The sequence below is a fragment of the Elephas maximus genome, chromosome 2 (assembly GCF_024166365.1).
Source record: "Elephas maximus indicus isolate mEleMax1 chromosome 2, mEleMax1 primary haplotype, whole genome shotgun sequence".
In the NCBI taxonomy this organism is placed as follows: Eukaryota; Metazoa; Chordata; class Mammalia; order Proboscidea; family Elephantidae; genus Elephas; species Elephas maximus.
In genome coordinates this window covers 81,673,052-81,817,230 of record NC_064820.1, presented here as the reverse complement: position 1 = coordinate 81,817,230, position 144,179 = coordinate 81,673,052, and the positions used below count along the sequence as shown (strand labels likewise).

At 40.4% G+C, this 144,179-nt stretch overlaps 2 protein-coding genes, 1 non-coding gene and 1 pseudogene across 4 annotated transcripts; 3 read left to right on the top strand and 1 right to left on the bottom strand.

Moving 5' to 3' along the window:
- The first annotated feature begins 27,486 nt into the window (after positions 1-27,486).
- LOC126066565 (testis-specific Y-encoded-like protein 1) lies at positions 27,487-28,353 on the top strand (annotated as a pseudogene).
- Positions 28,354-46,966: 18,613 nt separating this feature from the next.
- ZBED3 (zinc finger BED-type containing 3) lies at positions 46,967-68,852 on the top strand. Its single transcript, XM_049866252.1, has 3 exons — positions 46,967-47,083; positions 59,564-59,698; positions 60,681-68,852. The coding sequence occupies exon 3, from the start codon at positions 60,695-60,697 to the stop codon at positions 61,373-61,375; it is 681 nt and encodes a 226-aa protein (XP_049722209.1). The 5' UTR covers positions 46,967-47,083; positions 59,564-59,698; positions 60,681-60,694; the 3' UTR covers positions 61,376-68,852.
- On the top strand, positions 53,294-53,430 carry LOC126070758 (small nucleolar RNA SNORA47). The gene has a single exon (XR_007516281.1). It is a non-coding gene; the product is annotated as a small nucleolar RNA SNORA47 (small nucleolar RNA).
- A 5,149-nt stretch (positions 68,853-74,001) lies between the features above and the next one.
- On the bottom strand, positions 74,002-120,478 carry AGGF1 (angiogenic factor with G-patch and FHA domains 1). 2 transcript variants are annotated; one of them, XM_049866230.1, is made up of 14 exons: positions 119,903-120,478; positions 116,933-117,035; positions 115,568-115,770; positions 114,028-114,192; positions 102,989-103,174; positions 95,650-95,977; positions 94,405-94,516; positions 91,668-91,719; positions 84,895-84,996; positions 83,918-84,083; positions 82,105-82,187; positions 80,477-80,604; positions 78,740-78,839; positions 74,002-76,976 (listed from the first exon to the last, which is right to left on the bottom strand). In XM_049866230.1, exons 1-14 carry the CDS (start codon positions 120,116-120,118, stop codon positions 76,776-76,778), a joined length of 2,145 nt encoding a protein of 714 aa, XP_049722187.1. In that variant the 5' UTR covers positions 120,119-120,478; the 3' UTR covers positions 74,002-76,775. The 2 variants fall into 2 exon arrangements, with proteins under 2 accessions (XP_049722187.1, XP_049722196.1); XM_049866239.1 differs by lacking the exon at positions 102,989-103,174.
- Between the last annotated feature and the right edge of the window lie 23,701 nt (positions 120,479-144,179).

Genomic DNA, 144,179 nt, shown 5'->3' with positions numbered 1-144,179 from the left:
TGTTTAACAACCCCCAAATTTTGGTGGTTTAATGCAGTGTATGTTCATTTACTCCTCAGATCCCAGCCCAGTGCGGTCAACAGGCGTTCTATCCCACCCTATACCCCATGCATCCATGTACTCTCCAGCTGGTGGCTCTGCCATCTCCCTTAGAATCCTCATCTGAGTCCTCTGCTTTCAGCCAGCTAAGAGAGATAAAGAGAGAGATCATGTGCATCACACCTGCACATTATCATCTGCCATGATTTGTCTGTCACATGGCCCCAACCTAATGGTAAACCAGTCTGAGACATGACATGCTCCTGTGTGACCAGCAAGAGCAAATAGCACTGTGAATATCTATAGAATCGCCACCATCATCTGCACTCAAATAAGCACGGTTCTGCAGAATTAGAATGTCTACCTGGTGATCCTAGTCTTGCCTTTTAGTGCGATACACATGACATAGCAGGAAGACACAGACTTAGAGGCAGACAGGTTCATCACAAGTAGTCTGAGCGTAAAGGAAGTAAAACTGCCTATATTTGCAGATGCCATCATTGTATATGTAGAAAATTCCAAAGAAGTCCCCTCCCCTCGAAAAAACTACTGGAACTAACAAATGAGTGTAATAAGTTCATGCGATTAAAGAGCAACTAAAAACAAATTTTAAAACAGGACCCATGCCTCACACCATATACAAAAACTAACTCAGAATGAATCAAAGACCTAAATATATATAAAGCCAAAAACTATGAAGTTCATAGAAGAAAAAATAGAATCAATGCTAGAGGCCCTAATACACGGCATTAACAGGATACATACCACAACCGACCACACACAAGCTCCAGAGGATAAGCTAGATAACTGGGATCTTCTAAAAATTAAACTTATGCTCATGCAAAGACCTCACCAAAAGAGTAAAAAAGAGAACCTACAGATTGGGAAGAAAATTTTGGCTATTATAAATCAGGCAAATTTCTAAACTCTAAAACTACGAGAAAATCCAATACCTCTACAACAAAAGGACAAATAATCCAATTAAAAAATGGGCAAAGGAAATGAACAGACACTTCACCAAAGAAGACATTCAAGGGGCCAACAGACACATGAGGAAATGCTTGCGATCATGAGACATTAGAGAAATGCAAATAAAAACCACAATGAGATACCATCTTACCCCTGGCATTACTGGCACAGATCAATAAAACAGGAAATAACAAATGTTGCAGAGGCTGCGGGAAGATCGAAACTCTTATGCACTGCTGGTGGGAATGAAAAATGATACAATCATTTTGGAAAATGATATGGTGCTTCCTTAGAAAGCTAGAAATAGAAACAGCATATGATCCAGCAATCCCACTCCTAGGAATACATCCTAGAGAAATAAGAGTCATCACACAAATGGACATGTGCACACCCATGTTCATTGCAGCATTGTTCACAATACCAAAAACATGGAAACAACCTAGATGCCCATCAACAGATGAATGGATAAACAAGCTGTGGTACCTGTACACAATGGAGTATTATGCAACAGTAAAGAACAACAATGAATCTGTGAAGCATCTCGTAACATGGATGAATCTGGAGGGCATTATGTTAAGTGAAATAAGTCAATCACAAAAGGACAAATATCACATGAGACCATTACTGTAAAAACTCATGAAAATGTTTACATACAAAAAGAAACAATCTTTGATGGTTACGAGGGAGGGGAAGGTAGGGATGAAAAAACACTTAATAGGCAATAGATAAGTGGAAACTTTGCTGAAGGGTAAGACAGTACACAATACTGGGGAAGCCAGCACAACTTGTACAAGGCAATGTCATGGTAGCTCCATAGACACATCCAAGCTCCCTGAGGGACCCAGTTGCTGGGCTGGGGGCTGCGGGGACCATGGTCTCAGGGAACATTTAGCTCAACTGGCATAACATTGTTTATAAAGAATACATTCTACATTCTACTTTGGTGAGTAGTATCTGGGGTCTTAAAAGCCTGTGAGCAGCCATCTAGGATACTCCACTGGTCTCACCCCTTTGGGACCAAGGAAGAATGAAGAAAACTAAAGATATAAGGGAAAGATTAGTCCAAAGGACTAACAGGCCACAACTACCATGGCCTCTACCAGACTGAGTCCAGTGCAACTAGAAGTTGCCTGGCTACCACCACTGACTGCTCTGACAGGGATCACAATAGAGGGTCCCTGAGAGCTGGAGAAAAATGTAGAACAAAATTCTAGGGTTCCTAGATAAATTTATTAGTGCTGCCCAATTTTTAAAAAATGTATTCAGGTCATTCAAATTTAGATTTGAAGGGTAAAAAAGAAAAAAATCATTTCTTGAGTCTCTTAGTAATGAAAATAGCTGTTATGTTGTACTCTGCAAGTATGCCTTTTGTGTGTGTGTGTGTGGAAGAAATAAAACACTGTTTAATAATATTCATAGCACAACGTCTAGTAAGTAGTTTAGCCAGAACCCTTTATTGTCCAGCGTCTGTGCCTATTGTGGGGTGAAGTACATGGCTCAAGAAAGATCTTCCTGGTATCTGTTAAGGAAAAGCCTAGGAAAGTTTTGGAGCCCAGGTTCTGCTTCCAAGGTACAGAATCTACTCGAGAATACCCTACCCCACTAGTTTCCAGAATTTAGTAAGCAAACAGAGTAAGGAAAGGTCAGCCAGTCTTTTCAATGCCACAGCTTCTCCACTTTTGAATTGTTGAAGTTCATCTCTCAGCTAATCGATGTATTTAAATTTTCTTACAAGAATGCTAAGTAGGAGGTTTGTTTTCTGAGCCTTTAACGCACCGAAACAGGCATGCTGTTGTCTTTGCACATGAAAGACAATTTAGAATATATTTTCCAAATGAAAGAAGGCTGGTTTTTGTTTTGCTTTGTTCTGGGCAACATGTTTTGGTAGGTGGTTTTGGTGATGTTCTCCCTTTAAGAAACTTATATTTGTTGTTTTTTCTTTTTAATTGTGAAGAGAAAAACAAATTACAATTTAAAAAATCTAGATGATTTTATTTTAAAGCTTAAAAGTTAAACAGACACTTTGTTAGTGAATAAACTTCCCTGGGCTTTGGCAAACAGGGTGATTGTTGGTAAATGAACTGAAAATTTTCATTTTTTAATTGAGCATGTTTGTATAACTAAGGCATTTTTTTTGAAATCTGAAAAGACATGATAATTTTTGTTAGTATATCATCACCTGTCATCATCCTTTCCCTTTGTAAAGGCACTGAATGCATTCAGGCTTGCACAGACACTGGAAAGTTGTTGAAACTGTTGTGGCCATTTATAGGTACTGACTATGAAGCTGTGTGATTGCCTGAAATTAAAATACTGCACAGTGATTCCCAAAAGGAAGGTGTCAAAAAGCCTAGAGTTGATACGGGAAATGTTAAATCTGAGCAGTAATAATAATTAGCACAGCTACAATATTAGTTTTTTTTCTTTTTCTAACAAGCCTATTAGCATGTAAAAAGATATACAATCCTTAGGGGCAAGAAGAGGGAGCCATCAACTTTAGACATAAATGAGATGGCTGGTATTCTATCATCCTAATTACATTAATGAGCCCTACTGCATCACTTAGGCATTTTCTGAAATGGCCACAGCAGCAGCAGCATCTTTGCTGGAAATGGAAGGAAAATAAATTCACATGGGCTTCAGTAATCAGACAATGAAGGGTCCCATGATCCCAGGAAACTCCTCCAATGAAGACCATCAGAGATGGCAAAGTATCTTGAGGAACATCTAGCTCAATTGGCATAACGTTGTTTATAAAGAAAATGTTCTACATTTTACTTTGGTGAGTAGCATATGGAATCTTAAAAGCCTGTGAGCAGACATCTAGAATACTCCACTGGTCTCACCCCTTTGGGAACAAGGAAGAATGAAGAAAACTAAAGATACCAGGGAAAGATTAGTCCAGGACGAGTGGTGGAGCACAGGGCGTTTTTAAGGCAGTGAAACTATTTTGTATGATATTGTAATGATGGACACATGACATTATGCTTGTGTCAAAACCCATAGGACTGTACAACACAAAGAGTGAACCCTGATGTAAACAACAGACTTTGCTTTATAATAACATATCAATATTGGTTCATCGATTGTAGCAAATGTACCACATGAAAGCAAGATGTTAATAATAAGACACAGAGTGCAAGGGAAGAGGAATAAATTTAACAAAAGAAGTACAAGATTTGTACACTAAAAATTAGAAAACGTTACTGAAAGAAATCAATGAAGATTAGAATAAATGGAGTGATGGTACATGTAACAATGGCACGGCAAGGGCATCTGACCTCTAACTTCACAAGTGGGAAGAAGAATCAAGATCAACAGCCCAAGGCTGATTCCTTTGAGGTGGAAGTCAGACATATCTCCTCTCTCTAACCTTTTTACCAATTCTGACATCAGCTGTCCCTTCCACAGCATTCTCTACTTCTCTGTTGGGTTTGATTATCTGTTGCAATGGCCACACAGAACTCGCAAACCATACTCACAATTATGGGGTTTATTAGGAAAGTGACAGGTTACAATTCAGGAGTAGGAACAACGCAGGATACAATTCTTCAGTCAGGACAACTTCTTGGCTGCGCCCATAGGCAAGCCTCTCCCTGGCCCTCAGCCTCTCAGCACTTGGCCCCTTGGGCCTCTTGGGCCTCTTGGGCTGGTCCAGCCTCTGCCCTGCTCATACAACTGTTGCAAAGTTCTTTAACTCTGCCAATAAGTGCCCAGGAGCACCTCACTCTGCTAGTAAGCCTTGGCCTGAAGGAACCCGGCTCTCTCCCTCCAAGGGTCGGAGAGCCTAGCTCCACCAGTAAGTGCTTGGAGTCACCCCACTCGCAGAAAGCCTCCTGCACGAAGGTGCTCAGCTCTCTTGCTCCTTGGGTTGGCACACCGATTGTAACCACCTTGCTCCATGGACCAGGAAGCCCACTGAGCCATCTTGTGCCACTCTCCTGTTTCTGCTGCTGCCATTTCCCTGCTGTCACTTTTCTCTGTCTTGCTCCGTCTCTGGTGTTACATCTCTCTCTCCCTGTCTCCTGGGCCTAGGAGGTTCTCAGGGCAGGGACCCCAGGTACCATCTCTTCTTCTTGGTGGTATGAGATCTCCCCCTGTCTGCCTCTGAGATGGATCATTTTAAGTCTAGCAGGATGGCAAAAGTGACCAATCCCCTCGTTAGGGTTCCAAACTTTTGTCCATTTTTCCTGCCCTAGAAAAGAGGTGAGGAGGAGGCCGTGGGCCACCCTTTCCCACAGACTATCCTATAAACCCACCCTACAGGTTTGTGGCTGTGGCTCCCTGAGATTCCTGTGCACCTCTGCCCTGTTCTAGACCTTTCTCTTCAAGCCCTTTAAGCCCCCAGGACTGAGGGGAGGTGGTGGCTGGACACCACCCCCACCCACCCAGGAAGGTGTGAATCCCAATGACACCCTGTGTGTCCCAGTCCAGGGGCTCCCTCTGTAGCCCACTGGGGATGTCCCTTCCTTGGGAGAGTCCTCACAGCGGTTACCCATGGTCGCATCCCCCGAGCTCCTTCCCTGCTGTGGCCCAGGTGATTAAATGCAGACCAGGTGCCCCTGGGCCCTTTATTACCCCCTTGGGTACCTGGAATGCATAGGGACACTGATACCTAAGAAGGCACACTCAGGGACCAGAAGCCAACAAGTGAAGTTTCAGTGGCAGGTTGCGGGCACAGGAGAGCACCTCTTGGTGCTCCCACCCCATGGGCTCACAGGGACAGAGGTACTGCTCTTCCCAGAGCCTGTCCTAAAAGAAAAAAGTCCACAGTAGCAGTTTCATGGTCCCACCCCCACAAGAGTGCCATGCACCTTATTTGCAACTTTAGCAAGCTATCCAATTCCCTTGGTGGGCCACAAGCACCTGATTTGCATAGTCCCACCAGTCATTTAGTGGTGTTTACAAGACCGTGGTGAGAAATGCCGTATAAAAACGATCCATCATACCACAGTCCTTCATCTCACACCACACACAAAAATAAACTTAAAATGGATCATACACCTAAACTTAAGAGCTAAAACTATAAATCTTCTAAAAGAAAACATAGGAGAGGATCTTGGTGACCTTGGGTTAGTCAAGAGTTCTTAGATATGACACCAAAAGTATGATTCATAAAAGAAAAATGGGTAGATTGGACTTCATCAAAATTAAAAACTTTTGTGCTTCAAAAGATCATTAAGGAAAATGGAAAAACAAACTACAGACTGGGAGAATATATGCAAAATCTTGTATCTGATAAAGGACTTGTATTTGGAGCATATAAATAACACAAGTCCATAATAAGGAGACAATCAACACAATTCTAAACTGGACAAAAGATTTTAAAAGACATTTCACTAAAGAAGATATAAGAATTGATAATAAGCACGTGGAAAGATGTGCAATATCATTAGTCATTAGGAAAATGCAAATCAAAACCACAATGAGATACCGCTACATACCCTTGGGAATATCTATCATGAAAAAGACAATACCCAGTGTTACGAAGATGTGAAAACACTGGAACTCTCAAATATTGCTGATGGAAATGAAAACAGTTCGACAATTTCTTTAAAAGTTAAACCATATTTATCATACAACCTAGTGGCTCCACTCCTAGAAATCACACAAAGGCTTGTGAATGTTCATAGCAGCATTATTCATAATAGTCAAAAACTGATTGTCGGGCTCAACTCATTGTCCATCAACTGATGAGCTAATGAACAAAATGTGGTATAACCATAACAAGAGAGAACTATTCAGCAATAAAAAGGAGTTACATTAACATGAAATGCTGGCAAGGATGCAAAGAAACTGAGTCACTCACACATTGCTGGTGGTTGTGTAAAATGGTACAATCTCGCTGGAAAAGCATAGCTCTTTTTTTTAAAACTAAAAATGGACTTACTGCTCCATCCAGCAATTGTACTTTTGGGCATTTATCCCAGAGAAATGAAGACTTTTCTTCATACAGGAAATTGTACACAAATGTTCCTATCGAGTTCATCCCTAATAGCCCCAAACTAGAAACCACCCAATTGTCTTCTGACGGGTACATGGTTAAACAAGCTGCAGAACATTCATGCAATCTATAACTACTCAGCAATAAGAAGGAACAAACTGTTGATATATGCAACAATTCAGATAAAACACAAGGAAATTATACTAAGTGAAAAAAGCCAATCTCAGAAGGATTCTGCTGAATGTATTTATGTAACATTTGTGAAATGACAAAATTATAGAGATGGAAATTAGATTAATGGTTGCCAGGGGTTAGGAATAGAGGGAGGAGAGAACGGTTATGGCTATAAAGGAATAACATGAGGGAGTCTTGTAGTAATGGTACAGCTGAGTATCTTAATTGTGGTGGTCATTACATAAGGCTACCCATCTAATAAAATTGCAGAGAGCTATACACACACACACACACAAACAAAAAAGTGCATGTATAACTAGTGGAATTTGAGTAAGCTATATGGATTGTACTTTTTTTATATATATATATGGATTGTACTAGTGTCCGTTTCTTGGTTTTGGTATTTGCTATAGTTGTATAATGTGTAAACACTGGAAAGGCTGGGACAAGGGTGAACTGGACTTCCCTGTACATTTCTTTGCAACCTCCTGTGAATTTATAATTATTTCCAAATAAAAATTAAAAATAAAAAAAGGAACGAAGCACTGATACATGCTACAACATGAATAAAACTTTAAAATATTATGTTAAGTGAAAAAAAGTCATATGCGAAAGACCACATATTATATAAAATGGCCCCAAAAGGCAATGCATAGAGACAGACAGCAGATCAGTGATTGCCTAGGGCTGGAGGGGGGAGCCCAGATTAAAGCATATAGCCATCAGAGAACTTTCTGGGGTGATGGAAATGATCTAAAACTGAAGAATGGTGATGCTTACACAACTATAAATTTACTAAAAATCATAAATTGTACATTTACAATGGATGAATTTTATGGTATATAAATGAACTATCATTGAAGTTGTTTTACATAATTTTTTAAGGCAAATTAAGGGCAGCTTTGTGGCTTGGGGACAACTTCCTCTCAATGTTTCATGAGCTCTACTGCAGTTGCCCACCAGCCTAAAAGGGGGTCAATGGCTTTATCAAGAGGCAGCAGGGCCAAGGTCTTCCAAAAACTGGAAAGAAAAAAATATAAAGAACAACAAAATGTTAAGCTGACTTAAATTCAGGACTTTTGCTTGCAGCTGGGCATTACTGACAAAAGGTGATGGCATTAAAAGCTTGTCACCTTTGGACAAGGTGGTAGGAATAATGTGTCAATGCCTCACTACATATGATCCTGACATAGATGTTGCTTTACTCTTTCAGGAGAACCCTAAAACAAGTTTAAAAAAAAAGTGCTTTCTCAGAAACAATTGCCCCATTCCTGCCTCAGACAAAGGGTTCACATCAACTGGAGCCTCATTACACTTAGGGGAGAGATTTTACTCCTACATTTCCTGTTTTTCAGTGGCTCGTGAAGCAAGCCATAAAAATCAAAGAAGAAATGGGGAACTACATCCACTCCTACTCAATATCCCAGTTTCAGGAATCTACAGTCTCCCGGAGGGTGGTGACTTCTTGAAGAGGAAAGGAAAGGCCCGCAAAACATCTCAGATGTTTACAAGCATTTTTGGAAATACAAAAGCTAACAGAGCAGAAGGACTACTTGGTAAATCATCTCAAGCCCGCGCTACAGTTTTGGAATAAGGCAGGTGATATGGGTTTGGTCATCAGAGAAAAACAGAGAAGTCTAAGGTCATGAAACTGGCACTTCCTACAGGAATCTCAAGGACAGAGAAATCTGATGCCCATGAGGAAGTTAAACTTCACTCTGCTGAAGAGCAAATATCCTGTCACTGATGAGTAAGATAGCAGCAATGTCAAGCCAAGAGAACCACATCTCCTGAAGCTCCCTGGGCCAGATCATGGGGCTGTGTTCTCCTGAGATCAAGCAGATTGTGTCTTGAGTACACTGAGAAGGTCTTCTCCCTGAAGACCCAACTAAAGTATCTACCATAAGCCTTCACGTATCCCAAGTAAAGTTTGTGTGTATGCGTAGACAAGAATATTCCTTCGTTATGTGGCAGGCCTCCCTAGGAGTAGTTCTTCTCAATCTTTAAAACTAAAGAAACAAGCTATCTGGGTCCCAACGCACCCAACATACAATGGAGGAACAAGCATAGTAAAATCGCTACACACGTTCCCATTAGAAAGGTATGGGGAAAATGGAGGGTAAAAAGGAGTCACTAGTCCAAAGTAGTTTTGAAATCCAACCTAATGGAGTTCCTTGATTAGATTTCAAGGACTGAATTAATCCACCATAGCTCTTGGTTCCACCCTCTCAGTCATCCTTCCTTTTTCATGAAAGGTAGCCCATGTTTACAACTAAGTAGTTCTATCATTTTGCTTCCTGACAGTAGAATTTTGGATATTTAATGACCTCTTTTCACTTTGTACTCTTTCTATCGCTTTCAGTCTAAGGTGGCAATATTTTTGTTAAAACGATTTTCTCAGATACTGCATGGGTCACCTATAGATGTCCCTGGAGTTCACTCCATTACACAAAAGCCACATCCACAGATCTTTTTAGATAAGCTCTTCTCTGCCTTGAGTTCCTGTGAGATGGTTGAAGGGCAATTCAATCAAGCTTCCTACAGACGCTGTTGTTTGAGAACTTCTGTGAAACATACCATCAATATCTGGAAAGGACTCTTTGTGTGACTGAAAACTACTCTGATATTTCTGAGGTTTTAACAAAAACTTGTACAGTCACCCCTTGTCTTTTTTCTCTAGGCCAGGGCTTATCTCTAAGCCACATGCTCAAAGGTTGCTTCTTAGTGTTTTTAACGTATTTTGCCATCCAGAGAAGCTGAGAGTTTTTAGAATCATCAAGACCTGGTTTCTTTTTGTTTAACAGTTCTTCCTTCAATGTATCTCTCTCCTCTCACACTTACTTTTAAGCAGCAAAGAGGAAACCAGATGGCACCTTCAATACTTTGCATAGAAACCTTTCATCACTTAGTTGTTCTGCTTTCCACATAATTGCAGGAGACAATTCCACTCAGTTTTCTGCTTCTACATAACAAGGAACTTGCTCTAGTTCCCAATAACATGTTTCTCATTTCCTTTTGAGGCCTCACCAGCAGTATCCTCCAAGTGTGATTTCTACTAACAGTCTGTTTGAGGCAATTTAGACTTTCTGTATCATGCTCCTCAAAATTCTTCTACCCTCTAACTGATTCCAAAATCACCCCCACATTTTTTAAGCATTTGTTATAGCAGCCCCTCACCTCCAGCTACCAAAATATAACATACCTTATGTTTTTTTATGTTTACAAGTTTAATTGATTAAGTACTTGGGAAGATTTTACATGTTTGTAAGAAATTTCAAAACCCAACACCCCTCTAAACTGGGCTACTCAGAGATATGTTTTGCTTCTGAGTTTGAGAATATCACCGTATTACCAGGAAGATAAAGAAAAACATATTTTTTAAAGAATCTCTGTCTCCAGGAAAGTACACAAGTACTCATAAGAGTAAGTATAGTAATAAAGGAGAAACAAATTTAAATATATAAATACTTAAAGACCAGTTTAAATTTAAATGTTATAAGTTCTGTAATCCTTGTGATGATTCATTTGTGCACGTTTTTCTGCTTTTTACGGCATTTGTAGCATTTAAAAGATAGAGTATATTTGTGATTTTATGAGAATTCAATTAAATAGGTTTGTAAATCATTATTTAAATGTCTGGGAAATATGTTTGCTAAATTCATACATTTTTATTTTTTAGTTTAAAGAGTGCTTGAATTTTTAAAGGGATACTGTTTAATCTATAAATTTATAATCAATTGAGCATTAAATGAAGTACAAATAGCAGCAAGTGTGTCTCTCGAGCACAGAGACCCCTCCGACTCTAGAAATTTTAATCAGATGTGCGCGTTCTCAAAAGATTCTTGAGGGAGACGTTGAAAAGAACAGGACTAAGGAGACAAGAGCGAGGGCCCTGTATCAGTTGCCATTTGGCTGAACAAAGTGGGTGAAGGCGCTGCAACGCCGCTGTCCTGACTCCCCCTAGCGGTGAAGACTTCGAAGCCCGCCTTTCCGGAGCAGCCGAGGAAAAGGGCTTATTACTCTGTCATCTCTCCAAAAAGTTTCCTTTGATTAGCGAGACAAAGGAAAAAAAAAAAAAAAGTCCAGAAATTAATTATTCCTCCAACATTCTTGTGAGATATTTATCCAAATAAACACTCCCTATGTCGCCAGGCACTGCAGTCCACCCTGAATATATCTGGTAATTATTAAATGCTTCCTTCTTTTAAAGAGCCCTGGTTAGGCAGTGGGTTAAGTGCTTGCTCGGCTGCTAACTGCAGGGCAGGAATTTGAACCTACCAGGTTCTCTGCGGGAGAAAGATGTGGCAGCCTGCTTCAGTAAAGATTGTTGTTAGTTGTTGTTAGGTGCTGGGGAGTTGGTTCCAACTCATAGCGATCCTATGTACAAAAGAACGAAACACTGCCTGGTCCTGCGCCATCCTCACAACTGTTGTTATGCTTAAGCCCATTGTTGCAGTCACTTCATCCATCTCATTGAGGGTCTTCCTCCTTTTCACTTACTCTCTGCTTTACCAAGCAGGATGTCCTTCTCCAGGGACTGATTCCTCCTGGTAACATGTCCAAAATATGTGAGACGCAGTCTCGCCATTCTTGCTTCTACGGAGCGTTCTGGTTGTACTACTTCCGAGACAGATTTGTTCCTTCCTTTGGCAGTCCATGGTATATCCAATATTCTTCTCTAACACCGCAATTCAAAGGCGTCAGTTCTTTGGTCTTCCTTATCCATCGTCTAGCTTTTGCATGCGCAGGAGGTGACTGAAAACACCACGGCTTGGTAATGATTACAACCTTGGAAACACTATGGGGCGGTTCTACTCTGTCCTATAGGGCTGCTATGAGTCAGAATCAACTCGACAGCAGTGGGTCTTGGTTCCTTCTTTTAAGCTGACACACTACCCTGGAATCTATACTCTTTGGTCCCAGGTTTACTCTCTGGAGCTGCCCAAGACAATTCTAACCTCTCTTCAACCTGAAAGCACTTCAAATATTTGAAGACAACATCTTGTACTCCCCTTTCTCACCCCCCAGGCTTCTCCAGGCCAAAACCCATGGTTCCTTCAACTGTTTCTCATTTGACCTGGTTTCCAGATTCTTCTCTCTGTCCCAGTTGCTCTCCTCTGTTAACAGGCCCTGAAAACACACTGACTGCTTAGACCAGCACCTAGCACTTGAGATGTGGCCCAATTCTTCCACACTGCAGTGGGGTTGACACTCACACCCACATGACACTCTGCTCCTGCAGATCCTTGCTTTTTTTGAGAAGCTTTGTCAAATGACTGGCTGAAGGCTTAGATTTCTCTTGTCTGGATTTTTCCCCTATGAAGCAACTTCACACTTTCATTATTCTACCATCTTTGTAGTCTTGAAACATTTTCTACATTTGGGCAGAACTCATCAGTTTCCCAAATAATGTACGCAAACAACAGGCATACATTGTGTGCAGGCAGGTGACCAGACCCATGTGAATTTAGCCTACCACTGGATCAGAGAACTCGAAAAAAAAAAAAAAAAACTCAAGAATGATCTACTCTCCTGTGAGTCTGGGTGTTTCATCTTCAGGTTTGGGATACCTAACTAGCCTAAATCCCTTCTTCCATAATTCAAACTCATTTCCTCTAATGTAGCCCTTAGTGATGTCAATAATGTAACATCCTTTACAGTTTTGAAGACTAATATTCAGTCTACTCACACCTCTCTTCTCTAGATTGATGTAGACCTTTCCCTGAAGGACTATTTTTCAAAGCCTTTCATCTTGTACTTTGTCTCCTCTGGCTCCTTTCCAATTTCTCCATAACCTCCTCCACTTATGGGCCCCAAGCCTGAACAGAATGTTTTAATGACTGATATTGGATATAGATTAAGAATTATATCTATGAAAATATTTCCATTATAACATAGCTCATTGTTACAAAGATTTATATATGTAAGGAGTCCCTGGTGTACAACAGTTTATGTTTCAAAACTTTCTTTGTAGATCAGTTATTTGATATTCGAGCACATGTTTCCACAGAAACAATGTTATATCTGGTACTTGGGCTCCCAGCCCAGTCAAAAATGCTAATTTAACCTACAGAGCACTAATGATTTTAGGTTGAATTTAGAGCCTTGAGAATAAGAGACACAGAATGAGGGAGGGGGAATTTCTTTCTCCTGTTCCTCGGCATGGGACTGGCAATAGGGAACATTTTGGAATAGAAGACTCTTGACTTTGGGTATTCCCACATTCTTTTCTACCCCTCTCCCATCTCTTTGGGTCCTTATCCCAATATCCTAGTTCCCAATCCCCTAGTGTTGCCTGAAGTCTTCCAGAGTACTGCCTTCTTTGGGTCTCCTTACACACTCTCTAAAGCTCCAGGCTTTAACACACCTTAGCTCCCCTCCCCCACATCCAAGCCCTCAGTCCCTTATGAAAACAAGTTCAGGTGGGTGTATCTCATTGAATGAATTTCCATTAGTGAATTCTCAGTTATACTTCTGTTTTTAGTTCTAAGTAATGTTCTTAGTTATCAAAAAAACTCTCTCATTTGTGCAATTGCAGGTAGTGTTACAAAATGGGAAAAATGCAGGTTACACAGGGGAAGGTTTGGGAAAACATGGGAGCCATCATAGTAGGTATACTTATTCTTTCTATCCCAAATGCTTTCCACAATTCCTTCCTTCCATTTCTGTATCAGATTATATGCGTCAGGTTGCTTTTCAGCAGCTCCAAGTTGTTTCCAATTGTTTTTATTCTGAGAAACTGCTGAGTGAAAAAAGAGTACATACTGTAGGATTCCAATTGTATAAAATTCTCCAAAAGTCAAACCAATCTATAGTGATAAAAAGATCAGCGGTTGCCCAAGGATGGGCATGGAAGGAGAAATGAATTACAAAAAGACCCCAACGAAACTTTTGGAGATGATGGAAATAAATGATCTTGATTATGGTAAAAGTTTTGCCTTGTATACTTGAAATATATGTAGTTTATTGTACATCAATTATACTTCAATAAAATTGTAAAAAAAAAAAAAGAGAGAGAAAGAAAAATGCAAAAGACTAATATAACACACACATATTTATTCCTCCCAGAAATGACACTTGTTAACAATTTATCATATTTTTCTCAAGTATTTTTTATATAAAAGAAATTAAACAGGTAAAATCGAAGCCCCCAAACACAGTTCCATTTCCTTATCCCATTATCGTGAGTTTAGTGTCTATCCCAAATAGCCTATTTGTAATAATTTTACATATATAAATATATATTCTTAAACAATATATTCTATCACTGTGTGTTTTAAAATGCATATGACAATATATACATTTTATCGCACAAATTTCTTTTGTCTTACTTTAGGTTATGTATTGATATGATATTATGTACCGATATTTCATAAACCAAACCAAACCCACTGCTGTCGAGTCAGCTCCGACTCATAGCGACCCTATAGGACAGAGTAGAACTGCCCCGTAGGGTTTCCAAGGAGTGCCTGGCGGATTCAAGCTGCTGACCTTTTGGTTAGCAGCCGTAGCTCTTAACCACTACACCACCAGGGTTTCCAGATATTTCATACATGAATATATTATGTTACTTACAAATACAGATATAATCCATTCCTTCTAATGGCTGTTTTAATATAATGTATCATACCATAACATAATGTGACTATGATAATTCATATCATAATATAACATTATTATAATCATATAATAATACAGTAATACCCTATGATATGAATATGCCACATTTTATTTTTCCATTCCTCTTTTGGTAGGTATTTCAGTTGGTTCCAATTTTTCATAATCACAGACAATATTGCAACGAGCTGCAAGGTTTTCAAAGCAAATCTCATGATATTGGCAGCAGAAGCTACTGAATAGTGGCAGCCACGTAAGTGCATAGACAGGTCTTCTATGAGTCAGATGTTGGTAAGGCAGAACGTCATTTCAGGGACCTATGGACTGCTCAAAAATGGGGCAATTCTACTCTGTCCTAGAGGGTCGCTATGAGTCAGAATCGACTTGATGGCAACAGGTTTGGTTTTTTTTTTTCTTCACAAACTGCACAAAAAAGCCAAAGTAGAATATGACCCTGTCTCTAAATCCCAGCATAACAAAGTGGCTCTGTTACATAGCCTGCAGAGTTGGAGATAATTCAGAGGACAAGTCCAGTGACCCACAGAGTTTAAATCTGACTTGGGTACACTGGGGATGCAAAGCATGTGATCTTCCATGAAGCAGGCAAAGCAAATGCCAAATTATGTACTTATATGCATAATTGACAGAACGAAAGGGAATGCCTCCAGTCCAGAAACAAACACAAACAATTCAACTCTATCCTTTGCTATTTAAAGGCTGCTTGAGTTTTTTGTTTTTTGTTTTTTGTTTTTTTTTTTTTCCTATAAAGGAGAATTTCTCCATAGGGCTTTCTTGGCTGTAATCATAATAAAGCAGGTCATCAGGATTTTTCTTCAGTGGTACCTCTCGGTGGGTTTGAACTGCCAACCTTTAGGTTAGCAGTTGAGCCAAACCGTTTGTGCCAACCTAGAGGTCCCTAAGAACCAGAAGAACAGGCAAATATTTCTATTCCTCCTTTTCTTCCTTCCGTCCTTTATTTATTCATTAAATCCATTTATAAAATTAAGTGATCACATTCTAGTGAGTTGGACATATAATTTCTACTCATTCAATAATGTCAATTGTGTGCCACTTCATTTCTTGGCTGAGGATTCAGCAAACCAGAATTTGTTTTTTTTTTTGTTTTTCATGACTAACATAAAAAAGCAGTTCAAAAGGTGTGTTTGCCTAATGAGGACTTTGATATGGAAATTTCCTCCCTCCCTCCCTCCCTCCCTCCCTCCCTCTTTCCCTTCCTTCCTTCCTCCCTTTCTTCTTTTTTTTTTTTTTTTGTCACCTACTTGAATTATTGAGGGCTGTTCATGCTAAATAAGCCTTGAAAAATGTATATTCACTGATTTTAGGTTACTAAGTTTGCTAAATATGTAATAAATCACCCTTATTTATAGTATTATTTAGATTCCTCTAGTGAGCCCTGGGGAAACCCTGGTGGTGTAGTGGTTAAGAGCTAGGGCTGCTAACTAACAGGTCGGCAGTTGGAATCCACCAGGTGCACCTGGGAAACTGTATGGGGCATTTCTACTCTGTCCTATAGGGTTGCTATGAGTTACAATCAACTCCATGGCAAAGGGTTTTTTTTTTTTTTTTTTCCTTCAGTGAGCCCTGGTGATGTAGTGGTTAAGACCTACAGCATGCTACAGCTGCTAACCAAAAAAAAAAAAAAAAAAAAGGTTAGCAGTTCAAATCCACCAGCCGCTCCTTGGAAACCCTATGGGACAGTTCTACTCTGTACAGCAGTTCGAATTGACTTGATGGCAACAGGTTTGGTTTTGGTTTAGTGGGCTTAATTTTTACTTTCTTCACTTGGTAAGGACTAAATGTAGCGTATGAGGCGTTGGTAGCTCAGTGATAGAATTCTTGCCTTCCATGTGGGAGACTCAGGTTTCCTGGCCAATATACCTCATTTTTTTTTTTATACCTCATACGCAGCCACCGCCTGTCTGTCAGTGGAGGCTTGTATGTCGTTATGGGGCCCCCACGAATGGGGGGCTGACGCAACAGCAGCTAACAACAACAAATGTAGCACGTCAAAGCTTCCTATTGTATTTCTAACAGTTTTTGCTTTATATATTTTGATGCATTGTTAATTCAGCATAGACAGATTTACAAATGTTAAATCTTTGCTGTGGATTTTACCTTTCGTTATTATAAAATTATCTCTCAAAAGAATGGAGGAAAGAACCTGCGAGGCGATACAGCAGACTGAGATGTGCATGAGAGTTCCCTTCCAGCTACTATCACAGAGAAACCCTGACAAAATACTTATGTACATAACTGACAGAACGAAAGGGAAATGCCTCCAGTCCTGAAACAAAGAGGCAACCAAGAGGCCAAACAGTAAGTAGAGGCTGATGCTTTTGTAGCCTATCAGGGTTTGGACCAGCTACAGGCCCAAGGGGCTCCTGGGCTTTTAACATCCTTGCAGGCCAATAGGAGTCCCTGGATGATGCAAACCAGTTAACAATCTTGGCTGCTAACTGAAAGGCTGGAAGTTTGAATTCACCCAGAGGCACCTCAGGAGGAAGGTCTGGAAATCTACTTCTGAAAAACCAGTCATTGAAAAGCTCCATGCAGCAGTTCTACTCTGACACACATGGGGTCGCCATGAGTCAGAATCAACTCAATGGCAAATGCTCTTTTTTTTTTTTTTTTTGGAGGAGGTGGGCAGGCTGATATGATATTGTCTCTGGTGTAAGCAAAGAAGGCAACTGGAATTGAGCACCCTGCAAAAGCTGAGCAATTCTGAGGGCTGTTAGCAAAACAGGACCAGGCAAGTTTCTGCCTCCTCAGGCTATAGGTGAAAAAAAAAGAAACACCACAAAAACTTGAAACCAAACCTGGCACTGGCATGGCATGAGTTTTAAAATTCAGTGTGCGGTAGAAATAGCAAGCTGAGAAAAAACAAAACCTGGCTGAGAACTAGCGATTTCCCTAGGACTCTAGCAAAAGCAAACTTGTAGCCACGCTGAAGAGACAATTCCACAACCCAAAGCACGGAGTTCTTCCCCAGGAAAAAATCCTCGCTGACAATAAAAATTGCAAATCATAGGAGAAAGCCACCAAGAGGGTCAGATCATGAGATTAAGGGAATTAATGCCTCCAAGAAATTTTAAAAAAGAACCATCTATAGATGACTACAAAATAAATAGGGCCCTGGTGGTGCAGTGGTTAAGAGCTCAGGCTGCTAACCAGAAGGCTGGCAGTTCGAATCCACCAGCCGCTCCTTGGAAACCCTATGGGGCAATTCTACTCTGTCTTATAGGGTCACTATGAGTTGGAATTGACCCGTGACGACAGGTTTGGTTTTTGTCTTATAAAATAAGTATGCTTAAAATTATTTACAAGATGAAAGAAGGAATATAAAAAATAATGAAAAACAGGAAAGCACATAAAAAGAAATGGTAGATTTGGAAAAGAACCAAATGGTTAGTTTATAGATGAAACTTATAGCCATTGAAACTCAGAACCAAATTAAAAAAAAAAAATTTATAGATGAAACTTATAGCCATTGAAACTCAGAACCAAATAGATTTAATAGCTGAATAGAAAATAAATAAACTAAGAAAACTACTCAGAATGTAGCACAGAGATAAAAAAAAAAAATGGGTGGTGGGAGGGATGAATGAAGGTTTAAGAATCACAAAAGACAGAATCACAAAGGACAGAAAGGATATTCAATAGGAGTTATAGAAGTGGGGAACAGAAAGTAGGAAGGAGGTAATATTTGAAGTGATAATGATAGAGAATTTTTCAGAGTTGAGAAAACACAGGAGTTCTTAGATTTACAAGTACACTGTATCAGCATTTATTGCTGTGCAACAGATCACTCCAAAATCTAATGGGTTAAAACAACTACCATTCACTTCATCCATGGTTCTGTGGGTGAGCAACTTGGGTTGGGCTCAGCAGAGATGTTCTTCTGGTTTGGGGCTTACTCATACATCTTCGGTCAGCTGACAGCTGTAGTCAGCTGGCGATGGCCTCACTCAAATTAGTAGACTCAGAATGAGGCTCACTCCATTAGGACTCACTACAGAGAATGCTCTGCTTCACTTGGCAGCTGTCATGCCACACAGACAATTTAGCCTTGCAGTGAACAAGCCCTCTGCGCTCTGATGTAATGTTTTAGAGCAGGGTTTTCAAATGTGCTATCATGTAGCATATTTTGCCCTTTTGCATGGATTGTGACAGATGTTGACTTACTGGGAACCACTTGGTTACAAAAGGAGTCATTTTAGTTAATGACTTGACATATCTTTGCCTCAGTTGCAAGCTTGGGATAACTAATTGTTAGTTTTACCTATGATCACTTCACCCTCCACATTTAGCTCGAAGTATCTAAATAAAAAACAAATCATTTGGTTAGTGTTAAAATTTACACTGTTTAAGACTTCAGTACTAAGATTTTGTTTATTTTGGATTATGGTTCATGTTCCAAAGAATCAACACAATGATCTTTACACAGTTTTGTAGCTTGAGTCAGAATCGACTCAACGACAACAGGTTTGGTTTTTTTGGTTGCAGTAGCTTGATAGATAGGCAAAGTAGGGAAAAAGGGTAGAGAAGTAGAAAATATGGATCAATTAAAAAAAGAAACAAGTTTTTCATATTCTGGGATTCCTAAACCAAGGACCTCTATGCCTTTCAGCCAAGCAGTAGAACCTGGAAAGTCATTTGTTTTCCCAAATAAACTCCACACTAAAACCTTTGATAAACTGGTAGGAAATACAGTTAATAATCACAATGGACTCTAGAGTGAGAACAGCCCATTTACCTCTGTTCTGGAAACATTTTGTTCTGGGGAGGACTCTCAGGCAGATAATTCTCACACAATTGTTCTGTTCAAAATATACAAGCTATTAGGCAAAAAACTGAGGGACAGAATGGGAAAGTGTCACTTCTTCTAGGAAACTCCTAACTTAATCATTCAGGGCCTGAAAGTAGGGCCAGAGAGTGAGAAGGCCAAGGAGGAGACCAAATCTACAAACCAACCAGAACAAAGGAACAGACATGGCACCCACCTAGAAGTCATTAAAAATAAGAATGATTACCCAGTCAAAAATCCTTTGAAGGTGGCTTCAGGTAAGAAGGGGCTGAGGACATGGTACCTCCAAGTCCCAAATTTCCAAGGATGGAAATTTGCAAATATTCAGACTCATTGTCCTCATTAGTAACCTTGCACTTGTCAGGCCAGATGTTCAGATATATGGTTTTGAAACTTTTGTCACTTTCAACATGGGAAAATCCCTATGAAGCAGTTTTACTCTGATACACATGGGGTCACCATGAGTTGTAATCATAGGGAAATGGAAGGAGCCTTTCTTGATACCTGGGTAATCATTCTTATTTTTAGTGACTTATAGGTGGGTGCCATGTCTGCTCCTTTGTTCTGGTTGGTCTGTACATTTGATCTCTTCCTTGGTCTTCTCAGACATTGATGTCTCCCCTTTGCTTTATTGTTGTTGTTATTAAGGTGCCATTGAGTTGATTTTTGACTCATAGAGGCCCTATGTGACAGAGTAAAACTGCCCCATAGAGTTTTCTAGACTGTAATCTTTACGGGAACAGATAGGCAGGTCTTTCTCCGATGGTACTGCTGGGTGGGCTCAAGCTGCCAACTTTTTGCTTAGCAGCTGAGTGCTTAACAGGTCTGCTACCAGGGCTCTTTGGCTTTAATGGTGACCAATCTCTAGCCATATCACCACACCACACTCTATTTCACTCCTTCAGGGGAAAAAAATCTCCAAACTAGACAGGGTCCACAAAATATGAGGGCAAAGTAGATTCATACCTAGAGCAAGAGCATGACTTTTTGAAATTTCAGGAAGAGCACTTCTGCGGGGTACTCAGAGAACCACTTGCTGACACTGGAATTTGACACTGGGGCTTCCCTGCTTTGTGCTAAGACACTGAGAACCAGAAAGCCATCTTCCCTAGATGGCAGCAGCAAGGCAGGCCTGACATGGCCACTAGAAAAGTTTGTAGAGGAATTAAAATCGGCTGCTTCCACCTTGACTCTTCCTTGGCTAGCTGAACACATATCAGAACATCCCATATCTGCTCCTTCTTCTATATCTGACTAAGTCCACCTCAACCCAATTACAGTTCCCACCCCATTTTTTAACAGGCCATTTGGAAAAGTGCTCTTCTCCAGCTTGATTAAGCTTTCTGCTCTTGGCATTCAACCCAGCTGCATTCATGAAGCCCTGCACTGTTGATTTGTCCAGTTTGGGTAGGCCAGGCTCTCCTGGGGTAATCTGCACAAGCTAGTTATAAAGCAGCCATTTACTCTTTCAACATGAAAAATGTGGGGAGACTTTCATTTTTAAGATGATGCAGAAAAGACATAGCTCCTCTCTTCCTCTCTCAGCAACAAGAAAGATGAGAAACAGAAACAGGTGCAGCTTTGATGAAACCAGCAGGCCCTTGTGTTTTCATGTCACAATGTGTGAAGACAGAGGGTAATTGGAGGATTCTGGGCTTAGGGTAGAGAAAGGTGAGACTTAAGAACCTACAGAGAATGAAACCACCAAGAAGCAAGCTGATTTTGCTCTGCACAACTCCGGAAGAGCTCAGGCTTTGAGGCACCAGCTGGGGTGAGGCATCATGTGGTTCTCAGGTAGAGTTTGCTGCACATGCCCATTCGCAGTTACAACTGGGCAAGAGTGTAGAGAGAGGTGCCCAAGTGGAACACCCGGATTCCACATACATTCCTCCCTGCCCCCATTGTGTAAATACAGCCACATCTCTTTGTGTTGATCATAGGCCCACCCCCACCCCAAACCTTCTTTGCTATGAAGTGGATCCCCCAGCTGATACCATGTTGTGTGGGATTCCGTGACTAGATCAGGCATTCCACGGCCTCCCAAATTTGTTTTGTAATCTATAAAACGCTATGCAGTATTATTTTGATGCCTGGAAACAAGTTAAATATTTATTCAATAAATGACAGAATGGATGACATTTGCTCCCTTCAAAGTTTTACAATCCACTTGGAGTGAGGATCAATAGGAAGAAAAAGTCCCCTTTTTCCTGATGCTCCTCATTTCAACCTGGTCCCAAGGAACAGATCTTGCTATGGTCCAGCCTGAGGCTGGTCGAAGTCAGAAGTCAGGAAATCAAAGACTCATGAAGCTGAAACAGACACTTCAGATTATTTAGCCCAACTCCTCAGTAGCACAGTGCAAGGTTGTGTGGTTAGCTGCTGGAGAGTTGGCCCCAACTCATGGCAACTTTGATCGACTGATTTGGGAAAGTAGATTGATTGCAAGGGCTTTCTTCCTAGTCCGTCTTAGTCTGGAAGCTCTACTGAAACCCATTCAGCATCTTAGCAATATATAAGTCTCCACTCACAGATAGGTGGTGGCTGCTCATGAAGCACACTGGCCAGGAGACAAACCTGGGTCTCCTGTATGGAAGGCGAGAATTCTACCACTGAACCACCAATGCCTGGTTTAAATTTGGCTTTCATCTATGTGGAAGCCTTACATCTTTGAGCAAGTTGTTTAATCTCTGTGCCTTGGTTTCTTCATTTGTAAACCAGGGATAGTAATATGAGTCCTTATTTTCTTACCTACAATTCAGAATCTAAAAACCAAAAAGCATTTCAAAATTTCTTTGGTGGGAAGAGCTGATCTAAACTCAACTGGCCCCAAAATCTAACCCAACTCATGCAAAGCTATGCGTTCCATTTAATGTAAAAAGTTCACATTCCTCACCACAGAATTATTAATGTGTTTGATGATGGGATATAGCCCCATAGGGATGTTTTCTAAACTAAGGCATATGCCCCAAATGGATGTTCCTGGGTAGCGCAAACAGTTAAGCATTCGATTAGTCATTGAGAGGTTGGTGGTTGGAATCCACCCAGAAGCACCTCAGAAGACAGGCCTCGCGATGTGCTTTCAAAAGATCACAGCCTTGTCAGCCTGAGACCGGAAGAACTAGATGGTGCCTGGCTACCACCAATGACTGACCTGACAGGGAACACAACAGAGAATCCGTGATGGAGTGTGAAAACAGTAGGATGCAGACCTCAAATTCTCGTAAAAAGACCAGACTTAATGGTCTGACTGAGACTGGCAGGACCCCAGAGGTCATGGCCCCCAGACCTTCTGTTAGCCTAAGACTGGAACCATTTCTGAAGCCAACTCTTCAAACAGGGATTGGACTGGACTATAAGACAGAAAATGATACTGGTGAGGAGTGAGCTTCTTGGCTTAAGTAGACACATGAGACTATGTGGGCAGCTCCTGTCTGAAGAGCAGATGAGAAGGCAGAGGGGGACAAGAGCCGGTTGAATGGACACGGTGAATACAGGGTGGAGAGGAGGAGTGTGCTGTCACATTAGGAGGAGAGCAGCTAGGAGTACATAGCAAGGTGTGTATAAGTTTTTGTACGACAGATTGACTGGATTTGCAAACTTTCACTTAAAGCACACACACACACAAAAAGATCACAGCCTTGAAAACCCTGTGGAACAGTTCTGCCCTGCACACATGAAGACACCATGAGTCAGAATCGACTCAATGGCAACTAACAACAACAAGTTCCATACATCTCTCTAAAATCCAAAAATTTAAGAATTTTGAAACACATCTGGTCCTAAGGTTTTCAAATAAAAGATTGTGTATCTAAAGTGCTTAACTCATAAAGTTATTGTGAAGATTAAATTAGTGACATAAGAGAGGTGCTTAGAATACTACTTGGCATAGGATAAGTGTTCTAGAAGTATTTGCTGTTATTATTAGGAACCCCCTTTAGAAGTATGTTCCTGAGAGATGTTATCTGGCCTTTATTTGACTCCTAGTCAGATGGCTTCTTTGTGAGTCAATCTAGTTTAAATATTGAACATTCTAATCTAATCTTATAATAAGCTGAAATTTGCCTTCCTCTAACTTCCCCACGCCAGTCACTGTTATATTTCAATACAGCTGTTGCAGATAGCTACTGTGTCTCCCCTCAGTCTTCCTTTCTCTGTGGTTAATTGTTCATTATATATTGTTTCCAGGCCGTCCACCAGCCTGTTACCTCTCCCCCTGATGCACTCCAGCTTGCCAATATATCCTTTCAAATGCAGTGCCCAAAATAAAACCCAGAGGTCCAGACTGGTTCTGACTGGCATAGAGCACAGCCCACATTTTTTCTGTGCTCCAGACTGTGGGACAACAGTGTCTTAGTGTGAAAACAGAAGCGAGATGGAAGGAGATTTGCAAAAACACAATAAAGGCCATCAATGGTGTTTCATTAGAGAAAAATGCTTAAAAAAAAAAAATTCAATTTACAAACAATTTTTTTCCGGTTTGCCTGAACCACACTGGAAAACAGTGAGCAGCCTAGGCTGATCGAAATGCAAAAGTCAAACAGTATAGAAGCAAGGACGCTGATATTATACCAATTCATTTACTGTGAAATACTACACACAGTAATGCTGGAACCAGTGTGAAGGTCACAGACTGTATCCCAGAGTTCAAGAAAAACGAATGATATTCCACTAGGAGGAGAAGAACAGAGCTAAATGAAACTACGACATGTATCAGCAGCAAATTACTGAGAAACAGGAGGAATACTGTTTCCTCGGATCGGCCCAGCTAGGCCCTTTCTCATCTCTGGCCCTAACTCCCACTGGTTAAAGGGAACCTGAGCAAATAAAAACCACCAGAGGGGAAGAAATCCATTTCCAATGTGGGTAATGTGATCACTTATTCAAGCTGTGATGGAAATGGTGAGAAAAGCATTCTTCTCTTACGCTGGCCGTCTTGGCTACCTGCAAAGTATGCCTAGAATTCTAGATTCCTTTGGACTTTTGGTAAAGATCCCCCAAGAGCTAGCTAACGGATACATGGAGATTCATTATGCTCTTCTGTCTACTTTGTGTATGTTTACAAATCTTCAGAAGAAAATGTCTTTAAAAATCCTAAAGCAATAATAACTTTTTTTTATAACTAGTCGATGTCCATGATAACGGTCTAACAATGACATCTGTCCTTCTTTTCCCCATGCTGAAGACATTTTTTAAATTACAAAGTATCTTCATTAGTAAAATTGTTGGAAACATTCAGTAATTTTTTAATGTGAGCACATAAGATCATATAAAAGACTATAGACCTAATAGCTGAACAGGAAATAAGCTATTCAGATAGAGTTTTGACACTGCAAACTGTGGAAATTTTCATGCTGGAAAATGAAATAGCCAACAGATCAATGATGGCTGAAGGCAAGGATGTCAGTAAGATTGGAAATCTTTAACCAGGTTTCTCCTTTAGTCCACTGAGAACGGATTTGTGATCACGGTCCTTAGACTCAGATCAAACTCAGTACCAAAACTACACTATGAGATTGATTACGCTAATAGCCATTGACCTAGACATTAGACTTGGTCAAATACATCTAGGAATTGACCTCCAATGTAGAAGTCCCTGGGTGGTGCCAGTGGTTAATGTGCTGAGCTGCTAATCAAAGGATTGGAGGTTCAAATCCACCCAGACGCCTTAGGATAAAAGCCCAGCAATCTACTCACAAAAAAATCAGTCATTTAAAACCCTATGGAGGCACCTCCTAGTTGGTGAAAGACATGTATGAGCATTTGAGGGTAGCTTCCTCTTTTTAGGATGTTCAACCTTTGCGGTGGGGACCCTCCCAGACCCCACCCCATGCTTGACTTCTCTGTGCTGGTCCTGATTTTGATCCTCTTGCTAGAATCTCTAAACATAAAATACTCGGAAACTTTCATAAAACATCTTCAGAGCACTCTCTCTATAAGCTTAATTGCATCAGACAGATGGCGACTGGCTCAGGTGCCACAACAAGGCCTGCGCACCCTCTTTGCGGTGAGGCCGAGAGGATCATTGCTCTGCCTGCCACTGACAGACATCGGCTTGCCCTGGCCATGTTATAATCTCCAGAAATGAGGTGTAAACAAACTATTAGGACCCTGTGCAAGGCTGTCTTAACTGCTGTTTTCCTGACCTTCAAAAATCCTGTCATCAAGGTCAAACCTGTCATTACTGGACAAGCAGTTACCTGGCTACTGCAGTTATACGGAATTCTGAAGTTCCCAGTGATTCGCAACATAGACTTGGGTTATACCATGCAACACTAAGCATTCTCAGCACATTGTTCAAGGACAGTAGCCATATGAGGTCTGCAGAAAACAGGTTCAAAGTGTTCAAGGCAGCAGCTAATACAGACGTTGTCCACCTACCATATTCTGCTATGAGTGTATCTGCTTATGTCATCTACATGGCTGCTCTGCCCTGGTGTCATAGAGTCTTGGGTAGAATTTTAAGTACCAAATTTACAGGACCAGCCCAACAGATGATGGTGTAAGTCCATATGGTGGTTTGATGGTCACAGAGGACTACTCTCAATGCTCTTAACAGGTTTCTTAACGAGTGTGATTCGAGCTTGATCCTAATACCTGAAATAAAAGATGAGATACCCCAGTTCAATGAAGCATATGAGAGATTTCGTGAAAAAACTGGAGAATGGTTTCCTTATGCCAATGTAATAAGACACCCTGAAGCCCAGGACGTAATTACGGCAGCATTTCCAAACCTGGCTTCCGCAGCCCTGTATCATGCAGCAGAGAGCAAAACTATAGAGCAGGGAAACACATTAAGGGAGCGCTCCCTGAAAGCAACTCGAAAGTGCTTTTGAGCACAAAATTCCACGTATCTATACTGCAGAAGAGTGGGCAATGCCACACTCCCTAGGCATTCCCAGTGAAGTGAGTAACCAAGTGTCACAGATACCAACAGAGGCACAGTCACCCATGGAAGATGATTAATGTTTTTGTTAAGAAAAGAAAAAGAAAAAAAGTGAAAAGAAGGAATAATGAAATAAAACAACTGAACAGAAGATTTCAAAGGATGGCTCGAGAAGACAAAGTAAAGCATTATAATGAGATGCGCAAAGACCTAGAGTTAGAAAACCAAAAGGGAGGAATCCCCTCAGCATTTCTCAAGCTGAAAGAAGTGAAGAAAAAATTCAAGTCTCAAGTTGCAGGATTCTACAGGGAAGATATTAAACGATGCAGGAAGTATCAAAAGAAGATGGAAGGAATATACATAGTCACTGTAACAAAAAGAACTGGTCAGCGTTCAACCATTTCAGAGGTAGCATATGATCAGGAACCAATGGTACTGAAGGAAGCAGTCCAAGCTGCACTGAAGGCATTGGTGAAAAACAAGGCTCCAGGAATTGATGGAATACCAACTGAGATGTTTCAACAAATGGATGCAGCGCTGCAAGTGCTCACTGGTCTATGCCAAGAAGTTTGGAAGACAGGTACCTGGCCAACTGGCTGGAAGAGATCTGTGTTTGTGCCCATTCCAAAGAAAGGTGAGCGAACCTCTTCCCCAAACCCATAGCCTCCAGGAGACCCACGCCAGAGTGCCCGAGGCTCCAAGAGGGAGGTGACGCAGGTGGCACATTCACGGGTTGGGCAGCTTAGAGACTGTCATGCTTCTATTGCCCAAACCTCCGGGGGGGGAGGGGGTACACCCTGGGACCCTGCAGACTGTGGCCACACTCTCCAGGTCTGAGTTCATGCAGTTGTGATCATATCACCAACAAAGTGGGGCAGGAAGAAGCTTCCCACAGAGATCCCAGGAACAGCCTCTTCCTCAGTGGCAACTGACAGCAGCCAAAAATAACTTTTAGAGTGGAGAGCTGCAAAGCCCTACTGGGGAGAAGGCTCTAGACACCTGTGGTGCAGAGAAGTTGGAGTCTCAGGCTGCTGGATGAAGGTGCTGGAAGTGACGACTGAAAAGTGCGTCATCTTCTCAGTAGTAGGAGAAGAGGACAGGGCTGAAGTGATGCAAGAGAACAAGGTAGAGAAGGAAGAAGTGAAGAAGAAGGAGGTGGTGGAGGAAGAGATGGAAATGGAGGAGAAGCCAGTAGTTGAAGAAATAGAAGTGGTAGAAGAAAATAAAGTGATAAGGAGGATGCAGGGCCCAAGCCCCTGAATGTGGATCTCCGCATGAATCCCCTGGAGGCCATCCTGCAGGAACTGGACACTCTTATAGCTTACGCCCACAGGGCCTTCCTCCAGCTGGAGCACAGCTTTGGACAGATGCTTCGACTCTACCTGGAGCAGAGGAACTCCATCATTCAGAATATCCCAGGCTTCTGGGCCACAGCCTTTCAGAACCACCCCTAACTCTGCTGTGATTAGGGACCAAGATGCGGAGATGTTAAGGTACATGACTCATTTGGAAGTGAAGGAGCTCAGATTCCCTAGGGCAGGCTGGAAGTTCAAGTTCTTCTTTCGAAGAAACCCCTACTTCAGAAACAGGCTGATTGTCAAAGAATATGAGGTCAGTCCCTTTGGCCAAGTGGTGTCTCTTTCCACTCCAATTGTATGGCGCCGGGACTATGAACCCCAGTCCTTCATTCGCAGGAACCTAGACATCATCAGCAGCTTCTTCACCAGGTTTTCAGACCACAGCCTTCTACAGTCTGACAGAATTGCTAAGGTTATCAAAGAAGACCTGTGGCTGAATCCATGGCAATACTACCTGTTGCATGAAAAGGCCGGTAGAGGCAGACATTGCCCAGTCAGGGAGCCAGTGGAGATCCCCAGGCCCTTTGGATTCCAGTCTGGCTAATCCCTGGCATTGGGAATACCCTGCACAAAGTCTCCTACCACTTCCTGCCGATTTGTGCTTGTGCAACAGCAGTGGGTATGCCTTCTCCTTTTTTGTGCTGATCTTTCTAATCGTCCTTCTCTGGACATTCAGTTCTCTCAGCCTCAAGATTGAGACCTTCATGGCCATGCTCCTCCACCCTTCCGGTAGGATCACCCAAGAATCCTGCTGACTGTCACGCAAGTGGTTGAAGCAACAAGTAAAATACCCTGTCTAATGGCAAGGATAAGGATACGGGCTTTCTCAGCCTCAAGCAGTGAATTCACACAAAACCTAGTTACCTTTGTTTGCCTTCGTTCCTCATCTTGAACGTGATTAAGTGTCAAAATGGCAGCACTTTCTCTTTCTCTCTCTTCTCTCCTTTTTTTCTCTTAAAAACGGAGTGATAGCACAAAAGCATCTGCAAAAGCAGGTCTTTTAGTTTAATTTTGCTCTCTTTATCAGTTCCAGAGACAAAGAGGTTGTCCTGGAAAGCAGCCTACCGGAGCTCTTATTGCCCTGGCTTCTCTCATCCCACACCACTCCCAACCCCTCTTAGCAAGGCCTCGAAGGCTTAAAAGGAGACAGATCTAGATGGAATAAACGGTGATTTCTACTTCAGATTGGATGGAAGAATGAAAGAGTTTGTGATGGGTGCCCTAACCGGGGAAAACAGAACAAAAGGCTAGAGGCAGAAATGAGCCAGGTGAAAACTGGGTCTAGAATTAAGACTGGACTGGCTGAGAGCAGGCAGGGAAGGGGTGCTGGTCTGTCAGTGGTGGTGAGATGAGAAATACTTTTCTCAGGACTGGGATGGAAGAATTGAAGAAGGTCCGAGTTACATATGTTGTCTAGAGACGAGCTCTTTAAAGAAACACAAACAACTTCAGAGGTTTTCACTCTTGTGTTCATATGACCTTGTTTGTGTGGAAGATTAATACTGTGCCCTTTATTTCACTAACATTTAGTAAAATCCTATACTTTCTCTTTCTGATTCCTGGAAAAATTGAGCCATATAGGCTTGCTTTTGCTTTCAATTGAGAACATTTGGAAAAATATAAATCTTACTTTCTTGTACAATGCAGAGACTTAATGTGAATATTCTAAACAGTTTTCAACTTGTTCTTGTCTCTATTAAAATTGTATCCTTAGAAATATAATTCGAATAACTCGATTTTGCCAATAATTTGTTGTTCTCTTGGAAAAACAGCCTACAAAAATGTGTGGCTCTGATTGATTGCCTTACTTGATAATTTGCCCTGATAACAACTTAGTAACCGATGTGTCTTTTTTCCTAAATAGCATAAACATTTGTGAGCTCTGTCAGGTTGGAAGGGTATCAGGGACATATTTGTCTTCCTTGTATGCATGGTGGTAAAATAAAAGGGTGTCACTCTGCTAGATTTCTTATTTTTCACCGTGCACATAAACATGCTGTTCAAGTTAATGAGAGATTATGGAATCAGTAATGTTCTCAAAAGGACACAATAGGCATTATATCAAAGGTAAGAAAATAGGGGACAATACCGTACCTTCCAAGGTAGGGAGGGTTGTTATTTTGCTTTAAAATGTTAACAATTGCAACTGCTTACTCACAGACATGACCTTTTTTTCCATACAACTCATACAATGCCATCACCCCTTCACTTCCTCAAATCCTCCATGTCTATCTCAGGTCATTCAGGCTCTTCCTTTTATTCATTTGTTCACTTAAGAAGCAAACATTCAGAGAGTACCTATCATAAGTGATGCTATGCCATCTGCAAACCTGTTCATTCTGTTCCTCAAACCTCCTCACCACCCTCTTCTCTCTGTGTCAGATCCTTCAAGGCCTGGCCCAGATAACTCCTCTCTTTATAGCCTTTTCTGTAAAGGTAAGAGGAAATGTTTCTTCCTGTCTCTAGTGTACAGTCAGTCCCTGGATTACTAAGGAGTTCCATTCCTAAGTCTGTCTTTAAGTTGAATTTGTACACATAAGTTGGATCAGTTAGGTATGGTTCATATTTAATATCAGCTAGATGTTTGTCTTACTATATAGTGTACATTTCTGTGCATAAAAAACATTAAAGAAACACTTCCAGATACACTAGAACATCTTTAACATAATAATACAGTAATAATAATATTTTGATGTAGCACTCACTTGTATTACAAACCATTGTTATGTACCTTGAATTTTTAATAATAGGCTTTACCAGGGTTGGTTCATAACTGCCGGTTCTATGTAAGTGAGATCTTCATAACCCGGGGTCTGCCTGTACTTTGTAAGGACTTCTGTTCTACAAAATAACTCATACTTATTCATTACAGTGAATTCCACAAATATTTATTAAGGCATTCTGTTAGGCTCTGGGAAGATTAAAGAAGATAAAAGTCCATTCCTTTCCCTGTTAAAGAATTGGGGAAAGATTGATATGTAAACAAATAATTAAGTCAGAATCATAAGTGTAAAATAAAATACAAATACATATTTTCACCGAAAGCTTTGTGAAAGCAGAGATGGGGTGTCTTTTATATCCCTCATTACATCCAGCATAATGTTTTGCACATATTTGCCAGCACATAAGTATTTATTTAAAGACAGAATGAATAACTGATAAATGGGGAAAAAGAACAAAATAGTTAGATGCTCAGAAAGACTTTTGGTGAGGTAATGGAAAGAAGAAACCAGTCTTCAAGACACCTGTAAAAACAATGTCAGAAAGTTTTGCAAAGCCGTTCCTCAATAACAGCATAATTTCTTAAGAATTAAAAAAGGTCCAAACACTATAACATTTAATCTTTCACTTGCCATTTTAACAGAGTATTATTTAATTTTGGATCTACTTTTATGTACTTTTGGAGCCCCGGTGACGCAGTGGTTAAGCATTTGGCTGCTAACTGAAAAGTCGGCAGTTAGAATCCACCAGCCGCTCCTTGGAAACCCTATGGGGCAGTTCTACTCTGTCCTTTAGGGTCGGTATGAGTCTGAATCAACTCGATGGCAACAGGTTTTTTTTTTTTTTTTAAATATACTTTGTGCATTTGTACCCTGGAGGTAGAAGGGGGTTATACTCCAGACCTGTGTTGTCCGATACAGTAGCCAGTAGCCATCTGTGGCTCTGGAGCACTTGAAATGCAGCTAGCCCAAATTGAAATGTGCTTTAGGGTTGCTACGGGTCAGAATCGACTGGATGGCAACTTTTTTTTTCGGTTCAAGTGTCATACACACCGTGGATTTCAAAGACTTAACAACAACAACAATGACAAAAAACCTATTGCCATCAAGTAAATTCTGACTCATAGGACCCTACAGGATAGAGTAGAACTGCTCCATAGGGTTTCCAAAACTGTAAATCTTCACAGAAGCAGACCGCCACATCTTTCTCCCATGGAGCAGCTGTTGGGTTCAAAGTGCTGATCTTTTGGTTAGCAGCTGAATGGCTTTAACCACTGTGCTACCAGGGTTCCCTTATTTCAAAGACCTAGTACAGAAAATATGAGTCGGAATCGACTCAACGGCAATGGGTTTAATGGGTTTTTAGTACAGAAAAATGAATGCAAAATATCTCAATTTTTTTTAACATTGATTACAAATTGGAATAATATTTCTGATATAGTAGGTTAAGTAAAATATATATTTAAAATTTAAAAAGAAGAATGGAAGTAATCAGTAGGCAAGAATGGGCAGGAAAGCTTCATGGGAGATGAACAGTCTGAACGGAGCCTTGAAGGTTGAGTAGGATTTGACCGGAAGGAGAGAAGGGAAATAGTTTATAAGCAGGGACCCAGCCTGCACAGACCTGAATTCTTTGTGATGACTATCTTCCTAGCTGAAATTAACTTTCATTGTAGCACTGAAAAGATCAGGAACACTGGCATCAGAAGAGTTAAATTTAAAAATGCTTTTGACCATTAGAATCGACTCGATGGCACTGGGTTCGTTTGTTTTAGTTTTTCACCTTTAAATGATCCTGGACAAATCACTCAATAAATCTGGAACTCTATAATTTCTCATCTGAAGACAGGTATCAGAAAAATGTTACCTCACATGGCTGTGGTGACACCCAAATTAGATAATATGTTAACGGTCTTTTTTATAAAACCAAACCCCTTGCCTTCGAGCCGATTCCAACTCATAGCAACCCTATAGGACAGGATAGAACTGCCCCAAGGAGTAGCTGGTGGATTCAAGCTGCCAGTCTTTTGATTAGCAGCTGAGCTCTTAACCACTGTGCACAAGGGCTCCTTTGTTATAGAGCACCTGGAAATATGTCATCCTTACCTGTGTACTACTTCAATATTGGTATATATTCCCAACAATTTATTTCAACTTGTTAAATTCAACTGAAGAGAATTAACTGACTGGGAAATGGATTTGGAAGGACAGAGGAAGACAGTATCATCTGGAATAATTGGATACCTCATGGCCTGGTGGCAAGGGATCAGCTAGAGACCATCTGGCAGTCCCTGCTGGCTCCACGATTCAAAGGTAACCAGGTACATAGCATGTCCTTTGAAACTACTAATTCCATCTCAGACTGTGGTTAACAACTGGGACCCATTCTCCAATTCTCAGAGCAGCATCTTGGGATGTCTATAGAAAGCTGCAGTGTGTATCCATTCCCTTTGCCTTGACATCCTGTGACAAACAGCAATTATGACATCTCCAACATGAAATTGGGGTTGCAGATTACCCACAATTCACTGGCAGTCCTTGTAATGAGCTATTAAGCTTCAGGTGCCAAACCCCAGTGCAGATCTATTCATCAGAGAACAATTAATTAAACTTGACTTTCTCATTAGACATCCACGGCTTCCCTAACCTTTCATTTAGGCCATGGATTCCATGTGATGAATGTCACCTTACAAGTTGTTGTATCACTTCATTTTATCATAAAGCACTTAATACTACTTAAAAGGACATCTCCTGATTTTGCAGAATGACAAGTTTAGAAGACAAAACACTGGTCATTTAATAATTAAAAGATATTGTGAAATCACAAAGGCAATAAAATACATTTTAATAATTCATTATTGTATCAGCTTTGAACCATTTTCAAATCCTCACTCTCTTGGCCATCCATTGGTATGAATGTTTCTCAAACTTCAGAATGCATTAGATTAACTGGCAAACATGTTTATGGGCAAATTCCTGGGCCCCACCGTTAGATTCTGATTCCGTAGGTTGGGAAGCACCCCAGGTGATCCTGATGTAGGTGATCCATGACCACCTTTTCTGACCTATGCCACTGGGCCTGCCTCTGCCGGCAAGGAGCTGCCATGGGACTCGAGTTTCTGTCTCTGTTGTCCAAGCCAGCCACAGAATTGTACACATTAAAATGGTTAAAATGGTAAATTCTAATCTGTATTTGAACATAATAAAAAATGCCAAAAAAAAGTCTGCTGGAATTTTTATTAGGATCGTGTTGAGCCTATGACCTAGTTTGGGAAGAATTGTAAAATACTGAAATTTTACATCCAGGAACATGATATATATGTCTCCAATTATTTAGGCCTTATTTAAATTTTAAGCAATATCCTATAGTTTTCAGTATACAGGTCTTGCACACATTTTGTTAATTCATCCCCAAATGGAGTTGTACTTTTTATTTAATTTTCCAAATGTTCTTTGTTGGTATGTAGAAATATAGTTTTTATATATTGACCTTGTATCCTTTGACCTTGTATCCTATGACCTTGCTAAATTCAACTTATTCCTTTTAGTAGCTGTTTTTTGTTTGTTTGTTTGGTAGCTATTTTAGGATTTTCTACTAACACAATAATGTTATCTGGGAAAAAAGTTGTTTTTTTTTTTTTTCTGTCCAACATCTATGCCTTTTCTATCTTTTTCATGACTTTGCAAAGGTTCAAACTTCCAGTTTAATATTGACTAGAACTAATGAGCATGGGCATCCTTTCTTTGTTCACTCTCACTCTTCCCCAAGCTCACACAGTTAGGGACAGGCTCAGAAGATGGTGTGCAGAATACAGGACCTCGGCTCCCAGGACATAGAGTTCTGTTCTCCTCTCCACTCCACTACATCAAGAGTGCCCAAAGTTCAGAGTCCTATTAAGTCATTTTCCCTAAAATTCAAATACAGAAGTGCTTTTAAGAGACACACAGCATTCCAGCTACTCCCATGTGCTATAAATATGTAATTTACCAGGAAAATGGGGACTCTGTGTGACATTCAAATTGAGGACTATTTGAAGAAAGGGGAAAAATATCCCATCATATTGAGTCATGGGGGAAAATAACTACAGTATATCATACCAGAAAATAGGAATGTAAAAATAGCTTCTGTATGGAAGTGCAAATCAAATGTTAATGTGGTCTTGAGTTTATTTTCAGTCTTTTTCATTAAACATTTTCACTTTTCATTTTCACAACCTGGTAAGTTCCCTTCATATTAAACCAAGATCAAATTATTTTAGATGCCAACTTGATAAAGCTTATGATCATTGTATTCAACTCCCTTTGAAAAGAAGAGACATAAGGCAAGCATTCTTTGAAAACAGGCTATCATGGTGCATGGGTCATTAAGCACTAAACAGCAAGATCGTTTTCTTAGTTTTCTAGTGCTGCTGTACCAGAAATACCATAAATGGGTAGCTTTAACAAACAGAAGTTTACTTTTTCACAGTTTAGGAGGCTAGAAGTCTGAATTCAGAGTGCCGGCTCCAGGGGAATGCTTTCTCTCCTTGTCATTCCAGCTTCTGATTCCTGGTTCCTTGGAGATCTTCATGTGTCTTGGCATCTGTCTTCTCCCATCTCTGCGTTTCTCCTTTGTTTGTTTAGTCTCTTTTATGTCTCAAGAGATTGACTCAAGACATACTACACTAAGCCTGCTTCATTAACTTAATAAACACAACCCATTCCCAAATAGAATTGTAACCACAGGCATAGACATTAGGAATTATAATACATATTTTTGGGTACATAGTTAAATGCATAACATTCCACCCATTGCCCTTGCCCCCCAAAAAATCCATATCCTTGTCTCATGTAAAATACATTTACTTCGTCATATCATCCCAAAAGTCTTACCTTCAAGTCCAACTCTCATCTCCTGAATCATCAAAACCAAATATGCGTGAGACTTTAAGCATATTCCTTCCTGGGGCAAAATTCCTTTTCATCTGTGAACCTGTGAAAAATAGATTACAAGTTATCTGTGTCCAAAGTACAATGGTGGAACATGCACAAGGTAGACGTTTTCATTACAAATGGGAGAAATTGGAGGCAAAGAAGGGATAACAGGCACCAAGCAAGTCCAAAACCCAGCAAAACAATTTACATTAGCTCTCAAGGCTTGAAAATAACTCTCTGTTCTCTGAGACCATCTAGGCAATGGCCCTGGCCTCTAGACTCTGGGTGTTGGCCATGCTGACTGGATTCTGGGTGGAGGCCGCTTGGCCCTGGGCTTCAGCTCTGCCTTCCAGGTCCATTGAATTGGCAACTTTGCTCCCTCAGCTTTGGGCGGCCCCATTCTCCTAGTGGCAACCCCACCCCTTTTGCTCCAGTGGGAGCTGTTCTTCTGCCTCTTGGGCATAGTACTCCACCCCCTCAGCTTTGGGTGACTGCCCCATCCTCCTGGCACACCTTAATGGCAGCACTATACTCTGGAACCAAGTTGGCGAAAATCCAACTCTTTGAAACCTAGGAGGCTGTGGCCTCAGCCTTTGAGATTCAGGAGACTGTGGCCCCACCCTTTGAAACCAAGAAGGCCCTGCTTTCCATGCTCCTTTCAACAGTTCTGCTGATCTCCGACCTGCTCCAGAGACAGTCCTTTTCTTGGAGGATAACAGATGTAGCTCCTTTGGCCTGTTTCCAGCCTGTAGAATTCCAAGAGGCAGATAGTGTTCTTTCCTTTCATTCTTTCTCTGTCCCCTTTAGTCTAATCTGATGGATCTTCTGCTGTGGTAGTTGAGTAGATCCATAAGTCACAGGTTTAATCTCTTTAACAAAAGATTATGTACTGACATCCTTGGTGAATGTCATGGATTGAATTGTGTCCCCCCAAAATTCATGTGTCAACTTGTTTAGGCCATGATTCCCAGTATTGTGTGGTTGTCCTCCATTTTGATTGTAACTTTACGTTAACAGGCTTAGGGTGGGATTGTAACACCACCTTACTCAGATCACCTCCCTGAGCCAGTTTAAAGGGAGTTACCCTGGGATGTGGCCTGCACCACCTTTTATCTCTCAAGAGATAAAAAGGCAAGGGAAGCAAGCAGAGAGTTGGGGACCTCATACCACCAAGAAAGAAGCACCAGGAGCAAAGTGTGTCTTTTAGACCCAGGGTTCCTGTGCAGAGAAGCTCCTAGTCCAGGGGAAGATTGACAAGAAAGACCTTCCTCCAGAGCTGACAGAAAGAGAAAGCCTTCCCTGGAACTGATGTGCTGAATTTGGGCTTCTAGCCTACTTGACTGTGAGAGAATAAATTTCTACTTGTTAAAACCATTCACTTATGGTATTTCTGTCATAGCAGCACTAGATAACTAAGACAGTGAACATTCTAGGACACATGTCCTCAGTTTGTACAACAGAATTTTCCAAATCTTTAAGCTCTGTTTTCATTTTGCACAGTTCATTTTTAAGTCCATTTCTTTCCTCTCTCATTTTACTGTAAGAGGCAAAGAGAAATCATGCAGCTCCTTTAAGATCTTACTTAGAAATTTCATCATCAGCCAGATATCCAAGTTCATTACTTACAAGCTCTACCTTCCACCAAACATTTGAACATAATTCAGACAAGTTCTTTGTCACTGCATAAAAAGGATTGCCCTTCTTCCACTGTCCAATTACATATTCATCATTTTCTTTTAAAGTCTCATGAGAAGCACATTTAACGTCCACATTTCTAGCAACATTCTGTTGCTGGCATCGTATGTATTCTGTAAGACGATAGAGACTTTCTCTATAGCTCTCCTCATTTCCTTCTGAGCCCTCACCAGCATTGCCATTGATGTCCATAATTCTACCAACAATCTCTTCAAGGCAATGTAGACTTTTACTATTAAACCAAACCAAACCCACTGCAGTCAAATCAATTCAGACTCATAGTGACCCTAAAGAACAGAGCAGAACTGCCCCATAGGGTTTCCAAGACTGTAATCTTTACGGAAGCAGACTGCCACATCTTTCTCCCGCAGAGTGACTGACCTTTCACTTAGTAACTGAGCGCTTAACCATTGCACCACCAGGGCTCCTTCCTTTTACTGTTAGACACATTAAAACTCTTACAGCCTCTACCTATTACCCAATTCCAAAATCACTTTGACATTTTAGGTATCTGCTAAAGCAGCTCCCTACTCTTCCAGTACCAAATTCTGTCTTAGTTTTTTAGTTTGCTATAATAAAAATACCATAAATAGGTGGCTTTAACAAATAAAAATTTATCTTTTCACAATTTAGGAGGCTAGAAGTCCAAATTCAGAGTGCTGGCTCTAGGGGAATGCTTTCTCTTCTTTTCTTTCCAGCTTCTGATTTTTGTTTCTTTGGAGATCTCCGTGTGTCTTGGCATCTATCTTCCCCATCTCTGCTTCTTTCCCTTGCTTGTTTAGTCTCTTTTACATCTCAAAAGAAATTGGCTCAAGACATACCCTACACTAATCCTGCCTCATTAACATAATAAACATAACCCATTCCCAAATAGAATTGTAACCACAGGCTTAGAGGTTAGGGATTACAATACATATTTTTGGTACACAATTCAATCCATAGCAATCCTTGAGGGTGGGGCCTAGAGTACACAGTTCAGTGGGGGAGGAGGAGTGGGCATCTCTTTTTCCTTTGCCCAATACTCCTTCCTTTTTCAGGAGGCAGCAGCCCTCTTCACTTGGAAAACTGCTGTCCCCAGACTGACCACATGGTTCAAGCCTGATCACATAGATGAGACAGTGACCCAGACTGGGTCTCTTCGAGTCCTTTCCCAAGATTTGTTTAATTTGAACTGAAGAAAGAGAGCACAACTGGGGACATGTAGCCCAGGAACTGCTGGCAGCTGTGTTTCTAGCTGAGGGTAGAAAGTTGTTTTGAGAGAAACAGCCCTGAAGCTTTTGAGCCTCTGGGTCTGGTCAGTCCTCTGGCCACCACCCTGGTGCATTACAGGGGTTTGTTTATATGTGAGATCACATGTCACTTGTGGTCTACTTTGGTTCAAGCCCAAATTGAAGTCACCAAATCAAAGAATTTACAACTGCCATTTATAAACAGTTAACCATGCTGTCCAGCTCCTGCTCTGTCTTGGGTATTCTGCTAGGTATTTTATGTAATTTGTCTCATTTAATCTTCACAACAGCCTGATGGTGGTAGGTACTATTATTATCCCCATTTTACAGATGAAAACCAACACTGAACAAAATTTGAGGCTGCTCTGAGATGTTAGCTACTTCTCCACAATCACACCATCACTAAGTCTTTTTCTAGTATTCCGAAGGAAACTCTAATGTTGTTCCAGATCTGGCCTGTTTCCTAACCATTCTCATGTAGGCTAAACTATAAAAACAAAACAAAACTAAAAACCTGATGCAAATTTCCTCATTTTTGTTTGGTGAGTGGAAAGCTGAGCCCAATATCTGGAGCCTGCCAAGCAGGTCCATCAAACTGGAAATTCATGTACACAGATGTTGATTCAGCACATGGGAACCAAGTGGAGTGTGGGGGTAGAGTCAGCAAAGAGCTTCAGCTATCTATAGTATATGCTTTTACTATTGAATTTACTGCAAGTGTTTATTGAGACCTACTATTTGCCCAGTACTGGAGCCCTGGAGGTGTAGTGGTTAAGAGCTATAGCTGCTAACCAAAAGGTCAGCAGTTTGAATTCATCAGCAGCTCCTTTGAAACCCTATGGGGCAGCTCTACTCTGTCCCATAGGGTTGCTATGGGCTGGAATCAACTCGACGGCAACAGGTTTCTTTTTGGCTTGGTGCTAGACTTTATTGAACAAATATGTGAAATATGAGATCTGATTCCTGCCACTGAGATCACTGTAGGTGAGCTATGAAGACAAGGCTAGCATCTAAGAAATATTGTGCTAAGTGCATGATGATAAATTGAAGGGTAGGAAAAATTTAGGGGAAGGAGAGATTCTGGTGCAGCCTAAAAAGTCCTCATAAGAGGATGACTTGAAGAATGGGTAGGAGGTTGGGCTGACCAGAGACTGGATTAACTAAGTCATTCATAAATCCTGGTAGGCTGGATCACCCCAAGTAGATCCAGCTAAAGTCAACTGTAATCAGGATTCCGATACCAATTTCTCTGAGGACAGGGTGATAAACCCTAGACCTGTGAGCTGGACTTATGCCTGGCTCCCTAAACGACACATGTAATGCTTTTCTTTTCTCCTATTTCAAATAGACACAAAATCAAAGGGTTTTTGTTGTTCCTTATAATTATCTCACAGAATAGGTAAGCCAGCTCATTTGTACAAGTTTGTCTTTTTTCTTCTGCAAAAGGAGTTTGTAAGAACTTCTGAAGTGTGTGGGAGGCTTGACCACCAGCATCAGTTCACATCAGCCCTGACTATAGCTGGGGCGATCAGTTCCCCAGGGCGGGGTGAGATAAGACCCTAGATGTCCACTGTATCAAGTCATACTAGTCCTTTAAACAAGCAGTATGGAAACCCCACCAACTTTCTGAGCAAGTGGGCCAGCAGAACAGCACCCTGACAAGGCTCTCTGCTTTGTGTGGCCTCCCATGTCTGGTCCCTACTTATAGACATAAGCATTCCTCAGTGCATCCCGCAGCAGATAGCTTTGATTCTGACTGTTCATTCGGCTGTATGTATGTTAACAGAAATTGCAAATGTGGAGCTAAGTAAGGCAGCTAGAAAATGTACCATGGGCCTTTATGAGGCACCTTAACCAGATCAAAACCAAAATCAAAACCATTGCCATTGAGTTGACTCTGACTCATAGTGACCCTATAGGACAGAGTAGTACTACCTCATAGGGTTTCCAAGGCTGTAAGTTTTACAGGAGGAACTGGTCTACTCATCTCTATCTCTTTACTTCAAATACATCCCCCATTCACCAAAGAGGTATACCTAAAATATAAACCTCACCATTTACCTTACTTAAAACTACCTCCAGGATAAATTCTAAGCTTAGCTCACTACTTTTGAAGTAAAAGGGGATATAATTACAGTGAAGTTTCCAAGTTTCAAAGACAAGGTTAAAAACTCTCATAACTCTCCAAAACAAAAGCCAATCAACCAACCAAACAAAAAGTCTATATCAATGTTTCTTCAACATTAAATTACAGAAGATGGCAAAGCTAAAAAATGAAGTTGGGGCTGAAAAAGCCTGAGGGTGAGCACTGAACTGTTCACTACGTCAGCATATGTGTTGTTGCAAATATAACTACAAATATAAAATAAAGACAGTCTTCGAAACACAAAATGGGGGTACATTATAGATAACTATATTATCTTTATGTTGACGTGCATTTCTTTCACTACATTTCCTGCTCACTCAGTCCTGCTTCCTGGGATCACCTCTCAAACTACCTGTTAACCAGTTGCTGTCGAGCTGATTCTGACGCTGTCCTGTAGGACAGAGTCCAACTTCCCCATACAGTTTCCAAGGGTTTATGGAAGCAGGCTGCCACATCTTTCTCCTGAGGAGCTACTGGTGGATTTGAACCACCAGCCTTTCAGTTAGCAACTGAGCATTTAACCACTGCACCATCAGGTCTCCTCCTCTCAAACTACTTACATCTAAGTCTTCATCTTGGTCTCTGCTTTCAGGGGAACCCAAGCTAAGAAAGTTAGTAAGTAGCCCAAGAAAGTAGAGCCTCCAAACCTCCAAACAGAATTCTAGAAGTGGATCATTCATCTGTCAAACAGTAACAAAAATCCCATTTCTAGTAGTAAATGGATTGATGAGAACCCTTGGCGTGCTATGACGTTAGCATTAAAACTCTCTTCTGTGATGGATTAAGATGAGGAACAGGTAGCCAGCGGAATGTTGGTTTACGCAGTAGCTCTAGCTGGTCCTATAAAAAATATATATCCAGATGTAGGAAACCTGATAGATCAAGCTTCAGCTACAGTGCCATTTTGGGAATGATATCCTTCAGAGATAGGGTAAGGTCCTCCAGCATAAATTGTGTGCCTTAAATCACTGATTTATGGACCTGTGCTCCCAATAGCTAGAATACATGGATCCTCAAAACTGTATAAGCTTTCAAGTACCACAAAATTTGGATCTACTCTGTGTCTATTAATGTTGGTAATGTTGGTATAGCTGGACTATGCTTCTCCTCTCTTAATCCCCAGTCCTTCGAACTACTTTCCAATGTTTCTCTAGGCTGATTGACCTGTTGGTCGCTGCTAACACCTGCCCCTCTCCCCTCAAAAAAGAATAATTCTAAGGCTCTGATAGAACCCATACAGCGAAAACATTTTCCAGCCAGTCTTCCCTGCCCCACTCCCCATTCCTACTACTTTGTTCTCCAAGTTCCATGTTGTAGCAATTAATGCCTATTTTCTTTGGCCAACTTTTCTTCTTCCCTCCCTCTTTCTCTCTCCTTCCCTACCTCCTTCCCTTCCTTTCTGTTATCTCTCCTTCAGACCATGCCAAAAATGCATATAATCAAGAAGGAAAGACTAGATGATCTAGGGAATTATAACAAAAGAAAAATGAAAGATGAGGAAAGATTGTATGATTATATATATATATATATATAAATAAACAAAAAAAGGTAAATGTATAGAGACCCTAGTTTATCAGTGGTTACCAAGGGCAGAAGGGAGGGGAAGAGGGGGGTTAATGGTGATGGAAAAATCACATTGATGAAGCATAGGGTTGCACAGCCAATTAATGTAATTGCTCTCAATAAGTTGTACACTTGTAAAAAGTCAAATTGGCAAAAGTTGTGTGATAGATACATTTACAGTAATGACCGAAAAAAAAGTAGCTGAGGCTGCTTAAGTATAACCAAACACCTCGTGGGGTTTGGTTCCTTGGTTTGGAGGTATAAGGTCATGGTTTCATGGGACATTCCAGTTAATTAGGCTAATAATGCATTTAGTGCTTCTGTTCTACCTTCTTGTTCGTTGCGTAGTGCCTGGAGTCTTACAAGCTTGCAAGCAGACATCCAAGGCACAATGATTGGTCTCTATTCCTCTGGAGCATCAGAGGAGAAGGAGAGTAAGGAATAGGAGGAGGATATGGAATGCATGGTTAATTGCCTCCATGAACAATTGCCTCTTTTGTCATAAGACCAGAAGAACTGGATGGTGCCCAGCTACCACTACTGAACATTTTGATTAAAGATTCTACAGAAGAATCCTGATCAAAAGGGGGAAAATGCAGAACAGTATTTCAAATTCTCATGGAATCCAGAATTTCTGGAGCCATGGAGGTTAGATGAACCACTGAAACTACTACCCTGAAATAATCTTTAAACCTTAAACCAAAAATATCCCCTGAAGCCTTCTTAAAACCAAACACTAGTTTAGCTTAACTAACAAAAAATGCCTGCCTTGAGCATTATGCTGTTTTATGGACTATCTATATGTGATCAAATTGACCACAGCAACTAGAAAGATTAGATAGGAACCTTAGAGGGCAGTGAGCTTTTGTTAACGAGGGAGGAACAACTCAGAAAAGGAGGGTGAGAATGGTTGCACTACATGAAGAATATAATTAATGTCACTGAATTGTACATGCAGAAACTGTTGAATTGATGTATGTTTTGTTGTGTATGTTCTCAACAACAACAAAATTAATATATATATTATTATTTTTTTAAGCGAAAGAGGTGTAAGACTAGCACACAGAAAAGTTGACAGTATGGAACTGGTAGGTATCCCACATTTTACTCAGCCTTTCAGCAGCTAAAGCAAGGAAGCAGCCTGTTACATGATCCATAGTGTCTACAGGATTAAAAGGTCCCACTTGTTCAAAGGATGCAGAGCTTTGCATGACACCGGGATCTTAGAGAATGGTGTCCTCTGGGTCCTACAAAGAAAACACCATGCGATAGGGTGGATAACATCCTGACATTAGACCTGATAATGAAAGGTGCCTTGGAAGAAAGCCCTGTTGATCAATTTCCAAAAGGTCACAGCTGTTAAAAGCCCTGTGGAGTGAAGTTCTACTCTGAAACACATGACTCCAAGGACATTTCAGGAAAAGCATATCTAGGAGGCACCAAAACAGTATGGCCCAAGTACAGCTCTAAGTTTTTGACATAATCCCCATAAATATTTTTCTCACTCCAAATTTTGATATGGATTAGACAGAATTCAAGGCTGTGATCTTTAGTGAGAATCTGTTGTTGTTAGGTGCTGTCGAGTCGGTTCTGACCCATAGCGACACTATGAACAACAGAACAAAACACTGCCTGGTCCTGCACCATCCTCACAATTGTTGCTATGTTTGAGCCCATTGTTGCAGCCACTGTGTCAATCCATCTCCTTGAGGGTCTCCTTCTTTTTTCCTGACCCTCCACTTTACCAAGCACGATGTCTTTCTCCAGACACTGGTCCCTCCTGACGACACGTCCAAAGTACGTGAAATGATGTCTCGCCATCCTCACGTCTAAGGAACATTCTGGCTGTACTTCTTCCAAGACAGATTTGTTCGTTCTTCTGGCAGTCCATGGTATAGTCAATGTTCTTTGTCAACACCATAATTCAAAGGCATCAATTCTTCTTTGGTCTTCTTTATTCATTGTCCAGCTTTCTCAGGCATAGAAAATACAATGGCTTGGGCCAGGTGGACCTTGGTTCTCAAAGTGTCATCTTTGATTTTTAACACTTTAAAGAGGTGTTTTGTGGCAGATTTGCCCGATGCAAATGCATGGTCATATTTTGAGTGCCTTCCAACCTGAGGGGCTCATCTTCCAGCACAATATCAGACAATGTTCTGCTGCTATTCATAGGGTTTTCACTGGCCAGTTTTTTCAGAAGTAGACCACCAGGTGCTTCTTCCTAGTTTATCTTAGTCTGGAAGCTCCACCGAAACCTGTCCACCCTGGATGACCCTGCTGGTATTTGAGATACTGGTGGCATAGCTTCCAACATCGCAGCAACATGCAAGCCACCACAGTACGACAAATTGACAGATGAGTGATGGAGTGAGAATTTGGAAAGCAAATATTTTACATTGCCAACGAAATGCAGATCCTCACTCTTTGCCAACTTCCAGAACAGAGGATAGGAATGTGGTCCTCTTATGAACATCAAAGTGTTATTTATTTATTGTTAAATGCATGCTGAAAGCTAGGAGAACTGCCACTACCAAGACATCAAGAACTGAAGAATATTTCTTGTGCTGAAACTTGAACATTTGAGGTTTTTATAGGCACAAGAGTGTGGGGAAATAAAAAGGGTTATTGGATATTTGAGACATATTTTATAATTTGATTCAAAATTTACAACTATAAGAAAGAGGTTTCTGGTTATAAGAAAGTCCCTGCACTGAAACAAACAGAAAAAAAAAAGGGCCCCTTTTCTATGGACTTTAAAGATAAATCCAACACGTCTCGCTAAGACAATGATGCCAAGGAGCTCAATCCCACCCTTCTGGTCTCAGTTAAATGCTTCCACGTTCAAGAAGATGCTTTCAATTCAGCGTGGCACTCAAATGTTTCCTTTTATGTCATTTTTCACTTTCTTCCTGAGTTGCACTTGTCGCACTGTCTTGTTGTATGCTGTCTAGTTGATCCTGAGTCATAGTGACCCTATATGACACAGTAGAACTGCCCTGGAGTGTTTCCTAGTGCGTAATCTTTACTGGAACAGATCGCCAGTTTTTCCACCAAGGAGCAGCTGGTGGGTTCGAAACACCGACCTTTGGTTAGCAGCTAAGTGCTTAACCATTGAAAGACCAGGGGTCCTCTCACTGCCTTAACTGGGTGTAATCTTCTTGAGGGCAGAAATGGTCTCTTGAGTCTCTAGACTCCTACTAGGGCTTATAATAGTGTTGTGCCCATAACCAGCACTTACTAAACACAGTTACACAAACCAGTAAAATATCATGTACCTCATTACATGGGGGCCCTGGTGATGCAGTGGTTAAGTATTTGGCTGCTAACCAAAAGGTCAGGAGTTCAAATCTACCAGTGGCTCCTTGGAAGCCCTAGGGAACAGTTCTACTCTAGCCTATAGAGTCGCTATGAGTCGGAATCAACTCCGTGGGAATGAGTTGGTTGGTTAAAAACAAATATATTTTTAAGGCACTCAAAGTAATAAAACCAAACACCAAACCAAACCCATTGACATCAAGTCCATTCTGACTCATAGCTACCTTACAGGACAGGATAGAACTGCCCCATAGAGTTTCCAAGGAGCATCTGGCAGATTTGAACTGCCGATCCTTTGTTTAGCAGCTATAGCACTTAATGACTATGCCACCAGGGTTTGTGCCAAATAAATAAATAAAGCCACTGTTAAAAGTGGTTCCAGTTAAGACAAACTTTACATTTTTATTTACAATTAAAACATGAATTAGAGTTGATTTTAGTTATTTAATTAGATGTCCACAGCTGTAAGTGCCATTTTGAGAGAGAAGAAAAGTAGTAACCTAAAAATTAACCTTCACATTGCAAAATTATCCTTTTTACAACACCCAATCTTTTCCTTCTTAAACCACTCTTGGGACAGTAAGGAGAAATTCTATTAAATGGATTTTGAAACTCTAATTTATAGAAAACAATGAGGTTAAAAAATTACTTGAACTAAAGCACGTGGGGTGGATTGCATTATTGTAACTAATTATTCCTTGTGCTCCTTTTAAGAGGATTATATTTCTCTGCCTGTTATGCGACTTGCAAAGCTTCTTGAGGGAGGAGTATACTTTCTGGTCCCATTGACTACAGGCTTGGGCATATGATTTGCTTTGGCCAAAGCAATGTGAATACAACTGAGGTGTGCCAACTCAGAGCCGAAGTTTTAAGAGCGGCCTGTGCCAGTGGTGTAAAGAGCTGATGGCTAAATTTCCAGCAATCAGCAAGCCACTTGTTGAGCCGTTTGTAGGATAAAACGCCCTTGGTGGAAATCAGCCAACACTACACACCAGGCCTTTCCCTTTCTGTTCCCCCAGTTTACCAGCATACCAGTGAGCATGTCCCAAATAGATTAAAGAAAACTGATGGAGCAGAGCGAAAGCTGCCAGCAGCTGACAAGTAATTTGCTTGAGAAATGAACCTTTGTTGTAAATACCTGAGTTATAGGGGGTATTTGTTACCTCAGCATCATCTAGCAAAAGCTGACTGATACACCATGCTTGTGTTATTAAATTTGGGTGAACACCAATGGGAGCTACTTTTATCTGTCCAAACCTTGATTTCGGGAGTATTTTTTTCTAACAATTTGTGACATCACACACCTTGAACCTGAAAGGCTGCCAACTGCACTCAGAGACTTCAGGCTGGGGAATCCAGGTCTTGGAAGGTTAATGTAAAAGATGTAAAAGATAAACTGCATTATTTTCTAACTCATTAAACTACTGCATCACTTTTAGACTCTGGCAAACCCAGTCGTGCCCCCTTGAACCTGGATGGTTTAGGAGTGTCCCCCCCCCCCTTTTTAACGTACTGGTCACATGTCACCGCTCCGCTTTCCGCCCCATCCTCGCAAATTGAGCGCTGTGTCTTTAAGGGGGAAGCACGGAGGTGTCCGTGCAGGACAAAATGTCTGCGGGGATCCTGGAGGGGGATCTTCGCTCCCAGACTGCCAGCCAGCGTCCGGCGCCCGCCGCCCTGCGGGCTGATGGGGTGAGTGTGGGCCGCGGGAATGGCGGACGCGCGGCGGGCCGGGGCGCGAGGCTGGCGCGCGGAGGCCGTGGGATGCGGCGAAGTGAGCCCGGGGCTGGTTCCGGAGATCCCGCCCGGGACTCCTGGGACTGGGTCAGGGTCGGGACCGCAGTGAAGTCAGCGAGCCGCAGCCCCGCAGCCTCGCAGCCCGGTGTTGTTACAGCCTCCCTTTGCGCCGGGTGCGGGACTTGCTTTGGCCATTGTCAGTTATCGCTGTTGCAAAAGATGCATTTAGACCCGGGTTGCTGCGTAAAGGCCCTGTTTGACTTCTGTCGGCACCTCGTTTTTGTCCCTCCCCTAAAGTGGCCCCTCAAAAAAGTTATTCGGGAATCTAGAAAATCATCGCCGCCTTCCTGCTCCCTCTTTATTTAAGTTGCCTTATTGCAGTCTGACTTTTAACAATACAAGTGGTTGGGTCCTTCGTCGTGGGCTCTTTCTTTCATCGGAACTTTCTTAATGTTTCTTTCCCACCTTGGGGGGCGGGGAGGAACCAAATGCCAGCCAGATGCTCAAACCGGAGCCCCTCCCCGCCCCTACGGTGCTCAAACAAAAGAATTTTCCGATCCCTTCGGAGCATACAGGAGCCGTTTGCTATAGTTTACACTAACCGAATGCCCCAAGCTTATCAAGCAGTTATTTTTCCCTCCTTGAAAGAAAAAAATAAGTACCTGCCACAATTTGAACTTCTGATTAGCAAAGACTACAAAGACACGGTGTTTAAGAGAAACCGTTGTAGAAATAGTTTAATAAATGGACGAAATTATGGTAATTATTTTGTACACTTTTTAATAATGTATTATTTGTACATCTTCTGTAGTCAAAAATAGCTTGAGGCAACTGACAATAAAAAGTATAAAAAAATTATTAAAACAATGTATACCAAGGGCAAGAGCCAAACTAGATAATTTTCAATTAAAAAACTATCTTTGAGTTACAAGGGGTTTCCAAGTAGGGTAGCTTTAAATCCCTCTAATTCATATTAGATTATGTATTTTTACAAGGTAAAATAGATCACCACCCTCTTTTTAGGAACCAATGTGTTAAATAAAGTAACGTGGGCCTGAAACAGAGGTCCACTTCATGGCATAGTGCTTTACCATTTTCACTCAAAAATGCGTTACTAGAGAAAAGTGCATCTCAGCCTTTTAGCTAATGACAGAAGTATCTAAGAGTTTGGCTTATGATATTTATGGAACACGTCGGACCCACCAGGTAATTTGGCTGTGGGTCCAGTAAATTTCTTATAGTCCACATGTAACTTTTTTCTAAAAATGTTCACACTTAAGCCTTTATTCCCTGAGAGTGTTGGGCACCTGTAACCTGAGGATGTGCCCAGGTATCCACATTTGCCAGTTTGGAAGCATTTTGCCTTTAACTTCATCTCCACCTTCAGTGGTAATTCTAGACTAGTAATTTGTCTAATTATCTGGATCTGCTTATCAGTAGGTTACTGTATAGCCAAAACCAAACCAAACCTATTGCCATGGATTCGATTCTGATTCATAGCAACCCTATAGGACAGAGTAGAACTTCCCCATATGGTTTCCAAGGCTGTAGATTTTTTTTATCTTTATTGTGCTTTAAATGAAAGTTTACAAATCAGGTCAGTCTCTCATACAAAAATTTATATACACCTTGCTATATACTCCTAATTGCTCTCCCCCTAATAAGCTAGCACACTCCTTCCCTCCACTGTCTATTTTCATGTCCATTCCACCACCTTCTGACCCCCTCTGCCCTCTCATCTCCCCTGCAGATAGAAGATACCAACATAGTCTCATGTGTCTACTTGATCCAAGAAGCTCATTCTTCACCAGTATCATTTTCTATCCTGTTGTCCAGTCCAATCCCTGACTGAAGAGTTGGCTTTGGGAATAGTTCCTGTCTTGGGGTAACAGAAGGTCTGGAGACCATGACCACTGGGGTCCTTCTAGTCTCAGTCAGACAATTAAGTCTGGTCTTTTTACAAAAATTTGGGGTCTGCATCCCACTGTTCTCCTGCTCCCTCAGGGGTTCTGTGTTGTGTTCCCTGTCAGGGCCGTCGTCGGCTGTAGCAGGGCACCATCTAGTTCTTCTGGTCTCAGGTCGGTGTAGTCTCTGGTTAAGGCCGTAGATCTTTATGAATGCAGACTGCCACATCTTTCTCCTGTGGAAAGCCGGTGTGTTATTTTTGGTTAGCAGCCAAGTACATTAACCACTGGGCCACCAGGGCTCCTCTACTACATGGCAGAAAACTAATATTTCAACAGAGATGGGCCAATAATAAATGAATGAATTGTGGTTTCCTTGATACTTCAGTTGTCAAAGCTAATTATTTGTTTTAATTAATATATTCTGCTTTAAGTAAAGTCACTAGGGTTGATATAAATGAAAATGTTTTTACTGTTTCCACATAAGGCTGTGTGAATTTCTCACCTAAGATCCAGGCTCAACCAATTCATAAAACTCTGCTGAGCTATTCCAAATAAAGTGATATGGGAGGATAAATAAAACTGTAATTCATTTATTTTTTCCTTTTGAGACCATGACCCGGTTCTTTGGTCTTTAGCCCCGCCTGTTGTTTTTCATGTGTAAGTGGTTGTTACATGCCCTGGTGTTGATTCTAACTCAGCATCCCTATGTGACGGAGTAGAACTCCCCCATAGGGTTTCCTAGAGTATAATTTTTACCGGATCAAATTGCCAGGTCTTTCTCCCATGCAGCTGCTAGGTAGGTTCAAACCACCAACCTTTCAGTTAGGAGCTGAGTGCTTAACTATTGCACCACCAGGGTTACTTTTAATGTGTATAAGCATAAGTATAAAATAATAAAATTAACTTTTGTAGGTTGTTTATGGGGGAATCTCACTGTTAAAGCCCTTCCTGGTGTGTACGCACATATTCACACGAATTATTCAGTCAGGTTTTGATCTCTTCTTTATTCTCTGTATTGGTGTTCGAGGAGATCACATTGAGGAATCTGGGTTTATTCTGATAGGTTATTAGAAGGACAGAACTTCTTCAGGTAGGGACTCAAATACAGAGGTAATTAATGTGAATTTATTATTATCTTCCATAGGATTAGACTGCTTATTACTCCTTCCAGATAATGGATAAACCCAAAAACCAAACCTACTGCCGTGGAGTCGAGTCTGACTCGTAGCAACCCCTTAGGGTTTCTAAGGCTGTGAATCTTTACAGAAGCAGACTGCCACATCTTTCTGCCGTGGAGCGGCTGGTGGGTTTGAACTGCCAACCTCTTGGTTAGCAACCAAGCGCTTTAACCCCTGCACTAGCAGGGCTCCTTCCAGATAATGGATACTGGGATAAAACTGAGCCTTAGGAGTGTTCAGAGGCACAGCACCAACAATAGTGCCCCTCCCCGCCCATGAAATATTTAACTGCTACATTTGTTTTTTCCCCTCTGAAATTTGACTGAAAATTGTCTACCATTAAAGGAATTTCATGATAGCAGTCCTTTCATTTAGCTTCAAGAAATTTTACTGTAAAATATGACTCGGAAGCCAAGTTATACAACTGAATGATTGGAACCTGATTTATTTGGCTGAGGCACTAGCGGTAATGTGTTGTGATGGACAACACGATGAACGTTATACTCTGCAGAGCAGGGCAGGAAAGGGCTGCCGAAGGAATGTCCCAGGGACATGAACGGCATGAACGTTTGCATGAGGGCCCCTGAGGCCTCCGTGTCAAAGAGCTTTGCCTTTGCTGAAAACTTCCGCAGTGTAGATACCTGTAGTGGAATTCACTCGAAAGCATGAACACTGATCTGACAGTTACCCTGGTGAGTGGCGCAAATGGTTAAGTGCTCGGCTGCTAGGTTCGAATCTACCTAGAAGTGCCTCAGAAGAAAGGCCTGGCAATCTGCTTCCAAAAAATCAGCCATTGAAAACCCTGTGGAGCACAGTTCTGCTCTGACACACGTGGGGTCACCATGAGTTGGAATTGACTCATGGTCATCTCACAGCAACTGGTTTTGTTTTGATTCTTTAAAATCAGAATTATTCTTGGAAGCATCTTTTTCCCCACCAGAGCTGGCAGGCTGTGAGCTTCCTGAGGGCAGGGACTGTGTGGTGTTCCTCTTTGAAGCCTCAGAAGCAAGCACACGCCTGACCCCGAGCAGGTGCACAAGGGGCATGTGAACGCAAGAGTGGATGAAGTAAATGGATGTAAGCCAATGTATCGTGTTTATTGGCACCTTTCTGGTGCTTTAAAAAAATGTTTAACACGAAATTAAGGGAGCTCTAATTTTTCATTTTCTTCTGCCAACCAGGCAGTTGATGGATGTGTTTTCATTGTGCATTTGCTAAGAGAAAAATGCATGTCACAGGGTCCCAGCTAACTAGACCTCCCCATCATCCTCTTTTACCTGAATGATGAGCAATCCATTTTGCATCAGGGTCAATTTAGGAAGTGAAAATAAATTTGGGAAGGAAGAGGTGGACCTGTAATTGTTTGCTTTTTTGCATTCAAAAATCCCCAAGGGGATTCTTCCAACTTAGATTACCTGTGGTATTGAATAATAGAATGTCAAGGAGAAAAATAGCACTGCCTTTTAGCCACTAAAATCTTAATCTCGGCCTGTTTGAGCAATAAATACCAGTAGCTTCTTCTTTGTTCGTGCTTTGAATTTATATAGCACTGGAGAGTCCAACGGTGAGATCATTTGCATTTTCTGATTTCAGCCACCTGCTTAAGGAAAATAATAATTTCCCTTTACAGATGGGGAGATTGAGACTTGGGTGAGCTGGGTATAAGAAAGGTAGAGTCAGGCTCATTTAATGCAGCATCCCCTGAATGCCTGCCCTCTGCAGGCAGATAAATGAGATGCATTCCTCTCCCATCATGCCCTCCACCTCCTGTGGATACAGAAACGCCTTCTGCTTGGCCAGGGCATGGTGAACCACCTGACAGTGAACAACCCCACCCACTGGTTTCCCTAAAGGCCCATGGCAGCGTACTATGAATGCAGATCTCCTAGTGGCCCAGTGATGGGCTTCTCCACAGGACTGTCCCCTCCACCCTCCCCAGCCTCCATAGTTAAGGCTGGCCTAGCTCTGCCTAAGCTCACGTCCTGAGGATCCAAGGATTGTTTTTTTTTTTTTTTTAATTATTTTTTATTTATATATAGACCCTGAGGTATACATACTCTACTTAAATACATACACATGATCACATGCAGACTTGCTGAGCAACCTTTTTTCTTTTTTTCTCTTCTTTCTCTTCTCCCTCTTTTCACATCATCTATGACCTCCTTCAACCCACTGTGTCTCCTTCCTTATTTTTCTTTATACATAGGTAGATAGCTAGAGCTTCTATACAGATCTGTATATCGATTAATGCTAATGAGATCATATTATACACACTTCTCCACATCTTTTCTTCCTCTACAGTTCCTCTAGATCTTCTGGCAGAGCTCCAATCCATCCTTTTTAATGGCTGCATAATATTCCCTAGTGTGGATGTACATAATTTATTCAGCTATTCTCCTGAGAGGCATCCCCTTATTTCCAGTTTTTAGATAATGCTCAAATAAACATCCTAATACATATGACCTCACATATCGGTATTTTCAGTGCTATAGAATAGATTCCCAGGCGTGGAATCTCTGATTATATGTGTTTTTAATGAATAGAAATTGCTAGGTTGCTTTCCTAAAAGGCTGAAACCCTTCACATCTTCACTAGTAATGCACGTGTGTACTCTTTTCTCTGCATCCCCTCAAGCATTGGCTACTAGAGCTCTTCATTTTTGTTAGTGCGATGGATGTAAAGTGATACCTTATCGTTACTTTGACAGCATTCCCCTGAATATAAGCTATGCTCTACAGCTTTTCATATGTTTCCTGGCCATTTGGCTTTGCTCTTACCTCGTTTGTATACTCATATTTCTTGCCTGTTTTCCTATTTTTTTTTTTTTTCTTGTCAGTTTGTAAGAGCTCTTTGTGTATTACAGTCGTGGCTAAGGATTCTAAAGAGGCTTCTCTTCCATGTCAAGGTGGTTGAATCGAAGGCTTCTCTTCCAGTCCTCTGTTCTGTAGGGAAGGTTAAATGAGCTCAGCACAGCTAGGCAGACTGGTGTGACCTGTGGCCAAGACTGCTGGCCACTCTTTAGATATTGAGTCTTCCCAGAATCACAGAAGATTGTGTTGAGCCCGATTGCACTGTGTGTGTGGAGGACTGAGAAGGTGAGGCAGTTCTGTACCATGCTGCCATCCACTGGTTAAGACCTCCCAGAGCATAGAGCTGCCAGGGCAGAGGATGTCCCTCTGTGCCCTCAGAGGGGCAGCGCTGTGCTGGCCAACATTTGTGGCTGCTTCTCCGTGGCTCAGATGAGAATTTCCACTAAGTTTCAAGGATCGTTGTTGTTAGTTGCTATCGAGTTGGCTCCAACTCATTGCAACCTTATATATGACAGAAAGATACATTGCCCTGTCCTACACACCGTCACCATCGCTCATATGTTTGAGCCTGTTGTTGCAGCCACAGTGTCAATCCATCTCATGGAAGGTTTCCCTCATTTTCGCGGACTGTCTCCTTTGCCAACTGTGATGTCCTTCTCCAGCGATTGGACCCTCCTGATGATGTACGTGTCCAGAGTAAGCAAGACAGAGTTTCATTATCCTTGTTTCTAAGGAGCATTCTGGCTATACTTCCTCCAAATCCGATTTGTTCCTTCTTCTGGCAGTCCCTGGTATGTTCACTATTCTTCATCAGTGCTGCAATTCAAATGTGTCAATTCTCCTTCCACCTTCCTCTTTCATTGTCCAACTTTTGCATGCATGTGAGGCAATCGAAAAGACCATGGCTGAAACCTGTCCACCATGGGTGACCCTGCTGGTATTTGAAATACCAGTGGGTTGGCTTCCAGCATCACAGCAACACACAAGCTGAGACAGATAGGATTAACTGTGCTGGTGGAACAAAAGAGCTGCTTAAAGATTGCCATCTAGAAGTTGGGTAAACAGGAACCACACCCTGTCAACATGAGATAAGGTTAAAAAAAACCTGTGAATTACTATCTCCTTCTTAGTGTTTTTCTAGTCCCTTCCCCTTTTACAGGCTCCCACATGTGCAGAAGAACAAAGCGTGACCACTGTTTAACCTTCCTTAGCCCTCCGAAGATGGTGACGTAGTGTCAAAGATCAATGCGCTTGCGCTATATCCCATAGTAAGTGATGCCAAGGGCTGCGGAGAGGACTCCAACTTGAATATCAGTGGGTTCCATCTTGGATTGCAGATGCAAGCGCAACCTAATTAGCATGCACCACGTTTCTGAGAAGTACCCACCCCTTGAAGGAAGCCCACTAAATATTCATTACTCTGTTGTCTCCTCCGAACCCATATAAGCCCTAGCCTTGCTTCCCTTTCTGAGTCAGCCTTTTGGAGAGGCTTAGTCCCCCACTGACTCCTTTTGCTTGACTCAAGCAAAATAAAGCTTGCTAAAGATAAAGTTTGTCTTTCACATGTATTCTTACTCAGGAAAAGACAAGGACCCTTTGTGTCAGACTGGCGATTGGTAACAAAGCCACCATAGTATGACAAACTAATAGATGGTGTAAGTCTCAAGGATTAAGACATCAAAATCAGTGCTTCTCACCCTCATTTCTACCTTATCTCTTATCACTGATGGCATTCAGGTGGGTGACACTCCCCTGGGTATACCCAGATTTTTAAAAAAAAAATCCAGTGACATCTTGCAGGGAGGTAAAGCCTGACAGTAGCTGGTCACCTCTGGCACTGTTAGGGGCCCATTGTTATGGATTGAATTGTGTCCCCCAAGAAATATGTGTCAGCTTGGTTAGGCCATGATTCCCAGTATTGTGTGGTTGTCCTCCATTTTGTGATTGTAATTTTATGTTAAGAGGATTAGGGTGGGTTTGTAACACCACCCTTACTCAGGTCATCTCCCTGATCCAATGTGAAGGGAGTTTCCATAGGGTGTGGCCTATACCACCTTTTCTGTCTCAAGAGATAAAAGGAAAGGGAAGCTAGCAGAGAGTTGGGGACCTCATACCACCAACAAAGCAGCAGCAGGAACAGAGCATGTCCTTTGGACACGGGGCCCCTGTGCCTGAGAAGCTCCTTGACAAGGGGAGGATCGAGGACAAGGACTTTCCTCCAGAGCTGACACAGAGAGAAAGCCTTCCCCTGGAGCTGATGCCCTGAATTTGGACTTGTAACCTACTAGACTGTGAGAGAATAAACTTCTCTTTGTTAAAGCCATCCACTTGTGGTTTTTCTGTTATGGCCGCACTAGATGACTAAGACACTGATTAATAGTGATTAATTACTCTCAGACTTTGGCATAGGTAAGAGAATCTGCAGGTTAAATGCAAATTTTAACCCCTAACTCAAGAAGGCGTATCAGAATGCAGAGCAATAGCTTGATATTGTAGGAAAACTTTAAATCTCTTTTAATTTATAAAATAATTTGCAGGGATTCATTATGCTATTCTCCCCACTTATGTGTATGTCCAGTAGTAATAATGGTAATAATAAAGTTATGTAGAAGAAGTTTTAGGTAAAGCTAAATAATGAAAATATTTCTCAGGCCAAAATCTTGTTCTATATTTGTTGCCGTTGTTAGGTGCTGTCGAGCCAGTTCTGATTCATAGCAACCCTGTGTACAACAGAATGAAACCCTGCCCGGTCCTGTGCCATGCTCACACCCTGCTATGCTTGAGCCCATTGTTGCAGCCACTGTGTCAGTCTATCTTGTTGAGGGTCTTCCTCTTTTTTGCTGACTCTCCCCTTTACCAAGCATGATGTCCTTCTCCAGGGACTGATCCCTCCTGATAACATGTCCAGAGTATCTGAGACAAGGTCTCACCATCCTTGCTTCTAGGGAGCATTCTCACTGTACTTCTTCCAAGACAGATTTGTTAGCTTTTCAGGAAGTTCATGGTATATTCAATATTCTTCAAAGGTGCCAATTCTTCTTCAGTCTTTCCTTATTCATTGTGCAGCTTTCACATGCATATGAGGCAATAGAAAATATCGTGGTTTGGGTCAGATGCACCTTAGCCCTCAAAGAGACATCCTTGCTTTTCAACACTTTAAAGAGATCTTTTGCAGCAGATTTGCCCAGTGCAATACATCATTTGATTTCTTGACTGCTGCTTCCACGGGCATTGAGTGTGGATCCAAGTAAAATAAAATCCTTGACAACGTCAGTCTTTTCTCTGATTATCATAATATCCCTTATTGGTCCAATTGTGAGGATTTTTGTTTTCTTTATGTTGAAGCGTAAGCCATACTGAACTCCAGGTCTTTGCATATTCCGTTATAATACTCTTTTTGAGCTGCCCTTTGAAATACTCTGTTCAGATCTTTTACTTAATCATTTCTTCCGTTCGCTTTAGCAACTCAATGTTCAAGAGCAAGCTTCAGAGTCTCTTCTGACATCCATTTTGGTCTTTTCTTTCTTTCCTGTCTTTTTAATGACTTCTTGCTTTCTTCATGTGTGATGTCCTTGATGTCATTTCACAACTTGTCTGGTCTTTGGTCATTAGTGTTCCATGCTCAAATCTATTCTCGAGATGGTCTCTACATTCATCTAGGATATACTCAAGGTCAGTCAGATTGTCGTACTGTGGCAATTTTTGTGTTACTGTGATTCTGGAAGCTATGCCACCAGCATTTCAAATACCAGCAGGGTTACCCATGGTAGACAGGTTTCAGCGGAGCTTCCATACTAAGACAGACTAGGAAGAAAAACTTGGTGTTCTAATTCTGAAAACAATTGGCCAGTGAAAACCTTATGAATAGCAGCAGAACATATAGTGCCGGAAGATGAGCCCTCAGATAGAAGGCACTCAAAATATGACTGGGGAAGAGCTGCCTCCTCAAAGTAGAGTCACCCTTAATGATGTGGATGGAGTAAAGCTTTCTGGACCTTCTTTTGCTGAGGTGACACAACTCAAATGGGAAGAAATAGCTGCAAACATCCATTAATCACGGGCACATGGAATGTATGAACTATGAATCTAGGAGAATTGGAAGTCGTCAAAAATGAAATAGATCACATAAAGATCAATATCCCAGGCATTACTGAGCTGAAATGGACTGGTATTGGCCATTTTCAATCAGACGGTCATATGGTCTACTATGCCAGGAATGACACATTTAAGGGGAATGGCGTCACATTCATTGTTAAAAAGAACATTTCAAGATCTATCCTGAAGTACAATGCTGCCAGTGATAGGATAATATCCATATGCCTACAAGGAAGACTTGTAATTTGAATATTATTCAAATTTACACACCAACCACTAAGGCCAAAGACGAGGACATTGAAGATTTTCACTACTGTCTGCAGTCTGAAGTTGATCAAACATCCAATCAAGATGCATTAATAATTGTAATTGAATGGGAGCCCAGGTGGTTAAGAGCTTGGCTGCTAACCAAAAGGTCAGCAGTTTAAATCCACCAGCCGCTCCTTGGAAACACTGTGGGGCAGTTCTACTCTGTCCTGTAGGGTCACTATGAGTCGGAACTGACTTGAGGGCACCTAACAACAACAGAATGAGAAAGTTGGAAACAAAGAACAATCTATAGTTGGAAAATACGGACGTGATGATAGAAATGATGCTGGAGATCACATGATAGAATTTTACAAGACCAACAATTTCTTCACTGCAAATACCTTTTTTCAACAACATAAACAGCTGTTATACACGTGGACCTCTCCAGATGGAATACAGAGGAATCAAATCAACTGTATCTGTGAAAACAGACAATGGAGCAGCTCAATATCATCAGCCAGACAAGGCCAGGGGCTGACTGTGGAACAGACCATCAGTTGCTCATATACAAGTTCAAGGTGAAGCTGAAGAAAATGAAAACAAGTCCATGGGAACCAAAGTATGACCTTGAGTTTTGTATTTATTAACCATTAAAAAAACAAATTATCCTTGAAAGTAGTCTGTAACCTCTTCTACCTTTCACTTTTGGGACGTTAGTGATTTTATAAATATCTTGGAGCAATGTAGCTTTTAATTTCTAAAGCTCCTTTGTACTAATTGGTCATCATGAATAACCATATTCAAAATAATGCCTATAATATTAGCTGATATATAAATAGCCATTTCTTTTGTTAGACGAGACCTGGAACTTGTCTCTTTTGATATTCTGATAGATTCATTATCTTTTTTTTTTTTTTTAATTCTAAATGTGAGAGATGTATTACATGTCATACCTGATCCTGAATGGACTTGCTTGGTAGGAAAAGAGAATAATTAGGCTTAGAAAATTGTAGTGCACCTGTAATAAGACTATTAGCAGTCAAATTAAAAGCTTATACTAAATGTGACTATTATTATAGCAAACTATTTTCCCAGTTCTCATCTTTGTTTTCAGTCATTTCAGGTACATTTAACAAGAGAGATTCTGGAACTCTCATTTCTGCTACTCCTGGTTCAAAGCCTGACGGTATGAGTGGATATTGGCTATCTCACTGTGCATCGCTCTCCAAACTTGAACTTGATTTGCCCCTCAAGATAAGTTCTCAGCAGAACCCCAGGGGTCTGTCGTGTGTTCTCTTCTTATTTTTAAAGTTTCAAAGTAAATTTGTCTAGAATCACACCTTTGATGCTTTGTGAACTTATTTCCTCAACAATAAACTTCATCTTTTTCTACCCCCACTTCCTTAATAGGTTATTGCTGTGGAGAAAGGTTTTCCTGATAGGAAAGGCAGGAAGGAGGGTCATTGCATTGCATTTGGATCCCTTTACATGGATGGACATTTTGTTGGACGATGCAAGAAGCTATTGCTTTTCTTTAATTTTCTTCCTTCTTTAAAAGTATGACCAAGCTTTGAATCTTGCAGATATATGTTGTTGTTGTTATGTGCCATAGAGTTGATTCCAACTCACGGCAACCCTATATGACAGGTAGGACTGCTCTACAGGGTTTCCTAGGCTGCAGTGTTTATGGGAGCAAATTGCCAGGTCTTTTCTCCCACGGAGCTGCTGGTTGGTTTGAACTGCCAACCTTTTGATTAGCACCTGAGCACTTAACGTTTGTGCCACCAGGGCACCTTTGCAAATATGTACCTACTGCTGCCTAGTCGATTCTCAAAGTGACCCCCGTAGAGTTTCCAAGGCTGTAAATAGCTATGAAAGCAGACTGCCACTTCTTTCTCCTGATGAGCGGCTGGTGGTTTTCGAACCACCGACCTTTCGGTTTCCAGTTGAGCACCTTAACCACTGAACCACCAGGACTTCTTTGCAAATATATAGAGGGGACCATTTAGTTGGGATGAGCAATTAAAAAAAACCAAAAACTAATTTTATTTATTTTATGGCTTGGGAGCCTATGAAAGGCTCGGAAAAAATGCAGATCAGGAGGACATGGCGGTAGTCAGTATTTCTGGTATTTCTCTTTAAGGTTGTTTAACGGAAGGAGTTGTATCAATGTCTGTCCTGTGAATTTGCTCCTAGCACTGCTGATGGTTCTTCAGAGCTCAGAGGTCATACTGCAGTGTTTCTATCCTGGGAATACGGTTGGTTGCAAGCTGGGAGGCAATGACACGGACCCCAAGGCCCTCGGGATGTGGCCCACCATTTAGTTTAAAGGTAAAAGTTGAGAAAGCTGCTTTGTATGTTGCTGTTTCCAAAGTCTGCATACTTTTAGCATCTGAGTGGCTGTTAGTACTGCTGATTTTCTCATAGGCTCGTTGCTTTATAATCATCAAAACCAAAGATATTTTCATCTTGAAAAAAGTAGTCATTGTTTTTAAAAGGCTGTTCACCATAGATCCTTCACCCCCTAAACTTAAAGAAACAATTTTTCACCCTCAAAACTTTATTTCCTAATCATTTCCAAAGTTTGCTTTGAAATTCCCAAAGAAGAATACAAAAGGGAACCTTACTCTCTGTGAAGAAAAGACAATACCAAAAAAACCCCAAACCAAACCTGTTGCTGTGGAGTGGATTCCAACTCCTAGCCCCGATAGACTTTAAAACGAGTGAAGGAGGCCAGGGAAAAGCACTACGTATGTATCTGTAGCACTTATTGAAGTAAGTGCTTACTTAGCTGGTTATTTCTATTCAAGGAGCTTAGCTTTCCATTTTTAGTGTAAGTACTTGTTAGCTGAAGACCTTATTTAGGCTAGACATGAAAAATTTTTTTTCTCAGAAATCAACAATAATAGTGAATATTAAGGAGAAAGCAACTCAGGCCTCTACCCAAGCTAACCACAGGATTTGTGTCTGTAATCAAAGGCGGGCATGGTTTCTTCATAGGCTAACTACAGTCAAAAAGTTACACAGATACAGTGAACTCTGTGAGAACTAGGACTCCATGGGACCGCCTTATTTTTCCGGGTTTTGCAAGTTTTCTGCCTTTGACAGGGCAGTCTTAGCACTTTTGTATCGCTCATTTTCGTGGCAAGTATTTGAGTTTTCCTTCTCTGATGGGTTTCCACCTTACACAGGTTCTGGCTTTCCAGGGTTTTACTCTCTCTCTCTCTCTCTCTCGGTGTGTGTGTGTGTGTGTGTACACACATATGCGTATATACATATAATAGTTTTTTTTTTTTTCTCCCTCCGGATGAAGACGCCGCAGAAAGAATGAGGAGTGAGGAGCTGGTGGTCAGCATGGAAGAGACCTGCGGGCCGGACGGTGCTGCAGCACAGGGCCTGGCGCCTCCCGGCCGCCTGGGGGCGCCATACTCCGAGGCATGGGGGTACTTTCATCTGGCCCCCGCGCGCCCTGGGCACGCGTCGGGCCACTGGGCCACCTGCCGGCTCTGCGGAGAACAGGTGAGGTGCAGCCCCGGCTTCCACGCGGGGACCCCGGCGCTGTGGAAGCACCTGAAGAGCGCCCACTGGCGGGAGCTGGAGAAGAGCAGCACCCGCCGCGAGCCGCCCGCCGTACCACCCTGCCCGCAGCCGCCCGCCGCCCCCGCCGCGGCCGCCGAGGGCGACTGGGCGCGTCTGTTGGAGCAGATGGGCACGCTGGCCTTCCGCGCCAGCCGGCGGGAGCGGGAGCTGGAGCGGCGCGAGGCGGCCGTGGAGCAGGGCGAGCGAGCCCTGGAGCGGCGGCGGAGGGCGCTGCAGGAGGAGGAGCGCGCGGTGGCCCAGGCGCGGCGGGAGCTGCAGGCCGAGCAGGAGGCGCTGCAGGCGCGGCTGCGGGAAGTGAGTCGCCGGGAATGCGCTTTGGGCCTGGCCCCAGCTCCGCTGCAGACTCCACTCAAAGAGGAACTGGACGGGGAGAAGGACGACTACATCATTACCAAGGTTCTCCTGTAGAGGTAGGTCACAACCAGCACTCCGTGCCAGCGCTGTTCCAAGGATGGTCCTTACCTGCGTCTCCGGCATCACCCAGGAGCAGAACTTGAGGCTCCGCTGCACTTCTCCTGAATCAGAATCTCCAAATGTGGGGCCGTCTCGGTGTGATGCCCTTGGGAAGCCAGAGCAGAAGGAAAACTCTCTTCCTCTCTCTAGTCACCTGTGGGTGCCTGCGCGCCTAACCTCCAGCAGCCTCCTTTGGTGTTGCCATTTAGTAAGTGTACTTGTAGAGGGTGGAGTGGCTCGCAAGGGAGACCCATCCTCTGACTGCCTTTGGGAATGAGAGCTCCTGTAGTCCCGAAGAATCTGGATAATTTAGGGCCTTGCACTTGGTGACTTTTGAAGGGCAGAAGCGTCTTTATGCACCAAAGACTGTTACACACCGTGTGCCTACTATACACAAGCCAGGTCAGCCCAGGGTGGAGGGTGCTTAGCAATGAGGACAAAACTTGGACCTGGAACCTTAAGGGGGGGTGGGGGGAGAGGAAGCTCTACTCATTTCCTAGTGCATAATTTTTGTGCATCACCAAGCCTGGAAAAAGAGACCATTAGTTTCCATGACTGTTCTTTACCCTTTATTTCTAATCTCATTTTTCCTCACTCTCCCAGTGCAGACTCTTTTGAAGAATCCCCCCAGCAAATAGCAGGCCAGTGTCACCTGGCCATCTTCTTTCCTGTTTTAGACCCTATGACAGCTATTGTACATTTCCCCACTTCTTAACACGTCCTGCAAAATACGACCTCATGCCTGTGTTGCTAGGAAGATCGGTTCCTTCCCCATGTGTCTTTACAGCCCTCACTTTTGGGGCAAAGGAGAAAGCACTCCTCCTATCCAAGTCCACCTTTTCCTCTCATGTTTTCATCCCATTCCTCTTCTACCTTTACTGGGCCTTTGCTCCATTAGATATTTCTCCTTTCCTCTCATTCCCTCACTTTGCCCAGAATTTTTTTCTTAGCAATACTCAGTCTTCCTTGCTCTGAAACGACGACTCTTGAAGCCTGGATACTTCAGCTGAACATCACCTATAAGGTCTAGTGGTCTTTGCTGCCCACACTTCCCATTTTACTTACTCCCTCACTCTGCAGTCAGGTTATCACCCTATACTCGGTTCTTAAGAAACCACCACAATCTCCCAGTCACCAAATATGATTTATTTTTAGGCTTCATTTTGCTTAATCTTTTTAATTGCTCAGTGTTTTTTTCCCCTATTTATTTTGTTTTTGTTGAAAACAAAAGATACACCAATTCAGCAGTTTCTACATGTACCATTTAGTGGCATTGATTACATCCTTTGAGTTGTGCGACCATTCTCACCGTCCTTTTCTGAGTTGTTCCTCCCTCATTAATATAAACTCACTGCCCCCTAAGGTTCTTATCTAATCTTTCAAGTTGCTGTTGTCAGTTTGATTCCATATAGATCTTAAAAGGACATAATGCCCAAGGCAGACATTTTTTATTAGTTAAGCTAAACTATTGTTTGCTTTTAAGAAGACTCTGGGAGATATTTTTGGCTTAACGTTTAAATATTATCTCAGGGTAGTAGTTTCAGGGGTTCATCCAGCCTCCATGGCTCCAGAAATTCTGGATTCCATGAGAATTTGAAATTCTGTCCTCTATTTTTCCCCTTTTGTTCAGGATTCATCTATGGAATCTTGGATCAGAATTTCAGTAATGGCAGTTGGGCAACATCCAGTTCTTCTGGTCTCATGGCAAAGGTGGCAGCTGTTCATGGAGGCCACTAGCCACACATTCCATATCCTCCTCCTGTTCCTGACTTTCTTTCTTCCACTATTGCTCCAAGTGAATAGAGACCTTGTATGGCCACTTCCAAGCTTTTAAGACCCCAGGCACTATACAATGAACTAGGAGATAGAACAGAAGCACTAAACACATTATTAGGCCAGTTAACTGGGGTATCTCATGAAACCATGATCTATACCTCCAAACCAAGGAACCAAATCCCATGAATTATTTGGTTGTACATAAGCAGACTCAGCAGCTACTCTTTTCTTTTTTTTGTCATTGTTGTAAATATATCTAACACAACTTTTGCCAGCTGAACTTTTTACAGGTGTATGACTTCCTGACAGCAATTACAATAATTGGCTGTGCAACCCTACCCTTAGTGTGATTTTTCTACCACTGTTAGCCCCCTTTTCCCCCTCCCCGCTGCCCCTGGTAACCACTGATCTCTTTGGTCTCTATATATTTGCCTAAGTGAGGTCATACAATCAATATTTGTCCTTTTGTGATTGGTTTACTTTGCTCACCATAATGTCTTTACGCTTCATTCATACTGTAGCATGTATCAAGACTTCAGTTCTCCTACTAGCTAAGTAGTATTCCATTGTATGTGGGTACCACATTTTGTTTATCCATTCATCTGTTGATGGGCATTTAGGTTGCTTCCACCTTTTGTTAATTTCTCCCTTCTTGAAATTTCCTCCCTTGGTTGGTGGAACTTGGTTTTGATCCAGAAATTTTCTTTTCCTGATGTAGGCTGGTTCCCAATTTCTCCTCAGGCCTCTTTTTTCCAATTTTTTCTATATTCAAAAATTTCAAACATCCAGAAAAAGGTGAAAGGCTAGTACAATGAATACCCACATATACCCTTCACCTAAATTGACCAACTGTTAACATTTTGCCATATTTACTTTTTCTTCCTTCCACCCCATATGTGCATATATTTTTTTCATAACACATGACCCTCTAATATTCTACAAAATCACGGTATAATTTTCATACCTAAAAATATATATAAATAATTCCCTAATAGTCTGTAACATAGAGTCTTTGATACAGAAGTCAAAATTCCCCAGTTGTCCCAAGAATGTCTTTTTTATTTTTAAACAAAGGCCAAGCAAGGTTCATACATTACTTCTGGCTATAACTTTTTAGCCTCTTTTACTCTAGCATATTGGGCTCAAACATAGCAGATGGTGAGGATGGTGCAGGACCGGACAGTGTTTTGTTCTGCCATACATAGGGTCCCCAGGGAGTTGAAACTGACTCAGTGGCACCTAACAACAGTCTAGAACACCCCACTATTTTTTTTTATCCCCATGACATTTTTTAAAGAGCCATGAGCAGCTGTCATACAGAATGTTCTATATCCTGGATTTGTCTGGTTGTTTCCTCAGGCCACTTTCTACACTCTTGGCTCGTCTAGTCTGCCAGTGACTCCTAAATATCACCAGCCTTGAGTGTTCTCGCAGGTCACCTCCTGCATGCCAGTCCCCTGCTGCATGTCTCCACCTCTATCTGCACATGTGCCATGACAAATGGAAGGGCCAAATCTGTTCAGTGCCCCAGCCCCCCTAGCCCGATAACTAATACTTACTGGCACAAAATGTACTAGGCACCTGCTACATACAGACATATTATCTCACTTTGTTCTCACAGCAGCTCCATGGGGAGGTATTAATACCATGCCCACTTTACAGCTAAGAAAACTGAGATAGAAAAGGGTAAGTAGCTTGTACAAGATCACAGATGGTAAGTAGGGCCAGGATCCAAATCCAGTCTACCTCCAGTTGCCACACTCCGAGCTACAGCCTCCTGAGATCTCTGCTTCCCTTGTTAACTCAGTCACCACAGCTGACACGTGCTTCCTCCTAACTCCAATTCCAGTTAGTACCATTGGTGACATGAACATTTACTGAGCACCATGTGCCCAGTGCTGTACTAAATGCTTTACAAGAATAATTACATGCCACGAAGCCACCCAATCACATAGGTGCTATTATGCCCATTTTGTAGATGAAGAGACAAGCTCTGGGGAGTTGAGTAACATCTCCACAGCCACATGACTGCTAAGAGTGGGGTTTTTGAATCCCAGTTTGACTGAATCTGAAGCCCCTGTTCTTCTGAATCTATTTCTACAAAACACTGTATCTGTCTTCCTTCTGATGCCACCTGTCAAGCTCAGGCCCCTTTTATCATTCATCTGGGTCTGATCTCCCCATTCTTGTCTTTCCTTACCACTTAGCCAAAGGACGTGTCCTAAGCCAACATTGATTTTATCAATTACCTGCTCAAAAGCCCTTCAAGATCACCCAAGCTTTGGCTTTGCAGCCTGACATTCAAGGGTTCTCCACCACCATCACCCTGGTGCCATACAGGCTCTGTGTGCCAGCCAAATTGGACTCCTGGTTCTTCCTGACATGCTCTTGTCTTGGCACCTTTGTGCCTCTCTTCATCTTCCCTCCACTTAGAAAGCCACCCTCAAGCTCAGAGTAGCAAAAATCCTACCCATTTTTTGAACACAACAGAGAACCCCTGAGGGAGCAGGAGAGAAGTGGGATGCAGACCCCAAATTCTCCTAAGAACCAGACTTAATGGTCTGACTGAGACTAGAAGGACCCCAGTGGTCATGACCCCCAGACCTTCTGTTGGCCCAGGACAGGAACCATTCCCGAAGCCAACTCTTCAAACATGGATTGGACTGGGCAATGGGCTGGAGAGGGATGCTGGTAAGGAGTGAGCTTCTTGGATCAGGTGGACACTTGAGAGTATGTTGGCATCTCCTGCCTGGAGGGGAGATGAGAGGGTGGAGGGGGTTAGAAGCTGGCGAAATGGACAGGAAAAGAGAGAGTGGAGGGAGAGAGTGGGCTATCTCATTAGGGGGAGAGTAATTGGGAGTGTGTAGCAAGGTGTATATGGGTTTTTGTGTGAGAGGCTGACTTGATTTGTAAATTTTCACTTAAAGCACAATAAAAATTATACCAAAAAAAAAAAAAAAATCCTACCCATTTTTTAAGACCAAGCCCAAATTTGACTGCTGCATAAAGCTCTTTGATTCCTCCTCATGCAGAGGTAATTTCTTACTTCTGTGAACTCTCATAACACTTGGTATCTCACGATCCTTAAAATAAGCTTACAGCAGCTGTTTGGGTTCTTGTCTCACCTCATGAGACCCTGTGCACCCTGGAGTAGAATGGGAACTTACTCATCCTTCTGTCTCCCACAGTGCTTTGCATATAATAGATGCTCAATATCTGAGCCCTTGAAATGACTCATTAAGATTTTTTGCAAGCTAGTTTTTCTATAATTATTAATATAATTCTTCATTTAACAGAAAAAAATAGCTTAAAACATTTTTAAAGCTGTTTCATCAATAAAGATTTAACAAATGTCAGTTACGACTTGAATCCAACCAACTTCTTGAGCATGTCATTATCAAGAACGTTATTATTATTTTTTTTAAATTTTACAAGTAACCCAAATGTATTGCCCCAGTCTAGAAAAAACAGGAGGGGAGAATAAAATCCCAAAGTCCTGTGTCCTCTGTGTTAACATTTTAATTAATGTTCTTCTTTAGTCTTTTGAAATTTTTATTGTCGTTAGGTGCCGTCAAGTTGGTTCCGACTCATAGCAAACCTACATACAACAGAACGAAACAATACCTGGTCCTGTGCCGTCCTCACAATCGTTGTTATGCTTGAGCCCATTATTGCAATTACTGTGTCAATCCATCTCCTCGAGGGTCCTCCTCTTTTTCACTTACCCTCTACTATACCAAGCATGATGTCCTTCTCCAGGGACTGGTCCCTCCTGACAACGTGTCCAAAGTATGTGAGACAAAGTCTCACTATCCTTGCTTCTAAGGAACATTTCTTGTTATACTTCTTCCAAGACAAATTCGTTCATTCTTTTGGCAGCCTGTGGTATATTCAGTTATTCTTCACCAACACCACAATTCAAAGGCATCAATTCTTCTTCGGTTTTCCTTATTCATCGTCCACCTTTCCCATGCGTATGAGGCGGCTGAAAATACCATGGCTTGGGTCAGGCGCACTTTAGTCTTCAAGGTGACATCTTTGCTTTGTAACACTTTAAAGAGACCTTTTGCAGCAGATTTGCCCAGTGCAATGCGTCGTCTGATTTCTTGACTGCTGCTTCCATGGGTGTTGATTGTGGAGCCAAGTAAAATGAAATCTTTGACAACTTCAAATCTTTTCTCTGTTTATCATGATACAATTTTTACATTATTGTAAACATAGTATAAGGTTTTTTTCTATGTATTAAAATTTAGCTTTTCCATGTGGGTTTATATATTGGTATATAAGATCTAAATTTGGATTTCTGGAGGAAAAAACCCTGCAAATGTTCTTTTTCTGTTTCACCAATTGTTGTTAGAAACATTAAAGCACGGATTTATTTTCAGCGTCTCAGTCACTCCCCCAGGGAAGATGGCTGATGGGACACGAGTATCCTATGGACGGTGGGGGAGAACAGTCATCCTGAGTGTAAACTGAGTGCTGATCATGGGGGTTAAGGGAAGAGATTTTACTTTCTGTTTTATGCACTTTTACATTATTATAATTCTTTATGCCAAGCACAAATTACTTGTATAAAAAAATTAAGTCGGTTACATTTTGCAAGTGGGAAATCTTCAGCATTGGCATTCAGCTTTCTTAGTTAAATAAACAAAACATCCAACACAAGGACAAATATAATCCCCACTTCCAGAAAAGCCTAGAAAGTAGTGTAGCCCTTGTCCGGTTCTACGCCATCATTTCACAGATGGGGAAACTGGAAACCAGAGAGTGACTCATCCAAGGTCAGTCAGGAGATGACTATGGCAGGTCACCTGACTCCAGCCTTTCTCACAGATATTCTGGCTCTTTGGCCTTGTGGACTTCTGCTTGTACACCTGGCAAAGCACAAGGTCTACCGGGACCAGTCCGCTAGGCTGGAATCTGAAGTCAACTAAGCAGTGGGATTCAGCAGTGTAGAGGTCCATTCAGGGGTCTGAATCTGGCTACTCTGGCTGTGGCACAGTTTGCTCACAGCGGGTTGTCAGTGCCAACTGGTGACACGGATGACGAGCCTAGCTTACGTCAGCAGGGCTTCCCTTAGTTATGTGACTGGGCTTTCTGATAGAACCACCCTGGTGTTGCCTTGATAGCAATGGCCACAGTGGCAAGGTGGATGGCTGGAATTGGGATACAGACTATGCCTTGGAACTTAACTGCTTTGCTCCTGCCGTCACGTAATGGGATTGTTCGCTTCTTTAGGCTGAAATTTGGCAGGGAGGAGGGAGTGTGGGGAAAAAAGGGCAAAAACAACCAAACTTGAAATGGCTAGGGTCCTTTAAGCACCTAAGTTGTCATCCTTGGAGGCTAAAGAGAGAGGTTTGGTTTGAGTGGGAGCTCAGAAGCAGCCCCAAGGACCTGAGAGAGCAGGTTCCTTGGGAGGATTCCTGAGAGCTGCTGCAAACAAGCCACGAAGGTTTGCCAAATGATTATTGTTCACAATAAAAGTATTTTTTTTAATGAAACATGAATTTCATACCTAATTTGCCAAATGAGCAAATTTGCCAAATGAGCTGTTTTAGTCAAAATTCAGTATGACTTGTGACTATAAAGTATTCTGACAAATCTTACGAGCAAATATATCAGAATGTATCCATCAGGGAGTACTTTTCCCTTCAAGGTTAGTCACCTTGGAAGACTAGTTATTCCAGAAAGGCTTCCATGCTTCAAACATTTCTGGAACTCCTTTCAGAGTTGCCTCGGGGCCTCTGGCATGTTCTTTAAAATGTCCTTAAGCTGGGGCAAATATTCATCTTTCCAGGATAAATATGATTTTTGAAAAGAACTACCAATTATTCAGAGCCCCTTCCTGGTAAATATGGTAGATGATTAACCAGGTTAACATTTCTGGTTAATAAGGTGAGGTTATAATAAAGCCGTGATAATTATTTTTCTGTGGCTCGTAAACTGGTCATGATAGTGTTATACGTTAAGGTTAAGTAAAAGCAGCATGGTCAAGTTAGCAATTAAAACCCATTTTAGTGGGTTTATGATGTGAATGAACTCAGGCAGCACTGGGAGTCGTTACATATTTAAACAGTATTAAGTGTTTCTTTTTATGAAAATCTTAATTATGATATTCTCTGAGATCTGATTTCATAATATTAAAATGAGGCTTTAAGGAAAAACATTTAAATGCTAATGAAAGCTTTATTATTTCAGTATATACTCTCCTGGGCCTCTGGTCAAGGTGAGTAATGATCAGATGAATGAGCTGGCAACCTTCCTGCCCTCTGAAGTCTACTAGTAATTGGAAGCTAAATAACACTGTCTGTTTAATATATTTCATAATACCCCACCAACTTCTCCCAAACTGTCCCTGTTTTCTGGGCAATGAAATACCAGGGCACTTTAACATACATGAAGGTGGCTAGCTTTTTGCTAGAAGAATTTCAGAGAAGTCATTCTTAGTAGGCAGAAGACAGTGTTTGCCTCCACGCACGTTAACTTTCCCCCGTGTCTGCTCCTTACCCTCCAGGAACTTAGGATTTTCATGTTCTTCATCAACTCCAATTTCCTGTTTGACCTGATTCATGCTGCATTCTTTTCTTACTTCAATAATACATTGCTCAGATTTAGAACTGCAAAACCAGAATGTATGAGCAGGCAGTCACTGTTAGTCTCAGGTAATGAGAGGGACGTATGTAAATCCGAGGGGCTGCAGCACCAAGGTTTTACTGTTGTATATCCAAGATGGTCAAAAACATGACTACAAATAAGTTTGAAGGCAGATGTCTGTAAGATTCCCCTAGAAAGGACTGGTCTATCAGACCCAGATCTGAAGACATTTTACGAAAACAAAAATTGCCACCACCCCCTCACCCTCAACTCCACCTGAGGAATTTTGGCTTTTGAAGAAACTTTGGAAAGAAAATTGGACTAGTTTGGGACTAATATTCTTTTTGGGAATCTTCAAGGCCTTCATATGACTAAACCCAAACCAAATCTACTGCTGTCGAGTCGATTCCGACTCATAGTGACTTCATAGGGTTTCCAAGGCTCTCAATTTTTTTTTTTTTTAAGTATTTACAGAAGCCGATTGCTACATCTTTCTCCTGCAGAGCCGCTGTGGTTTTGAACCGCTGACCTTTTGGTTAGTAGTAGAGAGCTTTAAACACTGGACCACTACTGGGCCTTTATATTCCTCAAGTGTTTCTAAAACTAAATGTAAGCTCCATGAAGGCAGGGAAGCTTATCTATTTTTGTTCACTACTATATCCCTAGTGGAAACCCTGGTGGCATAGTTGTTAAAAGCTATGGCTGCTAACCAAAAGGTCAGCAGTTCGGATCCCCCAGGCACTCCTTGGAAACCCTATGGGGCAGTTCTACTCCATCCTATAGGGTCGCTATGAGTCGGAATAGACTTGAGGGCAGTGGGTTTGGTTTTGGTTTTTATATTCCTAGCAGGTTCCTGGTGGTGCAAACGGTTTGCCCTTGAGTATTAACCTAGAGGTTGGTGGTTCAAACCCACCCAGTGGTACCACAGAAGAAAGGCCTGGCAATCTGTAACACATGGGGTTGCCATGAGTCAGGATCAACTTGACAGCAATGGGTTTGGCTTTTTTTTTTTTTAATATTCCTAGTGCCTAGAAGGAGCCCTGGTGGCGCAGTGGTTAAGCACTCATCTGCTAACCAAAAGGCCAGTTCAAACCAACCAGCTGCTCTGTGGAAGAAAGATGTGGCAGTCTACTTCTGTAAAGGTTTACGGCTTTGGAAACCTTACGAGGGCAGTTCTACTCTGTCTACAGGGGTGCTGCTAGTTGGGATTGAGTTTGGTTTTCTGGTTCTAGTGCCTTGAACACTGTCTGGCCTGTGTCAAGTGCTTCGTGGCTATTTGCTGAATTAATGTATGCCATCAAAAGAGTCTTTATATAAAACCATGCAAAATCTAGTTTTTCTTGGGAGTTCTGTGTGTAGCTCCCCTACCTCAATGAGGTATTGAAAGCCAGGATTGGCCTAGTAGATCTCTCATTTCCAGATGGTACCATTTCCAGAGTCATGCAAAATCCACCCCTCCTTTGAGGATGATGAAGGTCAGCTATGATACGTTCTACCCTTTCTTACTAGCAACCATCTACCAATCACCTGCTAATTCTCTAATATTCATTAAGAAAGTCAGCTCCCAATTCATTCTTCTTGTCCATACCTACCTCCTGTCACCACCTTTGTTCTGCAGATGACCCATCCAGTTTCTGGCCTCATTCCTTCCCCTACTTCACTTCGGTAATCACCACATCCACTCCAGGATTCTACTCCTACAACCACACCTTTGGTAGTTGTAGTTCAGTGTAATAACCATACTAATAATTGCTAAGATTTGAGGGCTTATTATGTGCCAGACACTGTGCTAAGTGCCACTCAGGCCTTATATCTTATTTAATCTTCCCAATGGCTCTACGAAGACACTGAGGTACATACAGAAGGATTTAAACACACTCAGCTCAGAAGGTATGTGAACCCAGGTGGGTCAGACTCTTCAGCCTGTGCTCTTAACCATCCTTTTGGGATGAAAAGAATCAAGATTTAAACCCCAGCTTTGACACATCTATCACACAGGCTTTCTGACCTTGAGCAAAATAAAAACCTGAGCCTCAGTTTTTTTAGTCATAATATACTGTCAGTACGTTAAGTGTCTTAGCAAAGTACCTAAGATACCACAAACATTTGTTTCATTCATTCCAACAACAAATGCTTGAGAATCTCCCAAACTTCCAACCCTGTGCTAAGTACCTCTAGAGATAGCAGTGAACGAGACATACAAAGTCCCTGCCTTCACAGATCCGATGCTACCTTTGAATCCCACACCCTACTCCCCCACTCTTACATACTGTTACGTCTACAATGCTTTTGCTCCACTCCTCCACTCCTTTGCCTAGTTAGTTATGACACATCCTTTAGATCTGTTACGGGGGTTTTCTTTGGGGATGCCTACTTTGTTCCCCTACACTAGACTGACTGCCTTTGATATATGTTCTTGAAAATCTGTATTTCTTTCATGTTGACTACTTGTATCAGTTCACAATTATACATTAATTAGTGTGATTAGTATAATTTTGTCGGTCTCTCCAGGTTCTTAAGTACTATGTTGGCAGGGACCTTGTCTTGTTTTGCTCACTACTGTATCCCTAGTATCTAGCACTGTGCCTGGCTTATACACCTATGGGCATGAAAGTGAAAGAGCAAGATGGGTTTAGGGATCTGCAAGTAGCTTGATGTGTATGGAGTTTTATGTGACTGAAGAAAGGAGAAGGAACTGAGGCTACACAGAGGATCTAAAGCAATGGCTTTCAAACTCTTTTGACCAAAATCCACAGTAAGAAATACACTTTATATCACTTTGACACACAAGCATGTACATATGCATATATAACATAGTTTATATCCCAATACTTAACCAATAGTTCATATAATGCATTCTATTTTGCTTTCTAAATAAGTGACTCCAGTTCACTAAACTGCTATTATAACCCACTAATGGGTTGTGTACTACAGTTAGAACAGGAGGAGGAGGAGGAGGAGAACCACTTACATACAGTCATTCTTGTGTGTCACGCTCAGAAATTTGGATTTTACCTCTGAGACAATAAGGGATCCACTGAAGGATTTTACGCAAGGAAATGCCCTCATTAGATTGCTTTATAGCAAGATAACTGTGGCTGATTGAAAAGAGGCAGAGTAGAGGCTGGGAAATCTTGAGAATAGGTTGACATCTTTGAAGGTTTATTTCTCCTCCTCCTCCAGTGCGTGAGACTATTCTTATCAGGATACAGTTAGTTCTACCTTATTCATTTTAATGGCTATACAGCCTTACACGGTAGGGGATGCATCACAATTTAATCAAACCCCAGCCCCCAGTGATGGATAGTTAGGTTATCTGGTAGTTAACCTGCCCATTCAATATCCACTGACCCCCTTTTGCCTTGCTCACTGAACCCTGATTTTGTTCCAGCCCCACGTCATGGTTCATGATTGGCTTAGGCCAACTGTGACCATCCTATCGTCCACTTTTTCAGCTTCCCTTGCAGCTATGAGTATAGCCCATTATCCAGTTTTGGCTCTGAGGAAAAGTCTGCTGTGAGAGCTTCTGAGTAAGTTTTTGCTTTCTTGATAGGAGAGAACACTGTTTTTGTTGCTCTCTTTCTCCTTTCTTCCTAATTTGGACATGAATGAAGTCAGAGAAATCATTTTCCAACTACAAGGCCATACGCCAACACTTAGAATAATAAAGCAGAAAGGCAGAAGGAAAAGTCTGGGTCCTGATACACACTGACAGATAGACTCATTTTAAACAATCCAAATATATTTCCACATTAAATTCTGAAAAAGTAAAATGCAATGATTTAGATCAAAGATTCAGATCAGAGATATAAGTGGTACCTTACAAAAAGAAGCAGCACACTTAGAATAAGATGTTGGGAAAAATACTTTCAACTGTTCCTGAGAACACCTTTAGGTGTTGGGTCCAGAAATACCTTCTTGCTCCCTGCCAAGAACATTCCTCTGTTCTGCAAGCTGATATGGTGATCTTTGTACACGGTCTCTGACACCTCTTGCTTTCTTCTCAGATTTTTATCTTCTTTTGCCTATTCTTTGAGGATATGCCAAATTAAGAAACAATCTTTTACATGAAAAGTTGGAAGGTTTTTTGAGTGAGCCATTACTTTTCTTAAGTTTACAGCTAGGATAAAGTAAAAACTGTTTCAAAACAGCTCAGGAAAAAAAAAGACTAAGTTCTCTTCTTTTTGAAGATAAGTGTTTCCTCCAGCTATTTAGTAGTAAGAAAACAATTTGTTATTTTACTGTAATGTTAATGGTTCCTTCTGTTCTCAATTTTGTCAACTTCTCAATATTCTGGCAAAAATGTGTTAGATTTCTCAAAATTCAGCAACTTCTTGTGTCACTTAAATCAAATATTCAAAAGCCATTAAATTAGTAAATTTATAACTGTGTGAATAAACTATCATTGAAAATAAGACACAGAACAATTTTATGCATAATCCAAATTGTACATAATTCAAATCTATGCTTCTCAACAATTAGAAGCAGCTCACATTTGTATTGCTTTTACAGTTTACACTGTGTTTCTATATACATTTTCTCATTTGCTATTTGAGACAGATATATGAGATATTATTCCTATTTTACAGGTGTAAACAGAAATTATTCACTGCTTTTCTTTTTATACACTATATAGAGTAGCCCTGAGACATCAGATCTGCAAAGGATTTAGTAATGCAAATACCACATATATTTCAATTTTTATCACCATTCCCAGTTTCCCTTTTCTTAAGAAAACAATGAAAAAAAGCTTTCCCCAATCTCCCTGGTGATATAATGGTTAAGCTTTTGGCTGCTGACAAAAAGGTTGGTGGGGTTCAGAGCCACTGGGGCTCCATGGAAGACCTGGCGATCTACTCCCGTAAAGATTACAGCCTAGAAAACCCTATGAAAAAGAAAACCTGATGGGGCAGTTCTATTCTGTCACATGGGGTAGCTATGAGTCAAAATGGGCTGGAGGGTACCTAACAACAGCAATAATAAAAATGGTAAATATTAGAGACAGTTGTATGCCAACCCAATGAGTGAGCTCCACCAGACGCAAAATCTGTTTTGGGGGTCATATATTATTATTTTGGGGGAGCCCTGGTGGTGCAGTAGTTAAGAACTCTGCTGCTAACCAAAAGGTTGGCAGTTTGAATCCACCAGCCACTCCCCGGAAACCCTATGGGGCAGTTCTACTCTGTCCTGTAGGGTCACTATGAGTCGGAATTGACTCAATGGCAATGGGTTTAGTTTTTTTTAGGGTTAGATTATCATGGGAGTTCCCAGGTGGTACAAATGATTAACACCCTCGGCCACTAATCTAAAGGTTGGAAGGTCAAGTCTACCTGGAGGTACCTCAAAAGAAAGGCCTGGCAATCTACTTCTAAAAAAAATCAACCATGGAAAACCCTACAGAGCAGAGCTCTACTCTGACACATATGGGGTCACCGTGACTTGGAGTTGACTCAACAGCAACTGGTTTTTGTTTTTTTTTTTAAATACATTATTAGCTATATAAGGGACCAGCACCAGACCAGAATCACATTCAGACTAGTGACAATGCAATAACTTTTTTCTATTTTAGAGAAAACAAGGTAGGACATTTTTGTTGTCTCCAGTCCTGAGTGAGTGAGTGTGTGTGTTCAGATATGTAGGTATCCAGGAAGAATACAGAAAAAGACCTTTTCCTTTTCCTCACTCCTCTTTATTCCTAAGGACTCTAAACTTTAGCTGGAAATCCCAAAAGGTAGTACCTTTCTTTCGGAATTATCTACCCTACTGTACAATTTTTTTCACCAGGATTTTCCATTTCTTTTTTTTAAATTTTGTAGCTATTTCTTTATAATAGATGGGGGAGCTATAACTTCTGTTCACTCTCAGAAAAGGGACAGTTCCAGCGTTAGTTACCAGCAAAAAGCTGAGAGAAGGCTGAGCAGAAGCAAAGAGAATAGTGATAACTGGCAGAGCAGTGACACCTGTACCCAGAAGGCTGCACTGCAGTTCTCCAGTATCTGAGGTTATCCTTCTGCCAGTTTAAAGAGGGAAATTCTGGCTGGTTATAAGTTCAAAACAGACCAATGTATTTAAATCCTTGCTTCAATGAATCACTCTTTTTGATGTGATAATACTGTTTTTATTGCGTTTGAGTATATCTGCAAATATCTTGAGTTTGAGGCCCTGGTTGGCTAATCGGTTTGCACTAGCAATCAGATTTCTCTGGTACAACTCCATTGCCAGCAATGGGATTTATCAAAACTACGAATGCCAGCACACTGAGTATTTTAATACTGTACTACTCAGTTTTTCATCTCTAAAGTTCTCATTAGCTACGAAACACACCAAAAGTAAATGCTTGATATATAGTACAAGTTAATCGATTCTTCACAGAAGAAAACAATAAAAAGCTAATTTCCTACAACATGTCACCTGTTCATTAAGTCTTCAATGGTATTACTTAGGCTATATTTCAAGGATAATGAAGTCTGTGTACCACTACCCATATTTTCTCAATGTTTTTATCTAGTTTCTAAAGGAATAAACAAGGATGCACATGGTTAAAACTTTTTTATAAACTTCTCATGTTTCTTTTGCTGTGCATCTTAGAATAATGAATATATGGACATTGGACAAATGTACAAAGACAAATGTACATTCAGGTCATCAGTGGTTATATAGATCCTGCTTTTATGGTATTTGCTTATATGGGGAATGTAAATGACTAGATAACACAGTTTGATAAGCTCATCTGCGCCCTGTGAACTTTAGTCCACTATAGCATAACTTGATTCAGTCACTATTTATTTGTTTAAAAAATGGTTTTTAAAAGCTGCAAAGTTTACCAACATAACTAAACCATACTTTATTACACACTTTTGAGTCCTGAGGGAGTAAATTATGACATAGTTCCCTGGTGCCACTGATGCTTTTGTAGGGGAAAGTTCTGCAATAAAGAGTTTCCAAACTCTTTTTAAATGCCTGAATTTTGTTCTCTGATTGACCTTCACTCTGTACTCCCTTTTACCCAAGGCATGGATCCTGAAGCATCTTTTTGAGGCTTAGTTTCTGGGAAGTTTTCAGCAAACCTCTCTCGTGCTTTGTCCCAGTTCTTTTTGCTCTTGTTTTGGAGAAGGTGAACATCTTCAACTGAGGATGCTTTCCCTGTCCCCAAGCCTGCATGTGTCCGCCGAAGCTGAAGCTGAATCTGTTACCAAAAGTTGAGCAGAAAATGTATTTTAGAGTCTAAACACACTTACATCTACTGCATTCTACTTTTAATGATAATTCTTTGATTTATTAGAGATTGATGAAGGAAAAAAAAAAAAAACTCTAAACCTGTCAAATGCACCAAATACATACAGGAGGGTGCATCGTACATGTTGTTTAAACTCATTTTTCTACATTATCCTGCCTGTCAATAAGTACAGCTGACTCTACAAAAAACAGGGCTCCTTAAATAGCAATCACCAAATTTCATTGAAGTACTACAGAACGTATCACCACACTCTAATCAGAAGTAAAGGCAATGGAAATACTTAAACCTACTGTCCTATCCTCACTTAAGTAAGTGAACAGGTAGGTTAAACATTAAGAATCATAAAGAGAACATGACTGTTTGTTTTCATAATCAAGAGGATGACTTCTCATTATTTTGGAACATTGAAAGTTACCACTTGTTGAGTGCCTCATGCATGTTAGGCACCATGCTAGGGGCTTCATAATCATGTCATCCCTGAAAAAGTAGTTCTTATTATCCCCATTTTGCATAAGAAAACCGAAGTTTGAAACTGCCCAAAGTCACACTGAGATTAAGTGATAAAATATATATTCTAACCTAGATCTGACTATAAAGCTCATATTCTTCCATTGTACCTCAATGAAAATGAGAAAATTGACATTTTACCAACACCAATTCATCCATTATTTCTTTACGAAGGAAGTAATTATGAAGAGAGGTTTTTAAGTCATACTACTTTTAAAGGTTTTTATGGAAGAAAATTTGGACCTACTATGAATTATGGTACCATGAAATTAAACCACTGTATTGTTTTCCAGGGCAGTGGTGGTTCAATGGTAGAATTCTTGCCTTTCATGTGGAAGAACCAGGTTCAACTGCCAGCCAGTGCACCTCAGGCACAGCCACCACCTGTCAGTGGAGGCTTACAGGTTTCTGTGATGCCGAACAGGTCTCAACAGAACTTCCAGACTAACATGGCTAGAAAAAAAGGCCTGGTGATCTACTTCCAAAAACCTACCAAGGAAAACCCTATGGATCACAATGGCCAAAACTCTAACCCATTATGGGAATGGTGCTGGACTGGGAAGCATTTTGTGCCTCTGTGCATGGAGTCACCATGAGTCTGTGGCCTACTCTATAGCAGCTACAACATTGTTTTCCAGACATCAGTCTCTATATTGCTTTTTATATGTTCTGACTCTTGAACCTAACCGATTCTCCAGTTAATACAGAATCTGCCTATTTGTAAATTAACACTGTGACTGTTCTTGCAATGTTTAGTATCAGGCACAGTAAGGAAGTCATTAAAAACAACTAAGACATAGATGAAATTTTGGCTCAGAAAAAAGCCCTTATTATCTATTATCCTAGCTTCAGAGCCTTGGTGGCGCAGTGGTTAAGGTCTCAGGCTGCTAACCAAAGGTAGGCCGTATGAATCCACCAGCTGCTCCTTGGAAACCCTGTGGGGCAGTTCTACCGTCATACAGGGTTGCTATGAGTTGGAATCAACTTGACAGCAACTGGTTTTATCCTAGCCTCAATGTAGAAAAAAGCTTAAAAAAAAGACTTCTTAAAAACAAAAGACAAAAAGATATATTTGGTAATTGTAAATTTCATGAAGGTAGTAATCATGTTTCTTTTTGCTTGCTCCTACATTCCTAGCACCTAAGACAGTAAATGTCTACTCTAAGTGAATAAAAATAAAACAAACAAAAAAACGGAAGTCTTACCGGAGTTTTCATTCCTCCACCATCCTTCCCTAGGCCCTCTCCTTTTTTCCAACCCATCTTCTCCAACATCTTCCGACCTTTGTTGCTATCAGTAATTTCACTTTAAGAAAAAATTAAGACAGCTGATTTATTTTAAAAGACCATTTAGATGACATTTATAATACATTAATAAATCTAACTGTTAGGCATTACCTAATAAAGTTGAAGATACATAAATGTTATTCCACTCCTAAATATATACCTAACAGAAAAGCATGCACATGTGCATCAAAAGATACATGTAAGAATGTTCTTGCAGCAGTAACAACAACAGCCACAAACTGGCAACAATCCACATGTCCATCAATGATAAAATGGATACATAAATTGTGATGTATTCATTCAACAGAACATTATATAGCAATGAAAATATACCTAACGAAATGGTGACCAAAAGAATATAGATACAAAATGAATACTGAAATATTCCATTTATTTAAAATGTAGAAATAAGTGAAATTAATTTATTGCTATTGAAGTCTGGGTAGTGGTTACCTTTGAAGAGGAGAGAGGGACAGTTAGTGACAAGAAGGGGGCACAAGGAGAGTAAGCTTCTGGGGTACTGATAATTTTATGGAAGCAACTGGCCGTGTCTTTCTCCTAGGAACACTGGGTGGGTCTGAACCGCCAAACTTTCAGTTAGCAGTCAACCACACTTTACTGTTTGTGTCACCAGTCAAACATAATAAAAAAGTTAAAATAAAAACTCTTTGTCCTATGTGTTCAAGCTCTTCTAATTTAAGGGTATTTTAATTTTACATCTTATCACTGTCTTTCCAGTTCTACAAAATTTGTTAAATTAGCTCTTTAATAACAATAAACCAAATAATGTCAGGCCAATGTCTTTCATTTTTTGTCTTCTAATTTAACTCATAAGCAATCTTCATATTCTCCAACAAAAATTTTAAAAAATAGTAAAGAAGAAGTCATGTTGCTTAGTGTATCTAACTTATATTTCATCAAATCTGACTCCATCAATTGTAAGATACACCACTATATTATGTACCACTAAGAAAAAACTGCTACATTTATAATACTCCTTCAATTTCATGGACGTTAAAATGTTTAAAAGTAGTAGTATACCTTAAAAATAAGTGACATATGATAATCAAAATTTTGTAATTAGTTATCTGTTCTGTATGACAGATTTAAATTTTAAAGAAATCCAGAATTAACATTCTGAAAAAGAAAAAAAAATTAGCCAATGTATGATTAAATGCAAAAATATGGTCACTGTATAGGCCTCAAGATCACATTATCACTTTAACTATTTTATCCAGAGAAAAGAACTAAATCAAAAAAAGATAAATGAGAAAAACAGTATTTAGGGTCACCAAAAGTATTTGAGTATTATAAAAGCATACCAATTGCTTACTATCCTAGCTTTCTAGACAATTTGGTATATAAATGTACGCTCAGTCCGCTGAGTGATTAGAATGTTAGGTATATGTATATGTGTGTTTAAGTAAGTGCACACACATATATGCTCACCAATTTTCTAGGAAATAGCAGAATTCTAGTATTAGAAAAAAAAATATTAGAGGGAGGTGTAAATAAACTTAGTGTTTCCATGCTCTCAACCATTCATTTAAAGGCTACATATCAGAATATACAGTCTTGTAAATCAGAGATTACTTTATGAATGTGTTTACACAGTGGAACACACAATGTTTCAAGCCATTGTAATTTCATACTTACGAATGAACAGATGCAGGGGCATCGTCTCTTTGGAAAGGTCCTTCACTTCCAATCTGTTCTCTACGTTTTCCAGCTCTATCTTTATATTTTGGATTCTTCAGTGCCTTTTCATCTTCATAGTCTGTATTCTTTATAAACACAGAATATTCATCAAGGAAAAGAAAGCTGATGAATAAAAATGTAACTTCTGTACATCTGGCATCATTAACAAATATGGTTCAATGTGGCTTCTACAAACAATTAAATCAAACAAGCCGTAACACAGAATACTTATGTTATTAAATGTTATTTTTTTCTACGTTTTAAAATTTTAATATTTCAAGTTGTATCACAACATACATTTAATTGTAAGAAGAAAATATTGTGAAATTTAGTATATTTTGACTTAATGCTGTGTACTCATTTTCTCATATAAACTATGGGTACTCGAAGAAATACGTAGAAGTCCTGGGGTTGAAAAAAAATCTATTTCACTTTTTCTCTAAAGAAACTAGAAGTCCCAAAGAACCTAAAGTAGTTTTATACTGGAAAAATATAGAAAGTCTTTAACGAACAAGGCAAAAAAAAAAAAATCCTGGCAGTGATAATAACTTCTCTGCTGCAATACAGCTCCGTTATATAGACACTTAACAAATATTTACTAAGAGTGTGTTAAACTTCATGCCAGGTGTTGGAATGCAAAGAAATTTATCATCCAGGAGGGAAGACACGCACGATCTTTGACATGATACAGTATGCCTAAGTCAACAATAAAGATATACCCAAGGTGTGGCAGTAGCACAAATGAAGCCAACCAAACTAATCCCACTGCCTTAAGAGTCGATTTTGACTCATAATGACCCTATAAAACAGAGTAGAACTGCCCCATACAGTTCCAAGGCTATAAATCTTTACAGGTGCAGACTGCCACATCTTTTTCCCCAGAGTGGCTAGTGGGTTTGAACTGCTGACCTTTTGGTTAGCAGCCAAGTGTTTTTAACCTTTGTGCCACCAGGGCTTCTTGGCGCAAAAAAGGAGTCAATTCAGCCGGGGGCTTCAGGCAAGGCTTTCCTTCCCCTTTGCTATTACTTGATCTTTATGTAAAAAGTATGTACAATATTCATCCAGAGATGCCAACAACTGGTAGAGCAATTCGAGGGAAGTACAACATCAGTTTTTACTTAACACTTTTACAAGGAAGAAAAATATAGAACCCTGATGGCTTTTTCCCCCTGAAAGTTATCTAAAAATTTCGTTAAAATTTTTGAGAAAACATTTTATCATCTCCTTACATATCTTGTATTTTCCTCTCAAACTGGCCCATTCTGACACTTTTCCTATTATGTTTTCTCTTATTATAATACTAACAATGAAAAGTACTACTTTGCAGAAAAATGCCATTTAGCAGCATCTTCTTTTCCTTCATCTTCATGAAGTGGAAAAGGCACTGGAGAAATACACTTAAGACCTAGATTCTATATTTAGTTTTGTCATGTAGTAGTGAGCTTTAGTTTCTCAAATGTAAACTGGAAATATTAATTACCTACTCTACTTACTCCCAGGGCTAAATAGTAACTTCTGTCTGAAGGCATTTTTATTCAAAATCAGATGTACAGTTTAACACATGAAACGATATTTAACATCCTTACCTGTAAACCATATTTTACTCGTATTTTCTTTAATTCTTTTCTTCTTTCCAACTCTTTTTCCTCTTTACTTAGTGCTGGACCAGCTAAAAGAAAAAAGTGACTTCAGTTTAAAACACACACACACTCATCTGACAGGTTTTGCATAAAATTAATATACTAATGTTATTTAATGAAAAAATAACAGTATTAGTACCCCATCGACAGATTACCAAAAAATCACATAATAATATAAAAGGATTTTGTGTTGTGATGACATCCTTTCAGCATTTTTGGTCACTAAATCTACTTGTAAAGTAAGCCAGATCCACAATCTAATGGATTATAGGAAAGTTACAGTACGGATACTAAGATGAAGACCAAACATCTCAATTTTTCAGTATTGTTACTATAACAGAATCCCAAAGGCAGAATATTAAGTGAATTTTCCAAGAAAAAATATGTGAAAGAAAAAAAAAAAACCATAGAATACAAGATTCATGTTACTGTAATATGCCATACCCACTTTCATAATCCAATATTAGAAAACTAAATATAACAATGCATATACTTGTTATCTGGGGGGAAATTGTGGGAAAAAACACTACCTCTTACTAGTTCAAAATATCTATTTAAATTTTAGGAGCCTTAGATGGGTGGATTGAAAGCAGCATACTACAATATTACTTATTATAGAAAATAATGCATATACAGACAACGTACCAACATGAGCTATAAATAGGACAGCAAACACACCAACCATAACCCTTAATCCCTTGGTCTATTATTTCCAATATTAACATTATACAGTTTAACTGTGGATAATTTTTTCCTATTAAAAGGAAACCAATCTTGATTATAATTATGTCACAATTACTCTTTTGAAGGACATTTACGACCACTGCAGTGTTGCTTCAAAAGCTACTGAACTGGTTAGCAAAAACAGAGCTAATGAGCATCTTTCCTCTCAGAACATAACCTAATGCACTAATATCACATAGCTAATATACAGAAAAATTAACTACAGTAAAACCTGCGAAAGCCCGCGTGAGGTGAAAACCTGTCAGAGAAGGAAAACTCAAATACTTTCCCACTAAAAATGATAGAGAAATCGTTAAGACTGCACACTGTCAAAAGGCAGAAAACTTGTAAGATCCGGAAAAGCAAGTCAGTCCAGTCGAGTTCCAGCTCTCACAAGTTTCACTGTACAATCACATTCTACTAGCTTAGGTCTCAAATTCAAAATACATGTTGTTAATTAGTCTCATTTGATAATATTTACTGAAATATAAATGTATCTCAATAGAGTATCATATCAATAAGATATAGGCTGACAGCTTTATATAAATATATTTCTATATACCTATTCCTCACTTATTATTTTGTCATCTGACATTTCACATTACAACAACAGTAAAAAATCTGCTATGACAATATTTGTACATTAATGACATATGTCTAGCAGTAACGAATGCTGAGGTGTGAGGTAAGAGTAATGCTGGCTGTGATGGTTAAGGTTATGCATCAACTTGGCTGGGCCATGATTCTAAGTTGTTTGGCAGTTATGTAATGATATAATTTGGCAGCTATATAATGATGTAATTTGGCAGTTATGTAATGATGTAGTCACCCCCCTTTTTGTGATCTGATGTGGTCATCCTCCGTTTTCACATAATGACCTGGTCTTTGGAACCTAACCATGCAATAAGTTAGAAGCGGGTGTATGGTATTACTCTGATTAGATATGAAGCCAGTGGCTGACTGATAATGTTTTATAATACTTGGGTGAATTAAAGAAAAAAGGTATTATATCCACATATAACAATGTTGTACATACCAAAAGATTCATCTTTCTTATCAAGGCGAAGGTGAGCTCTAACCTGCCCTGGTTCGCAGCCATCACAGGTATCGCTTCCAGGGTGAATGTGAAAGGACAATACAGTCTCTCCAATTTTCACTTCATCTCCATGCTCAAGCACATATGGGTCACATTTAGTTTTAGGCTAGAGGGAAGAAAATTACAAGATAGTTATATAGTTATTTTATGTCTACTGTAAGTCATGTCTGGTTATAAAATAAAAAATATATTTGAAATGGTTTTCAGTGATAGACCCACACTGCACACATATGCATACACTTCCACAATTTCACAGATGACCCATAAAAAATGTTTTATTATTAAAAAAGAACACAGCTAAACTAAGCATCTTATCATTTTTATTTTATCAAATCTACCCATTTCCCTATCTCCAGGCCCAATGTTACCAGAAATACCCAACCCAAGACTTCAAATAATCTATTACCAACACAAATAATGATCATACTTAAAAAGATGAAATGTTAAAAGAAGCGGCTAATAAGTGCATCTTATCACCCTTTTCCTCTTCTTTTCTCTTGATAATTCAGTGTTGTTTCATTGTTGACTCTAATAAGAATAAAGCCTCCCTTCCATATATTTTCTTATGTGCCAAGCACTTTGCTACATGCTAGTAATATAAGAATTAACTAGAGAAACAGCAATGCCTTCAAGGAGTTCCCATTAAAACAATTTTAAAAAGGCGGGCCCTATAGCTTCTGCAAGAACATTACTCTAAATACCTCTAAAATGCACTGATATCTAAAAATAAGACAGATCTATAATTAGAAGTCAAAACTCAACTGCAAAGTCTCCCTTTCTGGGACTTCCCTTTCAAGTAACCCATCTAGGCTATCAACTAAATGATATCTATAATACATATAGGCTTCAAAAAAATAAAACATTTCAATTCAGTTTTTAAAAATGTACAGATAACTAATTAATATATATACATTCACCTGAAGAATCTGTTTTCCATTAACAATTGTGCCATTCTGACTTCCTTGATCCACGAGGACATAACTTTGTAACTCATGGTCAAAATGAATTTCTGCGTGAAACTTAGAAAAAAGAATCAAATAATTAAGAAGTACTATACTTTAACTGTGTCCACTTTCTCTATAATATACTGTGGGCTTTAATCTCTGATAATTTAACTTTTATTACTTTTAATACATTTTGCCCTGAATACAAAAATGTATATGCTGCTGGTAGAAATATGCAGGCTACAGAACACAAAAGAAAAAGTCACCTCTAATTCCACCTATAACCACCATGAACAATTTAGTATATGTCCTACGTCTACTTCTTTAACATAGCTGTGATTATACTGTAGGTATAATTTGAAGTTTTTTTTCACCTAATATATTTTCCCATATCATTAAAAATTCTTCTTAACACAAAAGGTGACTTGAAACATTCAAGGCCAACTTCTCAAAGAAGTTCTTCCAGATCTTCCGTAGTCGGGGCCCCTTACTCCTTCCCTTGTGTTACACATTTTGTTTGTATTATTGTAACACATGACAAGATGTCATTTCATATGTGAATGCTGCACAAACTTATCACACAGTACTTCACATACCGGGGTGTGTACTCTAATACATATCTATTTAATTGAATAAAGAGCCACAGAAATATTTAAAATTTTATAAACGATACACTGCTGGTGGGAATGTAAATGGTACAGCCACTTTGGAAACTAGGAAAACCATAAAGTTACCACAGCACTTCTACTCTTAGGTGTATATACTCAAGAGCAATAAAGGCATATGTCCACATAAAAACTTGTATAAAAGCAGGATTATGCATAATAGCCAAAAAGTGGACAGAATACAAACGTCTGCCAATTGATGAATAGATTAACAAAATGTGGCATATCCATATAATGGAACATTATCTGGCAATAAAATGAATGAAGTGCTGCTACATGCTATAACATGGATCAATCTTAAAAACATGTTAAGAAGCCGGTTACGAAGGCTTCCTACATAACCATACATAGTTAACAGATTCCATTTCTAAGAAATGTCCAGAATAGGCAAATCCATAGGGGAAAAAAGTAGACTGGTGGTTGCCTAGGCCTGTAGGGGCTGGGAAGAAACAAATGACTGCTAATGGATAAAGGGTTTCTTTTTGGGGTGATCAAAACGTTCTAATTTGACTGGGGTGATGGTTGCACAATTCTGTGAAAATACTAAACACCTTTGAATCGGACATTTTAAAGGAGTAAATCGTGTAAGTATGTGAATCCTATCTCAATAAAGCAGTTATAAAAATTTTAACAAACACAAACTTATAAAATGTTTCAAACACACAAAAAAATATAATACACTGAAACTTTATGAACCCATGAGCCAGCGTTAACTAATTTTGTTACATTTGTCTCAGATATTTAAAAGAAAGATTATTTCCACTAACTTGTACCTCTTGCTGATCCATGCCCCTCCCTTTCTCTTCAGAGGTCAATCAGTTTGCTGCATTTGGTATCTATTTAATCACAATGTATGTCTTCATACTTTTACAAGACCAACGACTTACTCATTGCAAACTTTTTCAACAACATAAATGGCAACTGTACATGTGGTTTTACATACAATGTAAACTGGCATCATGCTATATGAATTTTTGACTGAGATCTAAGTTACAGTGAAAGTCATAAATCTTAAACGTACAGTTGGATGAGTTTGGACAAAAGTATACTATTGTATACATATTCGTTTTCTTTTCTTTAGCTTTACATTATGTGAGGTTCATCCAGTTATTGTGCACAGTTATAGTTTGTATATATCACCATCTATTCATTTTAACTGAATCTACTTTTCTGAACTAAACTGACTAGTCTGTCAGTTTGCCATACTATGGTGGCTTGTGTGTTACTGTGATGCTTGAAGCTATGCTACAAATATTTCAAATAACTGCAGGGCCAACCAGGGTGGAAGACAGGTTTCAGCAGAGCTTCCAGACTAAAATAGACTAAGAAGAAGGGCCTGGCAATCTACTTCTAAAAAAACCGGCCACTGAAAACTTTACGAACAGTAGCAGAACATTGTCTGATAACAGTGCTGGAGTTGAGCCCCTCAGGTTTGAAGGCACTCAAAAGACGACTAGGGAAGAGCTGTCTCCTCAAAGTAGAGTTGATCTTAATGACGTGGATGGAATCAAGTTTTCAGAACCTTCATGTGCTGATGTGGCACGACTCAAAATGAGAAGAAACAGCTACAAATATCCATTAATAATCAGAATGTGGACTGTAAGAAGTATGAATCTAAGAAAATTGGAAGCTATCAAAAATGACACGGAACGCACAAACATCGATAACCTAGGCACTGAAGACCTGAAATGGACTGGTGTTGGCCATTCTGAATCATATAATCCTATGGTCTACTATGCCGCGAATAACTTGAAGTGGAATGGTGTTGCATTCATTGTCAAAAAAACAAACATTTCAAGATCTATCCTGAAGTACAACGCTGATGGTGATACAATAATATCCATATGCATACAAAGATCAGTTAATATGACTATTATTAAAATTTACACACCAACCACTGACACCAAAGATGAAGAAACTGAAGATTTTTCCCAACTTCTGCAGTCTGAAATTGAAATGCAACGGGTGGAAACAAAAGAGAGAATCAGTAGTTAGAAAATACAGCCTTGGTGCTAGAAATGATGTCGGAGATCACATGATAGTTGCCAAGACCAACAACTTCTTTATTGCAAATACCTTTTTTCAACAACATAAACCACGACTATACATCTGGAAACCCTGGTGGCTTAGTGGTTAAGAGCTCGGCTGTTAACCAAAGGTAAGCAGTTTGAATCTACCAGGCGCTCCTTGGAAACTCTATGGGGCAATTTTACTCTACCCTTCAGGGTCGCTATGGGTCAGAATCGACTCTATGGCAATGGGTTTGGTTTTGGTTATACATGTGGAAATCACCAGATGGAATACACAAGAATCAAACTGACTACATCTGTGGACGACAATGGAGAATCTCAATATCATCGGTCAGAACAAGGTCAGGGGTCGACTGCAGAACAAACCATCAGCTGCTTACATCCAAGTTCAAACTGAAGCTGAAGAAAATTAGAACAAGTCCATGAGAGCCAAAGTATGACCTTGAGTATATCCCACCTGAATTTAGAGATCATCTCAAGAATGGATTTGATGCACTGAACGCTAACGATTGAAGACCAGAGGAGTTGTGGAATGATGTCAAAGACATCATACGTGAAGAAAGCAAGAGGTCATTAAAAAGACAGGAAAGAAAGAAAAGACCAAAATGGATGTCAGGAGAGACTCTGAAAATTGCTCCTGAAAGTAATTAGTTAAAGCGAATTGAAGAAATGATGAAATAAAAGAGGTGAAAATTTCAAAGATAATTTCAAAAGGCAGCTTGAAAAGACAAAGTAAAGAATTATAATGAAATGGGCCAAGACCTAGAGTTAGAAAACCAAAAGGGAAGAACATGCTCAACATTTCTCAAGCTGAAAGAACTGAAGAAAAAATTCAAGCCTTGAGTTGCAATACTGGAGGATTCTATGCACAAATTACTGAACAATGCAGGAAGCAACAAAAGCAGACCAAAGGAATTCAGAGTCACTCCACCAAAAAGAACTGGTCGATGTTGAACCATATCAGGAGGTAGCATATGATCAAGAACCAATGATATAAAGGAAGGAGTCCAAGCTGCACTGAAGGCATTGGTGAAGAATAAGGCTTCAAGAGTTGACTGAATACCAACTGAGATGTTTCAACAAACGGATGCAACACTGTAATTGCTCACTCGCCTTTGCCAAGAAAGCTGGAAGACAGCTACCTGGCCAACTGACTGGAAGAGATCTGTATTTGTGCCTATTCCAAAGAGAGGTGATACAACCAAATGTGGAAATTATCAAACAATATCATTAACATCACACACAAAATTTTGCTGAAGATCATTTGAAAGCAGCTGCAGCAGTACATTGACAAGGAACTGCCAGAAATTCAAGCCAGATTCAGAAGAGGACATGGAACCAAGGATATCACTGCTGATGTCTGACTAATCCTGGCTGAAAGTAGAGAAGACCAAGAAGATGTTTATCTGTGTTTTACTGACTACACAAAAGCATTCAGCTGTGTGGATCATAATATTATGGGAAACGCTATAAAGAATGGGAATTCCCAGACACTTAATTGCGCTCACGAGGAACCTGTCCATGAATCAAGCTATTCGAACAGATACTGCATAGTTCAAAGTCAAGAAAGGAGTACTTCAAGGTTTGTATCCTTTCACCACACCTATTCAATCTGTATGCTGAGCAGATAATCCGAGAAGACGGACTATACGAAGAACACAGCATCGGGACTGGAGGATAACTCATTAACAGCCTGTGGTACGCCGATGACACAACCTTGCTTGGTGAAAGTGAAGAGGACTTGAAGCACTTGCTGATGAAGATCAAAGATTACAGCCTTTAGTATGGATTATACTTCAACATAAAAACTAAAACACCAAAATCCTCACAACTGGACCAATAAGCAACATCATGATTAACAAAGAAAAGACTGAAGTTGTCAAGGATTTCATTTTGCTTGGATCCACAATCAACACCCATGGAAGCAGCAGTCAAGAAATCAAATGAAAAAAAAAGAAAAATCCAAAGAGGTATTATACTGGGCTATCTGTTGCACAAGACCTCTTTAGAGTGGTAAAAAGCAAAGATGTTCCCTGAGGACTAATACATGCCTGACCCAAGCCATAGTATTTTCAATTGCCTCATATACATGTGAAAGCTGGACACTGAATATAAAAAAAAAAAATTTTTTTTTTTTTTTACACTGAATAAGGAAGACAGAATTGATGCCTTTGAATGATAGTGTTGGCAAAGAATACTGAATATACCATGGACTGCCAGAAGAACAAACAAATCTGTCTTGAAAGATTTATAGCCAAAATGCTTAGAAGTGAGGATGGTGTGACTTCATCTCACGTACCTTGGACATGTTACCAGGAAGCAGCAGTCTCTGAAGAAGGACATCATGCTTGGTAAAGTAGAGGGACATTGAAAAAAAGGAAATCCCTCAATGCTATATTGACACAGTGGCTTCAAGGGTGGGCTCAAACACAACAAGGACTGTGAGGATGGTGTAGGACCGGGCAGTGTTTCTTTTTGTTGTACACAGGTTCTTGAGTTGGAACAGACTCAACGGCACCCGACACCACGACCACCATTCTTCTGATGACAATGTTTAAACTTTTTCCAAGGTTTTCTTATTTTAATAATTCAAAAAATGTTCCTATGACTATTCTTGTACATGCCATCTCCCTGTGTACAACGTGTGTCTTTGGAGTATATACTTAGTAATGAAAACAGTAAGTCACAGTATATGCAAATCAAACTTTACTAGATAAAGCCACTTCAACTTTCCAAAGCAGGTGTACATTCTCAATTCCCAATTTACATTCCCACCAGCAGTCAATCAGAATTCTTGTTACTCTCTGTATCCTTAACCAATACCTGTCATTGTCAGATTTTTAATTTTTACCAGTCTAACTGACATGAAATGAAATTTCATCATTGTAATTTTAATGTGCATTTCCCTGATTACTACGGAGACCAACAATCTTTTCCCATATTATTCACCATTTTAGTTTCCTCTTTTGTAATTTGTTTAAAGTTAAGATTGTAAGGATTCCCCCCCCCACTTTGAATGAGTGGGAAAAAATAAAAGTGAAAGTAACCAAACTTTCAAAATAATAATGGGAAACAAATTTGATCCCCAAAAGACAAAAATCATGTAAGACATACTTCAGGTTCATATTATACTCCATTAAATGGGGGTGATGAAAAGACAAAAGAAAAAAAAGGAATGAGAAAACCGTATGAAGGGAGGGAGAAAACCAAAGAATTAGGCCTTTGAACCGGTTCTTTCAGGTTTGAATCCCTGCTGAGAATTTGCATTTCCACCCCACATATACTGAATCAGAATTTACTTTTTACCAAGATCCCCAAGTGATTCTTATGTATAATAAATTTTAAAACCACTGTTTTACTAGTGGTTCTTAGAATTGGTCCCTTAGCTGCAGCATTAACATGGCCTGGGAATCTGTTAGAAATGCAAATTCTCTGCAGGGGTTCAATCCAGACAAACCAGTTCAAAGCCCTGCACAGCATATGTATTAGTATAGGAAAAAGAAATATGTATAAAGAGCCTCAGCAGCTAAACCTTTTTCTTCTAATTTTAAGTTGCAACTCTGTCCTTATTCTTTTGAAAACTGTTCTTTTCCTGAAACCAATAAAGCTCAACTAAGAAAAGCCACAGACAAGAGCCACGGGTAATGGAGGATAGATTATTATTGGATTATAACATACTCTGTGCTCAAAGTAACCATCTACTAAGTTAGCCAATTGATAGCCTGAATCCAGGTCTGATTCATTTTTGAAATGTTGTAATACCTAGCGTATTTATTTCACTTAATAAATATTTGTTAAATGGTCACTACTCTGATACTTACATAAACTAATCCACATTTTTACTTCTGCTGCAGACTGTTAAAAAATGAACATAATTTAAAATTTTTATTTTCTCAGGCACTGGAATAAATTTACACTGGTTTCATTACCATTACTACATTAAATGGTAACAATCCTATTAAATGAGCTGGAAAAAACTCTAAGCTTTCTGCTGTAAAGATGATTTTAAAAATTGAGTCTGGGGTCCATGTGAAAAAATCAAAGAACTTACCTTACTGACACCAACTTCAGGGATTCGAAGAGTATGTGCCATATCTTTTTCTCTGCAGAGTTAAGAAAAGTGTCTTTAATAATTTTTGGAGCATATATGAATGGAGCATTTAAAGAATGATATGGAAAGAATGTAAAAAAACAGATGTTAAAATGCAAGCTTCTTTACTGTGGTGAGACTCCTGGTTATACATTATCTAGTTTCCTTAATTCTACTTTCACTTTCATGTCTGAAAGGGTGCTCCATCTATCTCAGGCTCATCACCAAACAATGGACATAAAATGCCCTTTATACCAACTTCAATCATTTTTCCAGATCTGCTGAATATATTCCTATTTCTATTACTGCATGTGAAAGAAGCATGCTATTCTCTAAGAATTTAAAATTAGGACATTGTATAGAATCTGAATTAAGGATAGGTTAGATTTATCTGGAGCCCTGGTGGTGTAGGGGTTGAGTTACGGCTGCTAATCAAAAGGTCAGCAGTTCAAATCTACCAGCTGTTGCTTGGAAACCCTACGGGGCAGTTCTACTCTGTGCTATAGGGTCGCTATGAGTTGGAATCGACTTGACAGCAACTGTTAGATTTATCTTTCCCATGGAGAAGAAAGGAATTATCCTATTCATGATTAAAGCCTACCTTCCTATCAAGCTAGTTATAAGTTACAAAGAAGGAAGAGGAAAAGAAGCTTAGGTCAGTAATCTGAGTATCAAAAAGACAGAATGAAAGGTAAGAAAACAACAAAATCTCTTTGGAAGGTATCACCAAGGTTTTGTCTCTTTACAGAGGCGGGTTTCCATTTGGGGACAAATGTACACTTGACTGACTTCCAAAAGCAAGTGACAAAAGGTAGATGTTAACAGTATTTTTTGAGTGGGTGAGGGAGGAACAGGGATGTCATTGTCATTTTCTGTCAATTCAACAAATATCATGCACATTTCATGGTAAGTGCTTAAGAAACTTACAATTAATTCAGTGGCAGGACAAGGCAAATACACAAATACCAAGTTAATACACTATGCCACTTATGAACTGTACAGGGCCAGTGTTTGAAGAATTCAGAGGAAATAAAGGAAGAAAAATATATGAAAAAGAGAATAAATAAATCCGTGCCTAACGCTCAACAAAGCACTTTATTAGGCTCCTTAGTTTGTTTCAAACCATCAATATGAAGTACATATTACTACCTCCATGTAACAGATGAAAAAAATGAGATTTGCTTTCTGACTCAGAGTCTGCAATGTCACAAAAAAAGGTGGCACTAGAGCTGGGCCTCCAAGGATGAGAACAAAGATGAACAGGACAAGACAGAGCAAGAAAGCTCTGAGGAGAGAGATTCTGCGCAGGAGAAATGCTAAGAACAGCAGGTAGAAAGGCGGTAAGGTAGGGGATCTGATGAGGGAACGATAAGTAGTATCATGGGTCTGGAGTCTGAGTTTCATGTAATTCAGGGGCTGACAAGCTAGCGCCTGTCTGTCAAACTATGCCCTGTTTTTATAAATAAGGCTTTGTTGGAACATGAGTATGCCTACTCGTTACATATTGTCTACATCGCCCTTTAATAGAGACTTTGCACATCCCTGATGTAGATAAAGAAAGTCTAGAAAGGTATGTTGAAACCAGAGTTTGGAGAGCCTTGAATGCAGGGTAAAACAAGTTAGAAATTGCACATCGGGCCATGGAAAATCACTGAGTAATTTTGAATAGAAGACACAGGCTAAGGGCAAGAGGATCTGGCAGCACTAAGTGAGATGAACAAATCAAAGGGCAATGAAGACAGGCCAGTTAAGAAGTTACTACAAGAGTCCATTCAAAGGGCTGAAGAGGGGCTGAACTAGGATGATGGCAACAGGGACAGAACGTGGAGTAAGATGAGAGAGAGATTTTAGTAGCAGAATCAACAGTCTTCTAATCAGCTGTAGTGGGTAGTGAAAGAAGTCAAAGATGATTGACAGGAGATGGTAAATATATGTCACCTTGAATGCCAATTCTAATAAAAAAAGGTAACAGCAGCCTCCAGTGCAGAATACTGACTATAGACATAATGCAAATGATTATTAGAACTTACACTGAAATTCAGCAGAGAGGTTGAAACTAAGGTAAAATTTTGTAGTCTCCTTCACAGAGGTAAAGATACAGAAAGAACTCACCCTTGAAACTGAGGCCAGAGAGTTTTCTAAAGTAACTACTAGGTTATCATTCAGTTTTAATACACCCTTTAATGGTACTATACTATCTAAAGGATAAAATCCATATTCTTCAGACAGCACGGGAGACCCTTAACAGCCTATACCCAACCCACCTTTCCAGCTTCATCTTCATGTATTATTTGACACATGCCCTAGATTCCAGTTACATCAGACTATTCCCAGTTCCCTATACGTGCATAGCTTTGTGTCACTGTACCTTTACATGTGCTCCTTCTGCCTAGAAAGTGACAAGTCACCCGTCAAGATGCTGCTACATCATCATCTCTCAGACTTCCTAGTTAGCTCTGTTCCCAACAACCAGTCCAGGAGATGATGCTCCACACGTGAGCCCGTGAGCGCTCTACGTGTGCTTCTATTACAGTGCTTTCACACAGTAATTACTTCACATTTTTCCCCTTTTACACTGTGCTTTCTGTGGGCAGAGATCTTGCCTTAGTCCTCTTTGCATCCCTAGCACATGGAATAATGCTCAACAAATAAAAGATGCTCAATACAATCTTTTTAAAGAACGATAATATTTTTTTACCTTCCAATTGTAGCAGGGTTTACGGCAGTAATGATAAAAAGTGATCCTATCTGCAGCACTGGTGATCTAATAACAATTACTCTGATACAGGGGGGCCAAATTTTCTCTTCATCTGCCGAAGAAAGAAGTGGGGAAACATTAGTAAAAATGCTATGTTTAAAAGAATAAATAAATAAAATGCTATGAAAAAAATTTTTTTTAATGTTTAGGGATAACTAGGAGACATCCCTAATAAAGGGGGGGGGGGCGATGTATTTATAAAAAACCTTAATTCTGACTAAAATGAACTTCTTAAATTCTGCTGTTATACACAATGAGTAGGGCTTAACATCACAGCAGTTTAAGTGATCAATCTCAGGGTATTCATCAGCATATTCAGCATCTACCACAGTTATATAATAAATACCTCTCTATTTTTTAAGATCTTAGAATTTGGTAATATCCCAAACAAGTACTTTCATATTATTTTGAGTTAGAAAACTTGAGTCTATTCTTTATAAAAAGTGAAAAGAAAATTTCATTAAGGAGCTTATATAGTGTAATACGAAATCTTGTTTTTTAAAAATTTTGTCTTTATATCTTCAAGGAAAAAATATTATATTTACTATAATACCTGTGTAGCTGAGTTCATGAACTTCACTTTTTAAAGACAACTAACCTCCTCTCACGGAGCTCTGGTGGTACAGTGGTCAAGCACCTGGCTGCTGACCAAAAGGTCAGCAGTTCAAACTCACTGGCCACTCCACGGGAGAAAGATGTGGCAGTCTGCTTCAGTGGAGACGGCAGCCTTAGAAACCCTACGGGGCAGTTCTACTCTGTCCTATAGGGTCGCTATGAGTAGGAATCAACCCAATGGAAACAGGTTTGGTTTTCTGGCATAACCTCCTTTCCCCAATTACAAAAGTGGAGTATAAATATCTGATCCACTAAAACATATACACTTTAGGATTCGAGCATAGGTAGCCTGATTTTGTGTTCCACTGATTAGGCCATTCAACACAACAAATCTTTCTGTAGGTCCAAGTATTAGTCATTTGTTCATGTCTTACTCTCTAAAAATAACTGAGAGATAGCCCACATAATTTTCAATAATGTCACTGAAATAATCAGTTTAAAACTGTTGTAACTGAAGTTACTTTTTTGTGGATACGCTATGTGAGTCACTAACATTTTTTAACTGCTTTGCTCTTTTAAAATTACCAGACTGGGCTATTTATGTAAAGTTACACATGGTTGTTTACTCACCTTCATCCTCAGTGTCTTCTGCAGTTACACTGTCTTCACTGGTATCTTCATCATAACTGTCCTCGGTCTGAGAGTCTGTAATTTCACCTTCTTCTGGCTCACTATCAGTCTCTAGGATTTTCTCATCTTTAGATGAAGTCAAATTATAGGTGTTTTCATTAGAAGGAGATTCTACAGTGTTCCCACTAACTGGAACAGTGAATTTGGGGGAACTATTTTTGTAATGAGTGTCTCTTTTGGCCTTCTTTTTCACATTTGCAAAATCTTCTCCCTCATTGCAGCTTATTTGTTCAACAGTGAATACTTTTTGATCTTCTAAATTCAAATCCTAGAAAGCGGTGGATGGGTAGGTAGGAACAGGAGAGAATAATTTTAAACATCACTATCTTATAATATTTAACCCTAAATGTTATAATTAGTGAAAACGGTTTAGGAAACAGAACAACAAATGATGAAAAATAATGTGTGCAGTGGTTTTAAAACATTCTCACAAATTCTCTTACACTCCTTTCATGGAAAGATGGGGTCTATGTCATTCTCCTTCTCCTCAAGCCTGGGCCAGCCAACCTTAGTGACTCATTTAGAACAGAAATGATGCGCAAAATGTCCTGGGCTAAGTCAGGAAAGGCCATGCTGCTTCTGCCTGGTTCCTTTGGGATGCTTACTCTGGAGGGAGCCAAGCACCAGGTAAAAAGTCTGGCTACCCTGCAACTGCCATGCTCAAGAGGCCATATGTGTGCCTACGGACTTACAGTTCAACTGGGCTCCCAGCAATAGCCAACGTCAGCTGTCAGCCACTTGAGGGAACCATCTTGGACATCTAGTGTAGCTGTGCCTTCAGATGACAGCAGCCCCAACTGATACCTGACTGCAACCACATAACATGCCTCCCAAGTGAGAACCGCCAGAATTCCTAACCCACAAATCAAGCCAATTACTTAATAATTGTGGTGTTAAGTTGCTAAACCACTGTATGGTTTTCTAAAAATAACGTTTTTTGAAGGTATGTTAATATTTATTTTAAGGTACTCCTAAATTGTGAAATAAACCAGTACCGCTTGCCACCAAGCCAATTCCAACTCATGGGGACCCCATGTATATCAGAGTAGAACTGTGCTCCAAGTGTTTTCAATGGCTGATTTTTCAGAAGTAAACCACTAGGCCTTTCTTCCAAGGTGCTTCTGGGTGGACTCAAACTTCCAACCTTTTGGTTTAGCAGTTGAGCACATTAATCGTCTATACCACTCAGTGACTCCACAGTGAAATGGTAATTTACCTAATGGCACCCTAAAGGAATGAGTCAACATACCCTAATAAAGTGAGCAATTATTTGAACACTCATAAAGCCTGGAAAAACATCTTTTAGAAGATAAGTACTAAGATAAAATACAGCTTATGTCTGATGTTGTTGTTAGGTGCTGTCGAGTCGGTTCCGACTCATAGCGACCCTATGCGCGACAGAACGAAACACTGCCTGGTCCTGCAGCATTAATTTGATCGAATCCAATTAATATTAGTATGTCTTTGCTTTTGCTATACTCTGTAGAATTTACTTTTGCTCTTAATGTCCTCATTTTAAAACATACACAAAATCTTAAAACAGGGATTTTTGTTCAAAAGCAAAGTGAGAAAACAATGTTTGATTTAAATGTATACAGCTACCACACCTGTTACATCAAGATACTTATACGTTGTGACATTTTAGTTTTCTGAAACTCTAGATCCATCAAAGGGTGGAAAAATCATCTTTTCTTATGCAGTAACTTTCTTTAGTTTCATGAAGCTCAGCAGGCTTTATGGACTCATTAATCACACCACACTCTGAGGAGGGGGAAACAATCATTATCCTTGGTTTATAAGAGGATGAAATCAAACAAAAAAGTAGAATAAGTTCTGTGACTGGATCAAGATAAAGTCTATAAAATATGGTAGTGATTTAAATAATTAGTTTTGTGCCAGAAACTTTTCCTCCACCCTTAAATTTCCTATCACAGTTGCAAATTTCTTTCAAAGGTCAAGTACAAGATTTTTTCTAATTCACTTTCACAGACTAGATAGCCTTTGAAACCTACAACGATGATGGTAACAAAAGTTAATTTCTAAAATATTAAAGCTAGAAACAATTACGCTTCTTCAGCCACAACACATGGATAGATCAGTGATGTTGATGTAATCTCAATCTGTATTTTCAAGGAGTATCTTTTTCTTGATAAGAAAACAAACAAGGTTTTTTCTTTCTAGACTGTAAAACTACACACAATGCCTAAATAAACAATATTCTTAAAAATAAAAAAGTTTTACACAACACTGGACAGTGTACAAATTCCCCAACTATAAAATAAACCACAGATACTTAAAGTGCTGGTTCTGGAACTGTTACCCATTGTTAAGTCGATTCTGACTCTTGCGACCCTATAGGACAGGGTAGAACTGTCCCGTAGGGACAAGGCTGTAATCTTTAAGGAAGCAGACTGCCACATCTTTCTCCTGTGCAGCAGCTGGTGAGTTGAAACCGCTAGCCTTTTAGTTTGCAAGCAAGCACTTTAACCACTGCACCACGAGGTCTCCTTCTGGAACTGTTTCTTGTCCACAGAAAAGTAAGGGGCTTGCATTAGAAGGCAAATCAAGACATTTTTTTCTGTTAAAAGGAAATCTTGAATCCAAAAAAAAAAAAAAAAAAGAACAAAAACAAGCAATTCAGCTGAACTAGGCACCACACTTAATGGCATAGTAGATTTATTTTCTGGTGCAAACTCCCTTATCTGGTCAGACAGGGTTCAAAGACTAGTGCAATCTGCAGACCACACATTGAGCACTGAATAAAAAGGCCAATGATGATGAACTGTTTATCACAAGAGGAAAGAAATAAAAACGATAGCTTGGATGTTTCATCTAAATCCACCTCCATGAAACTCGGACAAGCTCAGTCTTGTTGCTTTCAAATAGAAGGAGGCAAACGGCTAGTCTCTGAATTTTACAGCAAGAGCCCTTAGTGATTATGCAGCCTGACCTGTGTTCCTTAATGCCCTATGGTTATGAGGAGGTGCCTTAGGTATTCTCAGTGGGAAGGGCAGCAGCATTTTCCACCTAACACCACTGCAATACAACCAGAGAAGTACCTCTAATTGCTTTAAGTGCTGGGGTTCCAGTAAGAGTTCACCTGAAAAGGAGTGGGTGGCCATTTCATTAAAAGTCCAAAGATTCTCAAACTAGCCCAAATAGCTCATTCTACAATCAGAAAATTGAGAAAGAGGGAGGTAAACTAAATTACCAAAGTAACACAACTAGTTAGTGGCAGAATTACAATTGAAACTTGAGTCTCTTGACTTCAAGCCCAGAGTTCTTCCATTTTTTTTGTACTAGGTCTTTGAAATCCAGTGTGTGTTTTATACCTAACACATCTCAATTTGGACTAGCCACGTTTTAAATGCTCACTAGCCACGTGGAGTGGCTACCTTACTGGACAGTATACAGGTAGAGAATATTATCAGGAAAAAAAAAACCCACTGCCGTTGAGTCAATTCCAACTCACAGCGACCCCAGAGGACAGAGTAGAACTGCCCCATAGAGTCTCCAAGGAGCACCTGGTGGATTCAACTGCTGACCTTTTGGTTAGCAGCCGTTAACACTTAACCACTATGCCACCTAAATTTTCTTTTTGTACTTTTAGCCGATTATCAAGTCAATGCACATAAAGTACAGAATTGGCTTTACTTACAAACTGAATTTAAAGAGCCAAATGTACCCAAAGTAGAATTGCAGTTTTGCTAAAATTTAGTAGAGTTGGCTTGATAATACACAACAGTTTCAAGTACAGGTCAATCAGTTATGTCTATTCCAAAATTCCAACTTACCTGGAATAAGCCTTTTATTCTTAATTTATTATACATGTGTATTTGGCATGCCCTATGCCAAATAAACAAAGTTATTATTTTAAACTTAGAACAAGCAAAGAATTGTTTCTCTTTTTCCATTGGTTTGTAACAGACTCTGAATTTTCTTTATACCTTAGAGCAACATGATGAAGTCAGTTTATACGTTCTCTTATTTTATAAAATATAAGAGCATCTTAAACACATACTTTTAATAGCAGCATAAATTCAGTTTGGAGACTGGCTAAACAGTCATGATGTGATAAACTATATACGCTTCCAGCACTACAAACACACCAAGGACAAGAACAAGGGCAAGGAGCTGATAAACTCTAAGAGCTTTACAGATCACAGTGAATAACTGCAAAAACGTTCCCTATCTATATATGCTGAAAATAAAAAGCAGTTTCCAATCTTCTGAATTATTATTACTGCTTATAGGACAACAAGCAAGGATGCCAAAACTTCATCTCACCTACTTTGGACATGTTATCAGGAGGGATCAGACCCTGGAGAAGCGCATCATACTTGGTAAAGCAGAGGGTCAGCGAAAAAGAGGAAGCTCCTCAACGAGATGGACTGACACAGTGGCTGCAACAATGGGCTTAAGCACAGCAACGACTGTGAGGACGGCATAGGATTGGGCAGTGTTTCATGGGATCAATAGGAGCACACCTAACAACAACGTATGTAGGGAGATAAATGGGTGAAATTTTCAGAGCTATTTTTTAAAAATTCTTTGCCAATTTAGAGTGTTAAGTATTCATTAAAAGAGATAAGAAAAGGGGCTTACATGTGGACACTGAGACATACCTGTATATATCAAGGTATTCACTCAAATCTTTTCACTCTACCTCCTCTCCTCCAAAAAGTGAGGCTCAAGAGTACATAATAAAAAAAATCAGGCAGCCCCAGATGGTCTCTCATTCTTCACAGCTACCTTTAAGGGTCATCAGGGAATTCTCAAAATTCCAACAGGATTTTTCTTGAGTTCCTATACCAGGACTCACACATTTTCAGAGAAAGAACGCAAAGATGAGCAGCTATGGGATCTAGTTAAGTGGAGCAAAACTGTCAACATAATTCGACAGTTTCAACTTTCATTCTCTAATTTCTCAGGGAAGGTCATTTGAGGACCCCATAGGGTCTTTTCTCATTGCTAGGGAGAAGTGCTTACACAACCTATCCTTTCAAGCAAATACTTCAACCACTAGTAATAAGTTTGAGTCATTAAAACAGAGGTCTTGAAAGCAAACAGAAAAATCACTTTTAATATTTTAGCCACGCTATTCTATATAAATACTGTCAGGGAAAATAAGACAAACAAAAAAACATTCAGGAAAATACTAATTCCAGATGGAAACTTCGGAACTATACATTTTAAATAATTTTTCTTTGATAAAAAAGAGGAATAAAATGAGATAAAAATTCAAGAGTAAAGGATCAAAGTTGCCTATATACCACCGTACTTACTTGCTTAGGGAGCTGAAATAGAGCACTTTTTTTTTTATACTTTACTACTTTAAGCTGACATCGTATTTTAAAAATTTTTCCTGTCTTTACAACTATCATTTTTAAAGCCTCCACAATCCTTTTTTTAATTATGTTGTTGTTGTTAGCTGTTGTCAAATCAGTTCTGACTCACAGCGACCCTGTGTGTAACAGAACGAGGTGCTACCAGATCCACTGCCATCCTCGCAATGTCCTTAAAGTGACATTTTTGCTTTTTAACATTTTAAAGAGGTCTTTTGCAACCAGATTTGCCCAGTGCAACATATCATTTAATTTCTTGACTGCTACTTTCAGTCAAGACAAAATCCTTTACAACTTCAATATTTTCTCATGTCTATCACTATGTTGCTTACTGGTCTAGTTGTGAGGATTTTTATCTCATATTGAGGCATAATCCAAATTGAAGGCTGTGGTCTTTGATCTTCATCACTAAGTGCTTCAAGCCCTCTTCACTTTCAGCAAGCAAGATTGTGTCACGTGCATGTCCCAGGCTGTTTAATGAGTTTTACTCCAATTCTGATGCTACGTTTTTCACATAGTCCAGCTTCTCAGATCACTTCCTCAACATACAGATTTAATACATTCCTGATGCACTTTTCCTGGCTAATCCATGCAGTATCCCCTTGTTCTGTTCCAATGCCTGCATAGGCCTCATGAGCAAGCCATAGTGTTTGCAATCACCCAACATGCATGTAAAAGCTGGACAATAAGGAAGACTGAAGAAGAATTGATGCCTTTGAATTATGGTATTGGTGAAGACTACTGAACATACCATGAACAGCCAAAAAAGCAAGCAAATCTGTCTGAAAGAAGTACAGTCAGAATGCTCATTAGAAGCAGGGATGGTGAGACTTTGTCTCACACGCTTTGGTTACGTTATCAGGAGGCACCAGTCCCTGCAGAAGGACATCATGCTGGGTAAAATAGGTCACAGAAAAGGAAGACTGACACAGTGGCTACAACAATGGGCTCAAGCGTAACAATGACTGTGAAGATGGCACAGGACTGGGCAGTGTTTCGCTCTGTTGTACACAGGGTCGTTCTGAGTCAGAACCAACTCCACGGCACCTAACAACAACTATCTTAACCAATATCTTGCTAGCAATTTAAATTCTTAATTTTTTTCTGTTCTCATAAATACTGCTATATCACTATGCAAAGGTACTTTTTTTGTTTTTTTAAAAAATTAAATTGCTAGAAACAAGATTTTCTAATTGAAAAATATGAACACTTTTTATGGTTATTGATACATACAGCTAATCTGTTTTCCAAAATGACTCTACCAATATGTATCTCACTCTTACTTGCCAGCAATGTTTTTTTATTTTTTTAAAGTTTGCTATTAGGTAAGGGGAGTACCTGAGTGGTGCAAACGGTTAACTTGGTCGGCTGCTAATTCAAAGGCTAGAAGTGTGAGTCTATCCGGCGGGGCCTCGGAGGAAAGACCTGGGGATCTCTTCCTACAAATCAGCCATTGAAAACCCTGTGGGGCACAGTTTTGCTCTGACACACATGCGACTGCCACAAGTTGGAGTCGACCCGACAGCAAGAGGTTTTGAATAATTAAGAAAAGGCTCATCATGACTAAGAAAGTTGAACCTTTCTCTAAGTCTACTTACAAATTGCTTTTCTTTTATTGTGACTTGTGCACTGATTTCAACTTACCAATCAAGGATCTTAATGTTTTTCTTCCAAATTATACAATAGTATTTTATCTGCCCTAGAACTACCTCTTTCAAATTTTAAGAAATGCCTTCTAGTTCTAGGGAGTGATAATTTGTGAAAAAGTTCATGTTTGTCCCATCTGCAGTCTCTTTGATTAATAGATAATACATTGTTATCTTAATGGACATGTCTGAAATACAGATTTACCAAATGATTTTGTTTCATCAAAACTTTTGGCTTATCATGCTATCACAATTATGTACCTGAAAAAGAAATTATGAAGACATTACCTTTTCTTCACTTGTTGCATAATCTGGATCCTTTCTTTTCTTCTTCAGTTTTTTATCTTTACTTTGTTTTATGCTACAAGTCTGATAAGTTTGCAAATCTACTCGAGAATGAAATTGATATCGACCACTTTCTACATCACAGTAGTAATAAATTCCAGTGGAGGGATCATAATATAGTTGATTTTCCTTTCAAAATCAAGAGAACAGTAAGTTCTATTTATGTAAAACAAAACAAAATTAATAGAAAAAAACTTAATAGAAATGCCAAATACATTCAAATGCAGAAAATGTTTCTATTTCTTTCAGGTACTACCGTATTTTCTGTACATAATGAATTGAAAATAATAGAATGAAAAATGCTTGGAATTTTCCATAATATACTTGGTTAAGCAGAGGGTCAGTGAAAAAGAGAAAGACCCTGAACAAGATGGGCTGACACAGAGGCTTCAACAATGGGCTCAAATACAACAACTGTGAAGATGGCGCAGGACTGGGCAGAGTTTCGTTCTGTTGTACACAGGGTCACTATCACTATGAGTCCAAACTGACTCGATGGCTCCTAACAACAATAACAACAATCTGCTCTAATTTTCTTAGTGTGAAAAATGAGTAAGTATTAAATCGACTCATATGAAAATGCCAGTGTTTGAACATTTCTTCCTTATAGAACAGCAATTTCATATTGTTCAACTTAATAACTAACAGAAATGGGTAACTGGAAACCTTTTTGAAGGCAGGAAACCTAAGGCATGCCTCAAAAAAAGGTGGCCATATAAAAGCAATCCTAGATTCATTATCTTTAATGATTACAGAATAATGGTTTGGTAGTATAAACCTCAAACCCAGCTCTCAATGTCATAAAACAAGAATTTGCCTTCATGTTCATTACTAAGTCACTAAAGAAAAATTTGAAAATAAAACTAAACTCATAAATATCATAATATAGCATTCTATATAAAGAAATCAATAAACAGTTGTCTTCACCAATTCTATAGTAAAATAACTAAATAAGACTTATGACTAAAGCAGCCCTGCAAATATGAATTTTGGCAAATTACAAACTAAAAACTACAAAGGTAAAATTATGTAATCACTTGCATTTATTAGACAATGGCCAGTACCCCATAACCAAGATTTAGTTGAACACCCTATATTTTATTTAAATCATAAATCCATGCAGGCCAGACCTGGAAACATCTTATAATCTACTGATACTGAGCAACTACAGCTCCCTGAAAAACAATAACTTATTTATCTGTTAATACTACTGTAGTTTATTACCTTTAAAGCACGCATTTTGTAGATCTCCGGCAAAAATATTTAAAATTCTCATTAGCTTTTCCTTAACTAAGAAACCGAATGGAAGCTCTCACCTTTATTTCTAGTAATAATGAAACTTTTATAACTCAATCCTTTTTAATGCGTTAAGTCTGTCAGGACATAGACGTTTTCACAATTATGAATTTTTATTTAATGAAAATTAGCCCAATAAAAAATGGCAAAAAAATGAAATCCCTAATTCACTAAGAATATAACTTTCAGAAAGTACTAACAATTTACAGGTCAGGAGAAAAGATACAGAAAGCAAGGTAGAAGAATGACAGAGACTAATGCCATGTACTTTAAAATTCTATATTTTGCTACAAACCAACAAATAGCTACTCACCTTGGTGATAAGAGTTTAAACATTATTTTTCTGAGTATTAATTAACATTCTAAATTAGCATACTCCTACAAAGGAAAAACTCTCTCTTTGAAAAGGATTTACAAAGTCTATCTACGAGGCTGGGTTCTCTAGAAGAACAAAACCAGTGATGTGTGTGTGCGTGTGTACACACAACAGAAAAAGAGAGAGATTTACTTCAAGGAAATGGCTTGCATAGTTGTGGAGGCTAGCCAAGTCCCAAATTTGTGGGTCAGGCCTCAGGCTATAGGTCCCTCCTGACTCAAATGGTTGCAGGGGCTAATGAAGCCAAAATCGGTAGGTCACACAGTAGGCTGCAGGCTCATGGGGCTGCAGGAACTGGTAAATCCCAAAATTTGCAGGTCAGATGGGCTCACGTCCCAGGAACCAGAGGTCAGACGATGGTGAAACAGATCCAAGATCGAGAGAGGGTGAGCTTTGCCAGAACATCCAAACATACTGGATGCAGGCCATACTCCCAAGGAAACTCCTCTTTCATGCGACTGGCTGTGCATATCAAATCACAAAATGGAGAATGATTACATAATATCTGCCAAACCACTGATAATCATGGCCTAGTCAAGTTGACATATAATCTTAACTATCACAGTCCACCCCGTGTCAACTTGGCAGCTGTATACGTCTCCTTAAACCACATATAACCTCTAAAGAAAATTATAAAGTCATACTTGTACCTAAAGTGATACAACTAACGTGTACAGCTGAAAATGCACTAGTCCTGTTTACATCTTATATTTACAATAAGCAATGAACTACTTCATACAATAAGCAATGAACTACTTGAAGGAAGACAACAAAAATACTTCTATATATGTTTACATACATATACACTCATACGTGCAACACACACACACACACAACAAAAGAACAAGGAAAAAATACTAAAAACAACTACAGTCCTCATTCAGCAACTGGTCACGTGGTCATAACTGGTATTTAGAACTACCTTCTTTCACTACCCATTCCATATTCCCTTTGGCCTCAGCAAGCACCTCAGCTAGTCGTGGTTCTCTGCCTGGTGGTATGACCCAAACCTTCATTCCTGAAGGGTCTGGCCATTAGTACAGTGTTTTATGAAAATAATGCATGTCTTCTGCATTTGTGGCCACTCCCTCACTCATGAGGTATTTTCGTAAACATGCCATGCTAAATTTTACAGCAATATGTGGAAGAGGACGGGCATGGCAGCGTCTGTAAGGGTGTCTCACAGGAGGAGGGCATGGACAACAAACAAACGCAGAAGCTGTGCATGAGAGTCATGCTGGAATTGGGTTGCTGCACTTTTCCACTGACTTTCATCACAGAACACAGCAACACTGAGACATTTTAAGGGACCTCCTGTATTCCAGACACATTCTTCTTACCTCCATGTAATATAAATCCGATTTCCCCTTGGTAATCAGGATCAATTTGATCCAGTTTCCCCTTGGTAATCAGGTAATTAGGATCAATCACACCACTCAATACGGTAAACTCCCTTCTTTGCCTACTGATCCACAGGCATGAGATGCCCAAAATGGCCAGGTGGCATTCTTAACTTCCAGTTCAATGAAATCACAGTTGTGTCTCCTGGTGGGAGCATCCCTCCCTTTGGAACTAAGACCTCTAGACACGGTCACAGAACAGGAAGCAAAAATTTTGCAAGTGGGTAATGGTAAGTGGTGCTACTCCTATTTTCACCCCTTGATTCCTGGACCCATGAATCCTGGCTATAGGAGAAAACAGCAACATACACTGAATGCTGGTTTAGAGCATATACAGCCTCCTGAAGAACACTGCCCCGTTCTTGCAAGGTACTGCCACCTAGCTGGCCCTGTAATGGTGTCTACAGAAGGCCATTCCATCATTCTATCCAGCCAGCTGCTTCAGGATGATGGGGAACATGCTAAGACCAGTGAATTCCATGAGCATGAGCCCACTGCCACACTTGATTTGCTGTAAGTGAATCCCTTGATCCAAAGTGATAATATGTGGGATACCATCACAGTGGATAAGGCATTCTGTTAAGATACCTGACAGGAATGGTAGTTTTGGCAGAAGCAGGGTGTGCAGGGAAGGGAAATCCATATCCAGGGTACGTGTCTATTCAGTAAGAACAAAAGGCTGCCTCTTTACATAATGGAAGTGGCCCAATGCAAGCAACCAGTTACCAGGTTGCTGGCTGACTGCTCCTAGGAATGGTGCCATATCGGAGACACAGCGTTGATCTCTACTGTTTGTATACTGGGCACTGAGCAGTGGCTGTAGCCAAGTCAGCCTTCGTGACTGGAAGTCCATATTACTGAACCCATGAATAACCTCCATCACTGCCACAATGGCCACTTTGTCCCTGAGCCCATTGGGCAATAAACAGGAGTTGCTAGGGAAAGGGCCTGACTGGTGTCCACAGAGCACATCATCCTATCCACTTGATAGTTAAAACCCTCCTATGCCGAGGTCACGGTTTGACAAGCATTCACATGCAACATAGACACCTTCACTTCTTAGACCTATTCAGAAGTCTATCCATTATACCTCCTCCCCATACCTTCTTGTCACCAATTTTCCAATCATGTTCCCTCCAAGACCCTGACCATCAAGCTAAAACACTGGCCACAGCCTATTAATCAGTATACAATCTCACATATGGCCACATCTCACTCCAAGCAAATTGAACACTCCTTTAAGTTCTGCCCATTAGGAGGATTCCCCTTCACAACTGTCCTTCAGGGAGGTCCCAGAAAGGGGCTGCAGTGCTGCCACTGTCCACTTCCCAGTGGTGCCTGCGGATTGAGCAGAACCATCTGTAAACCAGGCACTGAGCTTTCTCTTTCTCAGTCAACTGATCATAAAGAACTCCCCATGAGGCCATCGGTGCAGTCTAGGTAAAGGAAAGTAATGTAACAGGAATGGGGACCATGGGTATTTGGGCCACTTCCTCATTTAACTTATTCGTGCCTTCAGGTCCTGCTTGAGCCTAATCTCATATATATCAATTCCATTTAATAATGGAATACTGTTTTGCATGTCTGACTTTATCACTGTCGGTCAGACAACACCCAGTTCATGATGGGCAACTCAGGCCGCATAATGGCTTGGTGGCCTCTGGTTAAGTGTTCAGTCTCTACTAAGGCCCAGTAACAAGCCAAAAGCTGTTTCTCAAAAGGAGAGTAGTAATTATCTGCAGACGGCAGGGCTCTGCTCCAAAATCCTAAGGGTCTGTGCTGTGATTCACCAACTGGGGCCTGCCAAAGACTCCGAACAGCATCTCTACCTGCCATTCACAGTTCACACACAATTGGATCAGCCGGATCATATGGCCCAAGTAGAGAGCAGTTTGCACGGCAGCCTGAATCTGCTGCAGAACCTTCTCTTGTTCTGGGCCCCACTCAAAACTAGCAGCTTTTCCATTTTCTTGATAAATATGCCAGAGTAGCACACCAAATGAGGGATATGTTGCTTCCAAAATCCAAAGAGACCCACCAGGCATTGTGCCACCTTTTTAATTGTAGAAGGGGTCAGATGTAACAACTTATTCCTCACTTTAGAAGGACTGTCTCAACATGCCCTCCACCACTGGACCCCTAGAAATTTTACTGAGGTGGAAGGCACCTGAAATTTTGTCTGATTAATTTCCCATCCATCTAACATGCAAATGTCTTACCAACAAGTCATTAATTTTCCATCTAGCATGCAGATGTCCTACCAATAGGTCTGGAGTCATTGATACTGATTCCTTAATAGGTTTAATCAACATAATGTCATCAATGCAATGGGCCAGTGTGATGTCTAGTGGAAGGAAAGGTGATCAAAGTCCCCACAGACTAAATTATGGGCTGGAGAGTTGTTCTATGTCTGAGGCAGAACAGGACGGTGTATTGCTGGCCTTGCCAGCTGAAGACAAACTGCTTCTAGTGTTCCTTCAAAACCAGAATTGAGAAAAAGCCACTGGCCAGCTCAATAGCTGCATACCAGGTACCAGGAGATGTGTTAATTTGCTCAAGCAATGAAACCACATCTGGAACAGCAGCTGCAGTTGGAGTCACCACCTGTTCAATTTTATAATAATCTGTTGTCATTCTCCAAGACCCATCTGTTTTTTTATATGGACCAAATAGGTGAGCTTAATGGGGATGTGGTAGAAATCACCACCCCTGCATCCTTCAAGTCCTTGATGGTAGCAATCATCTTCGCAATCCCTCCAGGAATGCAGTATTGCTTTTGGTTTACTATTTTCCTAGGTAGGGACAGTTCTAATGGCTTCCACTTGGCTTTTCCTACGATAATAACCTTTACTTCACGTGTCAAGGATCCAACGTGAGGATTCTGCCAGTTGGTATGTCTATTCCAATTATGCATTCCATAACTGGGGAAATCACTACAGGATGGTTCAAGGACCCACTGTGAGATGGACCTAAGCTAAGACTCCATTAAGAACCTGACTTCCATACAACCCTACTTTGACTGGTGGGCCACAGTGACACTTTGGGTCTCCTGGAATTGGTGTCAGTTCACAGCCAGTGTCCAGTAATCCCTGAAAAGTTTGATTATTTCCTTTTCCCCAATGAACAGTCACTCTTCTAAAAGGCTATAGATCCCTTTGGGGAAGGCTGGGAGAAAAAATTAACAGTATAAAATTTTGGCAGCACAGTGGGTGTCCTTCCTCAAGGGGGCCCAGCCTCCTCTTCATTCAAGGGATTGTGGATCTGTAAACTCATTCAAGTCTGGGAACTGATTGAGGCACAACTCAATTTAAACTACTGTTCACTTGACCTAGAATTCTTTTGCTCATACAAATCAAGTAAATATTTAGTAGATTCCCTCTCTATTTCACTCCTAGGGACACCATGACTAAGTAGCCAATGTCACTAGTCCATATAAGTCAAGACTATTCCGATTACTGCTTTGACTCTGCTGTCCATTACAACAACCACATCCATGTTGTCTTTGTTGATTAAGTGCTGCCACTTGGCCCCTAACACCGTGGGGTCCAACTGGCCCCACTGTAGTTAGGTGTCTTAATTCAGTTAGGAAAAGTTCCCACTGTCAAACCTGACACATAAAATAGCCATCACAGCAGTCTTCAAGGATGCTAAGGCTCTCTTCACAAATTTGCTCCTCACCATTGTGGTAAAAGATGTGTCCTCTGGGCACTCCATGGGTGGGTCTGTGCATCTAACCTGATAAATCCACTCTAAAATGCCAATTTCCCTAAGACTTTGGATAACTTCTTGTACAGTATACCAAGGCAGGTCTGGCATTTCAACTTGATTTAATGTAGGCCACTGCTTAATTCACGCTTCAGCAATCCAACCAAATAAACTATTAAGTCCTTTTCAACATCTCAAGCTGAAACACTGCAAGAAGAATCTGTACTTACTGGGCCTGTATCAAAAAATTCAAAGTGATTCAACTTTATATTCCTTGCATCATTATCCCACACCCTTAATACCAGTCCCACACGTATTTCCCAGGCTTCTGTTTGCATGTATTAGAAAAATCAAGCAGTTGTTTGGGAGTGAAGTGTACCTCCTCCTGGAGCATACTTTATACTTCACCTCTTGGGGCTCGCTGGGACTTAAGTCTAGTTATAGGTCTAGAAGTAAAAATGGGTGGTGGGGATGGATCCTGAGGACATTTAGCAATATCGTGCAAGGCATCTGCCTCAAGCGGTATCTCAGACAAAAACTCTTCACGCACAGCAGGATTAAGCTCATCAGAAGAGGGTGAAAGGGATATTTTTACTGGGATATACTTTACTGGGAAGGGTGGGTTAGCAAACGAAGATGGAGTACTCTCTTCAGATAGGAGTAACGGGGCTGGTTCTTGGCAATAGCGATACAGTGGAATTTAGGAGCTCGATGTCCTCATCTTCCTGATTATCTGCCCATCTGCCCCCATCCCAAGTTTCAGGATCCCATTCCTTCTCAATCAATACCAAACCAAAAAAACCAAACCCAGTGCCATCGAATCGATTCCAACTCATAGCCACCCTATAGGACAGAGCAGAACTGCCCCAGAGAGTTTCCAAGGAGCGCCTGGTGGACTCGAACTGCCGACCCTTTGGTTAGTAGCCGTAGCACTTAACCACTACACCACCAGGGTTTCCTCTCAATCAATAGTCTCACTTTAACTTCAGAAGCCATTCGAGGTTAGGAATTTAACTGGCGTTGTAATTCAGCCACTCCTACAATTAAGGCTCTGGTTTGAGTTTTCAGGAATATCGTCTGTTACTACAAGAAATAAGGCTATAGCTGACGGCACAAGTGGCAACTTTCAGGTCTTGTATGTAGTGCTTAAGCTGTGATTCTGAAGCTTTGAGCTCATTCCCTTCTTTCACCACTTTGTCTAGCGAAAGCAGGACTAACCAGTGAGCTTCCTTATGCTTCTCATTCTGACAAAATTGTAGAAAAAATATCAAATATGCAATTGCTCGGAGCCTTGTCTCTCACAAATACCTGATCCACCGGTGATAATTTGTATATTTCTATTGCCACCTCACGCCATGGATCAGCAGTGCCCTCTTTACTACTGGAGGTAGAGTCATCACTGCCTTTCAGATTAGCCAGCCTTGAGAACCAATTTGGAAAACTCATCCTTATAGTTTTGTTCCTCTAGAACCACCCTCAGTACCAACTGTCTTTCACTGGGTTCTCTAGAGTAGCAAAACTGATGAAGTGTATATATGTAAATATATATCCTGAGAGAAATTTATTTCAAGGAAATGGCTTGCTCAGTTGTGGTGGCTGGCAAGTCCCAAATCTGTGGGGGCAGATATCAGGGTGGAGGTTTCTCCTGACTCACGTGGTTGCCAAGGGCTGACGAACCCAAAATCAGCAGGTCAGACGGCACACTGCTGGCTCATGGGCCTGTGGGAGCTGGTGAATCCCAAAATCTGCAGGTCAGATGGCAGGCTCACGTCCCAAGAACCGGAGGTCAGAGGGTGGCAAGTTGGACGCAGGACCAAGAGAGGGCAAGCTCTGCCAAACATCCGCATGTACTGGATGCAGGCCATACCCCCAAGGAAACTCCCCTTTCAACTGACTGGCTGATCATATCAGGTTACAAAATTGAGGATGATTACACAGTATCTGCCAAACCACTGAGAATCATAGCCTAATCAAGTTGACACATAACCATCAGACTACCAACTGAAGACCAACAAGCTAAAGAAATTCCACATCTTAACTAAAATACTTAGTATAATCATTATGTCCTCTAGATTAATCAGCAATATTTCCAGTAGCTGGAATAGTGAATATCTACGCCACTTCTGATCACTATGTGCTGTAATTCTCCCGAGGGCCAGATTACCTTCCTATACTCTTTAGGCTGAGGTATGTGTGTATGTGAGTTCCATCATCATCATCAAATCTTCAATGAAACCCAAATAAATGTTACACTTTAACAGTCATAATACTATATTATAAACCAAGAACTTTATTTTCTGAATCTGTCCCAGTCAGAGGTCAATTACATTTCTAAATCTATACTAAACCACTAGTTCTCACTGCTAAAAGGCTGATTAAAAAAAGAAATGCTTAAAGCCACAGAATATAAAACACTGACTAATAATAAACATGGTACTGAGAATTCAAGAAAAAGACTCCCTCTGTGGCATCAAATGCATTCATAAGACAATTTTTTAAATAAATTTTTAAAAATCTCTACCAAGCCTACAATTAAAAATCTCACTTCCTACAAAGTCTATAAAAAATTTCAGTTTAGGTTTTTAAATCTTTCACTATTTTTACAAGAATGAAGTTAGATATATGCCCTTACTGATAAAAGTGCTAACATTTTACCATTACTTTGTATATGAAAAGTAATTCCAAACCAGAAAACCCATTGCTGTAAATTTGATTCTGACTCATAGAGACCCTATAGGACAGAGAATTGCCCCAGAGGATCTCCTAGACAGCCACACAAAGGGTATGTTTTCAAAAGCAGACTGACACATCTTTCTCCCGTGGAGTGGCTGTTGGGTTCGAACTGCCAACCCTTCAGTAAGCAGCCAAGTGATGGACCACTGCAGCCACCAGAGCTCTGAAAAGTTATTAGACCACTCTAAAATAATAAACTTTAATAATCACAATTAACACCTAATTTAATTAAAAACTTAGAAGTATAGCATTAAAAGCTATTTTATAACTCTTTTCTCTCTTTTTTTTTTTTTTGTGTGTGTGTGTGCTTTAGGTGAAAGTTTACAGCTCAAGTTAATTTCTCGTACAAAAATTTATACACATATTGTTATGCGACCCTAGCTGCAATTCCTATAATGTGACAGCCACTCCCCTTTTCCACACCAGCCTTCCCATGTACATTCAACCACCTCCTATCCCTTTCTGCCTTCTCATCCTGCTTCCGGACAGGAGCTGCCCACGTAGTCTCATGTATCTACCTGAACTGAGAAGCACACTCTTAATTTGTATTATTTTATGTTTTATAGACCAGTCTAACCTTCGTCTGAAGAGTTGGCTTTGGGAATGGCTTTAGTCCTCAGTTAACAGAGAGTCCGGGGGCCATGTCTTCAGGGTCCCTCTAGTCTCAGTCAGACCATTAAGTCTGGGCTTTTTACTAGAATTTGAGTTCTGCACCCTACTTTTCTCCTGCTCCGTAAGGGACTCTGTTGTGTTCCTTGTCAGGGTGGTCACTGGTGGTAGCTGGGCACCATCTAGTTCCTCTGGCCTCAGGCTGATGGAGTCTCTAGCTTATGCGGCTCTTTTGTCTCTTGGGCTTGTTCTTCATTCTCCTTTGCTCCAGGTGCACTGGGACCAATTGACGCATCTCGCAAGCTTTTAAGACCCCAGACACCACTCACCAAAGTGAGATGCAGAACATTTTCTTAATAAACTTTGTCATGCCAACTGACCCAGATGTCCCCCAAAACCATGATCCCCAGGTTCCTGCCCCTGCTACTCTGTCCTTTGAAGTGTTTGGTTGTGTTCCAGAAACTTCTTAGCTTTTGGTTTAGTCCAGTTGTGCTGACTTGCCCTGTATAGTGTATCGTCCTTCCCTTCACCTAAGATAATTCTTGTCTACTATCTAGTTAGTGAATTTCCCTCTCTCTCCCTCCCCACCCTTATAACCGTCAAAGAATGTTTTCTGGTGTTTAAACCTTTCCTTGAGTTCTTATAACGGTGGTCTCATACAATGATTGTCCTTTTACGACTAATTTCACTCAGCATAATGCCTTCCAGACTTATCCATGTGAGATGTTTCACGGATTCATCATTGTTCATTCCTCAGTTTTTAAATACAGTTTCTTGCTTTTCTTACCCTACTTAGACTTTATATTTGGTCTCAAGCAGCCAGCTATACAACCACAAAGTATTAAAAGGTCTAAGATACTTACAGAATCATAGTAGAAGCCAGTGCTGTGGTCAAAATATAACCCAGTATTTTCATCATAAGTAAATCCAGTCTGTGATACAGCAGCTTCTGCTGCTGCTCTCAAACTTTCAGCTAATGAGGAACCCTCTAAAGATGTATCTTCTGTCGTTAATACAGGTGCTGACTCCTGGGGAAGATATAGTTACGAGAGATGACACAAAAGCTTCTGTACATCAGCTTAAAAGGTAGTAGAGTTCAAAACAATACATAGGCTTAAAACCTATGTTTAAATAAGATTTCAGTGTCTACAATGGAAAACTGTGGCTATCAGTTACAATTTGATCCTTTTAAAAAAATTCACTAGTGGAAGTTAATAATTCAATTTTAACCCAATTTTGAAGGTATTAAAATTCAGCAATGAAATTATTCAAACGTAAATGTATATCATAGAGAAACAATTCACAAAATAAAGACCCTGAAAAATCCTCTAAGACAAATGATCTAGACTCTTCAATAATTAAATGTTCAAAGGAAAAAGTAAATACATTAAAAAAGAGAAGCAGGGGAAAGCTAAAGATTAAGTGAGCCCTAGCATACACTGACCTCTCTAGTATATGGACTTTACTGTGATCTTGATTCAAACAAACTGAAGTACTGAACAGTGACATGATATGTGATATAAAGGAATTGTTAAAAAAAGAAAATTTTAGGTGTGAAATGGTACTGTTTAAGAAAAAAGTCCTTGTATTTTTTATAAACATGATAAAACCTTTAGAGCTCATATGATATCTAGTATTTGTTTAAAAATAATACAGGAATGAGTAAGATGGGTAGAGGTATCAATTAAACAAAACTAGCCATGAGTTGACAAGTGAGGGGTACATTTGGGTTCGTTATACTATTTATTTTGTCTGCTTTTGTATATGCTCAAATTTTTCTACAACAAAAGTTTCTTTTTAATGTAAAGCTACCACAATGGCGCAGTAAGTGGTTAAGGGATTGGCTGCTGACCAAGGGGTCAGTGGTTCGAATCTACCAGCTGCTCCCTAGGAACCCTATCGGGCAGTTCCACTGTCCTATAGGGTCGCTATGAATCAGAACTGACTCAGTGGCAATGGGTTTACCTATTACATCAACAATTCATAAAATAGATTCTGAAATAAAAACAATTAGTGGACACTGGACACTGATATTATCAACAAAAAAATGTATTTGTCTATTTTCTTGTATATTACTTTTAGGTAAGAATATTGTCTTTGGACACTTGCCCAAAGTTCCTTGGTTAAAGTCAAAATGTCTAACATACATAACACATTTCCTTTGTTTTAGTTTATGCACAGCCATGTATTTTTTTAAACAGAACAGAGAAGGAAAACAATTATACATATGAATAAGTTCCAATTTTTGTTTCTCAAAAACTGTAATATTCTTTGCATAAGTATACAAAAGAACATTTAAAACCCTTTATGCTGCGATGTACCAAACTCTGTTTTTCTACATAATAAAAATAAGAAAAGACAAGTTCTTAGAAATCAATTGTTACACATTTAACATTTTGTTACCTGTGAATTGGAGGGAAACAGGTCTTCTTGTCTATATTTAACATTTTCTGTTACGCCAGTGCCAGTGTAAACATCATTTTCTATTTGTGACTGGTCTTCAGAGTTAAAAGCAGACGCGTCAGTATCCTGACTTTGTTGAGCTGAGAGTTCAGGTGCTTTATCTGGAAGACTAGCATCCTTATAGTATGTCTGATAATAGTAATCTGTAGCGATAACAAATTGAATGATATCATATTAAACAAAAACCAAACCCAGTGCCGTCGAGTCGATTCTGACTCATAGCGACCCTACAGGACAGAGTAGAACTGCCCCCCGAGTTTCCAAGGAGCGCCTGGCGGATTCGAACTGCCGACCCTTTGGTTAGCAGCCATAGCATTTAACCACTACGCCACCAGGATATCATATTAGGACAGTATATACAAAAAAGACTTAATTCCGAAACACCAGACTGAACACAAAACGCCACACGTTGCAAATAAATCATGATTTACACAACTGTACGCATTTTAAAAGATTAAAACTGGTGGTGCAGAAAAAGCCACAGAAATACATATCCTTTGATTCTAACATCACCTTCACGATCCCAGGTGTCAAGGTAAAGAAAAAAAAGGGGGCAGACAAATTTGGGTTTTTTATAGCAAGAGTGAAAAAGGAAATAGGTAGACAGGTTATGTTCTGTCAAAAAAAAAACTTAGTACCGCTTAACATCTTCTAATCACATCTCTTAATATTGCTGCTTATCAACTAACGATGAAATAAATATCAGTGGTTGATTTGTCTGATTTCTCATCGTGCTGATTTTTAAAAAAATATAATAAATATTGTAGAACTATCTAATACTAGTACTATTGCTGTGTCCTGAATGAAGCAAGGAAAAGCTTACTACGAAAAGATCACCTCTTATGATCCATATTCATTTAACTCAGTAAGTTATTTTGCCTCAACATAATGCCAATGATGAGGCCTAAGTGATGCGTTCACCTTTCCCCCAAAGGCCTAACACACTGGCACTAAACACAATGAAAACTGGGATATAGCAACAAGAAAACGTGCCCCTGGTCTCAAGGAGGGCCAGATATGAGAGCAAATGGCTCAGGCACACCCATCACTGCAAGGCAAAAATTATTCGGAATGTGTCCCTGAAAGCACATGAGCAACATTACGTATTTACAGGAATGACAATTATTTCCTAGTTTTTCCACCAAAAGGGCAGATTATCTGAAAATGCCAAATCAGATGGAGAGAAGTCACCATTATAATAGTAGTCATATTTATCTATATCTTTATTTTAAATTTAAAGAAAACTCTACATTAGCATGATTGGAGTTTAATAATATTAGAATATCTTCACTGTAAGTTGAATACCTGAAATTGACCAAGGAGTGTGGTTCTCTGTTTGTACTTCTACATCAGACTTTTTATTATCTTCATTTCTCTCACAATGGAGTATCTTACTGAGCTCTTCCACCTGAAATAAGGTGTTAGGAAAAACAAATCATATATCAATCTAATAATATACACCATTCTCCTGAAGCTACAATAAGTAATACCTTTCCTTGGTAAAACCTTTAGAGAACTACCAAGAGCAGGAAGTTTCCTTTTCATGAAAATAAAAATGCTATCATCTTTCACATTTTTCACAGAGGCAGGTATTTTTAAACTCTTCTTATTAAACCTCTAAATAAAACCAAAAAGCAAACCTGTTGTTATTGAGTCAATTCTGACTCACAGTGACCATACAGAACAGAAAAGAACTGCCCCATAGGGTTTCCAAGGAGGGGGTGGTGAATTTGAACTGCTGACCTTCTTGTTAGCAGCCATAGCTCTAAGCCGCCAGGGCTCCAAACCTCTAAATACCCACTACCAAAACACCAAGATAGTAAGACTTTGGAAACGGGAACCTTTATTTGTAGCAAAAATAATATGACTACTAATATTTTAAAAGGTCAGTAGTTCTCCCTAAAGAACTACAAAAAATACATAAATTTCCATTTATACTGAATTAAATTTTCTAATATAACCTTGAATTAACTATTCACTTAAATATATTAATACCATTTAAATACTTCAATGCACATTTTTCTTTAAAGCAGAGTCTTGTGACTAAATAACTGGAGCAGAAGGGAACGAGGCAACTGCTTCCAAGTGAGATCTGTTCTCCACGTGCCTCATGTATTGAATGCCTTTGAAAGGATGCTACATAGGCCAGAGTAACAGTGTGGAGCTGCCTCAGTCAGTAAGTACACTTCAGTCTCACAGTGCCTCAATGTGAGACAATGTCTACTACAAACATAAAACTAACCAAAAAACAAACTGCCAACTATTTCTTTAATGATGAGTAAAGGTTAAAAGAACAAAGGTGATTAGACAGATTATCTAGGCATTTTATGAGTTACCAGATCCGCTGCATCTACCTGGGTTGGGATTAGGCTGAGGCAAGCAAGGTACCTAGGGCACCAAATATGAGGCACTCACTCTCAGGTTGTCTTAATTCCCATTCTACAGATGAAAACTCATAGGGTCGTTATGAGTCACAGTAGATTCGACAGCAAACAAAGGTAAAAAAAAAAAAAAAAATCTTGAAGAGACAAAGTAATTCGCACAAGGTTTTTACTCCGAACCTTGTACATACTGTTTTTCTACTAGTTCATTCTCAGTTCTCAAGCCAACTTTTTACTGCTCCAGATAAACACAACTCAGGAATTTGGGTTACAGCTAACAACAAAACTCCACCCGCCCGCCACCAGAAAAGACTGACTAGGAGAACAGTAAAGTCAAGACTGCCTATGCGTTTCAGTTTTTCATGTTAGATCGCTATCTAATTAATACCAACAGCCAAAATGCTGGCTCTTCAAAGATTAGCAAAAATGTTTTTTTCAGAATCTCTATAGGGTCGCTATAAGTCAGCATCGACAACAGCAACATTTTTTTTAAGCAGTATTTTTAATATTTAGAAATATAAAAGGGTTTTTTTCAAGTTTGTCGTATCTTGCAACCCTCCTTCCATGATTAAAAAAAAAAAAAATGATTACTTTCACTATATTTGTCTTTTACTACCACAGTCCTTCGTAGCTCTTGTACAAGAGCTAAAATGAAAAACCCATTGCAGTAGAGTGGATTCCAACTCACAGCGACCCTACAGGACAGAGTAGAACTGCCTCGTAGGGCTTCCAAGGCTGTAATCTTAACGGCAGCAGACTGCCATGTCTTCCTCGGAGAACCTGCTGCAGCTGAGCGCTTTACCCACTGTGTCACCAGGGCTCCTTTTATTCAAAAGCTAGTTGTTAGTAAACAAATAAAAGCTGTTTATATGTTACAATGTCTATGACTGTATACAATGGATACATTAACTTAGGACAACTAAACAGTTTATTTTCATAGCTCCTTTGGAAATAAATAACAAAGTTGGATAAAGTTATAGTGTTTTGCCTACTTATGTGATTTTAGGAAATGTACCAAAAATTAAGAAGGACCAGGCAACAGTTCAACTGAAATTAATATTTATGTGGAACTAGCTTGAACATACATGTCCAGAGAGTGCAAATGCCCATCAAGCCGGGAGGGGGGAAAAAAAACAAATGACATTTGAAATATTTGCCCTTACCGTATATTCTGAAAACTAAGTAACGTGCTCAATAACTTTAACAAAGGCAGTTATGTCTTCCCTACTTCCACTAGAAATCTCAACATAATAAGTGCCCAGAATAACTACTTTACACTTCTATAGCTTTCAAGAGTTTGTGGAACCGTTTCACTTAATTGAACCTTCACAACTGTGTGGTACTATTTTCCCCATTTTATAGGAAAGTGAGATTTAGTATCATTCAGACATCTTCTGAGTTTATATCCAGCGCTTTAACAAACTCGAAAATGATCAAAATAAAATGTCACAAATGGACCTATTGCCAATGGGACGTTACAGTTGAGAATGCATACCATTCATTAAAATATTTAAGTTCAACTTAACGCTAGTCATAACTGCTGCTCAAATACTTACAAATCAAGTAACCTGAATTCTTACGTTTGCTCCAAAAATACCTGGCATTACCTCATCTTTTAAAAAAATATTTAATATTTCAGGTACTTTATAAAGCGGTTCTGTAACCAACGTTAGCTAACCAAAGGTCGGCAGTTCGAATCCACCAGCCGCTCCCTGGAAACCCTAGAGGACAATTCCACTCTGTCCTATAGGGTCGCTACAAATCGGAATGGACTCGACGGCAACCGGTTTGGGTTTTTTTGGTTTAATCATGACAGGAGCCGGAGGCTAGTCTGAGGCTTCCAGGGCCTCGCCTCGGGCTGGATGCGTCGCAGGGCTCGAGGCAGACCGCGCACCTGAGTGCGGAGCTCCTGGTTGTTGCTCTCGGCGCTCTGGTACAGCCGCTCTGTGTGATGCAGCAGCCTCTCGATCTCTTGCACCTGCCGCCTGCAGCTCCGCAGCTCGCGTTCTAACTTCTCCACCTTCCGCCTCAGCTGGGCCAGTTCGGGCTCGGGAGAGGTGGGCGGCGACGACGAAGGCGACGGCGGCTGGGACGGCACCTCGGAGGCCATGTGGCCCAGCGCGAGGGGGCCCCCGTACTCGGAAGGGGCTACGCTCAGGCCAAGGCGGGCACCGGCGGTCCCAGAGGCCACGGGAACGCTCGGGCAGCGAAAGGCGGACTCACACGCGCCTGGCCGCGGCGGCCTCTGGCCATGACGACAGAAAGCTCGTTGCCTGTAGCCGAGAGTGGCTGCGGGCAACGAGCAAGGGGAAGCAGGCTAAGCTGCGATTCGCGCGACCCTGAAACCGGAAAACTTTCTTCGCACCTACTTTCCCCAACGACCTAGAAAGCGGGAAGAGCGTTGGAGTATTGGGCGGATCAGGAAAGCAGAGACCAGACCTGCTCCTGCTATTCCTGTGCTGAACCGGAAATGATGGGTGGGGCCGAAACAGAAAAGGAAGCGACGGAAAGCGGGCAGGGTCTGATAGTGCACATGCGCATTTCCCGCCGTCTGGGGCGGGATGGAGGTGGGGGGCGTGGCGACGGCGTGGAAAACTGGTGTGCCTTGAACTGGCTCTTGATGTCCTGGAGTCGTGGAGGAGGCCAAGCTTCTAGGCTCATGCTATTGAGCTTGACTCTCTCTCAGAAAGCTTTCTGCACTGAGTGTAGCTCATCATTTTACATGTGAGAACACTGAGTCTTGAAGAACTGTTTAGCCAAGGATTATAGAGAATTAGGATTTAGGAAATAATATTGGAATTATTATTCCCCGTTTTTGAGCTAGCTGAAGGTGGACTCACAAGGACACATCAAGTGGGCCTTAAGGTATAAAGACAATAGGATAATCTTGGAAAAACATCTTTTAGGAAAGAAAGTGTCTTTTAGGGAACCTTTCCCATAAATCATTCAAAGAGAACACAAAAGACTTTTCACTCTTACCTATTAGCATTTAGTGAATAGAAAATTTGTTGCACCAATGAAAGCCCTCCTGACTGTGGTTACTGAAACCTGTACCAACGATTGTTAAGAAAGACAATTCAGAATGTAGGATCACAGTTTCTAGCCAATCTGAAAAGGTGAACCTTTCAAAGTATTTGCCCATTAGTATACTAATGATTCCATCACGTTCCTTGGCAGACTTGGCTGTGGCAGCATGCTTGTCCATTTTCCCACTTTTGTCTGTTCTGTAATATTTCCTTGTACTCGGGCAGACATGGCTGTGGCTGCATGCTTGTCTATTTTCCCATTCTTGCCTATTCTGTAATATTTCTTTGGACTTAGGCAGACATGGCTCTGGCAGCATGCTTGTCTGCTTCCCACTTTTGCCTTTTTGAATACATGCCAAATAAAACTTTCTTTTTGCTTTATTAAACTTGGTGATATTTTTACTCTAAGACAATTATAAACCAGACTAGGTGTATTGTTCTGATGCCTAGTTTACTTAGTCATTCTCCTACTGATTTTATAAGTTTCACCTCAGGGAAAAGAAGGCAAATTCACTAAGTCTGACTTGCAGGAAGGAACATTCCTGGTAGGAAAATAAGGAGGAAGATTCTGTGAAGGCAGGAAAAAAAATGCCCTGGGTGGATACATTTACTTTTTTGCCCACGTAGAGGCTGGCATTGGTCCACCAGCCTTTAAACTGATTAGGGGTTTTTCATTTGTCAACATCAGTTAGAATTAGATCATGAGTTCTGAATGTTGGGCCTGAGACAATGTCTTGCCCATCCTCCTTGCCCAGGGCCCAGCACAGAGCCTGTTACAGAGCAGGTGTCCAGAAATATTTTTTGAACACAGCTTAACATAAGAATCCTGTTTAGTGTCCTTGTTCAGTGGCCACTGTTTTTCTGTTTTGCTCTGTGTATGGCCCACCAGATCACAGATCGTGGCAGGCAGTGAGCGTAGATCTGCCCTCTAGGTCCCTTCTACAAAGCTTCTTCTGAAAATATAAGGATTCTACCCTGTGGTCAAGCAGACAATGCTCCTCTAGCCCTCAAAGGAAATTCAGTGAGAAGACACAATATATCCTCTTCCATGCAGTGGCTATGTAGAAGAAATTCCATAAACACCACCTGCAAGGTACCTCTAAGGCAGGATTTCAGGTTTTAATCATTAATTAGATAATGAATGTTGTTATCCTTAGTAGCCATCGAATTGGCACATGGACATGAAATACTGCGTAGTTCTGCACCATCCCCATGATTGGTTGCGGATTGTCTGATCCATAGGGATCGTTGGTGGTTTTTAGAAGTAAATTGGTGCTTTTCAGGCCTTTCTTCCTAGTCTGCCTTAGTCTGGAAGCTCCCCTGAAACCTGTTCAGCAACACACAAGCCTCCACTGACAGATGGGTGGTGGTTGTGCCTGAGGTACATTGACCCAAATAAACCCACGTCTCCCACATAGGAGGTGAGAATTCTACCACTGTCCCATAGTAGAGAATGAATAAGCAAGCTTATTAGCTGCTATTCGAAGCAATGTTTCTTTTGTATCCTCAAAGTAATCTATTCAAGCCTTAAAGTATGACTCCCAATTATTTCATCAGTATTTTATGTTCTCTGACTCTGTCATGCTACCAGTCTGTACCTTACCTCTGACCATTAGTCTGGAAGAAAAGAGTGACACTTTTTTTGAGAAAGCTTTGTGTATGAAACAACAAACAAAAAACCATTTGCCATCGAGCTGACTCCAGCTCATGGAGACTCCATGTGTGTTAGAGTAGAACTGTGTTCCACAGGGTTTTCAAGGGCTGATTTTTCGGAAGTAGATTGTCAAGTCTTTCTTCCAAGGCACCTCCGAGGGGAGTTAAACCTCCAACCTTTCAGTTAGAAGTCGAACATGTTAACCACTTGCCCCATACAGGGACTCTGCATATCAGTTAGAAATTGCATTATGGTGCTAGTAACAGAGACTGGTTTACACTGGATTATTAGACAAATGAAGGTTTTATCTTATCACATTAAAGAAGCCTAAAGATGGACAATCCAGGGCTGGTATAGGGACACCACCAGCTGTTCGGGGAGCCATCTCCTCGTCTCATGATGCTCTTTCTCAGAGCACAGTCTTCAGTCTCCAAGCCTAACCATGGCACAAGATGACAAGAGCTTTTTTTTCACCCTGGATCCTGCAGCTGGATCATTTTTGTCTGACATCAGGTTCTTGGAACTTAAGCTAGCAGCTTCCCTCCAGCTTGCCTCCAGATCTTGGGATCCATTAGTATTCTCACATGTGAGCCAGAGCTCTGCTGTCTGGCTTACCAATCTTTGGTTCCCCAGCTCCTGCACCTATGTGAATCAGGAGAAGCCTACAGTCTGACCCATGAACTTGGGACAGTCTGACCTCTACAACTCCTCTCTTTATATATATTTATACGCATTACTGGTTTTGCTTCTCTAGAGAACCCAGCTTAAGACATTTGGTTCCAGAAGTGGGGTATGCTGCACTCCCAAACAACTGCTTGACATTTTTAACATGTATAAACATAAACCTGATGAATATGTGTGGGAATGGGTATTAGGCACAGATTCTTCATTCAGTGTTTCAGCTCAAGAGGTTAAGAAAGGATCTAATAGTTGATTTGATTGGGACGCTGAAGCATGGATTACACAGTGGACTACACTAAATCAAGTTTAAGTACCAGACCTGACTTGGTATTGTAGAAGAAGGTATCCAAAGGCTTAGGGAAATTGGCATGTTAGAGTGGATTAATCAGGTTAGACCTATAGACCCACCCACAGAGTGCCCAGAGGACATACCTTTTACCACAATGGTGAGGAACAAATTTGTGAAGACAGCCTGAGCATCCTTGAAGACTGCTGTGATTGCTATTTTATGTAAGTCAAATTTGACAGTGGGAACTGCCCTATCTGAATTAAGACACCTAACTTAAATGGGACTGAGCTGACCCAGTAGTGCTATGGGCCAAGTAGCGGCACTTAATCGACAAAGACAAGGTGTGTGTGTGTGTTTACTGTAATGGGCCGCGGAGTCAAAGCAGTAATCAGAATAGTCTGACTTGAATAGACTTATGGTGTTGGCTACTTATTCATGGTATCCCTAGAAGTGAAATAGATTGGAAATCTACTAAATATTTACTTGATCTGTACAAGCAGAAGAATTTCTTGGTCAGGTGAATAGCGGTCTAACTTGTATCACCAGAATGGAAAGTTACAGCCCCTTGATCAATTCCCAGACTTGAGCGAGTTTAAAGATCCACAACCCCGTGAATGAAGGGGAGGCTGGGCCCTGTTGAGCAAGGACCTCACTACACAGCCAAATATTTATATTGTTAGTCTTTTCTCCCAGGCTTTCCCAAAGGGATCTGTGGCATTTTATGAAAGTGACTGTTCACTGAAGAAAAGGAAATAATCAGACTTTTCAGGGATTATTGTCTGAACTGACAGTAATTCCTGGAGACCCAAAACTTTGCTGTGGCCCACCAGAGTGGGGGCATGTGGAAGTCAGGTTATTAATGAAGTCTTAGTTCTTGTCCATCTCACAATAGGTCCAGTGGGTATCCAAACCCATACTGTAGTGATTCTCCAGTGCCAGAATGCATAATTGGAACAGATATACTCAGCAACTGGCAGAATTCCCACACTGGATCCCTGACAAGTGGAGTAAGAGCTATTATGATAGGAAAAGCCAAGTGGAAGCCATTAGAACTTCCACTACCTAGGAAAATAGTAAACCAAAAGCAATACTGCATTTCTGGAGGGATTGCAGAGATTACTGTCACCACCAAGGACTTGAAGGATGCAGGGGTGTTGATTCCCACCACATCCCCATTCAACTTGCCTATACGGCCTCTGCAAAAAACAGGGGGATCTTGGAGAATAACAGTGGATTATCAAAAACTTAACCAAGTGGTGACTCCAACTGAAGCTGCTGTTCCAGATGTGTTTTCATTGCTTGAGCAAATTAACACATCTCCTGGTGCCTGGTATGTGGCTGTTGATCCGGCTAATGCCTTTTTCTCTATACCTGTTTCAAAGGACCACCGGAAGCAGTTTGGCTTCAGCTGGCAAGACCAAAATTACACCTTCCGTGTCCTACCTCAGAGCTATATCACCTCTCTAGCTCTATGTCATAATTTAGTCCATAGGAAACTTGATCATCTTTCCCTTCCACAAGATGTGACATTGGTCCATTACATTGATCACATTATGCTGACTGGACCTGGAAAGGAAGAAATATCAATGATTCTGGACTTATTGGTAAAACATTTGCAATTTTGAAGATGAGATGAGTTGCGGGACGACATCAAGGACATCATACATGAAGGAAGCAAAAGTCCTTAAAAAGACAGGAAAGAAAGAAAAGGGATGTCAGAAAAGACTCTGAAACTTGCTCTTGAAAGTAGAGTAGCCAAAGTGAATTGAAGAAATAATGAAGTAAAAGAGCTGACCAGAAAATTTCAAAGGGCAGCCTGAGGAAAAAAAGTCAAATATTATAATGAAAAAGACATAGAACAAGGGGTATCATTGCTGATGTGAGGTGAATCTTGGCTGAAAGCAGAGTGTGATCATTAAGGATATGTGTCAACTTGGCTGGGCCATGATTCTCAGTGGTTTGGCAGTTATGATGTAGTTTGGCAGTCATATGATGATGTGATCACTTCCATGATGAGATTTGATATAATGTGATCATCACCATGATGGGATCTGCTGAGAACAGCCAATTAGTTGAAAGGGAGTTTCGTTGGTGTTGTGCCCTGCATGGACTTTCTGGCAAGTCTCGGGGCCTTTGCCTCACTCCGGATCCTGCAGCTGGCTTCTGTTCAACTTGGGACTTGAGTTAGCAGTTTACCTGCCGTCTTGCCTGCCGATCTTGGGATTTGCTGATCTTCGCAGCCTGTGAGCAAGAGCCCTGCTGTCTGACCTGCCAATCTTGGGTTCGCCAGCCCCTGAGGCTACGTGAATCAGGAGAGGCCTCTATCCTTACACACAGACTTGGGAAGCTCCAGCCTCTACAGTCGCATGAGCCATTTCCTTGATATAAATCTCTCTCTATACATGCTTTACTGATTTTGCTTCTCTAGAGAACCCAGTCTAAGACATGGAGAATACCAGAAAGATGTTTTCTTGTGTTTTATTGACTATGCAAAGGCATTCAACTGTGTGGATCATAACAAATTATGGACAACATTGCGAAGAATGGGAATTCCGGAACACTTAATTGTGCTCATATGGAACCTGTACATAGACCAAGAGGTAGTCTTTTGAACAGAACAAATGGATGCTGCATGGTTTAAAATCAACAAACGTATGCATCAGGATTGTATTCTTTCGCCATACTTATTCAATGTATATGCCGAGCAAATAATCCGAGAATCTGGACTTTAAGAATAAGAACGGGGCATCAGGATTGGAGGAAGACTCAACCTGCGATATGCAGATAACACAAATTTGCTTGCTGAAAGTGAAGAGGACTAGAAGCACTTGTTGATGAAGATCAAAGACTACAGTCTTCAGTACGGATTATGCCTCAACATAAAGAAAACAAAAATCCTCACAACTAGACCAATAAGTAACATCATGATAAATGGAGAAAAGGTTGAAATTGTGAAGGATTTGATCTTACTTGGATCCACAACCAACATCCATGGAAGCAGCAGTTAAGAAATCAAAAGACACATTGCCTTGGGCAAATCTGCTGCAAAAGACCTCTTTAAAATGTTAAAAAGCAAAGATGTCACCTTGAAGACTAAGACGTGCCTGACCCAAGCCAGGGTGTTTTCAATCACCTCTTATGCATGTGAAAGCTGTATGATGAATAAGGAAGACCAAAGAAGAATTGATGCCTTTGAATTGTGGTGTTGGTGTAGATCATTGAATGTACTGAGGACTGCCAGAAGAAGGAACAAATTTGCCTTGAAAGAAGTACAACCAGAATGCTAACAACAATTTTAGTAGATACCTTGGAAATCACGTTAATGTCCCCAATTATTTATCCTATCTGACAGTCACACTGTTTGCTATGTGACTTGTGTTTCCCCTCACTAAAGATTTGGGGTCTCCTCATCACCTTTGAATCTGGATTTGGCCATGTGACTTGTCTGGCCAATAAAATGAGGTGATGTGCCAGGATTCAAGTGGCCTTAATCTTTCTTCTAGATGTCTTGTATCGCTGCCATTCCATGAGAAGGACATGGCTGGGCATATCTGCTGGTCTCAGGAAGAAGGATGAATGGAACAGATCTGTCCTAGGAGCTAAAGTGCTACAGACAAGCCCAGCCTAGAGAGAGGCCTCAAGCAATCCTCACACATATTAGCAATCCCAATTGAGATAAGCAAACCCCAGCTGACCACCCAGTTTGTGAGAAATAATAAATAATGTTTGTTAGAGCCATTCCCAGAGACTATGAGTTTCAGCAGGAGGGAGCCCAAGAACCTGAAGTATTACTATATTCCACAACAGAAGAATATTGTCAGTTAAATAAAACCTGATTTATATCAATTTATTTTAGAGTGTCATAAATTCTATATTTAATGAACATTCACTTGTCATAATTTATGTTAGATCCTGTGAAGGGACAACTCTCCATATCTGACCCTGATGTTTGATGCCACACAAGAACACCTGGGGAGCCATAGCATGTCAATAGTTCTGATTTATTGCTCCATATTATTTTTGGTCAATTGACCATAACTTATTCCCTCCTCTGGAGGCCCAAGGAAAGAGTGGGCAGATGTAACACCAAAACACTGGGGTTATGGTAAAGGCAGATATGCTGGCTCCTCTTCTTCACCCCCAACTGAAATGTGTGTTCTACCTTCCATACAATTTTATGATTGCATAATGAGTAAAAAATTACTATCTTGTAAGTCTTCCCAACAGGGTCACTATGAGTTGGAATCACCTTGAAGGCAAAAGTTTTTTTTAAGTCTGCCCAAGCAGCCCTGGGAAGGATAAGTGCTGGGCTGCTAACTGAGAGGTAGGTGGTTAGAACCCACCAGCAACTCTCAGGGGGTGAGGCGAAGACCTGGAGATCTGCTCCTACAAAGATTGCAGCCTAGGAAACCCTATCAGGCAATTCTAGTCTGTCATACAGGGGTGCTACCAGTTGACATCCACCGGACGGCACATAACAACAAGTCTTCCCACGCCTCTCTCTCCCCTTTACACACATGGACACCTCATAATGAGAACGTTGACTCCCTGATGAGATTCTATCTCCACTGGACCAATTCTAGGTCTTCGAGATATAAAATCAATGATGTAGACTAGATCAGTAATCTCTCAAACTCTCTGTGGTGTAGGACCTGTTTTTTTTAAAACTGTTCTAATCCATCGTGGATCAATTCTTTTGTAAAATACAAGAAAATGTGTGAGTGAATAGGGGAGGAGTGAATAAAGGAGGTGAGAAAAATTCCTAGATAGTATGAAATGGGTTATCCTTTAATAGTTTTTTTTTTTTTAAGTTATTTGCCCTTGAACTGTGATTATTTGAATGCAAGTGGACCATTTGGGTCAGAAATTAGATATTAAATACAAAACCAGCAATCATGCATCACTGTTAAATTCTTTCAAGAGTCTTCATTGTTTGGTGGTACTTTTCAGGTCCTGGCCAACGTATCTCACGTGTAGCTACCACTCATCTGTCTGAGAAGGCTCAAGTGCTGCCATGATGCTGAACAGCTTTCAGTGGCGCTTCCAGGCTCAGATAGACTAGGAAGAAAGACCTGGTAATCTGCTTCCAAAGACCAGCCAGTAAACACCCTATGGATTGCAAGGGAACATTGTCCAGTCCTAACCGATCACAGGGATGGCATACAACCAGGAAGCATTTCTGTTCCATTGTGCCTCAGGTCACCAGGAGTCAGAGGCAACTCCACAGCAGCCGACGGCAGCGTAGGTAGGAAGATGCCCGCCTAGTTCTTTAAAAATCACTGAAGTCCATGCTGACCTATGTCTAATTGCCCACGAGTGGGAGCATAGGTAATATCTTTGTCCTGAGCCTGTAAATATTTTTTTTAAAATCTATTGAAAATATTAAATTCATTCATTTTCTCATTGCCGCCAAAGTTCCTTTGAGGTGAACATTTTCTGGATTCATTTTCAAAAAAATGCACGTGCCAGCACTGCTACTTGCCAACCTAATAACCATTCTTCTTTCTTCCTTATAAAAGAACCCATATTTTGTTCAGGATAGCAATATACCTAACTAAAAGTCTGTATTTCTCCCCCTCCCTTGCAGCTGTGGTGACCACATAACCCACAATGCTCAGTGTGGTTTAAGCAGAAGCCTAGAGTTGGGGCTTCAGGGAGCACCGTTGTTTTCCTGGTAGACAGGGACAGAGTCAGCCTTTTGCCTTGTGCCCTTTCCCTTCTCTTTCTTCTTATTCTCCACTTGGTAAATGGATATAAAGCTGAAGGTGGAGTACCTGCGATGCAACTCCGAGGCAAACACGAACATGAATATCACACCCAGTGGAAAGCAAAGCAAAGCAAAGCAGAAGGGCAGAAGGAGCCTAGGATGTCGACACTGTGAGCCACCTGTCCCCGGACTTCCTCTTACATGAGAAAAATAAACCCCTTTTGATTAAGTCACCGTGGTTGGGTTTCTGTTTCATTCGGCCTAATGTAAGACATAAATGACATAGTTAATATTATGTACTTTGTTTACTTTGTTAGCTGTTTTAGTAATTTTTAATAATCTAGCTTTTGAATGAGTCCATTTACTACATTTATCTCTGAGCACATTTGGTTTTTATGAGAGTTTCGACTCATAGAATGATTGCTGATCAAATGACACTTAATTAAAGAGCCTCTACCTTCCTGATGCTATTTCAACTAGCACTGGAAGATTTGAAAATATACAGGGTTTTTCTCCCCCAGATTTTGTTCTTCCTCTATATGAATGGCCTAGGGAAAATTCCAGTTAAGAAACATTTCAGTTAGCTCAGAGATTAACATCTTATATCCTCCAACATTTTTTCTGAGAAGTCATGTATTGCTAAACTGATAAGTCTCTAACAATATTTTAAAGCTTTCTAGGAATTTGGCAAAGAAATGTCATGAACATTTTTCAGTAACTATGACATAAAATGTTTCTGCTATATTATTAAATTTCTGGCTTTTCTCATTCTCCTTTGGTAGACATTAATCAAGAAGTGGTGTGCAGGAGAAATTGTAAACATGGTGGAAAGAGGAGGCTGATTGTTTTTGTGTGGTTTGTGTGTGTGTGTGTGTGTACACATCTGTAGGTACATGCTACATGGGTTCATTTGCCAACTGCGATTAGTCAGATTTGCAGATAACTGCTTTTTAAAACGAGTATTAAATAGAATACATGTGCCCTGAGCATCACCAGCTGTGGTGTCATGGATCACTTTTGTGTGGTCTTTCTCACCATGGTCTTATAATTCCCACCCATGTGATTGGGTAGGACTGAGAATTATAAGGTAATTGTGGCCCACCGAGGGAATTGGTCAGTTTTGCTGTCCCGCTAGCCTTAAAAGAGAGCCAATTCCAGAGCAGAAACACGATCGTACCACCACCAAGGAAGAAGAGCCAAGAGCGGAACATGTCTTTTGGACCCAGAATACTTGCGCTGAGAAGCTCCTGGAACCAGGAGACTGAGAGAGAGAGAGCTGCAACACTGAAGACAGCAGAGAAACAGCGCCAGGAGAGACTGGTAGGAGACCGTATGGTGAGCTTCCCGGCGAGAAAGCTGAGTGCCTTCGGGCAGGAGGCTTGGTGGCAGAGTAGGGTGCCTTTGGGCACTTGGTAGAGCTAATTTTGCCAACCCACAGAGTTAAAGCTGAGCACCTTCAGGTCAAGGCTTACTGGTGGAGTGAGGTGCCTCTGGGCACTTACTTATCAGCAGAGCTAAAAGAGCTTTTTAACACTTGGCCAAGTAGGGCAGAGGCCGAGGGGCCAGAGAGAGGCATGCCTGCAGGCACGACTTTCCTGATCAACAAACTGTATCCTAAGCATTCCTGAACCTGAATTGTAACTGGTTTACTTCTCTAATAAATGCAATAATCTCAAGTATTATCTGTGAGGACATTGCAATGAATTATTGAACCCAGCAGAGAAGTAGAGAATGTTGTGGGAGGGACGGTTGATGTCAGAATTGGTAAAGATGGCAGAAAGAGGAAGCATGTCTGACCTCTACCTCCTATAAATCAGCCTTGGGCTGTTGGTCTTGATTCTCCTTCCCCCTTGTGAATTTACAGGAGGTCAGGTGTCACCCCCACGCCATTTTTATACCAGCACATTCCCACATAAATGTTCAATATATGCTTGCTGAATTGAACTGTAAAACAAAACAGTGGCCTCAAGGACCAGAGTTCTTTATAAATAGATGGCTGGAGTGGTGTAGGACTGTCTAGGCATGGACCAGTAACTTGAAATTTGCCTCCAGAAATGGATGGTGCCAAGAGACCAAAGAAAGAGGTAGGCAACTCCATTGTGGTGGTGAAGGTATTTTTATCAGGGAGACTTACAGACCAGGCCATGTCCCAGGCAGCAGCAGGATCAGAGCAGGTCTCTGTACCTCGCAGTATGAGGACCAAGGTTTTACAGGGATAGTGGACAATAGTGGCTATATACCAGGGACTAACATGAGGATGGTTTACCAAACTGTAGTGAACTAGAAGACCACATGAAGGTGCTCATGAAAAGCCTGTTTCCCCTTCAGACCACTCCTCAAGGTCAGCTCTTAGAATTTGGCACATTCTCCCTCCCGCTTGTGCCACAGTACGAGAGATTCATTCTCTCCCCGTCGGGAACAGATACAGGAGTGGGGTTGGCCAGGTGCCACATGGGGCTCACACATATGCAAGAGACAGAGAAAGTTACTGTGTGCCCAGAACGGGGCAAAGGCTTTGGTGATAAGGAGAAGATACTGGGAGAGAGAAGGCAACACAATTCTCAGCCTCCTTATCAGAGAAGGCTCTGGGCCCAAGGCCTTTACTTAGGCAGCCAGAATGGGAGGTCTAGAGACAGACCATCCCCCACCAAGGACTGTGGAACTCACAGAGTTTATGAGATGAAAAAAATTGTGTAAAACATGGGAGTTTTGTGATTATTCCTTGGTCCTATTGCCTCACAGTATGAGGCAGGATCCAAACATACACAGCAAGGGTGCAGACACCCCTCACTTGACACTTCTTTCCCACTGAGTCCACGCTTGATTTCATAATCCTTCTCAACTCAGCTGCACCCAGTGGCCACAACCAAATGATGAGACTGTCATGTGGATGAAGCCTCAAGTCATCTGAGCAAGAACCAGAGAGCTGGGGCACAGGTGACCTGTGTTTTAAATGTGGTTCTGCCAATGCTCTTGTTCAGGTTGCTTAGCTTCTTTATTTCCAAAACGCTATCCAAACACCTGAAGAAATGCATGTTACCGGAATGCGGTTCTTGCTCTCACTGGTCAAGGATGAGCAGGTAAGGCATGTAGTTTTCCACATGAGCAAAGCTTTATTGAAGAGGCTTGCAAGCAGAGACGAGGAGGGCCTAGAGCAACGCATACTCCTGTCTCACAGAACAAAAGACAGGCCTGAGTTTTTAAAAACTCTTGGGCAGGAAAAGATTCATGTTTATTCATAGACACAGGCGGGGATATGTTAACTAAGGTGCCTGCACAGCAGCTTTCCAAGACGGCTCTTGTCCTGGAGGCCTCTGGGATTTGCAGCAGGACTTATTACGGGGTGTCACACCTGCACAGTCTCTCGCTCCCTGGGTTCGATTCCCTGGCTGAGGTTGTAGCCCCTAACTGCCCCTGGTGGAAGGTCACACAGTGGTCACAGGTGGACGTTCTACGCATGTCCCTGGGCCTGGTTTTCTCCAGCTGCTTCTGAAAGGCAACTTTAAAGAAGTTTGTGGGCTATTTTTAGATATCCTGCCCCATTGTTCTGGGGAATGGCTTTGTTTCTCCCCCCTGGCCCATTTCTTGTTACTTTGTTTGCAGATTTGGGGGTCCCTCTGTTCTCTGTCTTACTAAGTCTCTAGGCTCCCTACTCAACCTCCTATTTCCTCCCTGATAGTATAGTGTATTTCTCCTTTACTTGCTTCTCCTCTAGCCACACCAGTCTCTTCGCTATTTCTCAAACAGGCGCCCTCTGATCTCAGGGTCTTTGCTCCCTGTCTTAGTTATAAAGGCAAAATAGGATAACTTTATTTATTCAACAAATATTTATTGAATACCAACTATGTGCCATCCAGGTGTGATACTAGGCTCTGGGGGTAAAAAGAAATTCATTTCCTCATCATGTACAACATACCGTCTGTTGAGGGAGACAGACATTAACCAAGTAATCATGAATAAATTATAATTACAAAACAAGATTACCAGTATTAGAGACATAAAACCAACCAGCATATCATCCATTAAATGTAACTTATGCCATAGGACCGTAAGTCTATGTAAATGTAAAATGTAATAGAAATTATGTTTAAAGACAGCAAATGCTAAAACGGTAAAACAAAGTAAGGGGACTCTTGCAACAAGTTATTTTGTTCCACTAACTAGAGGTACAAAAAAACCAACATAAGTTCTCTTTAAGAGAATTAAAACAGGCAACTGGGACAGAATAAATACTTTTTCCTTATTAGGGTCCTGAAACATGTTCAGAACATTTTCTACCATTTTTCCATGCTCGAGAAACCTACGTGGAGCAGATAAGTCCACACAAGGTGATGTGGAAAGATATCAATGTTCAGACCATTTTAATATAGAAATCCATATGTTTTGCTTTTCTTCTTTTTCTTTGCTCCAGTAAAAAGACAGGATACAATTTTTCCCTCTAGATTCTTGGGAATTTCTGAAGATCAATTCCTCTCTGTCCCCATGAGGGACAGGGATGGGCTCTGAGTCTACTGCACCATCGTGAAGGAACAAAGACCAGGGTTTGTTGAAGAGAAAGTTGTATCTTTAGAGAATGCTAGGAGCTAAAGGAAGGAAGCATTTTTCCTAAGATCAAAAGGGAATAAAAGCATGGAGAAAAGAGGGAGGCAGGGGTTTGGGACTGTGATGAGAGTCAGGAGAAGTTTCTCAAGAACAAAGAGAGCCCATTGGCCATGGAAGAGCTGAATGGGTCCATCTGATAGAGGACCACCATGAGGGGTGTTGATGCAGGGCTTGGGAGCCCGCAGGCTGCCCAGCTTTCATTCAAAGGAACTTCTTCACACCCTGCACCAGAAGACTCGGATAACTGTCCTCCCTTGGGATCCATGAGGACTTCATTCCTTCAGCATCTTTGTCACCTGATTGTCCAGGAGGACTCGCAACCAACCTCCTCTCCCCAACACCCCTGCCCGATACACGAAATACCTGCAAGATACCCGTGAACCCAAGGAGGGGGAGAGGGCTGACAGAGTTCAGGACTGGAATTCCAGCAGAGTGGTGTGAAGAAGCTTCTCACACCTATTCCTGGAGCAGAGATTGCTGAATAAGTCCATCTTGAGGCTGGACGAGCCATTTCCTTCCCTTTCTGCCTTTTTCTCACCAATGTAGAGCAAGAGCTATTGAAAAGTCTCCTTCGATAGTCAAAAGGTATTTAAGAATATAATAAAGAAAACTGAAATTATCCAAAGGAAAAATTAGAATGCCATGAATACCATCTTATTCTAAAGAAGGGACTGGACACAATCCCATCAATGTTTTGCCTACTTACACAGTAAAAGTTTTCATAAAATGTGTACATCGCTTTTGTGAACCGAATCATATTTTAACTGCACAAATGGACTTGCTAATGAAAAAAAGCATACACAGAATCATTCTAGAAAGGTTAGAAAGATTAGCAGGACCAGAGACCTGTGAAGAAACTTAAAGATTTATTGATGATTCCCTGTCTCCTCATGGGATTGCTATAAAAATCATTCCATTAATAATCTCAAGTAACAGAATGATCAAGTGTGAAAGCTCTGTGTAAATTATTTTTTAAAAAACCTGTAGAAATGTAAGCTATGAATATCTGCCTTTTATGCCGTAACAGATTTAGAACAGTATTCATTTGTGTGTGTGTTTTTTTATGATATGTACATCTTTGGAAGTTTTCTAAAAGGATATATAATATTCTGTCTATGAATTTAATATTTTAATATTCCTTTTGGCACTGGGGAAGAAGGATTTATCTTCTCTCAATCTGTTTTACTGATATCAAATGTTAACAAAGAAATAACACCTTGTGACCAGCAGATGGCAATAAAGCACTGATATGGTCAAAGGATTCCAGGCGTGAGTTCAAAAACTTACTGTTCTGTGTTTCTAAGGACCCAAAATCGTGTCCATAGGTTGAGACTACCCAGCTCCTATGCCTGATGTCTTCGAGTGATAAAAGAATTAGGAGCTGAGGCTTGAACATGCAAAGAGGTGATTCAGATACACAGGCATACCTCGTGTAACTGCGCTTTGCTTATCGCACTTCGCCAGTACTTTGTTTTTTTACAGATTGAAGGTTTGTGGCAACCCTGAGTTGAGCTAGTCTATTGGCACCATTTTTCCAACAGCATGTGCTCACTTTGTGTCTCGGTGTCCTATTTTGGTAATTCTCACAATATTTCAAACTTTTTCATTATTATATCTGTATCGGTGATCTGCGATCAGTTGTCCTCAACGTTACTATTGTAATTTTTGGGGGGTACCACGAATCACGCCCATATAAGATGGTGAACTTAATCTATGACTGCTGTGTTTGTTCTCCCCTCTCCTCTGTCTCCTCCACCCTCCCTATTCCCCGAGACGGGACAGTATGACAATATAGGAATTAGGCCAACTAATAACCCTACAATGGCCTCTAAGTGTTCAAGTGAAAGAAAGAGTCGCATGTCTCTCACTTTAAATCAAAAGCTAGAGATGATTAAGCTTAGTGAGGAAGGCATTTCAAAAGCTGAGATAGGCTGAACGCTAAGCCCTCTTGTACCAGGTAGCCAAATTGTGAATGGAAAGGAAAAGTTCTTGAGGGAAATTAAAAGTGCTACTCCAGTGAACACATGAATGATAAGAAAGCAAAACAGCCTTATTACTGATATGGAGGAAGTTTTAGTCATCTGGATAGAGGATCAAACCAGCGACAACATTCCCTTAAACCAAAACCTAGTCCAGAGCAAGGCCCTAACTCTCTTCAATTCTACGAAGGCTGAGAGAGTCAGGCACCTGCAAAAGAAAAGTTTGAAGCTACCAGAGGTTGGTTCATGTAGTTTAAGGAAAGAAGCCGTCTTCACAACAAAGAAGTGCAAGGTGAAGGAGCAAATGCTGATGTAGAAGCTGCAGCAGGTTCTCCAGAAGATCTCTGAGATAACTGACGAAGGCGACTCCACTAAACAACAGATTTCCAGAGAAGATGAAACAGCCCTGTACTGGAAGAAGATGCCATCCAGGACTTTCATAGCTAGAGAGGAAAAGTCAATGCCTGGCTTCAAAGCTTCAAAGGACAGGCTGACTCTCTTGTTAGGGGCTAATGCAGCTGACAACTTTAAGCTGGAGCCAATGCTCATTTACCATTCCAAAAATCCTAGGACCCTTAAGAATTATGCTAAATCTACTCTGCCTACACTGTATAAATGGAACAATAAAGCCTGGATGACAGCACATCTGTTTACAACATGAATATTTTAAGCCCACTATTGAGTCCTACTACTCAGAAAAAAAGATTTCTTTCAAAATGTTACTGCTCACTGACAATGCACCTGGTCACCCAAGAGCCCTGATGGCAATGTACAAGGAGATTAATGTTGCTTTCATGTCCGCTAGCACAACATCCATTCTGCAGCCCATGAATCAAGGAGTAATTTTGACTTTCAAGTCTTATTATTTAAGAAATGTATTTCATAAGGCTGTAGCTACCGTGGAGAGTGATTTTTCTGATGGATCTGGCAAAGTAAACTGAAAACCTTCCGGGAAGGATTCACCATTCCAGACGCCGTTAAGAACATTCATGATTCATCAGCCAAAAAATAAGCAAACCCAGTGCCATCAAGTCAATTCCAACTCATAGCATCAGGGGAGGTGAAAATATCAACAATAACAGGAGTTTGGGAGAAGTTGATTTCAACCCCCATGAATGCCTTTGAGAGTCCAAGACTTCCGTGGAGGAAGTAACTGCATATGTGGTAGAAATGGCAAGCGAACTAGAAGTGGAGCCTGAAGATGGCTGAATTACTGCAATGATAAAACTTTAACAGATGAGGAGTTGCTTCTTATGGATGAGCAAAGGAAGTGGTTTCTTGAGATGGAATTTACTCCTACTGAAGATGCTGTGAACATTGTCAAAATGACAATAAAGGATTTAGAATATTACATAAACTTAGTAGATAAAGCAGTGACAGGGTTTGAGATGGTTGCTTCCAATTTTGAAAGAAGTTCTACTGTGGGTAAAATGCTATCAGACAGCATTGTATCCTACCGAGAAATCTTTCGTGAAAGGAAAAGTCAATTGATGCAGCAAACTTCATTGTTGTCTTATTTTAAGATATTGCCATAGCCACCCCAACCTTCAGCAACCACCACCCCCATCAGTGAGCAGTTGCCAACTATTGAGGCAAAACCCTCCACCAGCAAAAAGATCACAACTTGCTGAAGGCTCAGATAAGGGTTACCATTTTTTAGCAATAAAGTATTTTTTAATTAAGGTATGTACTTTTTTTTTTTTTTTTCGGCCATAATGCTATCACACACTTAATAGACTGCAGTACAGAGTAAACATAACTTTCATATGCACTGGGAAACCAAAAAATTCATGTGACTCATTTTACCGTGATGTTTGCTTTATCACGGTGGTCTGCAACCAAATCCAAAATATCCCCGAGGTATGCCTGTACTGTGATAAGTGCAGCTACTGGGAAAGGACAGGGTGCTCTGGGAGCAAGGTCAGCCATCTCAAGAGTGTGGCCCCAGATCGGGCACTGTGGGAGGATATTAACACGGAACTAATTTTAAGAATACACATTTAAGCTAACTTTACTGCAAAAATGGAGTGATTGTTGTTGTTATTGTTGTCATTAGGTCCCGTTGAGTTGGTTCAGACTCATAACGACCCTATGTACAACAAAATGAAACCCTGCCTGGGCCTGCACCATCCTTACAATCATTGTTGTGTCTGAGCCCGTTGTTGGAGCCACTGTGTCAATCCATCTCGTTGAGTGTCTTCTTCTTTTTCTCTGACCTTTTACCAAGCATGATGCCCTTCTGGAATGACTGGATGGAATAATTCCTGGGGTATAATGGAATAATTGTGGTTATATTATTACAGAAAGTCCCCGGCTTATGACAGGGTTCCGTTCCCAACAACTCTATCGAAAGTCGGTCCTGACGTAAGTTGAATACAGGCAGTCCCTGGGTTATGAACATCTGACTTACAAACAACTCATACTTAAGAATGAACTGCCATAAAGCCTATTATATTGGAAATTTGAGTTAAGTACAATGGTTCATAATAACAAACGTATGCACTACTTTGTGACGCTCATGAAAACATTGTGTGGTTTGCAAGTGTTTCTTTAGTGTTTTACGTACATAGAAAAGTAGAATGTACACTATATACTAAGATGAACACTTGACTAACCGACACTAAATAAAAGCTGCATGTACGTGTTCTGACTTACCTACAAATTCCACTTAAAGATAGACTTGGGAACAGATTTCGTTTGCAACCCAGGGACTGCCTGTACCTCATTTCAAATTAACCATGATGTTACTTATGGCATGAAATGCTGAATAAGCTCACACTGTAGGCCTGGTCTACAATGAAGTCAGCATCAGTGTCATAACAATGAAGTCCGAGTGGTAAGGGCTGTTAGGTATGTTTACAGCTCAACTGTCACACGTCATTAGAGTTGAACATTGCCCAACTGTCTACCCCTTATGACTCCTGACACCTACACCCACTTTATTGTAGATTAGGCCAAAGCCTGCTCTACAGCAGTGTTTTGAACAGTAAATCATAAAAGTGAAATCTGAGAGCAAACATCTGAGAATGACAACATCAGGAAATTATGCACTGCAACATTGTATGTAGTACATATTATTAACGAAAAGATGTTTAAAAAAAAAGACAGTCGTATGTGTGGTTCATGGTCACTCGAATACGTCGTAAGTTGGGGACTACCTGTATAACTCTTTGGTGAAGTTTTTCCATGTGCCAATTTTACTGCATTTAAGAATGTGATTTCCTCTGTTTGTTGTTCATCTAAGGAATGGGATAGAAATACTGGGAGAAATTGGCACGTCTTTAATTTGATCCCCCAGTGATCAAGGAAAAAGACCCTGAAAAGATTTTCTTAATTCTGGGAGGGTACATTGGTGCTGTCTGGAATAGACTGTGCCTGGGGTTCCAACATTTATATGACATCAACACCTTAATTTAAATCAGAACCTGCCTTCAGAAACTAGCCACGTCTTTGGTTTTCTGCCCAGCAAATGGACAGCCACAGAAACTCAGCAGGAATACAACTGTTTGCTGTAGTTTCGCATTACATATAAGATTATTACATATAAAATTCAATATGAAATTATTAGCGATTTTATTTGTATAAACCTGTAAGAACATTCAGCTGAATACTTCTCTTTAACAGATCAAGTCTCATTTCAGTTAATCTTTATACAGTTATGAAGAATGTGTATCACTTGTGTTATGGTCTTGATTTTGTTGGGAGCTTGAAGAACTGAGTGTATGTAGGCTGGGCTTATACTCTGACTTTTAAAAAACAGGTTAAGCCTTGGCTCTTTAGCAGTTCTTACCAAGATGATATAATAGCTGGAAGATTAAAATATAATTATGTAATAATCCAGAGACTTCTATAGACCTTTATTAAAAAAAAAAAAAGGCATGCTGAGTATCTTGACATTTTCTTGTGTTCCATACTCAAATAAGCACATGTTTACTTAAGATCTTTCTGTGTCATTAACTTCGTAGGTGCCATTTTCAACAATGACTGATGTGAATGTGAATATTGGATAATTTAGGAATAAATGCTTATGGAAATGTGTAAAGAAAAACTGTGTTTGACTTCATCTTAATTAACTTGTACTTACTTGCAAAAGTGTATAATATCAGCTATAGCAGTCAATCACAGTCAAAAAAAAATACACATCAAAAAAGCACTAATCAGTCACAGTACATGACACTAATGAACCAACTTGTTTTGAGCAACTGGCATATTGATCCTGTCTTTCCTATATGAGGAACGCTGGCGGAATAGTGGTTAAGAGTTTGGCTGCTAACCAAAAGGTCGGCAGTTCTAATCCACCAGCCACTCCTCGGAAATCCTATGGGGCAGTTCTACTCTGTCCAACAGGGTCGCTGTGAGTCGGAATCCACTCGATGGCAATGGGTTTGGTTTGAGTTTTGGTTTCTATATGAGCTATGTTGTTGTTTCTAAACATGTAGAGTCCACTCCAACTCATAGTGACCCTATGTACCACAGAACAAAATACCGCCCCATCCTCATAGTCATTGCTATGTTTGAGCCCATTGTTGCAGCCACTGTGTCAGTCCATCTCGTTGAGGGTCTTCTTCTTTTTCGTTGACCCTCTACCTTACCAAGCATAATGTCCTTCTCCAGGGACTGGTCCCTTCTGATAACACGTCCAAAGTATGTGAGATGAAGTCTCGCCATCCTTGCTTCCAAGGAGCATTCTGGCTGTCCTTCTTCCAAGACAGACTTGTTGGTCCTTCTGGCAGCCCATGGTATATTCAATATTCTCCATCAACACCATAATTCAAAGGCATCAATTCTTTGAATCAAATATGGAATTCAGAATTACCATATGACCCAGCGTTTCCACTCATAGGTATATATCCAAAAGAATTGAAAATGGATGTTCGAACAAAAGCTTGTACACAAATATTCATAGTAACACTGTTCACAATAGCCAAAAAGTAGAAATAACTGCCAAATGTCCGTGAATTTATGAATGGGTAAATAAAATGTGGTACATCCATACAGCAGAATATTGTTCAGCCGTAAAAATGAATGAAGTACTGATACATTCTACAACATGGATGAACCTTGAAAACATTATGCTAAATGTAAGATACCAGACACAAAAGGTCACATATTACATGACTCCCTTTACATGAAATATCCAGAGTTGGCAAATCCATAGAGACACAAAATAGCTTAGTTATTTCCAGGGACAGAAGGAAGGAGGGAATGAGAGGTAAATGCTTGATGGATATAGGGATTCCTTTTGGGTAAAAATTTTCTTGAGCTAGATAGTGGTGATGTTTGCACAGCACCATGAATGTACCAACTGTCACTAATGATAAATTCTATATGTGTATTTTATGATAATAAAGAAAAAATGCCAGAGAATTACATAAAGCTCTATTGTATCAGTATCAAAAGGTTGCTGTAATAAACACCACAAAAGAAGTGGCTTAGGACAAGAGAAATGTATTCTCTCACAGTTCTGAAGGCTAAAAGATGTTGGCAAGGCCATGCTCCCTCTGAAGTCTCTAGGGAAGGATGCTTCCTTGCTTCTGAACACCCTAAGTGTTTCTTGGCTTGTGGCAGCGAAACTCCAGTTTTTGCCTCCACCTTCACATGGTTGTCTTCCCTCTGCATCTGTGACTCTTTTCTTCTTTTTATAAGGGCACCAGTCATACTGGATTAGAGCTGACCCTACTCCAGTATAGCCTCATGTTAAATAATTACATCTGCAAAGACACTATTTCCAAATCAGGCCACATTCACAGGTACCAAGGGTTAGGGCTTGAACATATCTTCTTTGGGAATGCAAATCTACCCATAACATCGACAAAAACCAAAACCAAAATGAACACCTACAAAAACTGGTAAGATGTGAGTGAGAAATGTAGTCTAGTTAATTGTATTTTATGAATTTCCTGGTTTTGATAACATCTGTCACCGTTGGGGGAAGTTGGGTGATGAATACATGCAACCTTGATGTACTATTTTTGCAACTTCTTGTGAATCTACAGTTATTTCAAAATAAAAAGTTAAAAGGAAAACCTTACGGGATGGTAGGATTTTTATTTCCATTTTATGCATGAGAAAACTGAGGATTTAAAGAGGTAAAGTAACCTGCCTAATTTCATTTAGGGAGTAAGTGACAGAGTAGTCATTCCAAACCAAAGCCAACGCACTGTCAGCCTCCCTTCAACTCAGGTACTCTTCAGATAAAATGGTGGTTGCTGCTACTTGTAGAATGTTTCTAGGTTCCAATGTGGTCTGGAAAATATGTAACCAAATTCAGTTAGAATACAGTGCCTGAAAGTACAATGCAGCACACTTAAAAGTGAGGATAGAAGTTGTGATGGGTCTGTATAAACAGTAAAATGGTGACATTCCATTTTGTAGGCTTGTTTCAACATCAAATTGTAAAATGTCAACACTTTCTTTTTTACCACTGTAAAACACCAGATATCAGATTAATAGTTATATGAAGGTTTAATTCATTACCAAGAAAAATCTTAGACCTGAGTCATAAATAACAGACCAAGCACTTATTTTGTACAATTCAGTCCTCTCTAATGACAGAAATTGGGAACATATTTCCAGAATACCATTGTAGGTAGATGAATCATAGCATTTTACATGAAACACTTATTAGAAACATTTTCACTTCATTTAGTCTTAATTACAGTGGCAGTGTATAGCACTGGATCGATTGAGTACTCACATCTGATCTCAAGGTCTATATATGTCAGAAACACATGGTAATCAGAGACCCAGCACTTTTTCTTTAATATATTATGTGCCTATAGAATTTAATTCATAAAGTATGAGTCAATGATCTCTACAGTTTTATTAACTGCTTCGAGTCATTTCCCAAATGTTCTCAATTACTTTTACCCTTGGCTATTTCTTTTATTTGGTTTAGTGTGACATGGTCTTATCAGACTCTTGATAATTGGGTATAATTGGCTAAAATAACCCAGGATGCCTGGGGTAGACCTTGTTTCAGTGTGAAATGGGGCTGTGCTCTGACTGGATTCAAGCAGACAAGAAGAGACCCAGGTGCGTCCTTCTGGGAACATGGTGGCTATATTCTTTCCTTGTTAGAAACTATCTTTACAAGGCAGGTTTTTCTGTACAGAGAGGAGGTGGTGACCCAGGCCTCAAGCTTAGTGTTGGTAAGGGTTTGTTGATGATAATTTTTCCCAGTTATACCAAGGAACAACCCCTCGGCCTGTGTCTTAGTTATCTAGTGCTGCTATAACAGAAGTACCTCAAGTGGATGGCTTTAACAAACAGAAATTTATTCTCTCACAGTCTAAGGGGCTAGAAGTCCAAGTTCAGCCCAGCTCCAGGGAAAGATTTTCTCTTTCTGTTGGCTCTGGGGAAAGGTCCTTGTTTTCAATCGTCCCCTGGTCTAGGAGCTCCTCAGCACAGGAATCCCGGGTCCAAAGGACTCATCCTGCCCCTGGCTCTTCTTGCTTAGTGTTAATGAGGTCCCTCTCTGCTTGATTCTCTCTTTTATATCTCAAAAGAGATTGACTCAAGAAACAACATAATCCTGTAGATTGTGTCCTATCTCATTAACATAACTGCCTCTAATCCTGTCTCATTAACTTCATAGAGGTTAAGATTTAAAACACATAGGGTAATTACATCGGATCACAAAATGGTGGGCAACTACACAATACTGGGAATCGTGGCCTCACCAAGTTGACACACATTTTTGGGGGACCAATTCAACCCATAACAGCCCGCCCACCGATTTTCAGTGAGGAAAACCAAGAAGAGTGATTTCATCATCTAGTGACTAAAAATATAGCTTTTAGAATGGGCTTTTAGTTTACCTATGTAAAATGAAACATGGATAAACTGATCATCATTTTTAAAGAGAAAATAGAAAAGGAAAGAAAACCTAGTGTGAAACCATTAAGATTTTTCAGTATTCTAATATACTGCCATGTAACCAGTTTATCTTCATTTTTTTCTTACGCATTTGTGACTGATTTCCATTTCATGGGTATTTTTTTTACAGTGGGCCTGGTATTTGAAGGTGCCAAGAAATTTTCATAGACCATAAATTCTAAGGATCTTATGCTACCAGCTATTGGGTAACTCTTCCAGTTCATGATGGAGTTAGGGGTTGCTGTAAGCACATAGGAGAGTGTGGGTCCCTTTGATGAGTGGGACTATTTCTCAAGCTTACAAGATGGTGGAGGCTAAGAGACAAGTTTTTAGTTGGCTTCATGAAGAAAAAACT

Bases quoted from the DNA above. Each gene is read 5' to 3' on its own strand.
- ZBED3 (XM_049866252.1), top strand. From the start codon at position 60,695: ATGAGGAGTGAGGAGCTGGTGGTCAGCATGGAAGAGACCTGCGGGCCG.
- AGGF1 (XM_049866230.1), bottom strand. From the start codon at position 120,118: ATGGCCTCCGAGGTGCCGTCCCAGCCGCCGTCGCCTTCGTCGTCGCCG. The intron at 114,193-115,567 runs GTAACAAAATGT...TATCTTCCCCAG, and splicing joins TGTTTCCCTCCAATTCACAG to GAGTCAGCACCTGTATTAAC. The intron at 84,997-91,667 runs GTAAGTTCTTTG...CTTTTTTCTAAG, and splicing joins CTGAAGTTGGTGTCAGTAAG to TTTCACGCAGAAATTCATTT.